We start from the raw sequence: 142,657 nt of genomic DNA, 5'->3' as shown, positions 1-142,657 counted from the left end.
CCGTGCATTGTAAACACGGCTATTTTTTTCTGTAGTTAAGGACAGAAGGTGTGTCGATTGGACGAGATGACTCAGAGGTCTGGCTTGTCGCGTGTGAGTGTGTTGACACTTGAAACAGACAGTAACTTGTCTGTGATGAGTCATTCAGCAAATGTTTCCTTCCTTGAGTGGGGATAAAGGAGCTTGCGAGGGGACGCTGTGTCTGTAGAAGTCAGTACTCACACTAGAAAGTTATTTAACAGTTTTCTGTTTACTTAAGATTCTGTATTGAAGTAAAGACAAACAAGGAAAAACTGTATGAATAGGGGGAAGTGTGAAAACATGCAAAGGAAAAGTAAATAGTGAGGGTTTGTCCACTCATCGGCTTTCTTTGGGCTTCACTTCATGTCAGCGAACAAACATATGTATCTCGCCTTTGAAGCAAAAGCTTCATGTGTTAAACCTGCATTCTCTCTAATGTCCACCAGGGGGCGACTCCTCTGGTTGTATAGAAGTCTATGAGAAAATGACTCTACTTCTCTCTTGATTTATTACCTCAGTAAACATTGTAAACATGAGTTTATGGCCTCAATCTCTAGTTTCAAGTCTTCTTCAATGCAGCATGATGTCCATTTAGAGTCAAATACTACTTTGTGATTGACGGGTCTCCACCACGCCGTTGTCCTGTTTGTTGTCTGTGTTTATCGTGTTACAACTTTAACCCTTTCACAGTGTGTTTTCACTTCATGAAAGTCTTATTCTGTGTTCGGTTGTACTTTCTGTAGCTCGAGGCTTCAAAACACCAGACCACAGACAGACGGGTGACGTCTCTGTGACTCCGTTCACTTCTTATACACGGTCTATGTTTAAAAAGAAAAATGAAGGTTCCAAAGAGGAAACCAGGAAAGGACGAGACTTCATCTCTGTACGTCACTTTGACCTCCTCTCCTCTGCAGCCTTGGTGCCTCTTCTCTCAGGCCTCTCTCCGCTGGCTGCTGGCAGATGATAAGACAGCAACCTCCAGAAGATACGAGGTCAGACCTGCCAGGCCTGTTAACAACCACATCTTGGTCTGCGTGCGGATTAACCAGGACGTTAGAAGAGCCGGTGGGCGTATTTGTAAACATTTCAGAGAGTTAGCCGTGTCCATGAGCTAAAGGTGTTACGGCTCTTACTCCAGAGTTGTTGCACGAATGTGAGAGGGCGATCAGTCTTGTAATTGAACTTATTCAACACATAAGAATATTTCCCTGAATGTCAAGACTATTCCTTTAAAACACTGGTAAAGAGATCTCTGCATCTACACCAACATCTCCCAAATCCATGTTTGGATAGGCCTTCTGCAAAAGGACAACGACAAAACCTGAACATGCAAAATATCAAGATTTATAAATCTCAGAGGGGAATATGGAAAAAACAAAACCTGTAAAAAAGTTCAATAGTCGATTCAACTGATGCTAAATATGAGTCTTAACTGCTGAAGGCCTTCGATGTTTGATCCAAGTGTGTTTATCTGTTTATGAGTACAACTTTGAGATACTTCCATTTAATATATGCTGTAGTTACTATTAACTTTTCAGATTAAGGTTTTACAATAAAAAAACACATTGTACTTATAAATAGAGCTGAACTATTAGTTGATTATCAATAAGTCAATCGGCAACAAATTAATCAGCAACTATTTGTATAAACTATTGAGTGTTTTAAGACATATTGAAGCAAATAATAATAAAACAACAACACTGGTTTCATTCAGCCTCTCACATTTGACTGTTGGCTGCTTTTCTGTGTTTTCTATTATATATATATATAACAAGAAATCTGAATATGTTAATAAGGGATGTATAAATGTAATTCATTAAAGGGTTATAAAGTTGTTCAAACGTCCATCTCGACCAGCTGCAGTGAAATAATATGTAATTATCACTCACAGGGGCCATCTTTCTGCATAAACAGTACTTTCATATATTTATTTTTCGTATCATACTAATCAGTATAATAAAAGTGCCATTTGCTTTAGTGTATTCTCTTATTTCTACCCTCACCGGTCCCGTTTGGATCTGTCCACTGATCTGTCTGTGGCCTCAGATAAAGAATTTCTCTCTGCAGCTCATATTTCATGTCTGAACATCCTGCCCTCACGAGGACCCGACAGTCCAGAGATAATCCCCCCCCCCCCCCCCCCCCCCCCACCACCAGCACAGACTCAACATGGTCCCTGTCACCAATCCAAAACCCCATCATCAACTCCAGACCTGTTATCAATCCTCCCCTCCTCCTGGGAGACCCCCCCTCTGCAGGCCGCTGCATTTCAGTGTCTCCAATCCAACATGCACACCGAAGAAGAAGAAGAAGAAGAAGAAGAAGAAGACAGGAAGTTGTCAGTCTCACCCATTCTTGCCTCCAGCCCTCCTGATGCCCGCGGGCCATGTATGCCTCCCGTGGGTCCTGTCCCTACAAGGCAAACAGAGCCCTGGAAGTGGTGTCCTTGGCAAGGGGGGGGGGGGGTGTGCTAATAAACAGAGTATGAGTGAGGACAGTCTGTGCTGTCCAGAGGCTCCCCTCGAGGATGTTATGAAACAGAACGTGGGGAGGCTATTTTAAAATCCCCCCCCCCCCCCCCCCCAAAGGATTAAGGTGCATTGGGTGATGAGAAAGAACTAATTCAGGGGCCCACTGAGTTTATCTCAGAAAGCTGCAGGACATTTTGTCTTCATCCCCCACCAAGTTAGTGTGTGAGGAAGAGGAGCCCCTTCATCAGATGTGTCCCCTAACTGAAACCCAAACATGACCTGCAGACTAAAGATAGCACAGAGCAACGGAGGAAAAAGAAAAATGAGCTCCAAACACAACAATTACAAACCACAGCAAAACACAGCCCACAGTCTCTTGACGTGCAGCAGGATTGTTTTTAACCCATTCAAGAATTACTTCACTTTCCCACACACACACACGCACACGCACACGCACACGCACACGCACACGCACACGCACACACACACACACACACACACACACACACACAAGCAGAATAAATAGCCTACATGTTGTGTTACATAACTTGGCCACAGTCAGTGCAAAAATATCTCACTCAACTACCGTCACTTGACACAAGTCTGCCATCTGTTGCTCATAGAGTATTTAAGTAGACTATGTTTGAGCTCGTGATCAGACGGGGGATGTAGCTCAGTGGTAGAGCGCATGCTTTGCATGTATGAGGCCCCGGGTTCAATCCCCGGCATCTCCACTCCTTTTGGGTTTTTCTTTTTAATCTTCAATAACCTTTCCATCTCAATACACTGCTTGTTATGTTTATGTGAAACAATTCTGTTTTAGTATTCTGAACATAAACGTTACATCAAATCAAATCTATTTTTAGTAAGATTTCATTTGATATTTTTTACATTTTACTTCATATCTCGAAATAATGAGTCAGCATCTTAAAATAATCCTTTATCATGTCAACATAATGACTTCATACCTCAAGATAATGACTTCATATCTCAAGATAATGACTTCATATCTGAACTGACTGCAGTGAAGATGTTTAAATCAGAGGTTTGCCGTCAGAGGAAGGAATGAGAAGAGAAACTATGGGAGCAACGCTCATTTTGACCCTCAGCTTTGACCCCCAACTTCAAAAAAATAAAAATATTAGTATTAGTAAATATTAGTATCTCAAAATAATGACTTAGTATCTTAAAATAATGACATAGTATCTCAAAATTATTACTTCATATCTTCAATTAGTGACTTAATATCTCAAAATAAAGAGTTAGCAGCTCAATATATGGATTTAATATCTCCGATTAGTGTCTTAATATCTCAAAATAATTACTTAGTATTTCAAAATAAAATAATGTAAGAGTCTGGAGTCTGTAAAACTGCAAATAGATGTATGTGGCCTGTTGTCTATGTCCAATTGTCTATGTCAGCTAAATACACAAGAGAAGGTTGTTGTGTGTGTGTATAAATAATATATAATTGAATTACAATCTTTGAGATTGCCACTTTAGTAAACATAAAAAACAATTCAGCAATGCAGATTGTAAACGGCGGGTAGAAACACGACTGTTATAAAGATGTCGAGTTGTCAATCAGATCAAAGCTGCATTTAAGTGTTCTGCTAACTTTGCATTCATAAGGTTTTACCAAAAATAAAAAGACTCATCAATGAACGTTTAAAGAAATACAAGAAAACTGGTGGAGCATTAGGGCTTGGCATAACACACACACGCACACGCACACGCACACGCACACACACACACACACACACACACACACACACACACACACACACACACACACACACACACACACACACACACATTCCTCAGTGTCTAGTCTTTAATTATTCCATGACGTGCAGGTTTTAGGAACTTAATAGAGCTCAATCTGTGAGGTCATAGTTTTGTGACAGAGTGAAACTCTTGTTCTCTAGATGAGTGAGATCACTGTTGTGTATCGGTGCTACCCACAATGCACTGGGTGTGACTTCTGATTCATGAACTAACCTTGTGAAAGCCCGATGACGGTCTGAGTCGGTCTTTGACTGCCCCCTTGTGGCTCAGCTCAGAACTGTCTCTCTGTGGTCAGTTCACCATGTGACCGGCTGGTGGCGCCACTTCACAGCTTGTTTGTTTCTTCACCCCAAAAGTGATGCTGAGGGAGATGTGGAGTCTGAGGAGGTCCATTAAATAAAAGATCCTGTAAGTAATTATAACAAGAAACTATCTTAAAATAGTGGCAAAGCCCTTCAGAATAATGAGAAACAATGTGAAAATAACGACTTCATATCACACAAATATTGACTTATTCAAAATAATGAATTAATATCTCAAAAGAAAACATGTTAAAATGACTCAAAAATAATGGAAACATTTCTCATAGTGAGTTTGCATCTCAAAATAATGTATAGCTTTAAATATTGTACTCAAAATAATGACATCATATTTAAAAATAATGACAAAATAATGACGTAATATTTAAAAATAATAACTAAATAATGACTAATGTCTCAGAATAATGACTTTGTATCTCATAAACAATTCTCAAAACAATGACTCAGCAAATTTTAATTTCCATCTAAAAAATAATGACTTAATATCTCAAAACAATATTTCTTTAATCGCAAAATAATGAACAACACAATATTTAGAAATAGACATTAAAGGAAGGATGTAAAAGACAAGTTAAATAGATGAGTAGCTCAGAGAGAAATGAGAGACTCGGTCCACAATAAAATACTAGAAAGCACGAGTCAGAGGAACATGTTGTCTGTGTTTGAAATCTAAACGGACTCTCTGTCGATTTAAATAAAAGTCCAACAAAAGGATTCAGTGACATCACTTTCACAGCTGCTTTACATATAAAAGACGATGGTTATAAATAAAGTTTTTGGACATAACTTACAAATTCAAATGCTAATTATGACAATTTCACACAAATGTGTAACGAGATGAAATGATGACGTTTTTTACAGGATGTAAACTGAGATATTCAACCTTCAGGAAGTCATTTTAGTTTTTATTCTTTAAATGTTTTGCAGGTTTTCTGACTCCTCGTGTGGTCTCTCTCCAACATCTGACCATTAGATGAGCTTTAATGGTGCCATGTATATCATCATCACACACACACGTGCACACACACACACACACACACACACACACACACACACACACACACACACACACACAATCACCACCTCTTATAATAACAGAAAATGTTTCCATGTGAGAGAAATATGATTCATCATCATTTGTTCTGTCAGATGTTTGTTCATCACACAACTCACACGGTCACGTGGTTTTAATGATGTGCTGTTGGCGGATTCATTCACAGGTGATCAACACTCCAGGAAACATGCAGCGGCCGTATGTTTACAGCACACACACACACACACACACACACACACACACACACACACACACACACACACGGATGAACTGATCTCCTGTTCCTACGAGCTGAGATGTGACGCCACAGATCGTTTTCTGTTCCAAAGTACAGAATAGATTTTAAACGTCGAAGCCTCAGTGGCTCCTGAATGATCCTTGAAAGTATCATCAAGCACTCATGTTTAGTTGTGATCATTACTGACTGTACGGAATAATGTCAACACAATCTGTTCTTCAGTCTTTCACCTTTGGACAGATTGTCTGTTGTTGCCTCCAGACATTAAGGTGCTGCAAGGATCGAGTCCTAAAACCAGGAAATGCGTCATTGTGTTTACTCCTCCGGTTCCCTCTTCTTCAAGTCAAACAGCTTTTGATGCCTGAAATATTATTTATTATTTCATTTTTTTATATAAAAAACATCTCAACTTACAGGATCGCGTCTGCCTCAAGTTGAGAAGGATCACAAACAAATCACATACAGAAATGTTAGAAATAAAAACAGAAATAACATAAAATTGCAAACAAACAAACAAACAAACAAACAGCGGTGCTATCTGAAATAAACTTAAAGCTGTCGAGTTAAGAAAACAACCGAAGAGCGTTCCTGTCTTTAATAGTTCAGTAACTTAAACGTTTTTACTTTACTGAGTTTAGTCTTAAAGTATCTGCGTTTATGTGTAAAACAAATCCCTTGTAGCAACACAATGCTGAGAAAAAAAATCTAACTTCCTGTTTTCAACGCAGACCCTGAATCGACCTGTCTTCACTGACGTCACCACGAGCTGAAGAGATTTTAACGTTTAGTTGTGTGATATCAAACATGTCAGTAGAAGCCCCTCACTCGTCCTCCTTTAGCTCAGCGTGGAGACGTGAAGACTAACCAGCTTCTTACTTTACACTTCAAACATCATAAAAGTGGAGTTCATTTGAATTAGAGTTTTAATCTATTTATTTAAGGATGGTCCCTTCAGATGGAGCATCTCATTTTTCCAGGTGGTCCTCTGGACACAAACACAAATACAGACAAAAACACCATTACACAACACCACGTACACTACAAATACTCAGACACAGCTCCCACCACTCAGCCCTCAGCTACTTCACAAGAATACAATGAGATTGACGACGACCCATATGATCAATCAACACATCACATCAGCATAAAGAGCGATAGTGACTCCTGTTAGAGTGAAGAATGCATCAATTACAAACATGATTTAAGATGAGAACATGATTTGAATCATGATTTTGAATGAGCCGCGTCCGATTGCTTTGAAGATTATCGTGATGAACAAAACGTGTGAGCGTCACAATAATCTCAAATCTAAGAGAAAAATCTCACTGGATTTATGGAACCAGTGTGACGCACTACAGACATACGTCATCCCTGCAGCTCTCTATGGGAACCAGTGAATGCTGGGAGGAGATAGAAACAAGAGATAAACTCATTCTGAATTATTCCAACATTGATCACCGTTATCTGTCAAAACACGGTCGCGTAGCCGCTGAGCAGAAATATCTAATCTGCTGCGTGAACCAGGTGGAGATGCAGTCTGCACGTCTGCAGCACCTCTCAACGTGTCCGCGATCAAGATGGATTTTTAACCTAAAAACATGTGAGAGTGTACAGACCGTGTACAGAAGCCCGTGTGTGTGTGTGTGTGTGTGTGTGTGTGTGTGTGTGTGTGTGTGTGTGTTGTCCACACAAGCAGCGCTGCATTCCAGTGGGATAATCTTATCTCCCTCCTGCTGAGTTTACAGACCTCTGAACTGTAGGGCAACACACACATACACACACACACACACACACACACACACACACACACACACACACACACACACACACACACACACACACACACACACACACACACACGCACAGTCCACTTCATATGCATCTATAAAGAACCTGCGATGAGGGTGAAAGAGTACAAAGCGATGTATGCACATTGGAAACAGTCTGACAATGACGACATCTTTCATATTCAACTGCAGCATCACCGCGTCGTCACTCCCTCCCACCGACGGGCATGCTGGGAGATCTGTGGCTTCCTTTGAGTCATCACACGCACAAATGATCAGATGTAAATGCGCCGGAGTGGCCGTTTACCTGTCGTCTGAGCGGTAACAGTGCACCTGATTGTTTAAAGAGTCGAGGGTTTCAAATGCAAAACGTGTTTTTAAGCTGCAACAGAAAAAACACACAAGCACATGTGTACGATCAGAAAAAAGGTGTTTGGGCGTTGGCTTCAACTCATCCACATGAATGGAGACCGGAGTACGTCACCACTCCACCACCTTCAATCACAGCAGTCTGACTTCAGTGACTCAAAGAGGAAATTCTTTCTGCAGACAATTCCAAAAAAATCCTCCTCAGAGAAACAAAGACAATAAAAGAATCTTCAACAGCTGATACATGATGCTGGATTTTTGGATTTTTGCTGGATTTTTGGTCAGTTGGAAGAAACCAGAGACGGTTTAGGAGAATGATGTGGATGAAGACTTTAGTTTTGTATTTTTGAATCCTGTTGCTTCTCTATCACAGCAGTTTGTATGTTTCTATTTGGTTACATTTCCATTTGCTATTTTTTCCCATTAACAGTCACCAGCTCAGCAGTTTACTCTTCTATGTGATGAAAGATGCAACAACTTCTTATATAAATCAAACAAATACATGAATACATGCAACACGGTGCTATTCTGCACAATAATGCAGTCGCTCTGGAACATTCCGCTCAAACGTGACACGGAACCATTATCTTCAAGTCACACGTCTTGTTCAGGGATCTTCTGCAGAACGGGTTCATTTAAAGTGTTTCATTGGAGTCAAACAGACACTTTATCTCGTGTTGATTGTTGTTTATGCTCGAAAAGTTTGTCCTTGAGGAAATGTGGCTGTTTTTCGAGCACATGTTCTCCAGAAGAACTTCCTTCTGCAGAACTTTTTCCGCTCAATGAGTCCAGATTTGTCAAAACAAAACGTTGCGCAACCTGCTTCAATTTGAAATAGAACTGAGTGAAATCTTTACTGTCTCATTTTATGCAAACTGTTTCTGTTTCTGTAGCTTTTCCCAAAATATTTTTTCTGGGGATCTACTTTTTAAAAAACAGCAAACATTAAGCCAGGGAAGAGAGACCCCGTCTCATTGTGGACGGTGCCGATACGTTTCATACAGACAATCAATTCATAATCCTAAAACAACAAAACATCAACCATCAACAGCCATATCACACAATACATGTTCTATGATAAAAAACAACAACCAGCAATAATCAGTAACACATTCAAAGACTCTCAAACCTCGACATCAAATCAATTTAACAAATCTTTTAAGAAACTATTAAAAGAAAATAGAAACACACGTTACAAACGTTATGAACAGATGCAGGTGGAGTTAACGGCGCTTCTTGTTTTCCTCTTCTCAGTAAAACAGAATGAACGCTCGTCTTTTATATTAGAATCATAAGAATCCTTAAATTATCAGAACAATAAGAACATTCAGACTCCCTCGTGTGGCTCAAACGTGTACTGCAGATATAAATGTTGAATGACCATAAATAGAGAAATATTTGTCCTAATGTGCATGTTTAAAAAACAACAACACATTTCACAAGCCAGCGGATTTACATCAACTTTATACGACATAAACTCAACAACATGTTGAATAAAGAAGAGGTAACATATGTGTGCAGCTCGTTTATCAGCCTGTAAAATAAAAGAGGTGAAACTGATCTGAGCGAAGATGTTTCATTTAATCAATGAACTGTTTGTGTGCAAAAAGCTTTAATCATGTTTCTTGGTTTGTTTTTAAAGGCGTCCACTGTTACAGTGATCCTGACCCGACGTCCACCGAGCTGCCGTTTGTGTTTCTTCTCCCTGAGATCCGACTGAATGAAGGTTTCTGTCTGAACAGCTTCATCCCCGAGGCCGGAGAGCGGAGAACATCTGCTCTGAGCAGCAACACGTCTCCTCTGTTCCTCCGAGTGTCACGAGGTCACTTCAGCCCTGTTGTAACACAGATCGTCTCCTCGGGGAGAAACACATTCACACAGTGTGTAATCAGCTGTTTTCTGTTTACAGCCTCCTACACTCTGTGAGTGTGTGAGTGTGTGAGTGTGTGTGTGTGTGTGTGTGTGTGTGTGAGTGTGAGTGTCAGGTCAGGTCAGGTCAGGTGGATGTTTCATTATTTTTCTGTTTATGTGAGTGAGAATTACAGAAGCACACAACATCATAAGAACACACTAATGTGAATGATCTAACTGTACGTATTATTTTAAGCCCAACATTGATTTTTATCCTAAATCTCTTGTTTTGTACGGTGATGTTGTCCCCCCCAAAAAATGTATACTTATATATTAATTTACCAGGGATAGTGCACGTTAATCAACTTTTCAGTTTCCACCTCAACTTCAATGTGCCGGAGTCAGTGAGCTCATTTTCTTCTGCAGTCTCTGGGCAGATTATTACAATTTAGTGCCCAAATATGATCAGTACAATCCAACAGCAAACACTACAGTACAACACTGTACAATGCAACACAATACCATAAAATACACAAGTACATTACAAAAGTGGCAGATTTGTAAAAGCAATGAGAGCATACAGCAGTGGTATGATTACTGTGATTGCAGGTCTGGTTTGCTTTAAGCCGTCTCTTTAGTTCATGTTTAAAGGTAATTATTGCTTCATCTGAACTCAATAAAAACACGGTTCCAGTAGCGGCTGAGACTGTTTGCCTGAACTTTCTACGTCTGTATTGTACAACACAGTCCCTCCGATGTGTGTCTTTGTTACTCAGCCGCTGCTCCTTCAGCATTATCAACTGACTCAGTGAGGGAGGTGTAGAACCATGAAGACTAGACAAGCATCAAAATCAAGATTGTACTTTTGAACTATATGGCAATGAGCTGTCGGCCTCTGGGTCGAGTGTGTTTAGTGTCTGTTTGTAAAGAGACTCAGCAGGTTTCAGTCATGCATGCTTAAAAAAAATAAAGTTTTTCGTATTTTTCAATGAACTCACAGTCAGTAAAGGAGAGAACAGACTTGTGCTGTGATTGTAAAGCTACACAGTGTTTACTGAAACAAGTAAAAGCGATAGAGGTGATGTCCTCTCAGCATAGTTGGTGTGATGCGAGGACGTTAACACGTATTTCATGACGTAGATCTGTGCCAAACGGGCCACTCTATTTCAGAACTGACCATGACAGGTTTAAGACAGCAGATGGTGCTTTGAGCCATTTTCAACCATGAAATAACGATTTTTATATGAAGAGAAATGTCCCCGTGAACACCTGAATGCGTCACTTTAAAACACATGTTGAAATGTTCAGAACCTCCTAAACTCTCAAACATCATCCTCAAGCAGCGGCTACTTTCACGTGTGTCTCTGAGTGACTTTACTGCCGCCCTGCCCTCGTGACCTCCAGTCTACGTGGCGTCGGCGTCAACGAGAGCTCTAACGACGTGTGAACTTTCGGGCATGCAGCGACAATGGCGCCTTTTGGACAGGTGCATACATTTACCCCCCCCCCCCCCCCCCCCCCCCCCCCCACACACACACACACACACACACACCACTCACTCTGAGCACCGAGCAGCTCTGAGGCTCTTTGCGATGCTAAAGAGGACAAATGAGGACGAGGACATTCCCGTCTAATGGCACCTGATTCTCAGACTGTTAGAAAAACAACAGGCCTCATATGCTCTGATCACGTGACGGAATCACCCACCAGTCCGTCGGTGTAAACAGTTATCAGGGACTGAGTACGACGTATACTTTTATTGTATTGCACAACAAACTACTTTACACAAAAGTCAATAACATCAAATAGAACTGTTTTCAATCCCGAAAGAAATGATTGTGCCAGAGATTAAAAACACAAAAACAAGAGAATACAAATATAAACATATGAACCATAGAATAACAATTTTAAAGTGTAAAATTAATAATACTGACACATATAATAAACTACAATAAATTAATAAAGTAAAAAAATCAACTGAAATATGTCAAAGTAAATTACAACAACACATATTTAATACAAGAGTAAAACATGAAGTGTATAAGAACACTAGTATCATAGAAATATCTACTATAGAATAGAAACTACAATAGAAAAGTAACACTCAGCATCATTTTGTGAATGATTTTAAAAAGTAGTAAAAAGTTATTTTGCACACATGAAAATAATGTTAAACATGATATTGAAATGTTACTGCACGATGTTCAAAGAAGTAATACAATCATAGAAACATAAAGCAAATAATCTGAACTGTAAAATAAAATAATGGAGAATATTTGGACAAGATAAAATAATTCTAAATAAAAGATAAAGTAAATCAACAACATCCTCTTTCCTTCTGCTTTCCTATTATTATATAATTATTATATTAGTATTCAGATAATAAGGGTACACGTTTGATTTAGGAGTGTGGTTTCAATTACGCACAAACTTTACGCACGTTTACGCATTGGAAGAAAAGAAAAAAGGATGCAACATTAAGTGAACCCCATTTTATTTCATCACGGGGCTGGCTGCATTTCATGCCACCTGAGGGCACGAGGTGGGTTAAAGCTACATATTGTTCCTGCCAGCTCGGTTAATTTCACCAGAGATCGTGCTGTGAGCAGGCTGCGGGCTGCGGGACAGCGCCTCTCTTAGATGAACGGACTTATTTCCCGCAGAGAGGCAGAGAAAGAGAGACGCGGTCAGGATGGACCTTCTGTTCTGAGTGTCAAGTGGAGACAACAGAGCGTTTGTCTCCTGCACCTTCTGAAATAAAACGTCTCCACCTCACCAGGGGTGCGCCAAAGCCTCGAGGCGCAGGCGCACAATGGACACATCGTGACACGTGTCTTATTTGACAAAAATAAATGTTCTTAAACATTTTTTAAATGTCAGAGGGATTTCAATCACATAAAAGTACACCGGTTCAAATATTAAGAGAATATTAGAGTGTTCGTTATTGTCAGTTACGCTTTGTTGGATTATCTCACTCCATTTCCACACTTTTCCGCAAATCTTACTTTTTTATGCATTTCTTTTCAGAATTATTCTACAGCTGTGTGTGCAGAAATAAACAGTAGTGTGAGGTGGTAGTCACACGTGTAACTTATGAGCCGACAGAGGACGCTCCAGCTTCAGGTTGCTTCGACACGTTTAGTAACGGAATGGACACAGTGGAGCAATGCAAGGTGGAGGAAAGTTAAAAAACATATAAAATCCTGGTTTGATTTGACTCCATCTGTTTTGCACGCTGCCTTCTCCTTTTGTCCTTTGAAAAAGCATTCTTGTGCATCGTTTAAGTAAAAAAAAGAGAAGGAAACTCATGTTTACCGCACTCTACTTAGAGTTGCACCATCTGATCACATTTAATGACAATAGGTGTCTGTCTGCAGGTGAAGTGAGCCATCAGAGCCGTGAAATGCACAATTAGATCAGCGCTCACAGCTTTTGGCACATCGGTCACCTGTGGTGAGCGCCCCGACGCGCGGGGTGTGTCTTTGGGGCGGAAACACGCCCACCCCCACCCCGCTGCTTCTCCCCTCTGGTTACTATATGAAGAAGCAACTTTTGAGACGAGATACATTCAACCCGGTCAGCGTTTCTCTCCGCGAGCGTTTTCTCTCCGTCCGACTACAACCTGCAGCAGCCCGAAGAGGAGAAACTCGGACCTGAGCGCACTCCACCGCGGGAATTATCATTCTTTTTTTGAATTTATCGGTGAAGCCAGACCTCAACATGCCTCGGTCATTCCTTGTCAAGAAGTATTTTTCCAGCAAGAAGCCCGTCTACAGGGAGAGCCAACTGGAGAGCCAAACTGGTGGGTTTTATTTTCTCTTTGATTGAGTGAATTGGATGCATCTGTGTGATCATATTTGACATGTTGATTGAATCCCAGTCAGATAGAAAAGATAGAAGTTACCTTTAGACCCATGTGGCAGGTTTCTTACCTTGCATGTAGCTCTCCTGGGTTTCTGGTCACCTTTATAATCTGCTAATGGAAAAGCCAGATGGATCAGGGTTACATATATTGAAAGCAGGCCGTAAGAGGACACCCAAGAATGAAAACAAGTTTAGTGCTTCATTAGATTATCAGTCCACTCCAACTCACCTGACTTCCCTTCTCTCTGTGTTTCACAGCTTTTGTCCCAGAAAGCTTTGCACAAGCTGAGCTCCCGACGCAGAACAACAGCTTCGCCCTGACCTGCTACCCGACCAACCCATTCTTCAGCATGGACACCCTGCCTGCACCTCTCTCCCCGATCACGCCCGTGTCTCCGTCCCCCTCGCCGCTCGGCCCTCTGGACCTCAGCAGCTCTCCGTCCAGCAGCAGCAGCGAGGAAGAGGAGGACGGCGGGCGCACCTCAGATCCCCCCAGCCCGAACATCATCAAGCACACGTACCACTGCCTGCACTGCACCAACAGTTACACCAGCCTCTCGGCACTGTCCCATCACCAGACGTCCCACTGCGCTCCGCAGCAGCAGCAGACTCCGTCCCTGCCCGCAGAGGTCTCCGCACGTCCGGCCTTCCACTGCAAACACTGCCCCAAGGAGTACACCAGCCTGGGCGCCCTGAAGATGCACATCCGCTCACACACTCTGCCCTGCGTGTGCCCCACCTGCGGCAAGGCCTTCTCCAGACCGTGGCTGCTCAGAGGACACATTCGCACACACACAGGTATGCAACCAGAAAGCAGCTTTAATTCACACGTCAATGGGCGCAATCCCAGTGATTTACAAGCTCTGTTGGCTTGTAAATGTAACAGCTGGTTGTGCTCATTGATATTCATTGACGTCTCCTGACGTGTGAGCAAATGTTATCACTTAGCATGGCACAATCTAATCTCGGACTCACAATGGCTCCGCATGAAAAAGAAGTAAGTTAGGGTGGTCGTTCCTGCCCCTTTGTTAGTTTATCTGTGGATCATTTGAAAAACAATGACCAGAGGGCCCATTTTCTTTTTCCTGGCCTGCTAACAAAGTGCATACTCCTAAACATGTCTTGTCTCTTCCAACCAGGTGAGCGGCCCTTCGCTTGTCAACACTGTAACCGGGCCTTCGCCGACCGCTCCAACCTGCGCGCCCACCTGCAGACCCACTCCGAGGTGAAGAAGTACCAGTGTGGCTCCTGCTCGCGGACCTTCAGCCGCATGTCCCTGCTGCACAAACACAGCGCCTCCGGCTGCTGCCCCGCCTCATAGACATTCACATTCCCCCGAAACTGTTCTTCTCGTGAGCCAGTTTTCCCTCCTAATAAGAGACATTGTACCCAGAGGACGGTGAACCGTGATGCGACAGAACACTGGAGTTCTGTTGCTTTTATAAAATGAGTCCTGAAGTGCCTTTTTTTTCCAGGACTCTGTAGGTAGATTTTGTTTGCGGTCGTGTCGGCTCATCATGTGCTCATCCTGTCAAACTGTGTGTTTGTGTGATTTGAGGGCAGCTGGACATGCAGTTAATTCCCAGGAAGCTCCATCGGTGCCGGCCGGTCCGGGACTCGGGCCATGTTGCAGCTGCTTGGGCGTGTTTGTGTGTGTGTGGATGTCATTCCTCACTCATACTATACATGCATGGCATGTGTGTGTGTGTTGGGACAGCTGTCTGTGAATGGTGCACTGCAGAGGCAGGGCGCTGAGAGACGTGTTAGCTGTGACCTCGTCAACAGGTGACCCGCCCGCTCACACACACAGAAGGACCACTTAAACTTGACCAAAAAAAAACGTCACCAATATCGTCGTTTTACAGTCTAAACTACATTTATTTAGACGTGTTTTTCTGCAGTTTTAATGATCCGTTTTGTTGAATTCAAATGGGAATACTGTGCCTTTTCTTTTCTGCAACATGTAAATAAAAGCTTTGTTTAAAACAGAAAATGACTTTTGTGCTTGAACATTAATCAGTATTTCAACAGGTATTGTATGAACTGCCGACTCTAAATGAGTTCATCAGGACAGACATGGCGGATAGTGCTGTGTGTGCGTCCGGAGGAGCGGGATAGGTTTGTGTGATGTTGAGTGATGGGAGGGGGAACACCTGCACACACCTGCCCGGCTGTCAGCACACACATAGAGGAACTCATGTTAAAGAGGCGAGGGGCCGAGGAGGGGGGGGGGGGGGGGGGGGGGGTACACGGTGCGACTGCAGGTGGAAGGAATAAATTGTGGTGAGCAAGAGTTGGCAAATTCTGCAGAGTAAAAGTGTGTCCGATCCAAACGTCTAAGACCGTAAACCCTGAACCCTCAGCTGAGTGTGAGAGGCTGCGAGAGCAAGAAATGATCCAAATAAAAATGTGACATTAAGTTGTGAACGGTTGCGACACATAACGCTACTTTGACAACATATCATTAACAATTTTGGGTTATTTAAAAAAAAACAATGATTGAAGGATTACGGGTCATTTATTGTTATTATGCAACAACGGGATGCAGCGACTAAAACAGTGAGTTTGCCATCGCAACGTCTTCCAGGCTTCTGCCTCAGAAGACGAGAGGTTCCATCTATAATATAATGAGTGTTTGTGTGTAAATGTAATATTCCAGGCAGAACACTCTTTGTTTTTTACGTGTCCACATGGTAACCCAGTGTTAAACGTCACATTGCTATGAATTGTGGGTAATTCCCTTGGGCAAAGTCTGCAGAAATGCGGACTGTTCATAAAGGACTCAAAAAGCCTGCGAGAGAGAGAGAGACCTCAAACACTCCATGATGTGACAGTAGGACAGAACTAAACCGTCACAAACGTTGTGTGGGGGGGGGCGCCTCAGTCAGTGGAGATTTGAGATTAAAACAGTGTGAAATTAGCATAGTGTTGGAATCCCACTGACCCACTCACTGCTGCAGGAGCGACCACAGATGGAAGCAAAAAAATCCCAGAGAGTCGGGGTCCAGCAGAACCTCCGGACCGACACGGATCCATCTGCTCTGTAACTGTTACACTCTGGTTACCTTAAAGGAACGTCTGGAGGAAGTCTGTGCTCAGCTGAGAGGGAACATCCAGGGTGCACATATGGCAGCAATGTGTCTACAATCCCCACTGCCCTCCTGACCCACACACACACACACACACACACACACACACACACACACACTGACGCCAGCATGTCTTAGTGAGGTAACAACGCGTTTCCTCCGATAGCTCTCAGTGTTGAGAGGTGGATGCACATATGTGTGTGTGTGTGTGTGTGTGTGTGTGTGTGTGAGAGGGGGGGTTTGAAGAGGCTCAGGATCAGATTGCATGACTTAGCTTGCCCAAATGTAAACAGCACCCCGAAAAGGCTGTGTGACACACACACACACACACACACACACACACACACACACACACATCCACACACACACACACCCACACACACACATGCAGGCATATTGAATAAAGAGATTTACTTTGATCGAGGGGGATTTTTCGTTTGTCTGCCGACGGGCTGTTTTGATGCGAGAGTCATTTGGCTGCTGCACACCGACGCAGGTAGTGAGTCAGAGAGTCAGAGAGTCAGAGAGTCAGAGAAGCAGCCACAGGGGGACTGAACTCAGCTTGAACTGCCGACAGAGAAGCTGCAGCAGCAGGGTCTGAAGGGTTAAAGGGACAGTCCACCCCGAAGACACGAAATGCACATTTGTCCCGTAGAATGTGTATAAGAAGTGGACGTAGTCACCGTGACGTCACCCATCAGTTTGTGGACTGATGTTATGAAGCTTTGATTTTTAACATTTCGGGTGTCGCCATCTTGGTTTTGGAATGTTGCCGTCTTTTTTGTTTTTTTTTGCATTCAGAAGTGACACAAGAGGGCGGAGCTAAATACAACCGAACGCTAGATGAGACATTTTGAAGGCTACCAAAATGTTAAAGTGAAAAAGCACCGTGAAAAGGTTAAAGTTGTAAAACAAAAACACGGACAACTCCAACACTGGACAACGTCTCTGGTAGAGACCTGTCAATCACAGCAAGCCCCGCCCTAAAGCATCCCCTGCTTTATGGTCTGTTTGACTCTAAATGGACCATCATTTACTAAATGAACATCATGCTGTATTGAAGAAGACTTGAAACTAGAGATTGAGACCATAAACTCATGTTTACAATGTTTACTGAGGTAATAAATCAAGAGAGAAGTAGAGTCATTTTCTCATAGACTTCTATACAACCAGAGGAGTCGCTCGGCATCTCACACCGAAACAATCTGGACTGATAAATATCACGACAAGTAATTTGATTTGTCTGTTTAAGTTAATACGATGGAGAAGACACATAATGCGTTAAATACTGCCGGATGATGTTTTTTTCTCTACCTGCACATTGCACCAAACACGTGTCATTTCTGATATGTTTCGGCCTTTTTGAAATCTAACTCTTGACACCTTGCTAGAGGGACATTTCTCTGGTTTGCAGTGTGTAGGAGGCAGTCTGTCACTCTGTAGCTCTGAGGCAATGAGCTCACCGGACCTGTCACCGTTCTTTTTCAGTGGGTGTGATATCATATTGGTCTCCTCAAAGTGCTTTAACGTTTGCGGCGTCACGCATGCGGCCCTTGACTAATGTGACATTCCTGAGCCATTAGTGACAGACATACAATACGGCCATCTAACAGAAGAAGAGGGCTGCTCTGTCTGCCGTCCCTGCAGTCTGCTCTGGAGTCAAAGTCAATAATTGGATTTTCCAGTAACGGGAAATAATGTTATGCTGACCTAATTATGAAGAAAAAGGGGATTGTCGTTCGTTTAAATTTCTCACGTGTGTTATTCCCACGGACAGACGGCTAAGCATTGTTGCCTCGCTGTTTTTTTGTTTTAAATACAAAATATCACACAAATAAGAATATCAGAAGCTCAGTTTTTTTTTACTCTGCGCCAAAACCAGGCGGCAACCTTCGGTTCAGAAAAGTGACGCCTTAAGTGTCTCACACCTGCATTCTCTCTACTGTCCACCAGGGGGCGACTCCTCTGGTTGTATAGAAGTCTATGAGAAAATGACTCTACTTCTCTCTTGATTTATTACCTCAGTAATCATTGTAAACATGAGTTTATGGTCTCAATCTCTAGTTTCAAGTCTTCTTCAATACAGCATGATGTTCATTTAGTAAATGATGGTCCATTTAGAGTCAAACAGACCATAAAGCAGGGGATGCTTTAGGGGCGGGGCTACACGGTGATTGACAGGTCTCTAGCACAGCGTTGTCCGGTCTGGGAGTTGTCCGTGTTTTCGTCTCACAACTTTAACCCTTTCACTGTGTTTTCACTCCATTAAAGTTAATTGTAACATTTTGGTTGCCTGAAAATGTCTTATTCAGCGTTCTGTTGTACTTGTAGCTGCGTCCCCTCAAGACGGCGACGTTCAAAAAACCAAGATGGCGATGGCCAAAATGTCAAAATCAAAGCTTCAAAACGTCGGCCCACAAACCGATGGGTGACGTCGCGATGACTCCAATAAATTCTTAGAAAACGTCTTTGGGAAAAATAGTTTTTTTTCTGTTGTGGTCCACACACTCATGTCACTTCTGGATGCAAACAAAGACGTCAACGTCTAAAAACAAAGATGGTGGCCGTCAAAATGCTGAACCTGACTTTTCATGACATCAGTCCACAAACCACTTGGTGACGTCACGGTGACTTTGTCCACTTCTTATCAACAGTCTCGGGCCAAAACTATGACATTCCTTTGAGAAGGCTATAAGAGAGGCTCAGTGAACATTTAAAAAACAAAAATTTAAATCGCATTATCTTTAACTTACTGTCACTTTTCCTATGTTTTTATCTTTTACATGTTTTAATTTGACCTTCCTTTGGTTTAACTGTGTAGTATTTTACAAGCTTGAATCTGTTTTTATCCATCACTTGTTTCTTCACTTTGTTGTAACTTTGAACTCCTCCCGCTGTATGAAAGCTGATACATTATTGAAGTTTATCAACATGATTATTATTAATAAATTAAAACAATAATAACTGCAGTTGCTTCTTTTCACAGATAGCAGCACATTGGAAGCCTGTTGCTTCACGAGCTCGACTTGTGACTTGTGTACACAAAAGCTGATGTTTGACAGTTTGCAGCCGGATGACTTTTATTTTGTTAAAGAGTGCCAAAACTAAATATATGCGTCACTCTAAACAATCCACTCGCTAAGAATCGTCGGTGAGCTTCTTCGCATGTGTGCAGCAGAACAGACTGCAGGCTGCATGAACTCTCCTCTCTTGATTTGAGCAATGGGAAGCGGCGTTGCATGCCAACCAAAGACAAACATTTTTGGAAGCTGAAATTGCAGGTTTCTCCCTTCACTGTGCTCTCATCTCACTCTGTGTGTTTGTGGTAATGTTTGGGACGCAGGAAGTGGCCTGTCAGTCTTGTATAAACACAGCTCTTCCAAAAAACTGCTGATATAAAGCATCTGTGCGCTGCTACAGCTGTTTGTGTGTACACGGATGTATGAATGTGTTAGTGGGTGTAGCTGGGGGGGTTAGGAGGAGAGGGAGGGCACAGTAGATATTGCTGAAATCAGAGCTGGCAGAGGCTGCAGAGCTGAATCACCGGAGGATCAAATTCGAGCCAAGGAGGTTAAGTCACTGGGTTAAAGTTTCAAACCCTCTTACGAGCTGCAGAGATCTTACTCAACGCAGGCTGCTGTCATCCAGCGTTCGTAGCTTCACCTTCGGTAAAATAATGTGTTGTAATTCGTAGATCCCACAAAAGCAAGATGGATGAGTCAAACTAAAACAGGTCCGGCACTCAGGAGACAACTGTTTGTGCTCCGTGTGAAACAAGAAGACGATGTTGATTCATTTTGTCACGTAACTTGTGACTTCAGTCGTTATATTAAACCTAAACCACAATCTTTTCCTCAGCCTAACGAAGTATTTCACCAGCTTTTCTCAAACCTAACTCAGTAGTTTTATTGTCTAAACTTAAGTTGTTACCTGTGAAAACGGAACTTTATAATGAAAAGACTTTGTGCATGTAGTAACGAGTGGAAATTGCCGGACTTTTGTAAGAAAATGCATGAATTATGAGGAGTAACCTTTTCGTAAGATGATGAAATGAACCGTTGAACGAGGACAAATTGCTCAATGTCACCGTCCAAAGCTTCAGCACCAACATCTTTACGGGCTCTGACGACATTTCTCCAGCCTGTGTGAAATAACGGCGACGCAGGGAAACTAATAGCAGGAGGTTTGAAGGAAAGGGTGAACTGGGGATAAGCAGACGATAATAAGAGGAGGAGGAGGAGAAGACGAAGAAACATGGTAGAAGAGATAGGGACATAGGGGGAGGGGGGGGGGGTGTCTGGTGAAGAATGAATGTTTCTGTTCGCGGGCCGTTTATCAAATCAGTAGGGAGTAGCATTTGTTGAGGAATGCCACATGTTGCAATGCAGACTTGATCAATGACATGTGCTGTGAGGGGCCGAGAGATACGCTCACTGTGGAGGATCTCAGGACCTCACAAAGTCCTGAACGTGCTCACCGACACGGACGCTTCCGCACACAAAGAGCTCACATCTCTGGACAAATGAACCAGTTTCTACCCAAGGACAGGATACGGTCTCTAGTAGGGGGGTACACGCTGTTTCCTGCCCCCCCCCCCCCCCCGCCACCTCGTTCAATGGTGTGTGTTTATGTGTGTGTTATGTGGCTGGTGCTGTGTTTCCTCCTACACACAGAGCCTCTGTGTCCCACAGGTCAGAGGGTAGAGAGGATGAGCCATAAAGGGACAGGACGGTGAACAGATGAGATGTGTTTGTGTGAAACTTTGTGCCGTCCAGAGCTGCCGACGCGCAGGTTTTTCCATCGCACCCGAATAGTTCAAAGCACAGTTGCGTTCGACTTTCTCGTTGTCCGTCACTTTGACGTACGGGGTTGGAAAAATTCCCGTCATAATCTATTATAACAGGTCATTTATATTTGTTTTTATTATAATAAGAAATAAAGGCTAAAGATGTATTTAAAGGCATCTGTGATGATAATCCGATGTGCTTTTTATGTCAAATTCAGTGAGCATCTCCTCACGGCTAACGGTCCGTTCAGTGTGAGTAAAGATCGGTGTTCATACACAGAAGATTTTAGTTTTGAATTTTGGAAATGATCATATCTGTGTTTCACTATAGTTTGACCGACGGTGGCGGTAGCTTTACGTATGTGTGAAGCTAACAACACACGAAGATGACGTGTTTGATCCGTGACTTTAGTTCACTGCTCTTTGTTTTGCCTCCAGCTAACGGGACGTAATCACGACGTCGGCCTTGAAAGAGTCTTCGTGGATGAAGTCTTCTGTCAGGCATTGATACAACTTGCTGATTCCTTTTAAATAAATAATCCAGACGTATGCAAAACCATAAAGAGCAAACTTGCTGTTTGATCATTTACTTGTAACGGAGTATTAAGTCTTTCTGTGTGAAATGACCCGAGTACTTCGTTCAGCGCCAAACACAAGGATGACACATCCAGGGACTCCATGTCCCAGTGGCCTCGGGGGTTGAATGTCACACATCTCTGAGTCCGATCTTGCAGGCTGCCGCCGTCTGGTTCAATCCCACGTTATCCGATTCATGTTACGTACGATGCGACTGACAAAGGAGACAGCGTGGTTAATTGCTCCACCGGAGGAGACGTGTGCTCCGTGAAGTTGTTGTTTTTATTAAAACTTTGTCCGTTGAGCGTTCGGTGTTTTTCAATGGAGGGAGGTTAGAGGTTGTTTCCACTCCAGAGCCCTTGTTCCAGTAGCGTGACCTCACGGCCCCGATATTTGGTGATTGTGGTTGCATCGGCGGTAATGTGACCGTGGCTTAACACACTTCATTTCACTGATTAGCTCAGCTTCACCCAGAGAGGGAGAGGAAAGGAGGGAGAGTCAGTGAAATACAGGAACTTCTTGGAAGCAAAACCCTTTTGATTTACCGAGAGTCGTTGGTTCATACGGAATAAGTCGACACCAGCGAGAGATTTCCTGCACATTCAGAAGTGTCAGCGACACAAACTGTGATTTATTTCAGCCGTGAGCAAACAAGGCCAAAGGGCGGCGCAAGGAAAAGGAGCGAGCTCGTCAGCGACCGGCAAGTCACGACATGAACGAGTCGAGAGAGTTCTGACAGAGATGCACTTCCTCCTGACATGTAGAACACAGATTCTCCTCTGTTATCCCTCATTCCAGAGAGTTTAATGAGCTCAAAATGTGTTAATAACTGTATAACAATCATAATGTGGCGTTGATATTACCAGAAAAAGGAAACGTTTGAGGAAACGTTGGAGCGGAGAGAGAGAGAGAGAGACACGGTGACTGATAACACCACGAGGGGATCTTTGGTGTTTATCTCGGACCTGTAAATGTGTTGCGCTTCTCTCTCTCTCGCCTCCCGTTGTGTCATTCTTTCTCTCCCTCTCTCCCTCTCTCCCCCTTATTTACCACAGGTATTCAGGTATTCGCCCCCGAGGTTCTGCTGGTGGTGCTGAGAGGTGCAAGGTGCACTTTTGTCCTCCTGTCAGGGCCTGTATGGGCCCGGGGGGGGGACGGGGGGGACGCCAGCCGAAAAGGACCAGGACAGTTCTATTGTCCCGATGCATTCCAGTCAATGAGGGATATGGCAGGGAGCGAGGGAGGGGGTGCTGGGGGTTGGGGGGTGCCGAGACGGGTGGAGACCAGTCTTTTGAGTTTGGGGATCTTGGGTTTTTGTGTGTGTGACTGCAGAGAGCACAGATTGCCTCACCTCCTCCTCCTCCTCCTCCTCCTCCTCCTCCTCCTCCTCCTCCTCCCGTCTTGTCCCGTCCTGTCCCGTCCCTTGAGGAGCCGCGGGGCAGGCGAGTGCACCTGCCTGAAATCCACACCCGAGGGCCAGACGCCTATCTCCTCCCATCTCAGAAGAGGTTTTACAGAAACACTGCATGTGCCACACACACTGGTGTCCACTTACACTTTAAAAAGAGAGGGACGTCAAGTAAACTACATCTTAGAAAATCCATTCAGATTGAATCAATGCTTACGATTAAATATCCAAAACAGTATTTGCTGAGCTGTCAGTTAACTTAAAGGGCAACTTTACACACAAAGTTTATTTATATCGTGCATTTCAGCAACAAGGTAATTCAAAGCGCTTCACATAAAACATCGAAAGATAGAAATATAGTCAAAAACATTTAAGAACCAAGAGAGGTTTCTGTTTCTGCGTTTTTCCTACGAAAGCCGGCAACAATTTCCGCTCGTGACGTACACGCAGTCTTTGTTTTAAATGAACTTCAGGAGACTCGGTTAGGTTCAGGTACCAAAACTACTTGGTTTGAAAAATATTGTGAAATACTTTGTTCAGGTTCAGGAAAAGATCGTCGTTCGGGTTAAAATAACTACTGAAGTGACGTTACTGAAGTAGGAACATTAATAAACGTTTGACTTCTCGCTTCACTCGGGGAACAAACAGCTGAACGAGCGCTGGTTGTTGGACTCATCCATCCTCAGCTCCCGCTCGACCCTTTATGTGCTTCAGTGATCTTCACACTTCCTCCTTCATGATTCATTCAAAATACGAAACCATTTGGTGGAATATCTATGAATTACGGCATATTATTCTTGGGTATTGCTACGAATGCTGGATGAGAGCATCCTGATGATGCACACTGGTTCCTTCAAACAAATCTCAGTGAATCAAAGTCAGCTCACGGTGGACCTGCGGTGGAACTACACACTCCCTTTCTCTTCTTCTCTCTTCTGCAGAACAACAAGCCACATGATCCACAGAGAGCATGGAGACACTTAAGCCACCGTGCTGGAAAACAATAATTAATCACATCCAGAGACTCGCTGCCTCTTTTTTCTCTCTTGTCGCACACACACTTTTTTTTTCATGGAAACCAAATCTCCCACACGGAGCCTTGTGTTGCATGTCTGCCGCTCGGAAGTCTCTCACAGAACGATCACATTACTCCGCTGCAGAGATGAGCCGACCGTGTTTGCTTTGGCATAACAAGAATCGGCCCCCGGTTTGTCACGGAGAGCAGATTCACATTGCACATGGGGTTCATGGCATGTCAGAGCACATGGTCGGGCTGATGTGCATGCTTGTGTCTGTGTGTGTGTGTGTGTGTGTGTGTGTGTGTAACCAGACCCTCTTGAGCAAGTAGGGACAGGTGTGTCACCACCTGACCACACCCCCGGGCCACACGGCACCTCCTGTCCCCAACACCTGTCCCCCTCGTCTGTGCAAAGACCTGCATATCCCTCCTACACACACACACACACACACACACACACACACACACACACACACACACACAGGTTGCTGGTCTGTGACGGAGCGAGGGGGGATCAGATCAGGTGGTCTGGGTCTTGAGTAATCACACAGCTGTCCCTCTGAAACCAAAACTCTTCATCCAAGTGTCCGCTTCAGAACTTCCTGTCTGTCCCACAAACGCGGTGACATCGTCGCAAGCTGTCGGACCATTACCTCTCCGTGGCAACAGATGGGAACGCATCATCAAAAACACATCTTCTGTTCATCAATCTCACCGCTGAGATGTTGAGGATGCAATGAAACAAAGTGTTTATAACACGTTTATAACAGCCGGAGATAAATGCATTTGGAACTCCAGTTTCACGCCCACTTAATTAAGAGACCGTTAATTGAATCATGTTGTTAAAATCTCAAAACGCTCTTGTTTGAATGATCTTTTTAAAGAGTTTGAACCTTGGCTAAGCCCCGCCCCCCTTCTGTGACTCCGTCGAGCTGTCAGAGCTACGTTACCACGGCGCCCACACTGTCACTAACTGAACCCACCAAAGAAATATTGTAACATTTTGGAAAAGAGGAAAAGGTGATTTCAGAGGATTTGTTTAAAGGAACCAGTGTGTGTTATCAGCTTCAACAGGAAGTGTTTTTAGGATAAATCCAAGATGTCAAACTGGTTCATCAGTGAAAACAGGTTAAAAAGATAAAGATAGAAGCTAAAGTGTAAAAGTGTTACAATCCGCCTTATCGTGCAACACATCTATTTGTTGTGTACAGTTATTGTCTGCAAATCATTGGATCGTGAACATTAGAACAAGGCAGGTGCGCCACTTTAGATTCGGTTCCAATAAACGAGGAACTTGTGTCTAAAATGAGGGTTTGTAACTCAGCCTGTTGGATTCTTTAGTGATATCGTTGCCTCCTCTTAACTGATGGGAGTCAAATGTTATCTGGTAAAAAAAAAAAGGCAGATTAATGAAATGAGATCACGGGTTATAGAAAAAATGATTTTTACTTTTGGTATTTGTGTGTGTGTGTGTGTGTGTGTGAGAGAAAGACAGAGACAGAGCGAGAGACAGAGAGAGAGAGGGAGGGAGGGAGGGAGACAGAGAGAGAGAGACAGAGGGAGGGAGGGAGGGAGGGAGGTAGAGGTCAAAGCAGCCTGAAGGCCGTTGTAAATTCCTCGCTGGCTCAACCAAAGACATTCTTCTCCGCTGTTTTTCTTTCTAATCTCTATACTCAGATTACCAGCTAGAGGGCCCGGCCAGATGAGAGCAGTGCAGGGTGGCATGCACGCACGCACATGTGCCCAAACACGCCCAAACACACACACACACACACACACACACACACACACACACACACACACACACACACACACACACACACACACACACACACAGACACACACACACACACACACACACACACAGCCGCTTTTTTAGAACACTGCAGGACGCTGTGGATGCTGCAGAACCTTAATGAAGGATATCAGCTCCAAACCCGGAGCGTCTGTTTGGATTTAAGATGACTTTGGTGTCACACAAATGAAATAAGAACACAGCAACACACTGAAGTCATTACCTGAGAGCTTGTTTTTGTTGTTTTTAAACCCGCCCCCCCCCCCCAAAAGACAACAACCCCCCTGTGGAGAATACTGAGAGGATTCCCACGTGAGACACACACACACACACACACACACGCACACACAGTATTTGAAAGTAGAATCTCTTAAAGTCTTTCCAGGTGTGAAAAAATCAGTTTCACTGGAATGATGCGCATGATGATGACCATCATTTAGTAAATGAAAACAGACCATAAAGCAGGGGATGCTTTAGGGGCGGGGCTACACAGTGATTGACAGGTCTCTACCAGAGACGTAGACGGCGTCTCTACGTCACTCAGTCCAGATATGGTCACTTCCTGTTCACTGTGAAATAAACAACATGGCGACGGCCGTGATCAAAGATGGCGACGGCGAAATCATCGAACTCGAGGCTTCATGACATCGGTCCACAAACCAATGGGTGGCGTCACGATGACTATACGTCCACTTCTTATACACACCTCTTGGCAAACACCGTGTTAAACTTCACAGCGCTATGAATTGTGGGTAATTCCCTCAGGCAAAGACTGCAGAAATGCGGATTATGGAAAGTGTTTTACGAAGAGCTCAATATGTCTGTGAGTCCTCAAACATGAGGATTTGACAGTGGGACAGAACTAAACTCTGGGGGCAAACCAGCTGTGGGATGGTACAGAGAGCTAACGGGGAAACTTAAGAACATGAGAAGCAAAGATTCAGCTTCAACCCTGAACGATGACAAACCGTCAGGTATAAATACACAATAATCACGAGGCCGGCCACAGCTGGAGCGGGCGGGGAGCACGGAGTATGGAGGGAAACACGGACAGTTGATTGGGTAACAAGACAACGAGGACTGGCAACACGACGCTGACGAGGCTTGACACTGAACAGGTGTACAAGGAGAGACGCGCAGAGCTACAGGAACACACGAGGATCAAACAGAGCAAGCACAGGAAACATACAAAACTACAGAAACAGAGAGACAAAACTACAGCCAGTACAACAACAGAAAAACAGATCTTCACCCAAAAACAAAGACCAGAAACCAACACGAGTCTCAGAATAACAGGGCTACGTAATCTAAGAACCCCAAAACACCAAACAACAAACACCAAGACGTCCAACAGAAGAGTCCGACACGACTGTGACACGTTCTTCCATATCAGTTCTGTTACTCGCTACAAAGTCCACAAACCACTGCTGTTTCTACCAGACAACAGAAAACATGACATGGAAAGATGATGGAGGGAAATAAAAACAGAGGGACTCGTTGCTGTTTTTCTATGTGCATCACAACACAAAATATCAATCTTGATGAGATAAAAGTTGGTTTTGTAATTAAATAATAGGCGGCTGTAATAAAATCACATCGGCTGCAAATAAGCAATTGCTTACGGCTACGACACGATACCACGAGTTACTATGAAAACACAGATAATGTGAATCTTAAAATGTTCATGTGTCAGTACGTTTTCAGTCCAATGTGTCGCCGTCCTGTGTGAACCATTTGCAAAACCTTTCATGAGATGTTTTCACATAATTCAACAGGATTATTGTTTTGCTTTGTTGCTTATTGTGTTGAAGAAATATGAACATCTTCTCAACACATAAACGTCCTTCAAACTTCGTAATCACCAAAGTTGGCGGTACATGGTTTCATAAGATCAGATCACAAACAGAACAAACCTTCATCCCTGTCATGGTGAGAAGAGACGGGGGGGGGGCTTAGTGTGGGCCCAGGACGGTGCTCCACCAGGGGGCAGAGACCACCCGTCATCTCCGGGGTCCTCCTCCAGAATCAAATCACTTCTAATCACATGTTGCCTCTTTGATTTGTACAGTGTAGATGTAATGAAACACGTCGTCTCATGAAGTTACAGTGACTACGTTGACATGCTCGCTCATATTCCACTATTGTTCAACAGAGGTTTTTACGTCTCTCTCCTGTTCACCAGCAGCTCTGTGCGTTGAACACAAACCGACAGTTAGTAAAGCTGGAGTAGAGATGACGTCCAGAAGAGAAGAAGGAGAAACACTCCTACTGTTAAACATCGTGAAGGACTCGGACATCAACAGGTTTCTGGATGTGAACAAATATCTGTTAGAGAAGCTGCTTGAAGGAATGAAAGAGGGAAGCTGAGTTCACCCGGTCCAACAAGTCCTCCACCTCTACAACACTTTGACACAAAGAAACAAAATGTCACAAGCGGCTTCTGTTGTTCCACTTTCTCATATTGATGAACGACGTGTTAGGACGTCGACCCGTCAAACACCAGAGAATGACGGTGACGAGGGATTCACTGGTGATGTGGATGAAGCATGAGGTCGTTTCACTTTAATCAGAATAAGCACGGCTGCATGTAATCGGGAATGTTAGAGGAATATTTAATTTCATCAGCCATGTAAACAGCTTATTGGGAACATTGTCTTTTTCCTAATAAGGGCAGAAACCGGAATATTAAGTGCATGTAAACGTAGCCAGTGTTTCCTAAATGAAAGTAATTACATGCCCAGTCACACTCCCCCTTCTAACCTTCTGTCCCTTCCCCCATTTTTTTGTCTTAAGCGCTAAAAGACACACAGCTAATCAGACCCAAAGTAACACCTCACACCAAGGGAGTGACGGCAGGGATAAAGTTCCTCCTAGTGAAGTAATTACAACTCAAGTCAGACCCCCACCTCAGCTCAGCTCAGCTCAGCTCAGCTCAGGCTGAGCTGAACCAGCATGAGTCCTCACACTTCAGCAGCAGGTGTGGGGAGAAGAAAGAGAGTGAACGATGAAAGAAACAGGAGAGAAAAGAGAGTGCGAGCACCTGTTTTTGTCCTTTTGGCGGGCCGGGGCTTGCACCGCCTCGCCCAAAAACAACACATTCAGTTCTCACTGCAGGGTCAGCTATGTGAGGTACTTCTGGGTCAATCCACCGAGGTCACAAGTACACTGGAGTAAGGGGGGGGGGGGGGGGGTGAAGATGAACTAGTAATTATGGTCGGACATGACTGATGTCAGGGCAGTAAATCTAAATAAACTCATCAGAGGTGTGTAGACGAACTGAGTCACAAACACCTATGGTTGCAGCTCGATTGAAGGATTTGTTGAAATTTAGAGAACTTTAGAGAAAATGAGAGAACTGAAAGAGACCAAATCATTTGTGTCTAAACGTAGTTCACATAATCTACAAAGACGGAATCTTTTCAATAAGTTTGTCGATTGTTTTGTGTGTGAAAGAAGTAAGAAGATAGAAAAACACTTTGATATTTAATATTTATTGGAGAAGAATATATTTGAGTTGTAATTAATCACCTTTTCTTTGTTTAATTAGCTTGTAATTGATCACTATGATGCTTTTCATATCAGTTCAAATCATTTTTCATATTTAAAACTAAATATATATTTACAGTCAGACACTTTTGCCTGTTACAGGCTCGAAATATAATACTATTTAATACATTTTCAAGCCCCCCAAAAAAAATAATCTTTGGTCAAGTTTGGGTGAAATCTGATAAACAAATATGAAAAAGTTGAAAATTTAAATTCACTCTAAAATCAGAGTGATTAGCGTCATAATTTCCCCAAAGCTTCTGTTTTTGACACATTCATGTTGATTAAAGAACCATAAAGCAACTTCTGAACAGTGTCTTCAATGCTGATTTACTCACAAACATAAAAGTCCTTTTTCATTCAGGTTTGATTCTATTTAGTTGATTCATTGTGCAGGAATATGGACAAAGCCACCACAATGAGCAGGTGCTGCTTTAAGAGTTGGAGCCATTCGAACGTTAAGATTTCTCGGTTGTAGCTCCGCCCTCTTGTGTCGCGGTTGCAGAAAATCCAAGATGGCGACGTCCAAAATGCTGAACTCACGGCTTCAAAACAGCAGCCCACAAACCAGTGATGACATCACGGCCACTACGTCCACTGCCTACAAACAGTAAGTGTGCACAACCATAAACCAAGATTTATTGTCCACACACACACACACAAACACACACACACACACACACACACACACAGCCTCATCATCTGATCTGTGAGGGACCACAGTGAAAACAGAGTGTATCAGGGGTCCGCAGTTTCCTTGCACCTCTTCTTCAAGCCCTCACCTCAAATCTCACAACACACACACACACACACACACACACACACACACACACACACACACACACACACACACACACACACACACACACACTCTCTCTCTAATACAGCATGCCTACAGAGCTCACTGTGGCTCATTAACCTCCTGGTGGGGTCAGGGGCATCAAAGTGGCAGGATCACTGCAGACTGGCCCAGCTATCCTACTGTGGGGGTCTGGAGCCGCAGCGTCTCACCCCCTAATGAGAGGCCATGACATGCACACATCCACACACAGTTTGACCCCTCAGCACCAGCTGGAAAAGAGAGTCTGACATGCCGCTCCCAACCCCCCACCCCCACCCCACTCGCCTCCGCCATTCCTCTCCCAAACGCCACAAATTCCAGCCACAGAGCTCACAGTCACCGCTGGCCGGGTCACGTCTCACCTTCCAAATACACCACGTAGTCCAGAGGGTGAACCACGATGAAGAGTCGGAACTAATCACCGCAGGATTTCACGTAGGGCTGCATTAATGATTATCATAATGATTATTATAATAGTTTGGCCCGAAAAATGTCAGAAAATAAGGAAATGAAATGCTTTTTTTTTATTTCCTGAGACCTAATTTATGTCTTTAGTTGCTTTTTTGTTCAACTACCAATTCAAAATCATCAATCAACTATCACATAGGACAGAACACTCCCTGTTTGCTTTGGTAGAGGAGAGCGGGGTCGGCTATGAGAGGGTCTCTTTCAGAAAGTTAGAAATAAACAATGAGTGTCACTCACAGGCTCTCACTCAGCCACACCTTCTTCACTCTCATAGGTGGAGACCTTCTGACGCTTCCTCACCTTTTAATCACAGTTTTTATATCTACAGCGTGTCAGTGAATGCTCTTTTGTTTGTTTTCTTCCATAATACTGTTTTTAGTTATGCCACACACAAAAAAACAGATTGTCTGAAAGCTTCTTTGTAGTTGATGTTAGTGTTGCTGTCTGAAGTTGTGTTAAAAGTTCCTCCTTTGAATGAGTTCAAATTATTTTCTTGTAACCCAAAAGAACGTCTCTAAACCGACCCTCCACACTGTCCCAACTGGAGGAGTCGCCCCCTGGTGGACATTAGAGAGAATGCAGGTTTTAGACATAAGACTTCAGACTTTCAGAGGTTGACGCCTCGTTGCTCTGGTGTTTGTACGCTCAAATCACCGCCGTAATGCGTTGATATCTATGGTGTTGCTGACAATAGCTAACCTGGCTGCAGTGAACCATATTCAGTTTTCGAACTTGTTTCACTGGAAGGCAGTCTACCTCGGGTGTGACGTCATTCTAATATCTGCAGCAAAAGACTGTGACGACAGGCAGGATGATGATATTCCAGTGCATTCTTGCAACCGGGAGTTATTTTAGCTTTCATGGAGCTATCACTCACTACGTTTACATGATTAATGAAAATTTATATTCCACTAACATTCCTGTTTAAATGCAGCCGCGCATATTCAGATTAACGTAAAACGACCTCATGCCACATCCTCATCTGAACAATATCGACATATAACACGCGTTTTAATCGGAAAATGCTCCATTAGTGAATAAGGAACTAATTCAGAATATCCAAACGGAATATATGATATTTACATGAACCATATCAAATTCAGAATGTTGCCTTATTTGGAATAATAGTGGAATATAAGTGTGCATGTAAAGGGAAAGTCATTAATTAATCACAATCACAATCAGTCACGGATAAAGAGAAAAACAAAAACACGCCTATCTGTCAATCAACACAACTGATGGGAAGAGACAAACACACTCGGAGGCATGTGGTCGGGAATGTGTGTGTGTGTGTGTGTGTGTGTGGCAAAGGGAAAGGGGAGGGAGGAGGAGGAGGAGGGGGGGGGGGGGGCTTTGGGATAGCTTTCTGCCAGAGAGGCAAGTGCAGCAGCAGCAGGGTGAAAGAAGAGGCACCTTGCAACAGCTGGTCTCAATTATCCGTGGAGGGGCTGCTGAGTGTACAGGAGTGTGTGTGTGTGTGTGTGTGTGTGTGTGTGTGTGTGTGCATGTGTTTGCAAGTGTGTAAGGTTGAGGCATTGCAAAGGGGGCGAGGGGGTGAGGGGGGGTGAGACCACTGGCGCCAGGAGGGGAGCAACAGGTCAGAGAGGATGAAGATTATAAAAATACTAGCAGGCAGTTGGCCTTGGTGCTGCCGGTGCACAGTGTGAGTGTGTGTGTGGTGGATACGTCCATGCCATGGTGCCACAGGATATGTGTGTCCGTCCACAGTGCATCAGGGCGGTGTGCTTCTACATACATCCTGTGAGATAACCATCCTGGTTTAATATCGTAGATTGAGCAGAAAACGGAATGTCTCAGTACTTTTTTATTTCTTTTTTTAAATTTCTTTATGAATCTAGATTTAAATAGTTGACATCTGGACTTACAGATCAAAGTTTTTACTTATTGATTTAAGTTATTTATGGTAAAGTAGTGAAACAAATGAAGAAGTTAAATCCCAGTAGAGCAGGTTCTCTATTAAATGATCTTAAATAAAGTGGAGCACAGCAACAGGCCGATCAGCGGCCTCGGGTTCATGCGTGTGTGACGCCCTCTGGTGTTGAACAAGTGTTGTTACAGGACGACACAACTGACAGCAAGAGTTTCATTTTCAAAGTGAAAAAGCTGTTTTCAGCCCCTCTCACTCCATTTACATTCATCAATGTCTTGAATTGACAATTGTCTGTTTATCTTCCAGCTCATATTCAATGCTAAAGGTGGCAAAAAGAAGTCTGGTTGTATAGAAGTCTATGAGAAAATGACTCTACTTCTCTCTTGATTTATTACCTCAGTAAACATTGTAAACATGAGTTTATGGTCTCAATCTCTAGTTTCAAGTCTTCTTCAATACAGCATGATGTTCATTTAGTAAATGATGGTCCATTTAGAGTCAAACAGACCATAAAGCAGGGGATGCTTTAGGGGCGGGGCTACACGATGATTGACAGGTCGCTACCACGACGTTGTTTACTTCTTACATCTTTAAGAGTTTCAATTTAAGAATAAATTGTAATGCGAAATAGTGGTGAAGCTTCATGGTGATATCTATGAGTTCATGTGTTAACTCTTCACCTGTAGAGTCTCTAAATGTCTGTAATGAACTAAACGTCTCTTTAAAGGACGTTTTCTCTCAATGAGTTTGTTCTCAGACTCTGATGATAAATCTCCACTTCAGCAGCTCTTACACACACCAAACTTCACACGTTCACTCCTCTCTATGTGCTGAAGGTTCACACAGAGGTGGTGATACTAAGAGATATAAATCCCCTCTGTAAACACCTTTGACTCTAATGTCAACAAAATGAAACAAACATTTTAACCAATATATATATATATATATATATATATATATATATATGCAAATTAGCACATAGGTAATAAGATAGTGCTTAATTTGCATCTTTAAACATAGTTTCATGCTTCACCTGTTTTCTGCTCGTTAGTGATCGTGAAGTTACCGGATATGAAGAAGCGGACTAAACTGAGAGCACTGCGCCCTCTAGCGTTCAACAAGGATACTCACACGAGGACACAACTTAGAGAGAAGAGTTTTATTTTCAAAAGGTTTTCAACCTCCTTCAGCAGGAATACAACATGAAGGATCTTCTCAGACCTCTCGGTTTCACACAATCAGCAAAATAAAACACGCTATGAGGAAAGTTGGATGACATCATATTTTGGTAAGAGGAAAACATTTTAAATGGTATTTAAAAAAATACGATTTAATATGATGCACAGATGTTAGAGTTGAGCTACTCACTATCAGAACAATAAATAAGTAAACAACATTACACACCTCCGAAAAATAAATACATAAATTGTCAGAAACTGTCTGTTCACAGAAACGTCTGACTGTAGAGTTATATACTTATTGTAAAAGTTATGACAGCAAACCCCTCAAAGCTGAATAAAAGAAAAGCTGTTCAGAGCATCACTCTCACGGACCATGATGCATTGCTCACCTCACACACACATGATCGCATGTAGGAGAGCACTTCAAATACAAAAGGTCTAAAATAAAAATGATTAAAACTGATAGAAATAAAACAAAACATGTGTGTGTAATATTAAAGCGTAGAAACCCTGAAGAAAGCACCGTGCAGCTTTCTTTATTCTCATCTCTGCTGTGCTCACCAACGCCTCGTAGAAAAATATAATTTTCACTCAACACCGTCTCCTCTCCCAACATGCGTTTCTCTGACTTAGCTGTTAAAAAGGTTAACTTTGGCTTTCGTCTGTCCGTTAACATGAGCACGCTTTGCTTTACTTCCTCCGTCATCCTCGTCTTTGTTCGACCAGCCGTGTTTCAGAGGAGTCAGCTCGGGCGCGATTATGTCTCCGTCCTGTGACAGTAAAAAACAACAACGAGGTTACAATGGGAGAAAGAATCTGGATTTAAATATGTGCAGTCTACTTCCACCAGTTCAGACCTTTGGAGCAAATTAGATTACATATTTCATAATTTGGCTGCAAAATATTTACTCAAATGTAGATTTTTAAAAGTTTCTAAAGCGTCTAAAAAAAAACTAACTGACCTTCTTTGTTTAATCCCCAGACATGTAAATAGTGTTTTTATCAGTTCTCTCTCACTCACACACATTATTGTCCCTGCAGGTGAATACTACCTGAGGCTTTGAGAAGTTCTCGTTCATGCACCACTGGACAAAGTGCTTCTTGGCGGCCTCCAGACTCCGGTCGTCGGTCTTCTTGTAGTAGACTCTGATCAGCTGCTCGGCAAACTGCTCCGGGAGAAGTTTAGACACCTGACATGAAGGACAGAAAGAAGTTTACTTTGAAAGCGGCGGCAAAAAGCTTCTGACTATGAAGTTTAAAGGCCTGTGTCCACATGTGGAGCGCTTCATCCCAGCATTTCATCCAAAAAGAGCTTTTAAAAAACGTTTATAGGACACCAATATCCTGATAACACGCCAACCACCGTTGTTTGATAGACTAGCATCGCTCCTTTGCTTTTTATTATCTATTTATTTTACTGGACACTTGATCTCATACTTGGTATAGATGAGCTCGTCATCGCTCAGTCAGAGCTGTAATGTTAGAGGACGACGATCCGCCGATAAAAGCCGTAAAAAACAACAACATAACGTTACATTTAAACTTTAAGGTTCTGTTTTACAAACCTGGTTTTCAGACAGAATTGACTTATAAGTGTGAAGCATAAAACACTCAATATAGTTAAAACGGACAAATGTCACAGAAACACGGAGTAACTGGGTTTAAAGCAGAGATTGAAATAGTTTGTGCGTTAAATTTCTATTATTTGTATTTAGTTCAGGAGTGATACGAAATAAGACTTAAATCATTAGTTTAGGAGAACACCACAAATTCATGTGATGACATCATGACGTAGAAAGATAAACTCAGGAGAGATTTTCAACTTGAAGCGCACACAAAGAAGCGGCGCGCTCATGGAATGCGCTCGGCTCCTCGTTGGGAACAATTGGGAAACAAAATGCGCCGACGCTGAGAAAAAACGCAGCCTGTGGACACAGGCCCTGAGATCTGAATTCTGCGGCCTTTCGTTCGGTCCCGACCTGGTTCTTGCGGATCTGGATGGCTTTGTTCGGGTCGTCCTTGCAGTAGAAACGCACACTGTTGATGGGGTTCTTCTCCTTCATCCCGTAGTCCATATCGATGACCTGAAGGAGTTTTTAGAACATCAAGGTGTCAACGCGTTCGCTTGCAATGGAGCTAAAAATCATAATAAAGTATAAAAAAAATAAAGCACATTGACTGCATTAGATCCTAAAGTAATGAGATTATAAAAGCTCACGTTGACGATGAAGTCCTCCGGCTGCAGACTGACGACGTCCTGGGCGCCGCTCTGAGGGACGCATCGAGCCAGAGCGGCTTCCCAGCTCAGAATCTTCTCCTATTGGAGGAGAACGAGCAGGAAGGGGAGGAGTCAACAGACGTCGCTTATTTCATCTCATCTTATTGCATTCATCATAACAATGAATGCAACTTGGAATGATACAGATATATAAAAACCACAAGATGAGCAACCTCTCAGCTCAAATATGAGATTTGTAGGTATTTCTTTTTAAAAAAAAATCCTATCAAAACATTTAGTATTTTTGTAGTTTAACTAAATTAATCAGGAAGCTCATTACCTCCATCAAAACATAAACAATGGGTCTGAAATGATGAGGCAACTGAAGATGTGTCGTCTGTTTATCACTAAAATGAATGATCGAGCAAACAGACCAAACATTTGCTGCTTCCAGCTTCTCAACAGTGAAACGGTGACTTAAATATTATTGAGTTTTTAAAATCGAACAAGTTTGAAATCATCGCCTCCAGTTCTGGAAAAGTGTATTATTTTCATTATTTTATAACTAATAAAGGTATAGATTCCAGATATGATCCATGAATCGATAATGAGAGTTGTTGTTTGCAGCACATCTCAGAACACAACGGATCCATCCAGCTCGATATCAACTACCGTCGGTACGACTAAAACAATTCTTCGCTGAGGATGTGCGTCATGAGAAGCAGACGTGTATTTCACACAAACACACACCCGGGTGGCACTCATGGGTTTGTCTGCCTGGGTTTGTCCGAGACACTTGTAGAGGCGTCGACACACGATGTTGCGTAGAATCTCCCTCGAGTCCTTCAGCTCCGCGGAGGAGGAGTTGAGTATTTGTTCAAAGACATTATCTAAAAAAAAAAAAGGACAAACAGAGAGTCAGCGAGGGAGGCAAACAAAGACGACACGGCCACTACATCATTCATCCGTTTTTTAAAAATGTATGTAATGACTTTTAAAGTACTAGTAGGTACGCAGTCAGCAGGCGGTCAGTGGCAGTAAAAAAAAGTTGTTTTGAGAAAGTGCGAGTCACCACGACGGGTCCTTGAGCGTGCAGCCAGAACTGAACACCCACAAATATGATGCAGTTTGCTGCAGCAGAATGCGAGATTAGACGTGGACGGACACAGAGGTGCACACTCACTCACACCACCGGTCACATGATCCTCCTGGCGGAGATATTATTAAAAGCAAAATATACAGAGCAGTCAAACTGGGTTTAAAGCAGGGATTGAAATAGTTTGTGCCTTAAAGTACGATTATAAAGTACTATTATAAAGTACTGTTCTTTGTTTGTAGTTCAGGAGTGAATTAAATCATTCATTGTGGAGCACAACACAAAATGATGTGATGACGTGATATATTAGTGACTTATTGTCGGGTTCGGGGGTTAGAAGGCATGTTTTGATTAAAAGCTCCGTTCCAGAACATTATTTGTTCGTGTTTCATCAGAGAACACTTCGATCCTTCATCCACATCGTGCTAACTGCCAGCTTGGCGAGGACTCAAACCACAGCTGGGCTCAAGTGACCAAAGTCCAAGAAAACTAGATCATAAAACTCACGGTTCGGATCGGATCAGCACGAAAGATGATCACGTTTTTTCATGCAGAGACTATTTTTTTTTTTTACCACAGTTTAAAAAAATCATTTCAACGCTCTGAAGTCAGTAAAGCATCAAAACTTCTAAATGTTAACCTTTTACTTTGTTATAGTACTTCATAGCGGGGGTTTTCTCATAAAAACACACAATTCTAAAGATAAGAAAATAAAAGATTGTATTTTTATGGATTAAATTAAATCTAGTCATTAGTAGATTTAACGATGTATTATTAGAGTAAGTGTAAACATCTCTAATATCTATTTATATTCATGTGAAAACATCTTCAAACTACTGGATTTATTCTAGTTTATCACCAAAACTACATTTTACAGATGACGTGAACACATCACGATAACGTTATAATGTAGCTTCAGCCGGTACTCATGTTCACTGAGCAGAGCCTGAAGGCATCACGATGGAACTGAAGTGAACCTGGTTGTTTACAGTGAAACCTGATCAGAGATCAGAGACTAGAAACACGTTCTCCTGAGTCAGTCAAACTTTATTTACACTGCGACGGTTAAACTGTGTCCGTCACACCACGATAGAAAAAAAACGTTCGGTGAATGAAGCGCGGGATTACACTTGACGTTGAAACTAAAGTAATGACGATAACGTCTGCTGCCCACTCCTCTCTGTGTCTTCATGTTAAAGCACACAGCGGTTTCTACAGACCTGTCAGCTTGGTGTAGGCCTCCATGTCATCGATGGCTGTGGACAGAGTGAACATCTTCCCTCCAGAGCCTTGGATCTGGATGTGCTTGTCCGCTTTCAGAAAGGCCTCTGTGATCCTGAATAATCACATTTTAAATATAATTATGAAGCAAAGACAGCGAGCTGCACGGGAGCGATCGGCTACTCACATCGTCTCGATGATGTTGCCCACTTTGTGCTGGTAGGCTCTCCTGTGGAGACAGTTCCTCATGTGGAACATGTCGTACAGATTGTTCACCTCCTGTCGAAAGGATTACAGCAGAGAAGAGGTCGCACAGACGACGTACGTTGTATTCGTGGTTCATTTGTTCCGGGAAAAGAAACAATAAGCAGAGACAAACTGAAAATAGCTGCTCGACACGCGTTTACAGGGGGGACGCTTTTCAATCCCAGCCGACGGGTTCAGAGGGTTAAATGTAAAGTCAGCACCTTGTCTCTGGTGCAGATGTGCTTCTGCCCGTCCACCTCACACACTCTGGCAAACTTCAGGAAGCGGCGATAGTCAAAGTTGTTCTGGATGCCGAGGTGGTAGCAGTCCCTGAACATGAAGGAACGGCGGGTAGTTAAACTCAACGGATCAATATGAATATTCAGTGTATGATTTAGGGAAACAAGCCCCACCTGGCAAAGTAGTCCCACTTGTCCACATCAATGCCGTTCCTTTTGTTGGCCACGATCTCATAGAGGAAGGACTTGTCTTCTGGACGGCCTTCGTACGGCCACTGCTGAGACGACAAGACAACAGTCATCATCGAAATCTGCTTTATAGTCCAAGTTTGTTCACGCATGCAAAGAATGTAAATCTGGTTTCCAGTAGCTCTCAGTGGTTTGACACACAAACACACACGAGGACAACAAAGATAAGCAAACACAAACACTATTCTTTACAAGTGAGCAGGTGTGGAAATATAAAGCTAGAAGGTACATATAAGTAGATCAAAACAGGTTCTAGGTGGAGTTAAACAAGAGGATATGTAAATGTTAAAACATATGATCCTGAACTGAGCCCGTTCAGATGACCATGTGATCAGTTTTGTGGATCTCTGATCGATAAACTAGTCGTTCATTTCCCTGCTGAGGGAGAACAGGAGAACGTTATTACGCTACGGACGTATTTCACACGCGCAGAACTAGCAGCTACCTTCTGGCCTCCAGCTTCCTTCGTGTCCGGCGGTCCACCGATCTGCTCCTTGATGAAGATCAGGTCCTCGGGCAGCACCAGGCCGTGCTGCTCCATCACCGGCTTCAGCCCGTTGTCAGCCACCAGGTAGTCAAACATGTCGAGAGAGGCCTTCTCATGCTGCGACACAAACACACACACTCGCGTTATTAATACTGGACACGTTTTAATGATTTACAAATTAAAAAGGAAAGCAGAATGACTAATTACTCAAATAGAAAGTGCTTATCTCAGCTGAAACACGACAATATATTAATGTTAACACTCGTCTTATCTCACATTTGCACGTCTGTGCTGATAAGGTTCATAATGACCGTGTAGCTTGAGGTTCTTATCGCTCTGAACGGTGCAATCGCCATCTCAGTCCTTGACTGTCGTGACATAATGTCAAATGACATTAATTGTGACTGCATATATAAAAACAGGAGCCTGTTTACTGCTGTAACTCTCCACCGTGTGGTCGAGCAGGAAAGCAAACCGGTTTAACGTAAGAACGGAAGTCGGGCCAACTGTGTCCTCGTGGTTAAGAGTTATGTGACGAGAGCGTCGGACTCCCAGATGATTGTGAGTCTTTAGGCTGCAGGGGACGACATTATATAGCAGATACAAATAATCTCCTCAGTGAGAGAGACCTCGAGGCCTTTCTTAGTCAAAAATAGACGGTAGTAATTTACTCTGTCGGACTTTTCCGGTTGGTCACATTTTCTTTTGCAATATCTTACAAAAATAGTCGCTAACTTCAGTCCGCTTTGAGTTGTGTGGCCAGACGACACTGAGCTCCCTTTTAAAACGTTTAAATCCAGTTCAGACGACATGCAAGTCTGGACTGGTGCACAGTGCAGGACTTGTGAATCAAAAGGTCTTCGTTTGCATCTCCTTGACTGCCAAATAACTTTCTGGTGAATCACAACGCTGCTTTGAAACCGCAGAAAACAACACACGAGGGAGGAAACAGGAAGAGGCGTTCTCATATCCTCTACATTTTCCAACTGAAGAAAAAGTGGATTTATACAAATCCGCCTTTGCAACTAAAAACTTGCAGGAAAGAAACTAAAGCGAGCACAAGCAGTGATCCATAAAAGTCCTCTTTTAAGGGCCAAGATGAATATAAAGCACATTGTTTCTTACCCTCCAGGAGATCCCCGGACGTGCTTTGGGGATGAACATCCCGTCAAACATGTGTGAGAAGGGCCCGTGTCCTGGAGAGGAAGAAGGACGCAATGAACACAGTATCGCTTCCCTTTTCACTCGCGCACACAGACAGACGGCGGCTTTAGAGGTTAAACCCTGAACCCCCGTGAGGACCTGCAGCACTCACCCAGGTCGTGGCAGAGCCCAGCGATCTGCACACAGAGGATGTCTCTGCGAGAGATGAGCAGCTCCGGCTGCCTCTGGTTCAGCGCTTGAACAAGTCGCCCGGCCAAGTAACCGACTCTGTAGCAGAAGAACACGACGCATTAACAGCTTTATACAGAGAAGACCTAACGTAACGTTTGGTATAACACTTTCTATGTTACAGTCTTTTTTTGTCCAGGAGTTCTTGCAACGAGACAATTCGCTGAACGTTATCGTCAGTTATTCGCCAGAAAAACAACACCACAAAAACACCGCTTCAAATCTTGTGTTTAGCAGTTTCTTGGAAATAAAGTCATTCAGAATGAAAAAGCAATAAAATGTACTAATAGATTAAAGAAATCTTAGCCGACTAAGCCAATAAGGAGGCAGCTCCATCACGGCCAGCCATGTGTTGTTTCTTTATTACGTTTCGTATCTGAAACTGGAAGATGGAAAATTCTGACCTCAAAACATAGTACATAGTATTAGTCAGCCATCTTTTATTATACTTCTGTTTTTATTGGACCCTAAAGATTATATCTTGGCTTTATAAATGCAGTTAACAGCGGAGCGATATTGGGTCATGATGGCTCTCTGTAAACCCCGGTCAGTAAACACCGCGTCCATCGGAGGAGGACGTACCCGATGGAGTGTTCGAAGCGGTTGTGGGACGCTCCGGGAAAAACAAAGTAGGCCCCGCCGAGCTGCTTGAGGTTTCGGAGCCTCTGGAACTGAGGCGTGTCGATGATTCTGATGAGAAGAGGATGCATCTCCACATGACCGTGGATGGGGTCATTGAACACCTGGAAGAAGACGGCACGACAAGCAGCTAAGAGACTTATTTATATTAAGAGATGCCCCCTAAAACCCGGTTCTAAAAGGGAACCGGTTCTAAACTTGGAGTATCGAGTGAGACGTCCTCGTCTCAGACGTCCTCTCTCTGTCTCTCTCATACGGTAGTGATGTCATACGGTAGTGATGTCATACGGAGTTTGATCAGAAGAACAGGATCATCAATGAGAGATGATCACTGAGATCTTTGTTTAGCGGATTTTAAAACTTCTTGTGCTCAGGAAAGAGTTTTTGTTTACATACAAGAGTAATAAAGCAACGTGGATTGTTTCCGTTATTGAGGAACAAAACAATCTGCACGTCCTTGTGGTTCATCCCACAGGTTCCTCTCCTTTGTTCTATTATGTCTTCCTCAGCGCGGTGGCCCTGAGTGTGTGCAGCTGTCACCTTGTTTGGCTGTGCTTCTATCTGCCACAGCTTCCTGAGGCTGTGCTGAACTTGCAGACGGTCACCGCGGAACCTGGACGTCAAACCGTCACAAAAACAAAAAGCAGACAGAAAACTCAGGTGAGACGACATATAAAAAGGAGTTAGGATTATCACGCGGCGTTGTCCTTCTTTGTCACTATTGTCGGTGGCTTTCGGTCTCATTTATTCGTACCCACAATGCACTAGGTCCCACTGTCATCCAGTGTTTCAGGACTCTCTCGCAGACACTTTGAGCCCTTTATGAAGACTTTCCATCAGTCTGGCTTTGCAGACTTTGCCCAATTGGATTACCCACAATTCATAGCGTTGTGACGTTAAACACAGGGCTTACCGGTGGAAGCATTGGAGGCAAAAAGGTAAACAAAGAGGACGAGACATGGATGTTTAGCCTGACACAGAAACACTAAGGATTAAAAGTGAAAAAATAATTAAATAGATTATTTGACAACGACCTCTCATGTTGTCAGGAAAGATCCTGGAAGATGTTTGAATCAGAAGAGTATAAAGTATAAAATAAATACTCGCAATTGTACACAACAAGTTTCATGGGGACACTTACTGCAAACCCATCTTCTCCAGATCTGCATCCCCGAGGTAGCACAGCCCGACCCCGGTGATCTTTTGCGCTGCACAACAGAGAAGAAAATCATAATTCATGTCTGGGTTTAATATGTCACAGCAGTCCCAAACAGGGAAATATAAACAAAGCACCAAAAACAACGATCTATTTCTCCAAACCTCTAAATGTATCCTCCCAATCTCCGAGACCTTCTGCTCGCAGGTACCGACACGTTTGCTCCACTCCCCATCGCATGTAGTCGGACTCCTGCAGCCGGGGCTCCGACACTCTCTTCTCCGGCGTTTTGAAGCTGTCATCGGGGGTCAAAACCGCCTCCAACGGTCGTTTTCTGCTCTCCATTTTGGACCGTAGAACGGGAGGGAGGGTTCGGGGTTAAACGGCTGATTTACAGCCGGTAACGGTTCCTAAACGTCGACCCCTCCAAAAAAAAAAACACAGCTGATCGGATCGCTCTGCAAAAAAGACACTGAACTAGTGAAAAATACCCGGGTTTTGTTTCTACACCCGGCCAGGTGTGACGACACTTCCGGTGACTGTTTTTTCAAAATAAAACGTTAAGTAAAAGGTAAAGTGTGTACAGTATTCAAACGGCGAGAGACAAATTAATTGTTCCATGAAATACACGATGAAATACCAGTATAACTCACACAAGACCAACACGTACAGATCTTCCTAACTAAATAGTTGTGGTTGGCATTTTTGCTGCATATTTGTATTATTGGACATTAATCACAATGTTTTATTTGCTTCAACCCCTGATCAGAAAACAAAACAAAAGTTGATGATGAGCTCCATTAAACGCTAACCTCGACTCTATTGAATAGGTGGACATATTTAAAGATTTTATTTCACAGGTAAAACAACTTACTTCCGGTATTTTACTTGCTTGTTTAAAGTTAACTTGATGCAGGTCACTTCCTATTGGCTGGCACAAGGAGGGCGGAGCCCCAAGCAGCGGAGCGAATGACGTCGGTTGAAGCTCCTCGTCATCTTCAGAGTCCCGCGTCTATCGAAGAACAGCTGTGAGGCGTTCAAGGTATACTGAGTGAAAATGAGTGTTGACCAAATTTGAATTGTAACGTTATTATGATGTGTTCAAATGTAACCTTAGAAAGAAACAAAAATTTGTTTTGAAGGAGATGTTTTCACAGCAATATAAAATATCTATTGAAGAGAAAACTATGACTTGTTTAAATTCCTAACACTAGATCTAAGCAGCTTTATTGTTGTTTTTAATGAAAGCAAGTTTTTAAATAGAAACACAATCATTTATTATCTATTCATTTAAATGTTGCGTTTTTATGCAAATAACCACAATGGCTGACGATAACAAAGTAAATGGATAGCATTTAGAATTATTTAATTTTAATTATTATAAATTTGTCCTTTCAAATATCTCTTGACTTTACCATCGGGCTGCAATGCTGCTCTAGGATCAAATAAAAACTGCTTGGTATACCATTGGGTGAGGAATAATTTCATATCCTGTTAAATGTATTTATCCAGTTTTATTTGTGTGTCAGCTCGCATTTGTTTGAAGAATTATTGGTTTCGTACAGATTGTCATGTGACTCTGGAAAGGTTCCTTGTGGATCAAGGAATTACACATCAAACAGAGCCAAATTCAGGCCAGACTACTCGGCCTTGTTAGAGTATACATTGTACCAACTTAATGTAATTTAAGTGTTGTCATAATCTGTTTCTCTGATAAGCTGATTCTGCGGACAAAACCAAGAAGGAGCACAGTGCTTGAAACATATGAAGAAACTGGGACGCTGTGTGACAGTGGAACGAGGAAGATAGTTACATACATTCTGGCAACACACATGGTTGAGACTGAAGGGTAAGTTTCTTAAAACCACGGTATAGATAGGACTGTAAGGATGAGTGAAATTGTGTGAAATTGGACAGATAAAACAAACACAGAAGTAATTGGCATATAGGTAAAATGTCTTTGAACATCATTTACCTCTTCGTGGGCTCACGTCTCTGTTCTCTACTCGTCTCAAACCTTCCTCATTTGTGTCTGTAACCGTAACGTTAAGCTCTGACTGCCACCTCGTTACAACACATTTTGAATCTTTAATCATTACAAGTAATCAAAAGACATTTACAGAAATCCTCCCAGAATAGACGGCGGGTCTGAGGATTACCACGACATCTCTGAATCCTTCCCTCAATGGCCTCTCTTTGGCGTTTGAGCTGCTGAATAATAGATTTGAATTTCATCCGACCCCCCCGAATAACAAATTAATTTTACATATACAGCTTTTCTTCTCAATATTGCCTGACATCGTAGGATAGTTATGATTTAACTTTCTCTTTTAACACGCTGTAAGGACGTTCGATTCAGGCGGATACGTTGGTCTCTGGTGATTGGTTAGTTCAGGGGTCGGCAACCTTTACTATCCAAAGACACATTTTGTCCTATTTTCCACCAAATAAAATTTGTCTGGAGCCGCAAAAGCTATTTGATGTCACAGTTTATAAAGTTGTATATATAGTTATAAGATATATACAAAAACTATAGTTTGTTGTATTTATGGAATTATAGAACAAGAATAAAGACACTTGTTGACATTTTATTGCTATTTCACGTGTTATAACAATATCAAACTCTTATGAAGAGCAGAGTTTGCTGCAGCAGTTGAGGAATTGCTCTTTTTCGCTCATCTCCAGTGTGAAGCGTTTTTTTAAATTTTTTGTTGTTTGCAAATGTCTCGCCACATATCAAGCATACAGGTAAGCCAGCATCGTTCGCAGTGAAAGCAAATGAATACGTCCACGCAGAATGAAACTATATTTTCCTCCGTGACTTTTCTTCTTTTGGACTTATCCATTGATAGTTTACTGAGGGCGGAGGTCTGCAACTCATGATAAGCCACGTATAGGGAAAGGCGCTGGACAGTGACGTAAGATGCGAATGACGGATCGCGTAGCGCAGCTGCTTATCAATTTATTACTATTTTGCGCGACAGCGTTCGAATCCAGGTTGATGCGATCTTTCCATAAATATATTTTCTTCAATGTATTTCTTCATACCTGGCTGTGATGTAGTGCTCACTTCTACAGTCGTAATCCTCGCAATATATATGAGATGTGGCTTTTAGATCTCCAGCAATATGTTTGTGAATGTTTGACGAATCTGGCAACAGAGGCATGCGGCTCTGGAGCCGCGGGTTGCCGACCCCTGGGTTAGCAAAAAATCAAACCCCCTACCTCATAGAAATGTGTAGGAGTAAAGGCAATATCAGACCGAGGATGGAAACAGAGTGAAAGGAGTTTACAATTCTGTCTATCAGTCATGGTTGGGACAGTGACACGGCGTCTTAGCAGCCTGAGGGAGTAGGATAAGAGCCTGCTCTTATCCTACTCCCTCAGGCTGCTAAAGAAGACGCAGATCATCAGCGCAGCTCAGGCCTTGGACCATCTGGTTCCGTTTCTCAAGGATACATGGCTACAATAAAAATGACATGTCACTAAAGATAATATTAAGACTCAACTTGATATGTAATTTTGCGCACAGTCATGCAGCAGCCTCGAAGTGGGCCATCAGTATTACTAAGTTGTGATGGACAAGAAGCTCATCCCCAGCAAGGGAACCATGTTATTGGCATCCAGACAACAGTCCAGTCCACAGTATTGATGTTGACACCACTATAGTGTTGAAGGGTAAACCGATCGACACTACGCCAGAGTTCTGCTGTAGGTTCAAACACCCAATGTGTTCAAAATTGTTGATTATGACTTTGAAACTGATGAAACCAGATGACATCATGCAGGGTCACCAGAAACTCCTTCAGCTCAGACTCATCAGATCTGGTTCGCCCAAGTTCAGATAAAAAATAATAGTGATATAAATAATAATCTCATATCTTGACGTCCCTACCTGAACACTGGTGCAGGTATGATGCAGTTATTCATGAGTGAACTTTGAACACTGACTTGTTGACGTGTTCTTGTCGTCCATTGTTCGTATTTTACGCTGTGAGAGTTAAAACACTGTTAGTGTTTATAAAGACTTTTTACAAAAGCGGTGATTTAACACTTTCACTGTGGTTCCCATATAAAACTCTGAGTGTTTTTAAATTGGAGATTTAAAAAATGTGCTGCTGATTAAAAAGCAAAGTAGTGTGTAAGATGCCAGCGTCAGGGAGAGAACCTACACAACCACAAAGTCAAGATTATGTCTGTTTACTGTCTATTGTTGAATCTATTGTCAGTCTTCAGCAAAAAAAAACAATAAAGGTAATTTAGAGGAAGATTTTAGTATGAAATGAAGAAGCACCTGTTCACTAATCACAGGGAGCGTCACCAATGCACTAGATGTGTCCAGTATTTGTTCTCCTTATCGATCTGTGTTGATCTGATTGTCAGGGGTACATCATGCATCAACAATTATGAAGTATGAAAAGAAAAATAAACTTGTCAACTGATCACGCATTGTGTGGTTTTCTACTGGCACCACCATTAATGTCCCTGAATGTAAATGTGAGGCTACCTGTTCTGCTTTGTGGGCAAGTTTTATTCATCAACCTGTTCCAGTTTGGTTAGTGGTTTCTCTAAAATGTTTTCGATGTCTAATTATCTCAAACATGTTTGCATGAGGGCAGTGACCTATCTGATAGGTGTGGTGGAGATATAAAAGCCAGGTGTTGTTCAAGCCCTGGGTGTGTTTACTGCAGGTCTGCTGTCATCAGCTGTTTAAACATCCTTGTATAATATTATTTGTGCGACTATCCAAACTTTGGTTAGATACATAAATAACCTCTGAAAGCTTCAGAAGAAGAAGAAGAAGAAGAAGAAGAAGACATCGTGGACAGAGACTGGCATAGGGTGAGTGCTCCTTTGTGAAACAAGATTGCAATGTTTAAAAATGATAACAATCCAGAATAGAAGGAAATGTGTACAAAACTAAAATCTCTAATTTATTCAACAACATCCACCTCACTGGATTTATTGAGGTTTCACAGCTGGCCTTTCTCTCTCCAGCTCGTTCCCTAATATGTTCTTCTGTATTTTAGTTTTTCCCCATTTTCTATAGAGACCATGACGACCCCCAAGGTAATAATATATCATGTGTTTATCCGTACATTACACAACATGTTCAGTGCTGCAGAGATGAGGGAAACCAAACAGAGCAAAGCTGAAGAGCTTGTAGAATAAACAGTGAAGGAGTGTGTAAGATGCCAGGGTCAGTGAATAAACCTACAAAGTCAAGGTTATGTGTGTTTACTGCTATTGTTGAATCCTTTGTCACTCTTCAGCAAAAAATAAATAAAGTAATGAAGATGAGGAAGATTGCAGTCTGAAACGAATGAAAAGAAGAACAGGGGCTATTATTACTGTCAGTCTTTTGGGTCATAAACAGACCAGTTGTTTCCAATATTTGTTCTATTTTGTCGTACCAGGTGCTCAATGATCCCACGGCCGTGTTTTTAACTCATTCCTTTGAAGCTTCATGTTTGGGCTCATTGGGTCTCGTGCAACAACATTTTCATATTCCAGTGTCACGGGAAAATTGGTAGAATAATGTTTTGAGTGAAGAATCTCTTAATCTTGTAATACCATGATGTAATAAAACTTTACCTCATATCACCCACCCGCATCGTATCCTCTTGCTCAGGGCTCCTCAACCTTTTGTAACTTGAGACCCACTTCTGATAATCACAATAATTCCACTTTGCCAAACAAATGAGAAATAAACGAAACATGAGAAAAAACAGAAAGAAAATGAAACATGAATGTAATTATGCTATGTCGCTGTCAGCTGACGAAAAACTAATATCGTGCTGACCCTCACCCAACATTTTACTGGTAATCTGTGTGATTTCTTGAGCACATTTAGCTAACAAATAGCTAGATTTGTAAATTACAAAAAAAACTATTTTAATGTAATGTAACTGCTTGCCCCGACACGTGGTTAAGAATAGCTGCTCGAGCTAGCTTTCAGAGCTCTCAGGATAACTGGGTCTGGTTCTACTGGTCCTCTTCTGGATGATAAGTTGACTGGTTTTGTTCTATATGTTCTACCAGGTGTTTAATGATCCGATCCACGGCACGGTGGAGTTACACCCTCTACTCGTCAAAATCATAGACACACCTCAATTCCAGAGACTGCGCTACCTCAAGCAGCTCGGAGGAGTCTACTTTGTTTACCCTGGAGCATCACACAACCGCTTTGAACACTCGATTGGGTAAGTCTGTTTATCATCAGATAGTTTTATGTCTTAAGGGAATCACGCTGCTAATTGAACAAAGACTGGTTTGCAGTGAAGGACCTAAAACAATCAATAAAACCAAAGTAAACACACAGCATACCTTGGGCCACGCATAACAAAGGTTCATACTTTCAGCTTTGCAGCAGGATACTTGTGCGGTAATTGTATAATGAATTTGTTGTTGTGTGTTGTGTGTGGGGATAAAGGGTGGCGCACTTGGCAGGAGAGCTTGTAAACGCTCTGAGAACAAGTCAGCTGGATCTCAACATCGACGACAGAGACGTCCTTTGTGTGCAGATTGCTGGTCTTTGCCACGACCTGGGTGAGTGATACACACCTTCTCACTATTACATCTAATGCATGAAGGCTGGTCCCCAATGAAGGCAGACAATAACAATACATTCACATACTTTCATGTGAACCATTTCACAATCTGTTTCTCTTAACCAATCACAGCCCACCCTCACCTCCATGGTGCTCCCTGTTTTGCCTTAGTAGATTTGGCTAAATGAATAACCCAACACCAGTTTGATGGGTTATTTTTTTAAATGTTTTTTGCAAATTATCTCTTATTTTTTTATCCATATCTAGGACATGGGCCTTTTTCCCATTCGTTTGAAAAGTTCATCCACAAAGCACGTCCAGAAAAGAAGGATTGGAAGGTAAGAAACCACAAAATAAATGTTGAAATCGCAGCATCGTTGAGCCAAAGGAGTCGAGCTCACTCTGGAGAGCAGTGGGATTCTGGGTCTCTGTTGTCGATGGTTCAGTGTTGGGATTTTTGCGAACCAATCAGGAGAGACCAACGTATCTGCCTGAATCAAACGTCAATAGGCTTGTTGGAGATGAGCCAGTCCTGCTCAGAATCGATCACCAGCGATCGCCGCTCAATGCATGCCGGTTAGATTTGTGTCCGACTTGATCCCGACTTTACACTTGACGTCATGAACACGTGGTCAACGATGACCTCACGAGATTGAGGCGGCCACAGCTTTTAGAGCCAGGCGCCGCAGTCGCTCTCCACCGATCACATGACCCCAATGCATGATGGGAAACGCCATCGGATCAAAGAGCTGATTGGCTCTCAGATTTGACAACAAACACCACGTTTTGTAGAAAATCCTATTTTTCTGTGTAATTGTTATATTTAACGCTCGATTGTTGGCTTTTAGTCTCATGTTGTGCAACAAAGGTTTAATCTAAAACATATCTTGTGTGGTTGATAATAATAAAGCTTATTTGTAGTAAACATATCAAAACGAGCATTAAAGTGTTTCACAGACAGACACATAAATATATATTTACAAACACACATCAATAAATCCAAATGAGGTCTGTAAACTACAAGTAGCCTACAGGTCGGATCTAACAGGAAGTTACTGTGTCTTTGACTTCCTGTTTATTCTTTGAAGGCAGCTAAAAACTGTCCAACTTGACCTCAGTTTTTGGTCAACGCCCCCCTTGCTCCTGCCGCCTGATCTCGTCTCCTTTTTATTACTCCTCGGTATCGGCGCACAGTTTTAGTACCGCACTTGGCTCTGATTGGCTAATCGTTGGTCCCTCCGCTGTGCTAATTCGTCAATTACTTTTTAATTGAGGAAAACTTTGTTGTTTGCCTGTCCCGATGCCAGACGAATCAGTCGACTAGAACTCAGGGGAGATCGCGGATTCAAAGGTCTGGACCCAGGCAAAGAGATAAGGACAAGAGAGGCAGAATGTCAGAGGAGCATGAGAGCGCTAACAAAGGATGTCCAGACCAGTTATAGTTTGGGTTCGAGGGGAGGCGACCAGGAGAGTCTTGGGGCAAACCCTAAAGTAGAAGAAAAACCTGCATTAACAGATGTTCTGATACAAACGTTGGGACATATCATGTATATTAGATGGCTTTCCCAAAACATCAATATTTATGCTATCAAACGACATCAATCATGACAGTGGAAATGGATGTTATGACATTTTCATTACTTTAATAAATGTCAGCAGTATCATTTAAAAACAAACCGTAGCGCAATGAAAATACACAAAACCTTACAATACAGGAATTTTTGCCATCACAACTATATGTTAACGAATCTGTGTATCTTGCAGCATGAGGAAAGAAGCCAGAGGCTTTTTGTATATGCAGTTTTGACATTATGTCATGACAGTCGAGGACTGAGATGGCGATTGCACCGTTCAGAGCGATAAGAACCTCAAGAACCTCAAGCCTCATGGTCATTATGAACGTTATCAGCACAGACGTGCAAACGTGAGATAAGACGAGCGTTAACATTAATATCCTGTCGTGTTTCAGCTGAGATAAGCACTTTCTATTTGAGTAATTAGTCATTATGCTTTCATTTTTAAATTGTGAACCATTAAAATGTGTCCAGTATTAATAACACAAGTGTGTGTTTGTGTCGCAGCATGAGAAGGCCTCTCTCGACATGTTTGACTACCTGGTGGATGTCAACGAGCTGAAGCTGGTGATGAAGCAGCACGGCCTGGTGCTGCCCGAGGACCTGATCTTCATCAAGGAGCTGATCGTTGGACTGCCGGACACGGAGGAAGCTGGAGACCAGAAGGTAGCTGCTAGTAGCATCATTCAGGTTTTGTTGTGGAATAACGTTCTCCTGTTCTCCCTCAGCAGGGAAATTAACGACTAGTTTATCGATCAGAGATCCACAAAACTGATCACATGGTCATCTGAACGGGCTCAGTTCAGGATCATATGTTTTAACATTTACATATCCTCTTGTTTAACTCCACCTAGAACCTGTTTTGATCTACTTATATGTACCTTCTAGCTTTATATTTCCACACCTGCTCACTTGTAAAGAATAGTGTTTGTGTTTGCTTATCTTTGTTGTCCTCGTGTGTGTTTGTGTGTCAAACCACTGAGAGCTACTGGAAACCAGATTTACATTCTTTGCATGCGTGAACAAACTTGGACTATAAAGCAGATTTTGATGATGACTGTTGTCTGTCATCTCCGCAGTGGCCGTACGAAGGCCGTCCAGAAGACAAGTCCTTCCTCTATGAGATCGTGGCCAACAAAAGAAATGGCATTGATGTGGACAAGTTTGACTACCTTGCCAGGTGGGGTTTGTTGAACGGCGACTGTAGAGAATTCACAATTCACAATGCAGAGTGATGAACTACAACGTATTATCTTAACGTAAGAAACACATTCTTTTCATATTTCTTCACTCTGTCTCTTCTCAGGGACGCCCACCACCTGGGCATCCAGACCAACTTTAACTATCGCCGCTTCATCAAGTTTGCCAGAGTGTGTGAGGAGAAGCAAAAGGACGGGCAGAAGCTAAAGGACAGGCTGAAGCAAATCTGCACAAGAGACAAGGTGCTGACTTTCCAATATCTTCTTTTTCGATCAGTTTTTAAAACAGCAAACTATTCCAGGGTCCAACAATAAGGATTGCCCAATGACCTACGTTACTACGATGTCACAATCTGATATTTTAATATCACAATTGTCATTGTCTAATGAACTAAGATATGAATAATCAACTTTTCCCTTTACTTTGTTTTAGTCATTCTTACTGGTTATTTGCATAAAAACACAATTCAAATGATTAGGAAATAAACATTTATATATTTATTGATAAAAAACATCTAGTCATTAGTAGTTTTAATGATGTATTATAAGCTGTTTAGATCATAATTCTCTCTTTAATATCTATTCTATATTGCTGTAAAAACATCTCCTTCAAACAACTGGATTCATTTGTTCAAGTTTCTCACCAAAACTACATTTTAAATTACATTTGAACACATCATGATATCATTTACTTTAATTACATTTTGAATGGAGCTCCATACTCTCTTAACAACAGCTGTTAGCTGCCAACGTTACTGCTTTCCTCTCGATTCAACACTTTATAAGAGAAGTGACTAGAAAGCATCAATGTGAATCTTCCAGATCGCATCAATAGATCTCTTAATCTAGGCCGACGATTGTCAGTAAAACACTTTTTTCAAACCATAAAATTATGAATATAGTGAAATTCACGTATTTGCGCGAGTTGAAATTTTCCAGCTTGGCCGAGAAATTTTCTATGAGCTTATTTGCTAAAAGCCGATCAGCGTTGAGATGCTCCTCCTGTCATCACTGACGTCCTGCTGTTGTTGAATCAGGAAATAAATACTGTAGCCGTCTGTGTTCACCCAGAGCTCTACGACACCTCATATCAGCAGAGACCGGACCAAACTATGTGTATAAATGTGTGTGTGTAAACCATATGGTACAAACAATGAAAGAGACGCTGCCGTATTTACGTCTAGATGACGTTATTGTGAGCGTTGATGGAGCTGCTACAATGTTAGCTTAGCTTAGCACCGATCGATCCGAGCTTCATTCAGAAAACAAGCTTTTTAAAAGTTGTTTCAGACAAGACGGCGTTTAGTTTCCCGGGTTATCTGAGACTTCCACAACATGAACTAAGCAGAAAAAGAGGTTATTTCTTTCATGGTTGATGGCAGAAATAAATGGCTTAGTTGATAACGGTTTCCATGGAGATAAGCCACTCCCCCTCTCCGGTGCATTTTGTGCAAATGACGCGAATAAACACAATTGATCCCGCGAGTAAACATCCGTAAGTAATTTGACATGCTTTGCGTTTGGTGTGAACGCATCATTACATTACACATACAACATACAGCTCTTCTTCAAGCTGGAATTATAAAACAGGGAGCCAGTAGAGATGAGCCAGGATCGGGGTGATGTGATGTTAAAACCAGTGAGAAGCCCAGAAGTGACCATGGTGTCAGTGGGATAATGCCCTTCAAGGTTTCCATTATAAGGAATTAATAGACTTTCTCTCTGAAATTCCTCTGGGACAATATATGAATCAGCAACATCACACGCACAAAGTATTTCTATAGATGCAGAACATAGTAACACGTTCACAAACTTAACTTAGTGAGTTTTTACTGAAACATTTCACAAGCTCAAAATATTGACCCATAATTACGTCCACGTGGACCCTGCTTTTCTTTATCACATTTTAAACCGCTAACAATTGTTATGAGTTGTGACTAAACTATAAGCGATGCTCTCCACAGGAGGTGAACAATCTGTACGAATTGTACCACTTAAGATACAACCTCCACAAAAATGCCTGCCACCACAGCGTGAACAACATCATAGAGTCTATGTGAGTAAATACCTTTCCCCCGTTGGTACTCTAATAACTACATTTACCTTTTTTCTGCTGTAGATTATTTAATTTGCTTCATAATTCCCTCTCTTGTATGTTGTGCAGCAAAATGTTGTGAAAAGTAATAATGTGATTATTCAGGATCACAAAGGCCTTTTTGAAAGCAGACGAGCACATCCAGATCCAAGGCTCTGGAGGGAAGATGTTCACTCTGTCCACAGCCATCGATGACCCGGAGGCCTACACCAAGCTGACAGGTCTGTAGAAACCGCTGTGTGCTTTAACATGAAGACACAGAGAGGAGTGGGCAGACGAACCGCCATCTGTGCCATGTTCAACAAATACAAACACTGAGTTCCAAATCACATACTTTATACTTTTTGTACATACTGCAGCTGCCTTTACAAAAAAAAGCATTATTTTACTTTAAAAATAGTTTTTAACCACCCAGGCAAATTTGAATGATTAAAAACATCGCAGAGCAGATAACATTATGTTCTTTGAAAGCTACCTGAGGGACTAAGTTTGGTTAAAGGTTGTTGGAGTGTAAAATTCATGTAAACTTGATCAAATCCAACAAAAAGCAGGAGTGAGCTGTAAACACGAATCTAAACTTTGATACATTAGGAACTACAATTACATATTTCCATAAATTTGGGAAAAACTATACAGTAGACGTTGCAGTCAGTCACTAGTGCTACAGGTAGTTAGCCAGTTTGCTGGACATGCTAATGATTGCAGGCACATTTCATCCATCACTGACACTTTTTGCACTTGTAAAGACTAAATAAAGACGCAACCCTCCAGACTGTAGACGCTCTTCTTAAAGCCTGATGCACATCGCTTCAGCACGGAGAGAGATCACAAACTTGCCAAACCCTGTTACGTTGCTTTGGTATTATTGGATAGTTGAGTTTGGCAAATGGGCAACTGTGAGTAGAAGCAACTTGCTGAGGTTTAATCATGAAGTTTTTATTTTTATTTTTTAAAACAAATTAATGAAGTAAAAGTCATTTCATCACATTGATTTTGCTTATTTCTTTGAGTTATGCCTCGGATTGTGATGTCACTTATTTATTTGTGTAACACTGAATGATCTTGTGACTCTTTCTTTGGTTTGTTCTAATTCACCTGTAGATCATGTTTATGAACGAATACTCAACTCTTCAGACCTGACCTACGCCAGCGGAGGTCCTTCAGCCAGCGAAGGTCCTTCAGCCAGCGGAGGTCCTTCAGCCAGCGAAGGTCCTTCAGCCAGCGGAGGTCCTTCAGCCAGCGAAGGTCCTTCAGCCAGCGGAGGTCCTTCAGCCAGCGAAGGTCCTTCAGCCAGCGGAGGTCCTTCAGCCAGCGAAGGTCCTTCAGCCAGCGGAGGTCCTTCAGCCAGCGAAGGTCCTTCAGCCAGCGGAGGTCCTTCAGCCAGGGAATGTCGTTCGATGGCTGAGGCGAAGGACATTCTCAAGAAGATTGTCGCTCGACAACACCCCAGGTTTCTGGGTGAAAGAACGCTTACCGAGGTACGCACTAGTGTCATTGTGTGACTGGATCACATTCAGGCCTGTAATTTTGTCATTTTAAGGCCACTTGACCTTTGGCGTCCATCAAATCCAAAGAAGTCATGAATTTCACTTGAGGGTTAAGGGTGATTTTATTGTTATGCCTCCACGCCGGCAGCAGCCGTGTATGGTCCGGTCTATTCTAAGCAACGTCTGGAGGGAATTTCTTCAAATTTGGCACACAAATCCACGAGATATTGTAGAATCAAGTTGAACTGATTAGATGTTGGGGTCAAAGGTCATTGTGACCTCACCAAATGTCTTTCTGGCATCATAGATGAATTCATATGCTACAGACACAGCTGGTTACTCTGCCAAGAGCCAAATGTGTAAATAATGTGTACGCACAAGATCCAATCTACAGGTTACCATTTAACCAGAAGGTTACCTGTTCCATACCGCATTGTACCGTCCGCATGTCGAAGGGTTTTTGAGCAAGACACTGAACCCCAAGTGGCTCCTAAACGTCTTGATGGGTTAAATGCAGAGGTCAGATTTCATGTATGTACCTGTTTGTATAAGACCATTGAAATAAAGTTGAAGGTATTAAGTTTAAAAATCCATGCAGACGTCTTTTCCTCCAAAAACTGGTATTAACAGACCCACTTAGACCAATCATACATAATATATTGAGAGACGGGGAACATTGATTTTTGGTCGTTTGCCAATTTGTCTGATTGTATTATTATTTTTGCAGTCTACGCGATGTTATGTAAAATCAATCAATTAAACACACATTTACAAACTTACTTTTAAAGTGATTTATGTTTTTTTAATTACATTTGAGCCATCATCTCCCTGTTCAGGATTGTTTAATTTGATCCTGTATTGTCAAGCCCTTTGTAGAGTAAACAATATGCAAACGAATGTATAAGAGCGTTCCTGCATTCATTCATAGATAACAGTGGATATTTATGTCTTTGTGTGTACGCTCAGTTTTAGTTGTGAATCTACAGAGTTTTATGCAACAGGCTCCTGGTGTTTTGTGTTGATTGCTGTTTGTTGTGGACAGAGAGTGAAAACCCAGAGACAAAGTTGCATTTTTACATTTAACTTTAATTTAATCTCAAATTTCTCAATCTCTAACTTTTTCTCCCTCCTTCCCATGAAGAACAAGGCCATGATTACCGAATTGGAAAAAATGAAATCAGAAGATAAAGAGGTGAGTTTTTCAGTCTAATTACTTTAACTTTTCTTAATCTTCTGTTTATTACGATGTGATCTATAAGATATAAGAAAAATAATTAACCTCTTCATACTCTCAGTTGGCAAACAACCAAACTCTGCATCACAGCCGATATCTGGCAAGGTGTGGGACAGACATCCTGGCTGAAGAATCATTATCTTATAGTTTCATCATAAACACTGGTTAATGACAGCAGCTGTGCTGCATCGTCGATATCAACATTTAAAATGATCACAGAGAGTTGAACTGTCCTCAACTTAACAGCCACACAGCTCCTGCTGTGAACGGGCAGCAGACACAGCTGCTCACTCTGTTGAGTTCCAGCGCATTAAACCTCCCTTCAGTCCTCTCCTGCTCCCTGTGACGAGCCTGATACACTCACACATTCATTATACCTATACAAGCTGTGGCTAACTTTTTAGGTGAGAAAAGTGTGGACAGAGAGACAAAACAGTGTTTTCAATGTCAACTACTGAATGTTGATCAGAGTACTATTGTTAAGTTGGAATAACTTGTCCCTCCCACTACTCACCTTTTCTCCACTCTCCACAAGGAAATGCAACGTCGTCAGGATGACAAACTGAAAGCAAAGGACTCTGAAGTTCATGTGAGTTTTTAGTCCAAATACTTTTAGTATAGGGAATTTTGTAATAAAAACTCAAGAGAGAGATGTCTGTTAAGGGTTTATTCTCGCAAGCAGAGAAAACAATCACCAACATCAACAACAGTCACAGATATTGTCCAGATGTTTCTTTAATACGTATATAAGTTGTGGCTCAATTTTTGGTTGAGACAAGTGTGGACAGAGAGCCAAAACAGTGTTTTAAATTTCATCTGCTTAATGTTGATCAGAGTAAAATGTGTTAAGTTGGAATACATTTCAAATCTCTTGTCCCTCCCACTACTCACCTTTTCTCCTCTCTCCAAAAAATGTAAACGTCGTCAGGAAGAGGATTTGGCCGGCTGCAAGTATTGCAAACGGACAGCAGAACCAGAGGACTCTGAAGTTGACGTGAGTTTTTAGTCCATTTACTTTTAGTTCATGTGGTGGGAATTTTGTAATAGAAACTCAAGAGAGAGATGTCTGTTCAGGGTTTATTCTCAACACTTGCAAGCAGAGAAAACAATCACCAACATCAACAACAGTCACAGATATCGTCCAGATGTTGAGCAACGTTCTATTTCACTCCATCTGTATACTTTGAATACGTCTGTTGCTGGAACATCACGATTGGTTATAGAAGATAGTGTGACATTCTCTGATTGTCTCCAACAGACTACATGCATCACTTCATCAGTCATCATTTTATTGATTAATAAATCTTTTTGATGATCTGTCTGCTCATATGTCACTGCACCCACAATGTTTACTCAGTCAAGGTGAGAAATTATATTATTTTAGAACTATAAGAAGATTAGAGACATTCCCATTTAAATCAACGTAGCAGGATGGTCAGAAAGGCGGACATTTTTAATCTGTACCGTTGTTATTGCGATCGTTGTAGCGAGCTAACTTGAGGTTTTGTAATAATGACTAAAACGAGTGGTGGAGTAGAAACGTTAGGAAGCGTAGAGAGACAGAGTTAATGAGTAAAACTTAACAACTTGATGCTTCATCCACACACTTGGTACAGAAAAGCACACTGCTATCAACAGATGGTCATTTTCTGTAACCAGTGTAGCATTAAAAAATGGTGGGATTAGCAAGATAGCTAGCTAGCTAGCAGACAGCTGGCTCGTTAGCTAGCTAGATAAATCCACCATGTTTTAATGCTACACTGGTTACAGAAAATGAGCTGAACCGCCTCACTCACCGCTCCAGAGATGGACAAGCTAACTATCTTACTAGCCAGACATTCGTCTCCAGAGCTGCGTCTTCTCTCTTTTCAGTGAGCTGTGACATCACTTTACAAACGCACCATAACAACTGACAACATTTCATTTTGTACTAGTCGAATTTGTACAGAAAAATGTCCTTTCTACTCCTATTCTTCTTCTTCTGGTTTTCCATCTTACAGAAGATAATAATACAGCTTTTATTATTCCTTTATAACATGATTATTATGTTTCCCCTGCTACACTTCACTTTTCTTAAAATCTTGAATAATCATTTTAATTTGTGAGATGTTGCCTTCCTTCATTGGCATAATTAACATGTGAAAGTTGTCCTCTCAATTTGTGCTACACTCATACATTTACTTGGGAGTTTTCTTTAATATGTATATACGTTGTGGCTCAATTTTTGGGTGACAAAAAGTGTGGACAGAGAGACAAACAGTGTTTTCAATTTCAACTGTTAAGTTGTAATGATTTTTTTAATCTCTTGTCCCTCCCACTGCTCACCTTTTCTCCTCTCTCCACAAGAAATTGAAACGTCGTTGGGAAAAGGAATTGGCCGACTGTCAGAAGGACGAACTGAAAGCAGAGGACTTTGAAGTTGACGTGAGTTTTTAGTCCATTTACTTTTAGTTCATGTGGTGGGAATTTTATAATAGAAACTCAAGAGAGATGTCTGTTCAGGGTTTATTCTCAACACTTGCGAGTAGAGAAAACAATCACCAACATCAACAACAGTCACAGATATCGTCCAGATGTTGAGCAACGTTCTATTTCACCCCATCTGTATACTTTGAATATGTCTGTTGCTGGAACATCACGATTGGTTATAGAAGATAGTGTGAATTTCTCTGATTGGCTCCAACAGACTACATGCATCACTACATCAGTCATCATTTTATTGATTAATACATATTTTTGCTGATCTGTCTGCTCATATGTCACTGCACCCACAATGTTTACTCAGTCAAGGTGAGAACCATAGATATAAAAGAAGAGTAGAGCGGACATTCCTATTTAAATCAACGTAGCAGGATGGTCAGAATGGCGGACATTTTAAAGCTTTTAAGTAAACTAGCTTACTAGCCAGACATTCGTCTCCAGAGCTGCGTCTTCTCTCTTTTCAGTGAGCTGTGACATCACTTTACAAACGCACCATAACAACTGACAACATTTCATTTTTTACTCGTCAAATTTGCACAGAAAAATGTCCTTTCTACTCCTATTCTTCTTTCTCTTGTTTTCCATCTTACAGCATAGAACAGAACATAATAATAAAGCTTTTATTACTCCTTTATAACATTAAGTGATTATCATGTTATAGGTTTAAACTGGTCATGTCTCCTGCTACACTTCACTTTTCTTAAAATCTTGAATAATCATTTTAATTTGTGAGATGTTGCCTTCCTTCATTGGCATAATTTACATGTGAAAGTAAAAACAGGCGTCTGTCTTCTGTCTCTTTTAGATCGTTGAATTGAACTACGGGATGGAAATCAAGAACCCCATCGATGAGATGCGGTTCTACAATAAGAGAAAGCCTGATAAAGCAATCGAGCTCCCCAAACACCAGGTCAGAACTAAACCACAACAGTTTAAATCATAATCTATTATCTTGTGTGTCTTTCTTTGTAAGGCCTCCTCTGTTATGTCATTATTCTCTAATGTTTGCTGCTTTCATTCTTTACAGAAGTCCGTGTTTCACCCGACAATCTTCTCTGAGAAGCTGATCAGGGTTTACTACAAGAAGACTGATAAAACAAGTGTGAACAAAGCCTTCAAGCACATGGAACTGTGGTGGGAAAACCAAAGGTCAAATCCTCAGGTAATATTTAGATTTAGGCTGTTAAATATAGTATTATATATTTAAAGTATGAGTATAAGGATGGGGACATGAGGAGGGAAGGAGAGATTAATCATGTCACATCTTGTCAGAGCTCTTTGATCAACAGTTCGTGTTGTCCAGGTCTGCTGCTCATGATTATTTGTCTTAATGATTATTTTCTCAGTAGACTGATATATAGTATAGTAGTATAGTATAGTTAAGTCTATAGATGTAAGAGAAGAGGGAAAATAACAATGAACTAAAGTCCAAGGTCTCATAAAGCTTCTTTTATCCGACCAATGTTCCTTCACTTTCACACAAGACTGTTGTTTGACTCATTATTCATAAATTTGTTGATTTTTTGTCAATCGATAAATCATTTCATCACCAGCTCAGTCTAGTTTCTGCTTCAGTGATGTCTAAATTGGATCTCTCACTCTGCACTGCTCTTGTTCTGATGCTGATGCTCTTTCCTCTTTATTTACATGCTGTAGGACACAGAGGAAGACCGGAGCCCAGGAGGAAATATCCAAAACAATGAATGAAGCAGTTTTGGAAAATGAAGATTAAATTTGGAAACAGAAAGCCAACCCTCCCTGATGCTCATCACGGTTGATTGTTATTCAGACACTCATCAAGGTGAGCATGTTAAAGAGCACAGCATAGCCTCAAACATTTTACACCATTTTTCTCCAAAAACAAATGATTTAAGAGTAATGAGGATCATTATTACATATTCGAGCCCTGTTGAATATTCTACACATACCTTTGTTTTGGTTGAGTCATTTTGACTCGTCTTTATTGAGACTCACTTCTCCATCTGCAGCTGATTATTACATCACGTTTAAAACAGAATCAGTGCTGAATACAAACCAAAAGCCGTCCGTTGTGTAATTCTGTTAACTGATCATTCAGCTAACGGTCACACCAACAAAGTGAACATTTAAGTTTTGGTTGAGGGATTTTAAATATTTAGAGGTGTTTGGTTTTTATGTTAATCGTGAGTTAATGTGTTAATCTGACTCGATATTATTTAGACTCTGAGTGATGTTTGATTAAAGTTGTTTTTGGTGTTTGTTGTGGTTTCAACGTACTTATCATTCTGTAGATCTTTCCTCACCGACTGCATTTATTGTTACTTATTCATTTGTTTTTAAATCTCTTTTATTGGTTTCAATGATTTGAATGATTCTATCTTTTGAAACTGGCTCTTGGGAAGCACTTTGTATTTAATCTATCAATATGAAATATGAATTATGATTAATATTACTATTATGATTACATTATATATCACTGTTTCTCCCTGTACTCCTACGATACAGCTCAACTGGTCTTCTTTAATGTAATCATGGGTATGCATGTGGGGAAGATAAACTTTGTGTCTTGTTGTGTTTTGATCTTAGTGTGAACATGTATTGGATCAATAATATGTAATGGGGCTGTAAAGGGAAACAAAGGTTATTAGAACCTTTCTACTTTATCTTGTTGTGATGGTTTGATCTGAAATAAAACTATTTTCCTCTTTCTTGTGTGTCCTTGTGCAGATTAAGTCTAATACTACTAATGATGCGTATAATCAGTTATTAATCAAATAAATAAAACACATCAGAAGCATTAAAGTGCTGCGTAAGTCAGTCACCGGAATTTGATTCCCTCACGTGGGTCCTGATGATGCAGGATGAGAAAATATAATTGGCAGTTCAAATTATATCTTAAGTCAAATACTAATTGGGAAATGTACCTTCAGAAAGGAATTCCTCTAAATCAGCATCATGTAATTGGAGCATTTCTTGCGGCTTTGATACTGAACCTTAATTATCATTTTGCCATCTTCAACATGAGCCTAGAGTGAGAATGAGGTACAGCTCACCATTTCTCAGATATCCCTTCAATGCTCATAATAATAGTCTAAATAACTGAAAACAGTCACTCGATCATTCAAATGCTCTCTGATGTAGTTTTTCAACTAAAGCTTGTGAGTATGCAGATGACCTGACAGACAAAAAACTAATAGCAACAGTGTCTAAATACTACATTTATAGCGTTTAAATGTTTTCCCTGAAGCCTTATTTGACCTCTTCTGCTGCAGTTTTAGTGAAGTACATGAACCCTGATGGAAACAGTGTGTAGAGTAACTAGAGCTCTGTGTTTAAGGAGACAGGACTCTGGTAGTAAAGTCAAATGATCTCTCTTAGTAAGTCACAAACAACGTTCCTTGAATTCTCTGCATTGTGTCCCACTCAGGGACAACAGGAGAAAAGTTCCTTGACTACAGAGAAGAAATAACATTTGGAATAAAAGGGTGATTCGTCTTAAAATGTCTCTTCTTCACAACACAGCGTCTGTGCTTCATAATATTTATCTTCACTCTTTTTAAAGCTGCAGTTTGTACTGAATTCCAGCCTGTTCTCACTCTCAATTACTACGTTTACGAACGGGCGGGTAGACAATACAAGGATCTGGCAAGGAGTGACTGAGGGGCAGGAGTTTATGTAGGGGGAAGAACAGGTGAGAGGAGTGGTGCTGATGAGGGGGAAGTGCTTGATTAGTGATCAGAGGCAGGTGAAGGGAATAGGCTGAGGGAGTGACTGACAGGTAGAGTGAGGAGGGTAGAGAAACACAGAACACAGAGGCAAAGCCTAATCGTGACAGATCTAAACGTTTCCTCGTCACGATTCCACGTCAGCTCATGTCCGTGTGACCGTGTTTCTTTTTAAAAGACACTGTACATGTAAACATGTAACGGGCGTTTACTAGACGTCCCAAACCGACACTAGAGGGGTACGAAGAGCGACACAGTTTGAAGCTGAGGAGAACTGACCGAGCTGCGTTCTGGAAGAGAGAATATTATTCATCTCTCTCTCCACCAGGAAAACAAGTGGAAAGTATTCAAGTTCACATAATTTATTTCCCCTCCCCCCAAAAAAAAAGTAAGAAATGCTTGAACAAAATTAAACAAAACAAACAAACAAAAATGACAGATTTCAAATTGCATATATCTACTGCATTCATTTAGCAGCACTGGAGGTGTCACAATGAGAAGCAATGTGATCCAACTGATATTCACACTGTGAGTCTGTGACTGTAGTACAAACACACTCAATAACGTGACGTAAGAGGGAACGCTTTACATTTAAAGATGGCGTATACAAACATTTCCAACACACTATAATGTAATTGTAAGCATTTATTTGTGTGTCTTTCAACAATAATGACTCCTCCTGTAGAGACTGGTGTAGAAACAGTTAACGTAGTAAAACACACTAATATAAAATGTGTCTTTATAGGAGAAGTTATAATTGTTGAATGTTTCTTATGACGGGCTTTAAAACAGGGTGAAGTAAAGTGTCACAACAGTTCAGTTTATCAGAATTCATCCTCACAATAGAGCCGTCCTCACTCAGGTTTCCATCCAAATGAAGCGCACATTTTAACCACATTTTCCCAAAATAATTGTCAAAACAAAATGTGAGTGGTGCTCATTCTGCCGTCGGCTGTGATTTTAACAATTGCAAAGGAATAAATGAGCACCACAATGTGTACCTCGGCTAAATGTTCAAATGTGTTTTGTTTGCTTCATTCGCGCTCGACGCCCTGGAGAGGGGGAGTGGCGTAACTCCATGGAAACCATTATAAATTAGACCGTTTATTTCCGCCATCAACCATGGAGGAAATAACCAGTAATGCTGCTTAGTACTTGTTGTGGAAGATATCCCGGGAAACTAAACGCTGTCTTGTCTTGAGTTCATAACATCATCAGGAGGTGATCGGTACATTTCACTGAGCTGTATTCACTGTCTAGCAAGCTGGTTTACTACAGCTGTATGAACCCAAAATGAACAATTTTGCTGTGATTTAATTGCATTCAACGGACAAAAAGAGATGCCAAAATAACTACATAATGATGCCGATTTGTAAAAAGTCTGAATTTGTGTTTAGTTGTCTCTGCAAGACGACGAGCAAACAACTTGTTTTCTGAATGGAGTTTTGGATCGATTGGTGCTAGGCTATGCTAACATTGTAGCAGCTCCATCAACACTCAAAATAACGTCATACAGGCGTAAATATGTCAGAGCGGCTGCACAAAAAAAGGCGGCGTGCTCAGAAATGAAGATGCTGGGGTGGAGCGTTCTTTTCTCTCGACGGCCTCATACTCTCTCTCCTCATTGGGAAGAATTGAGACGCTATGTGGACACAGGCCCGAACTTTACCAGACGGCTGCATCCAGACTCAAGATGTTCAAGACTCATCTGATTAGAGGTCCAGGTGAGGTCAGAGTGAGTTCATTAAATAGACTCATCTCAACTGGACTCTGGATCCCCTTTAGGTGTCGGTCTAGTCACTCTCTTTCAGAATACAGTTCCATTTATCATTCAATACGGACAAATACACCAAGTGAATGGAGCTTTACATTGACAGTACAAACGCACGGTAGAGTCCTCGTTCTCGAGATGCAACCTGTCCAGAGTTCATTAAAGTCTTTTCAAGACAGCAGGCACTGACAATCACGGGAAAAGTGAAGCAAAAGAGCTGGTGTTCAACCCAACTTTTCATGTCTCCGTCGCTCCTCGGGCTCATGTTAGCATTTCCTTCTGTCCTCCGCCGTCTCCGCTGACTCCGTCCGCCTCGGCTCTCAGCTGCTCCAGGTCCTCCTCGGAGCTGCAGGCGCTGTGCCGCCTCCCCCGGGAGAAGAACCTGCGACGCGATTGGGCGCTGAGGTCCAGGAGGTCGAAGGAATCAGAGGAGAAGAGGCTGTCCTCGCTCACCACGCTGGAGGGACGGCTGCGGCGGCCCTCGGCGCCCCCTGTGGCCCGGAGGAGCTGCTGCAGGGCCTCCGGGAACATCGCGGGCGTTGAGCGGAGCTCATCGGGAAGATCCAGACTGCGAGAGAACTTGCCGTTGCGTTTCAGGATCCCCTTCCTTCTTCTCACCGCCTCTGTGCGCATGGTGGGGCAGTCTTCTGCCGCCGGGAGACAAGAGTGCTGTTTGTGGGAGCACAAATCCCCTGCATCCCCTCCGTCTTTAACCTCAGAGATCCCCACGTCTGAGGTCGAGCCATGACCCGACTCCCCTCCGTACAAGTTCTTCAGTATCCCCTTCTTGGGCATTTTGGACGAGGGTTGACTGAATGTAGAGGGAGGCGGCAGGCTGGTGGACAGCACATCAGCATGTATGTGGGAAAGTGCGTGTGTTCGATGAGGCTGGGGAGCAGCGTTACAAGGTTGGGAGGAGGGGTTTTCTTTAGGAGCGCTGGGAAAGACTGAGTCAAAACTCCTCTGGGGTTTCAGGATACTTTTGGGTTTCTTTCTTTCAACGGTGGAAGTGGAGGAAATCGCAGCGGAGGAGGCAGCTGTCGCACAAACACCAACGCCACAAGCGCCCAATGAAGTCTGGGGAATTGTATTCTCCTTGCGTGACTTCCTCAGGCTTGACATTCCCCCTCGTACCCTTCCTCCTCCTCCTCCTCCTCCTCCTCCTCCTCCTCCTGCACGATCGCTCCTCAAAGGTAAGCTGAAGTAAAAGGGGTGGGGCGAGAGCTGAGGCGGACAGGAGGAGTCTGAGGATGGGCATGCCGGGTCGACGGCCATGTTGCTGGTGGCCGCGACCCGATTCTGCCAGTCGATGTAGCGAGCCAGCAGGGGGGAGGGGCATTCTTGGCGTGGCGGTGAAGGGCAATCACACACACTCTCTTCAAAACCCCAGTTCACCCACCAGTGGTTGGCCACGTCCTCTATCGTAGCCCTCTCGTCCACGCGCACCGCCAACAACCAGTCGATAAGAGCGCAGGCGTCTGGAAGGACAACAGAGTCAGCGGTTATTTATAGTAAGAACAACATGCACGAATAGAAATATAATGTTGATGGAGACGTGGACGTCGTGAAGGGTTACCCGAGGGTGGGTGGGGTCTGCGGTAGCGGCCTTGGCTGATCTGCTCCGTGAGCTTGGCGTGGCTGGCCCCATCGAACGGCATGCTGCTGTACACCAGCGCGTAGAGCAACACCCCCAGCGCCCAGCAGTCCACCTGCAGCAAAACAAAAAACACACGTCATGCACGAGAATACACAAGCAACAAAACTAAAAAACTAATTCTGGCTTTGATTTAATACAATGAGGTGGTGCATTATTTGACTATTTAATAAGTTTGACAAAATTAATCGTGGGCGTATCTGTAAATATAACATTTTATAAAATCTTCCAGACCCATTTACTGTGGTTCAAAATCAGTGCTTTAAAGCTGCAGGAATGAGTCCCAAAACCAGGAAATTAGTTTTCGTACTTCCTGTTCCCTCGTCTCTGACTGAACATGTTGTTTCAATGTGTTTTAGGCTAGATGTGGGAAATAAAGTCTGTGTTTAACACGAGCTGAAGAGATTTTAACGTTTAATTCTCTGATATAAAACATGTCAGTAAAAACCCCTCTGGTGAATTTAGAAGCTTCTACATGTCTCCTCACTAGAACACTCGTCCTCCTTTAGCTTAGCGGTGGAGACGTGAAGTCATGTGACCGTGGTGGAGCTCCTTTATAGCCTAACGTTAGCTTTTTGCTTCTGCTGATTGTATTCACGCTGTCAAAAATGATCGTGAAGATTATCTTGATGAACTAGACGTGAAAGTATCATAAACGTTTGTTTGCCATAACTTTACTTTTCTGGAAAGAAATCCCGTCTGCTTTTTGTCTTGGGAACCAATGCTATGCTAACCTTCTGCGTTGGCCTGCAAAATGATGCCATCCCTGCAGCAATCTGTAGATATCTTTCTATTAAAGAAAAGATCAAATCAACTGTAACGCTAAAGGTGGCGCTCGTAGTGGCGATCCCACAGTTTCACTGTCTACAACTTTACGTTTTTTGGTTGTTGTTTTTTTGTGCATTGTGAAATTTTCTCCCGAGGAAACCAACGAGGCCCAACGTGTGTTGACTCACCTCCGGCCCCTGGTAGGGCAGTCCTTTCACTATCTCTGGGGCCGCGTAGAGAGGACTTCCACAGTACGTCTGCAGCAGAGTGCCCCTCTGGAAATGATTGGAAAGGCCAAAGTCAGCCAGCTGCAGAGAAAGAGAGGACAGAAAATACAGTTTGATTGTAAGTATGTTGTGTCTCTTGTTACTGCTGCTTCTGTGGAAACTAGACAAGTAATACAAGAGGAACCGTCACAACAGACAACATAAAACATACTGTTTAACACTAACATATGTTCCAAAGGTTAGCTGTCCAACACGCGTACCTGTGTGTTTAATTATTTAACGAGATAACATTCTGCACTAATCAGTTAACACTGAACCCTTTATGAATTTCACTCGCTCATTCACTTCAACACACACTGGCTCCTCACGCAATCCAGATTCCTTTTCAGTGAGTCGGTGCTGTAAACTCTCAGCCATGTGGCAAAAGCAATAACAAATTGAAAACAATTCCTTTTAAAGGAGCTAAAAATAGGTATGCCAAGCTTGTGCCATGTCAAAGTGTGAGTGAGGAAAGAGGAGAGGGCCAAAAACATCAGGCTGCTTACGCTCACGCAACGGAACAATCACTCACTCGAGGCTGCGATTCGCAGACATACCGAGGCTCCTCTCTATCGGGAGAGATTATGAACACGAGCGCCAGCCGGCTATCAGCCCCTCTGGTGTTAAAAATACTCAGCGCGACAGCTTTATTTCCGTGGAACAGAGACCTCACAGATGGAAGATGACATTGTGTATACAAGCCAGCTCACTGTTGATGTTACACGTGTGGCGGCAATAATGATGTGTAGACTGAGAATGTGAGTTGGGCCGTTTATACAGCTTTACCTTCTGCAAGCTACCGTGTGTGTGTGTGTGTCTGTGTGTCTGTGTGTGTGTGTGTGTGTGTGTGTGTGTGTGTGTGTGTGTGTGTGTGTGTGTGTGTGTGTGTGTGTGTGTGTGTGTCCTGCAGTATACATTTCATAGAAATAGAATAGGAGTAGAAAAGACATTCCGATTGAAGTCAACATAGCAGGATAGTCAGAGCGGCGGCCATTGTTGTACCGCTGTCATGTGGCTAACTTCCGTAAAAACTTCAGGTTTTCTAGTAACGACTAAACCAGCAGTAGAGTAGAACCGTTAGAGTATAATTAGACAATTGAATGCTTCATCCACACACTCTTAAGACAGTTAATTGCTATCAACAGATGAGTGACAACTTTGTTCGGTGTATTTTATGCAATTAGCAAGCTAGGTAGTAAACTAGCAGGTAGCTGGTTAGTTAGCTCGTTGGCTAACTCCACCATGCTTTATTGCTGTACTGGTTACGGAAAATTCAAGTTTTTTGAACATTAAAGCGTGTAAACATGTTCTTGTAGAAACCCAAAATGCAAGTATGAACCAGGAAATGAGCATAACATGTGACCTTTAATTGCAGCTTAAATACATTTAATAACAAGGATATTCTCCATAGAAATAAAACATTCCCTTTCAAATCAATGTAGCAGGATGGTCAGAGCGGCGGCCATTTTTATGTGCACCGCTGCCCTTACGACCGTTGGTGCAGGCTAACTTCCATATAAACTAAGCTGACTGATGGTTTGACTGTAACGGCTAAAACGAGCAGCAAATTGTACAACCTAATGCTTCATCCACACTCTTGTGACAGCGTAGGAAAGCACATTGCTATCGCCAAATAAGGGACAACTTCGTTTGGCAAATATTCTGTAACCGGTGTAGCATTAAAGCATGGTGGAATTAACAAACTAGCTAAGTAGCTAGCGGACAGCTGGCTAGTTACCTAGCTTGCTAACTCCACCATGCATTAATGCTACACTGGTTACAGAAAATGAGACGAGCTATCACGCTAACTATCAAGCTATTCGCTTCCTCAGCTGCTCCCTTTCCAGCAAACTGCGACGTCACTTTACGGCCCCCACTGACGTGTTTTGTCACCATAACAAAGAACAAGAGAGAGATAAACAACTTTGTTTAATACACGTGTTATTGAAAACATATACACACGTGAAATACTGAATAAATAAGATCAAATAAATGCATTCAGGCAGAGTTAACAGGCTCTTGTTTGTTACAGTAAAGCAAACAGAATGTACGCCAGCCTTTCTTATTAGATTCATTGTTATAAATAGGCTACAATTATCTTGAATTAAATCATAATCTGTCTGTGACTTCAAAAGGGACAAAGACAAACATTGTGTCATAGCTGTGCCTGTCTTCTTTAAAGGGCCTCTGCACATCGTGTTTCCTCTTGATGGACAGACGGAGCCAACTTATATTAAAACCCTCCTAACGGAGGATTGCCACTGGATTCCCGGCATTTCCCCTCGGCCGTGCACAGCTCCCTCCGGAGAGCGATACCCAAATAAGGCAAAAATGACCCCTTGGGTTCTTTCATAAGACCTGGCAGTATGTTGGTGCTGGTTCAGTGTGCGTGGATGAACAACACATTCAAATGACTGTGGTCTGAAAGTGAGCCAATGTATGTTCTGAATGTGCACTTTGTTTGCATTTTATTTTTGGAGCTGGTGAGATAATCCATTACCAGCAGCACTGTGTGAAGCTGCTAAAGGTGCCTTCATGTTCCACAACAGAAGCAATCGGGGGTCTACGGATGATCCATGTATTTAACGCTCGGGCCAACAATGCTTTTGTCAGAAGACTTTTCTATTTTTCATCCAGGGACAAAGATATTGTCTCATTTATTTTTCCTAAAACATGCATCATCGTCACGGTTTTGTTCTCGTGAAAGCGACATGAAGGCTCAGTGTGCGTGGATCTTACCTTTACGTTGAAATCTTGATCTAAAAGGATGTTCTCCAGCTTGAGGTCTCGATGCACAACGCCGTTCTGCAAGAGAGCGGAGAACACATGAGGTCCTGTGCTGCTCCTCCCTCCAGTTAACAGTTCGATGTTTCCTCTCTGCATGCAAACATTAAGACTGAAGTTTATAATATAAACCCAGCCTGGATTGCACGTAGCGTTTGCCTTTCATTTATAATTTTATCACCGTTAACGTTCCACTCGGGCCTTGTGTTGCGGGGCCGTGTCCCTAACGTGCCCTGAGAAAGAATGTTTAATGAAGTGCTTTGTTTGGGTTGATTCGTCTGATGGCATGAAGCACCTGAGGGCCCACGAGAGGCCACAGAGTCGAGACAGCTGTGGAGCCCAGTGAGGAAGACTACACCGAAGGTTCGATGGGAGGAAAAGCTCTGCAGGATCACTATCACTTAGATAAGAGTTTCCCCGACGTTGAATACGTAGTAAAGTTTGTGGACTATCGTTTTGAAGCCTCTAGTTTGGTGTTTTGGCCATCATCATCTTGGATTAAGCCCATCGCCACCTGGGATTCTTTCGACAATTACCATATGTGGACTGAGGAGGAGTGACGTAGAGACGCCGTATACGTCTCTGAGACCTGTCACTCACTGTGTAGCCCCGCCCCTAAAGCATCCCCTGCTTTATGGTCTGTTTGACTCTAAATGGACCATCATTTACTAAATGAACATCATGCTGTATTGAAGAAGACTTGAAACTAGAGATTGAGACCATAAACTCATGTTTACAATGTTTTACATGGAAGTGTAAACCATTTCAAACCATTGGTGGAGCTTGTAAGGGGCCGTTTACCTTTTTTTGCGCCCTCATATCCATTGATGCTAATGTAGACGTGCAGAAGACGCGCTCAAGCGTTCACAAGCGCCTGTTTTTCAGGGTTAGCCGGCTGCGCCTCCAGATGTCCAACTTTTGGAACGCTGCAGACCGCACACACCGCATGTCATGCGACGAGGAACAACCAGAGCTGGAAGATATCTTTTCTTTCTTCCGTAAATGTCGGATAAGCGGATCTTTATTATCCGTCCCACGGAATATTTCACTAGATTAACCCTTTAAGTCCAACGACGTCACAACAACCGGTTTAAAGGTCAGACAAACGGTCCCAAACAAATCAAGCAGCAAAGCTCCTGTGAGGGATTTATGCTGCTGGAAATTAATTTATCTTAGTGTAGATTAGTCAGCGAGGCTTACTGCTAAATTACCGCAGCTTCATCATCATCATCGTCATCGAAACACGCAGGTTTAGGTTGCTTAGTTACCACAGGACCCACCCAAGCACCTCAAACCGATGGAAGCGTTATTAAACACATGTGAACGGCCCCGAATGGTTCTGTGTCTTTGGTAGGTCATAAGAAGAGGCAATCGTTATAGATAACTGATAAATAACTGTGACCACCCAGAAGCGCTGCAGGGAGACTTTAAACTGCTGCCGTGAGTTTCTCTTAAAGCCAGCGCCTAATGAGCCTCCGTCCTCTCTTCAGTTAATGACATCCTCCACTTCAGCGGAGGAAATGAACCCTTGACCTGAGACAATGTTTTGTGCACAGTATGTACAGTATGTAAGCCTGTGTGTGTGTGTGTGTGTGTGTGTGTGTGTGTGTGTGTGAGGCACAGAAAGTAAAGCAGAAGGCAAAACAATGTGGTTAACCACGTTATTATTCTTTGCTACATTTAAATGAACAGATTCGGAGAATAGCAACAAAAAATACCAAAGAAAATGACTGAATTATTTTCATTCTTCTTTTGAAGCCTCAACCCCCCCCCCCCCCCCCCCACGTGCCCTGCATACCTCAGAGGCACATTCAATAATTCATTCATGCTGGAACATTCATGTCTATTTCGGGACAATACTTGAGGGCATTTAAGGAGCACAGAATCCACCTCCCCGTGTACCACAGGAGCTGAATAATCTCTGGCTTCTTCTTGAATCCCTCACATTACATTCAAGATGCTAAAGTAAGAATGATATGAAAAACAAAAAAATGTCTTTCATATCCGGCTCAGCTGACTGCGAGGCACAGATTCTCACTTCTACTGTACTGAAATCTGTTGATTTTATGTACACAACAATGAAAAAATGCAAGGAGACAAACAAGCAGGGTCTTACAGAGGTGTGGAGGGCGGGAGGACGGCAACGTGTTTGATAAATGTGTCAGTGTGTGACTGTAAAAAAAGACAATCCAGGCTTAACGCGCTCTTAACCCAGAGAGATCTGAGAACGCAAGTCAAGTTTTCCTGCAGTATTAGGATTAGGATTTAGTGGATTTAACAGAACTGTGTTCACTTGTGCACGGTTATTTAACCGCAAGCATGCGATTCAGCACGCGCCTCCACGTGGTTCCTGAATTTATGCTGAAATCCAAGTGGTCTATTTGCAGGAAACACGTGTGTATCTACAGTGTGTGTGTGTGTGTGTGTGTGTGTGTGTGTGTGTGTGCAAACCTTGTGGCAGTAGTGGACAGCAGAGGTGATTTGTCTGAAGATGCTTCTGGCTTCCGATTCAGGCAGTCGCCTCCTCTCCTGGATGTAGTCGTACAGCTCTCCCCTGCTGGCGAACTCCATCACAATCACGATCTTATCCCGGCTCTCAAACACTGCGCAGGAAACAGTCACCGGTCGGTATTCATGCAAATGTCTTTATATGAGTTGAGCATCTATTTAAACCAAGAAGGAACCAGAAATCGTGCACACTGTTGGGTCACTTGATGAAGAAAGGGGTTTTCAGGAGTTCTTTGTGAGACTAAGGGTTCCATTAAGAACCATTTTCATCCAAAGAACACTCTTTTGGAAGAAAGAGTTCTTCAAGGATTGTTGAAAACATTGCTGATGCACTGCAGCACATTAGTCCTTTAGGGTTCTAGATAAAACCCGATGAATATAAAAGGGTTCTCTGTAGAACCCCCTGGTTGGATTCTCAACGAAACCCTTGAAAGGGTTCTTGGTAGAAGAGTAAGTTCTTTTTAGTACCCTTAAAAGGTGGAAAGGTTTTGGATGGAACCTCCAGAGAGGGTTCTGGGTGGAACCAATGGACCCAGAAGGGTTTTACCATAGAACCTCTCATAGAGGGCTCTGGGTGGAGCCTTTCACAGTATAACTGATTATTAATTTAACTTTCTTTGGAACATTCAGAGTCTAAAAATCTGTCTGGTGATGCGACTAAATAATGATTGACAGTTGGTCTGGAGGTCACATTGTCTCGGTTTGGTTGTGTTTGCAGACTCACCCTCGTGGAAGCGTATGATGTTGGAGTGCTTCAGCGAGGCCGTGATCTCGATCTCTCTCTGGATGTGAATTCTGTCCAGGTCGTCTGTGATGTGCTCTTTGCGGATCGACTTGATCGCCACCTGAGAACGAAGACGCACAAGTTAAAGTTACTGTGAGGAACTTTTAACTGGTTCTGAACCAGTCTCAGTGTAGTCCTGATCCTCTATCAGACCTCCATCAGTAAAGAGACCACCAGAGAGAAGATGGTCCGTTTCTATAGAGTTATTCTTGATGCTCGTCATCGGAGAACCAGAACCAGGACTGAGAGGAGCAGACTGTCAGACCTGCTGCAGTAACATGAGAGGTTTTCTAAAGAGACTCTGGTGCTCAGAGACACTACAGCTTTAGTCCACAGGGGGCGACAGAACCAACACTAAATGAAAGTTCCTTGTCGTAACTTTTCCCCCTTCACCTCCCTCACAACTCAAGTCATTCAAAACGGTGGATAAACAATGATAAAAGCACAGTTCATGTATTACTTCCATAAAGCCATGCATGGAAACAAAGACATACGTAGTGTTGATACAATGATACGCTCACTCTGTGGGTATTAGAGGTGATTACGTGGGTTTTAAGGGCTGGATGTGTGAGAGCAGATCCTCTGTGATCTGAGCACGCTCAGAGGCAGAAGGTTGACAGCTGCACTGTTCACACTCTGTTTCATTAATCCCAAACACTCACGGTACCCCCATGTAACCCCCCCCCACCACCCAACACACACACATATATACACCAAAACAAACAACATGAGCCCCTAAACCTCTTTGGATAGAGTTACTGTCACCAGACCGGCTCCAGACAGAGACAGAGACTAATAAACAGACATCAGGGTGTCCCCTTTAGAAATACTATCAGCTAAAAGAAGGACAACTAAGCTTTGATATAATGTGCAGATGAGGCTACAGGACTACTTTGTAATGGTTGACATTAAGCTGTCCCCTGATTGACTAATATCTCTTGAGTTGATTATTCATTGTTCATATACTCTATATAATTCTGTCAAACCATATAATGTCCCTGATGGCGAGCAGGGGTCACAACTCCAGCATTCTCAGCTGCTGGGAAAAAAAGAAAAACGTCTACGAGACATCGGAGGATACAGTTCACACGCTCCATCAACCTCAGTGGTTATGCAACACAAACACACTCCGGGGAACTCTCGGGACTGAGCTGACCTTCTACAACGGATGTGACGCTGACCGGCGAAGGAGAATATTCCACGTTTTTTTTGGGAACAAGTGCTGAAGTGGGGATTTTCCTCACATCAGCAGACATTCCAGTCCAGACTGATGGACAGGGGTCCTGGGCGCTCGGTCAAGAGATTAGGCTGCAGATATTCAGTGGTTGGGGAGCTATCATCAGGGGTTTGCTCGCACGCTCGTGAATGTTTTCTGACCTAAATACCTGATGGCTGGGAAAGGAAGGGAAGGGGAGAGTATGAAATAAGCTGCATGGAAGAAGAAGGCGGCAGCTAACAGGACAGGTGAAAGGAATGGACAAAGTATGAAGTATGCAGAAGATTGTATTTTACTGTCCATCTAAGCTGTGGCTGGGCATTAAGGCCAGATCAGTAGAGCACAGAGAGGAGAGACACACACTGGGCATTGTTCAGCCCTCAGGGCACTAAGAGCGTTTAAAGGGGCACGTGTGTGCAGAGGAAGTGTGTGTCTGTGTGCGTGAACGATCTCACCCTTGTGCATGCGTCACAATATGACCTCTAAAGTATCCTTCTAACTAACAATGTCTCATTGTTCATCCAAATAATGTGCTGCGTGTGCGCTATCAGCCAACAAATGCTAAAGTGTAACAGGATGGATGTAGGGAAACATAAGTAGCTGTGTGTGTGTGTGTGTGTGTGTGTGTGTGTGTGTGTGTGTGTGTGTGTGTGTGTGTGAGTGTCATGCAGACGTAATCGGATATTCTTTTGCTTTATGAGAGAATGTGTGCAGTGGAGGAGCATGTTGTAATGGTACAGCCAAACCAGATGTGTAGCTAGTTGGCTAGCGTGTCCATATCTCCAGAGCACGCTAGTTAAGTTAGCTTGCCCGTCTTCCCAGATTTCCTTTTTGTTTTTCAGGTTCATCTGGTTCTTTTCTTCGCCATCGTCTCTGAAGAAACGGTGCCTGTGCGCACACGAGATTAAACGCACCGACGCACACAATATCACGAATCCAACAAGTATTATAACATCTATTTATTTTGGGGAGCGTGTTTTGCTGTCTTGCTTTGTTTATATGTTTAAAAATGTTGCCAAAAGCCAAGAACTGGTGGCCAAATTTGTGAAAATGGTTGCAAAGGGAAACTGGCAACCTGGCTCCCCCTTACTGTCGAGCTCCGGTTCAGATTAGTGACCCTGCATACCATAACGTTATCATCCTGTCCTTCCATTTCATCCTGTACATTAGTCACCAACAACTCAGAGACAATCTCAAGTCAACTCTTCACCGTAACGTCAAACCTACTTTCTCCTCCTCCTCCTCCTCCTCCTCCTCCTCCTCTCTTTCCTGCTCGTCTCTAAAACGGTCTCCTCCTCAAACAACAGCCCCCTGGTCTTGTTTCCAAAAATAATGTCTGTTTTGTTTCAAAGAATCCTTGGTATGTGCTGGCTACCGGCTCAAAGAATTCAGCATTTTCCCCTTGTCCCCCCCCCCCCCCCAAACACACACACACACACACACACACACACACACACACACACACACACACTCCTCTCTCTGTATATTCGTCCTGCTGTCCGTCCTTTACTCCCTTCTCTCAGAGTTAAAGTGGAATAAAGTCGGTCTCACTTCCACAATGTGGTTGCTAAATAAAAGAAGATTATATTACAGCATGTTTGTTTACTATAAAGACACGAGAAGAGGGATTTGAGGGTTTATCTGTGTCTTTGTGGGATTAAAATCTGACTGCAGACATTGAACCCACGCTCTGTTTTTAACCTGGATACAGAAACATATGATACTATGACTCTGCATATGTGTGTGTGTGTGTGTGTGTGTGTGTGTGTGTGTGTGTGTGTGTGTGTGTGTGTGTGTGTGTGTGTGTTCCGGTAAAGAGGGTCCGTCTCCTCCTGGAGGAGACCTATTGTAGTAATTGTATCCCCTTGTTTAAGTGCTGAGTGAGTCAGACCAAAGGCATCTCAGCCTGGCAGCACAGGAAGCAAGAACTGGGTCCGGCATCAGCACAAACACACACACACACACACACACACACACACACACACACACCTATGGACACACACACACACACACACACACACACACAGGATCTTAACTTCACGTCAAAATTGATATTTAATATTCTTGGAGCAGCAATAAATCTGTGTGCACAAACAAGGTTAAGAGATCAAACATTTTCACAAACAGGTTCATGCACATTAACCATCATGATGTGCATATTAAACACACATATATATATATGTGTATTTAAAGAGAGCATCCTCCAGGCACACAGCTTCATGATGTTCTCCAACACTCACCGTCCTCAGGCTCGCTCTCTCCACCGCCTTCTTCACTTTGCCGTACGTGCCTCTCCCCAGAGTCTCCATCACCTCGTAGCGGTGTTTCAGGTTGTGCTTGTGCTGATGCTTCTTCACCTCCATCGCCGCCTCCGCGCTGTCCGGCCTCGGGGACTCCTCCGTGGACGCCGCGTCCCGCAGGCAGCCGAGCTCGGAGCGGTCGCTGGTGCTCATCGCGCCTCTGCTGTCCGCCTCGCGTCTGCCCATCCTCTCTTGCGCACCACCTGTCAGAAGGAGCAGCCTTTCACCTGGACTGGAACCCCCCTCATCCCCCCCACATTACTTTGATGACTGCGCAAGCTGCCGGTAAAGTTAGAGACCCAGCAGGTGCGCATATAGATTCGTTATCAAAGCCACGAACCAGTCGACACATCCAGAGAAGCCATCGGGTGCATTGGAGCAGCGCTCCTCTTTCACCCTCCCCAGCAGCGATGTGAGGAACCACATGGTCCGGAGCGATGGGCGGAGCCTCCTCATTCCCAAGAAAGAAAAAGCGCTCATAGACAACATCCTGGCGCGTCACAGTTACCGGGATCGTTGTGGTTCTCGGGAGGCTGCTTGTATCTGACGGGGATGAAGGCATGTGAGGAATGTGATGCGGGGCAGACACTCAGCCTGAATCCAAGGCTTCAGTCAGACATGTTTGAGGATGTGAGCTCAGAAAGAAATATAAATCCTGGAGGACTTTGAAGTGGTGGTGGTTGGTGAGGATGCAGTGTTACATTCATTTGGTTTATTCAGGATATAAAAGGTGGCTGATCTAAGGCAACTCAACAGGTAAACCTGTCTATTTATTACCCCACATATGACTTTATATGCAAAAAGGCTATTATAAAGTAGGATTACAGGACCACTGAGATGTCAGTGTAACAGTCAGTGAATCATTTATTTGTGCTTTACCGATCAGTAATACACTTTAATAAGGATGAAAAGCAAGTAACGTCCAATTTACTAGAATTCATTTTTGGTTTGTAGGTGAACTGTAAGTTCTCTTGATTCATTCATTATTAAAGATACTCTGCATCATTCCTTCAGATGGTAGGATGCTCAAAAAGTCACTTCTTTAAAAAACTCCGGTAGACTTTACTCCTTTATATCTTTACAGAAACGATTGTTGTTTGACGACATATAAATGCTATTGATCCAGTAGAGGACCTTTGAAAATAAATAGTTTGACATTTTGGGGAATATGCTTATTTGTGTTCTTGCTGACAGTTAAGAGAAGATCGACACCACTCTCATATCTGTCTGTTCAATGTGAAGCTGGAGCCGGAGATGGTTAGCTTAGCTTAGCTTAGCACAAAGACTGGAAACAGAGGGAAACAGATAGCCAACGAATTAGCATATTCCCCCAAAATGGTCATTTCAAATGCAGAATATGTTTTGTTTGGTGATGATGTGATCCATGAAGCAAAGCTGGAGGAAGTGTGTGACATCAGAGGCTGCAGGTTGCATCCCGTTACCTGGCAACAGACAAGACTGGTTTCTTCTAACCATGACCACGAGTAGTTTATAAACTAAACCAATCTCACAGCTGTGGAGGATGAGGATACCTTCACATGAATAGTATACTTTCCTAACACAAAGCACTTTGTTGTGAAGGTATGAGGATTTGTTGATGGGACGTTATAGACTAACATCCTTATAGACTAGAAGTCCAGTATAGTCAAGGTTTTGATAAAGCTGCATGAGGGTTAAGAGGACAGAAGCTCTTTTCCCACAGACCCTGACTCTGAGCATTGTTGTTGAATTAGGGAGCGATGAGGTCTCGAGGATTGAGGTTCGCCACCAGACAGACGTCATAGCTGTCATGCACGGCTGCTCGTCTTTCCACCACCGTCCACACATTGTCTGCAGGGTCCAGTTCCAAAATCTCCTTGGTGATGATCTCATGACGGCCTGCAGTCGTGAGAGAAAGTATGCAAGTTATGGCAGACCAAAATCTAATATCCAGAGACACTGGCTCATCAGTGAGATTACTTAAAGGAACAGTGTGCACCTTAGAATGAGACGTTCATATCTACACATATATACTAAATATAATATATTAAAGTCGTACGTTTATGAGAAAGAAAATGTGGATATTGACAGAGATTAAAGTGTCAATTTACAAGAGAAAACTCACCAATATGCAAGATTATAAAATCATAAATTTACAATAAAAAACTAAGGATGTATTTTTCTCTCAGAATATTACCCTTTCCAACCGCTCAGTAATTTATTGATTTTCCTACAATAGCCCTAATATATAATTTTACCTACAAGTTTAGCACATGGTAGAAGTTTCACTTGGTTGTAATCTGCGGCCTCACCACTAGAGGCCGCCAGATCCTGTGCATGACACCTTTCACTTTGACGGAGACACAAAGTGTCCCTTGTTTTTGTGCAACGGCTATTTCACCACGAAGTCAAACGTATGAGGGACACGTTCTCTAAGAGACAAGACAAGGTGTGATAATAAGAATACAAATAAATCAGTGACTAACTGACCGGCCCCCTTGTAGTATCCACAGAGGTAGAGCTTGCCCTCCACCGCTCCCGCGTTAGAGGCGTTGGTTCGGAGGGTGAGCAAAGACGTGGGCAGGGCCGGTCCAGCCCTCCAGGTGTCCGTCTCTGGGTTATAGATCTCCACAGAGCTCAGACAGCAACGTGACTGTCCACAGTCCTCTCCATCACACCCTATACCACCTGAAGAACACACACACACACACACACACACACACACACACACACACACACACACACACACACACACACACACACACACACACACACACACACACACACACACACACACACATCATCGGGCTCCATTCGCTCTCATATAGAACAAATACTCAGGACTACAGTCTCATAGTCTGACCTAGTATGTAGATTTCTCCGTTGAGGACCGCCGTGCCGCAGCCGTACCTGGAGTACTTCATCCTGGCTCGCTCGGTCCACCTGTCCTTACCGGGGTCAAACTGAAAGAGGCGGTTACTCAGCTTGTCGGGCTCATCGTCCGGCTGGTGCTGAGGGAGGGAGAGAGAGAGAGAGAGAGAGAGAGAGAGAGAGAGAGAGAGACGGAAAATTGGAGAAATGAGACACAGCAGAGGGGAAACAGTGACGGACGGCTTTACATCATTTAGTTGCTCTAAAGTCACTCTGTGTAGCATCTTTGTATGACTATACCACATTTGTATCAGTTTTTGTGATTAGCAATTAAACTAAAAGAGATGAAACAGAAAAGAAAGTATTCTGAGCATGAATTATTCTCCCAGTGCTGCCCCACTAGAGGGCGCCACAGTATCTCCAAATCTACACACAGTTTACAGCCCATGAAAGGTATTTATCTCCAACATGACACATTTATTTATAAATGTACGAGGAAGTTAAATAAATACTACTGAGCCGAGTTTTTAGTTGTTAAACTTAAAATATAACAAATAAGCGTCATGAGGAGGCGTGTGGATCGATCACAGCAGATTGGCAACATAAGCAACACCACTCACAGTGTCATTCAAATATTGCTAACAATGCTGAATTGCTTGTAATATTTTATATTATACTATGTGTAGAGTTAGATTACAGAGGTGGTTGTGTCGGATTGTTTGAGACTATTGTGATCCAAACATTTCCAATAACTCCAATAAAAAATAAAAATATTCACAGGTTTGTAGTTTCTTAGGGGGGGCTCAGCTTTTCTGAGATACAAGTAGAGGCTTAAAGGAGCAGTTACTGACGTGCAGGGTGTTTGTACCGGGCCTGTGTACCTGCGGTGTCCAGCCCCCCATCACATACAGGTGCTCCTTCAGGCTGACGGTGCAGTGGCAGGCTAAGGGGAGAGGCAGAGGGGCGAAGCTGAGCCAGCTGCCTCCTCTCCTCAGCGACCATCTCTCCACGCTGCCCGTGACCACGTAGTGACCACGCACTTTCACCTGGCCTCCTATCATGTACAGGTTGTCGCCCAGTAGCCCTAAAGCGTGCATGTCCCTGTGTGCCGCGGAGCACAGCGCCGCCCAGCTGTTCTTCTCCGAATGATCGTACCTGGAACACGGGTGCAAAGATCTCATTTTGACAACCTCAGAGAAGATGAATCCCGGCTCCCCCTGTGATCTTTGGCGCCCCCCCGAGGTGGGCCCGGGCCTCAGGTTGGGACCCACTGCTTTAGAGGACAGTACATTCATTTCCTGGAGACTTAAACTAACCTTAAACCAAGTATTCACCCAAAAACATTATGATTTCTGTTATGGGGATGTGAATTTTGTGCACATTGTGACTGTGTAATCAGATTTAAGTCATTAGTAATACACACACACACACACACACACACACACACACACACACACACACCTGTAGAAATCCACCCTCTTCGTCCTGTGTTGGTCCTCCGTCTCTACGGCCACAACTATGTTGTTGTCTCGCGTCACGGCCCCGGCTGTGATCTGGCCCGTACCTCCGCAGGCCCTCAGTGGAGAGGGGACGTAGTAAGTCCTTCTACCGTGGGGAGCAAAGCAAAAACTGAGGTCAGCCAGTCCTCCACGGCGGGCGGGCACTCCCTCCTTGTTCACCCCTCCCAAGCAGAGCAGCAGGTCAGTGGTCTCCATGCCGTAACGGAGGGCCGGCCTGGAGGTCTGGAGGGCCGAGGCCATCGTCCCGAAGCACTCGGCACCCCGAAGCAAAACCTGGAGGATTAACGTTCAGGCCTGATAATCTACTCTCTGTTTGATAAATGTGGATACTTGTGTGACCTTTCCTTTCTCACCGGGTGTGTCCTCCTGGCTTTACGGAGGAATCCAGGGTCCACAAGTTCCAGCCGGACGTGCCCGAGTAACTCCACAGCCTGGGCTTCGCTCTGCGAGTCGCCCCGTCTCCTCTCCGCCCAGCGCAGCACCAGCTCCAGCACCACCTCCTCCTGCGATATGTTGAGGTCATCGGAACCCAGCAGGTCAGCCAGACTTTGTCCATCCAGCTCCAGCACTTCTTCTTCCTCACAAACCTGGAGACAGCAGGGAGTAAAAGACAGACAGAAAAACAAGTAAAGAGAAACAGTTTGTAGTAGCAAAGAGTGGTGAAGTCAAAAGCTGCCAAAGAAATATACTGTAAACACCTGAGCCTGACTCTGCAAAACAAAAAGGATTTCTGCCACCTAGTGGCCTCATTAAGCAGCAGAAAACACTTCATTTTACTCTCGTTGGCTACGTAGCTCTTCTTCTTTCTTTTTTATTATTAAACAGAAAACTGATGAGAAAAGAGACAAAAGAGACAGCGGTGTATCACACAAGACAACAATATTATGTATTATATATATATATATATTTATTAAGTGTCTTGAAGCTCTTCTGTTTGTCAAATCAGAGTATTTTCACATTTTGCTCAACATCCTTCAGGAAAACAATAAAATATATAGATTTGTATTGTTAAATATATATAGTGATATATTTAACACGAAAATATATAGATTTTTAAATATTTCTTATTTATTTTCAAATATTATAAGAAAATATTTGTCCTGTTTTCTTGTTTTTTTGTAAAAAAAAAAAAATGTAAAGCCTTTAGAAAATATGATTTCTGACAAATCAGCAAAAGTAAAAACTGTTTCTGAATATTCATCTCAAAAAGAGCAGTTTGTGTTTTTAAAATATCTGTCAGTACTGATTGGCAGCATCATATATCTACATTATTATTTTGGGGATGTGAGAAGCGAACTCTCTGGGTTGTATTCTGAGCCTTTGAAGCAGAAATATTCTGCATTTATGTTCATAAATCATAATAATCATGATGGATGGAAGCATGAATCTATTGATGGAGCCAGGAATAATTAGTTATGGTTGTAAATAGGAGAATATGTGGAACTATTGATATTGAACCTGTGCAAAGTGTTGGCAGAGATATCTCAGAGCGCAGTCGGCCAGACCGGCGGCCCCCAGGCCTCTGGCCCAGTGGTACAGGCCGACACAGTTGGAAGGGTCCAAACGGGCCTCCATGTGGCTCTGACACAACCTGAAGGAGCAACAACAAGGTGGTGATGGGAACAAGATATCATCAATACTTCAATACAAAACCCAGTACACTTCTGTTAGTTTGAGGAGCTGCAACATTTATTTCTGCACAAACTACAACTTCCACTGTTCGCTTGAGAACCTCACAGCCTCACTTCCCACCACACAAACACTGGCTCTGCTGTTCTCTAAATGACCTCACATACTCTGACAACAACTGGCTCTAGAGCGGGACGTTCACCTTTCAGCGTCAAGGTTTCAACAGGCTGCAATCTGCAACCTCACCACTAGAGGACGCCAGATCCTACACACTGCACCTTTAATAAAGATGAAGACGGTTCCACGTTTAGTGGACTAAAGATCACGTCCCAGTCTCTTTCCCCCACCTGAAGGCTCCGTCTACATGGAGCAGGAAGGCAGCAGCAGCCACGCTCTGGATGTTGTCGTTGGAGAGGCGGAGCTCTGCTCGGTACATGTAGTCCAGCAGCAGCTGCAGGCTCTGGGCGGGTGTGTCTCTAAGAGGTACCTCTCCCCCCCGGGTCTCCTTCAGACCACATGTAAACATGGCCTGGACACAGCGATTCACAAATCAGCATCGACAGATTTTTTGCTTTGTTCTGCAGAACACATGCTGTGCGCCGGCATTCTTCACCTGGAAGTAAGGGCTGAACGCAGACAGCACCACCTTGTGGCAAGCGAAGGGGAGCCCCTCCGCCAGCAGCACCACGTCAGTGAGCTCCTCGGCCGCTCTCATCTTCTCCAGCTGCCGGAGCAGAAGCGATCCATGCTCCTCCGCCTGAGCCGAGACCAGCGGGGCATCATCCATGGACTCCTCTGTCTGGATGTTGGTGCCTCGTGGCAGACTAATGCCAAACACGCTTAATAAGAGAGAAAAGTACAAGAAGCACAGAGGCGTCAGCGGCACATTGTACCGAGGCGTTCGGACCACATCCAGTGGGTCAAAACATGAAACTGGGGGTGTTGTGAGATGATTAATGGAGGGAAAAACAAAACCAAAAAACTCATAGTAAGCTGACAGACAGAAAGATTTGTGTAATTTGTAGTTTGAATGAAAATGTGAATACAGCAGCCTGATAGAAATACTGCATGAACAGAACAAGTTAAATAGATTGGGCACGGACACATTTTTTAATTTTCTTGTCTTCTAATGAATCACTGCAGCGTATTTAACTCTAGTAGGTAAGTTTACACGCTGTATTGAAGAAGACTTGAAACTAGAGATTGAGACCATAAACTCATGTTTACAATGTTTACTGAGGTAATAAGTCATTTTCTCATAGACTTCTATACAATCTGAGGAGTCAACCAAGTTTTAAGACACTTCTGCATCGGCTTCACTCTGCAGAACCGGAGGTTGCCGCCTGCTCTCAAAGCTCCTCAAAGTTCTCAATTTTCTCCAACCATCCGCGTAGTTATAAAATGTCGGACTCTCGCAACCGTCGCAGATCCGTCAAGCATAAATCCCGCTGAGAGTGTACGGTCACTGTATTATAAATACAAATGAACGCACAAACATTGTTCTTGTGGGGACAAGCGGCAGAAAGACTATGTATTAAGTATCTTTAACTGGTTCCACCTCTGAGCAGCGGGCCCAACCAACTCCCACATATAGGGACGATATAAACACAAGCAGCTCAGAGTATGAAGGGTAGCATGTTAGCATGACTTTAGCTAAACACATGCAGAAAACAGCCGTCATACCCGAGGTGTCCCGAGGTTCTCCAGAGTCAGGATTCAGAAGTTTCTGAGCTGATGTCAGCTGTGATATCTCAAAACTGCTCTTTACAGACTGGTGTATTCTTGTTTGCTGGCAGGTCTTCTGTTCTGTGCTAGTTGTTGCCTCACAGTGAGTGAGACAGCATGCTCACTGGTCAAAAGGTTTAAAATAGACCAGCATGTGTTTGTGGCGCTGGTTGGGTTTCTAAAAGTGTCTGAGCAAAACAGTCTGCTGTCATCTGTTGTTTTACAAAAGTGTGGATTTCATCTAAAAGAAGAATTAGAGGCGTAACATTTACATAGAACATTTTAGAAGATGAACAGATGACTCCACCTTCACAGAACCCACACAGTACCACGGATACAGCAATCAGTGTTCCACAAATAATTCATCTAATCAGCACACTTTCAAACACACCTGAAGTTGCAGTAAGCGTATAAAGCAGATTTTATGGTTATAGTAGTTGTTTGCTACTGATTGCGACTCAGCAGCGCCAGAAACCTTTGTTAAAGAGTAACTGAACCTCAGAGCTTTGGCCGCCTCGACTCTGGAGATTGAAGGCAGGAGGGAGCTAAGACACGGCATGTCGCGCCCATCGTCCACTCACTTTCTCTGCTCAGTGGAGCATCAATGATCACAGCACAGCAACAAGGCAAGTTCATTTGTACAGCACATTTCAACAACAAGGTAATTCAAAGTGCTTCACAAAAACCATTAAAAGCATCAAAACAAGGCAAAAGAAAAAGATTTAAAAACAATTAAGAACTTTGATTGAAACATTAAAAACAGTCATTAAAACATTAAAAAACTAAAATAAAAGTTGCAGTGCAGTTTCAGAAATAAAATACAGTAGTAAAATGCAGAATAAAGGGAATTGGTTAATATCCTTGAATCTGCAGCCACGATGTCCAGGCTTAGCTTCCATCTGGACTCTCCTCTCTGGGGCAGTTTGGTGACGTTTGGTCTGTCTGGCTGGTCGGCCGTGGAGCGGTGATCGTCTCAAAGTTTGCTCAATGTGCTTTACTACGCTGTAACAGCATAGTGAGTGTCTAGACACATTATTTTACACTTTTATGGGCTGGCTAATGAGCTAGATAGCTTGCTAATTGCACCAGGATTGTCATGGCACAGTTAAAGAACATAAAAAGCATCAAATAAAATGCTGGTCTTGGTCCATGTTACCTCAACATTTAGCTGGAATTTTACTGTTTGGAACTAACCATTCATGATAGCTGTCACCCTCTCAATTAGCTTATTTTAATCGCTAATGCTAATGGTTGGCGCTAATCGCAAGTATACTGACCACTGTTATGGTTATGGTGAGGTAAGTGCTGTAAAGGGGCTGTTACAGTGACAATACAATACAATCTCATAAATATTTGTAAATTTGAGATTAGATGCAAGACTGGGATATGTGTATGCTAGTGATTAGCATTAGTGCTTACAATTAGCATAAGGGGTTCACAGGCTAATTGAAAGGGTAGCTAAGAGGACTCTCCTCAGAGGGCGTGGTCATGACAAGTCTGCCCTTCTCACACCTCGTTGAACGAAACACAGATTGTGTAATATTTGCATAACGTGTTTTTATTTTATTTTGCTAACAGATGCTGGATCTTGCGAGAATTGCTGAAAACAAAGTCAGTTTTCTCCTGATTTTTTGTGTTCGAAAAATGTCATTTTAGTGTCAGAATGTTGAACCCCAATATTTACTACGGTGACAATAGAGTTAAAGAATCACAATCTGTGTTCACGTTCACGCCTCCCGTTGGCCGTTAAAAGGATTTGCGGCTGGCCTCCTAAAGGGACCGGACAGAGGACGGAACCCACGCTCAGCGGGCCGACCAACTGATGATAACAGAGGATTACGAAGCATGTTTTCATGCACACAAGAAATGTTCTGAACACACCTGATTCCATCAACGGCACCACTAAATACCAATGTGCATGGTGGTTTTGGGGTTAAGTTACTCCTTAAAAACAGCAGCAATGTGTAAACATGTCCCATTATAGACTCTGCTGCAGGTCCAACAGGTCGCAGGTGATAGCAGGTGAGTCTGCTTCCTGGACAGGTCATTGGACGGCCACAAATCTCAAAGTGTAGTGTTATTTCAGGCTAATTTGTTTTCCACAGACCGTTGAGCACATTACACAACGCCGCGAGCAGAACAATGTGGTCCTTACAATCTGCAGGCAGATTAATCAGTGACGCCTGGTGTGTGAGTGAACTTTCCTCCACATGTGAGATGTGTTTGCCGACGTGTGTCAGGGACGGTTATTGTCACGCTGCTGCCTCCGATTCAGCACTTTAGGAAGGCCTCGGTGTGAAGAGCTGGAATTTACTGATGAAGGGAAAGTGGCTAAAGTTGATAGAAGATGGCTAATTTAAATAAAATACCTGCAAAATGAATGACATTCCCGTAAACTTCAGCTGTAATTTATGTTTAATGCTAATTGACCCTTTGCTAAGCCCCGCCCCTTGAACACAGACTGGCCAATCATATCCTAGCATCGTCCAGCTCCTATCGATATGTACGTTTCTAAAACGTTACGTTTATATGTAAAAACCTGTGGAGCTAACATTAGCAGAGTACGTTAGCACACCATTAATAGCGTTAGCACTTCTATGCTACGCTAGCTACTCAAGGTGTACTGCTTCTCTCAGAAATATCTTTTTCCAAAAACTAGATAATATTTCTGCAGGAAGTGCAGTTAGTGACAGTGTGGGCTCCGCGGTGACGTAGCTCTGACAGCTTGACGGAGTAGCAGTCGGGGGGGCGGGACTTAGCCAAGTGTCGATGAGCTATTCTTAGCATGCTAAGACCCTAAATGGTGAACATGGTAAAATATGTGCTAAACATGAAAGCACAGAAATGTTTTCATGTTGACGTTAGCCTTTAGCTCAAAATCTGAGCCTTGTTATGTATTTTCTCATCTGTCTCGTCTCCTTCAATCCTTCTTTATTTTTCCCCAACTAGATAGATAGATAGTTAGATACTGTATTCATCTACAAAGGAAATCTACAAAGGAAATCTTTTTTAGAAACTAAGAGAACAAACTGACTTTGCCCTTCCGGCCATGAGGAAATATACAATCCTCAACAGGTTAACAAACACCTCACCTCCTAATCCCAGCAGTTCAATGATTTATCTCACTATTTACCTATTGATAAGAGTTAATACAGGAAGTGGGAAACACAATCCTATATTTAAGTCTCACAGGGAGATAACAACTACAAGATAACAGTGAGTTTATTTTTCTGAATATTTGTCTTTGCTCAGCTCACTTATTCTGTTTTTGATCCTGTGCAGCACTTACATCTGTTAGTTTTGTTTCTTTCATAGTGTTTTTGTTGTTTTTGTTGACTGTTCACTCTCGTCTCAGAGCAACAATGATGAGGCATCTTCATCTCACACTCGGCCCTCTCTTTTATTGTCTTATATATATATATTCATACGTCTCTTTCTACTTTGCTCATTTTTGTTTTGGGTTGGTTTTATTCCGCTATAAATCAATACATACATGACATACATATGCAGAATATGTGAGGACACAAATCCCATGAAATCGCCAAAACCAGTAATGTGTTAGTCCACGTCTGGTTTCTACTGAAGGTGTAAATCTCGTGCACGAATATGTTGTTTCATTCAGTGATTCTCTCAAACAGATGGGCACTGTAGAGAGGAGTAAATACTGGATTTGTTGGGGACTATTCTCAGTGACGGATTCATTTAAATTCTCTCTGTAATCCTGTAAATCCACATATTTGTGTTTAGGATAAAAAGATAAACACAAAAATAAGAGTTCACATTGGTTTCAGGCTTCAGGATATTTTTTGTTTCAACAAACAACTAGCTTCCCACAAACGACATCACACACTATAAATAAGAATGCATGAATAAGTTAGGAGTCCAAAAACATAGTATTTGTGTGGTATTAGCACAAATACAAATGTGACCAAATTTACTGGAATAAAGAGACCTCGCCAAGACACTGACGATGACGAGGATCATTATGCCTTTTGTAAATGTAATAACATTTATCTGTGATGCATTCAAACACCTGCAGATATTCTGGTGTCTTCACACTTTTTAATAGTTTGACTTATTTGACTAAACCGAGGTCTGTCACTAACAATCCCTCTGGTTATCCTTCAATCTAGTGATCCTTGGTCATGAAGACGTTCCTCAGTATTAACAGCACACATTTACATTGGCGACAGGGTTAATATGTGCCTGTCCCGTCCAACGCTCATCCATTACTGTTAGTCATTTCAGGAAACATCATCATTAGAAAATATAAAAACCAGGAGAGGCTCAGAAATAAAAAGACTGTTGGTGCCGTTAGAGAGAGTTTATCTTATAATAATTAAAATAAAATACAGCTAGATAACTCTATCGTCCGCTGACATGCGCGTCTTGTTTAGACTTCAACCCTTCCTCGTCAGTAAAAACATAAAACCATGTGGAAAACATGTCAGTGATATGACAAAGAAGGGACTGTGTGTGCAGCTATTTAACACTGTTAGGGTGCAATAAAAGGAAATAAGTGATGCTGGAAAGTGAAAGAAAAAATAATTGACTTAATAAACCCCCCAAAAAAATGTGCTCCCATAGAACAGCAAAGCATTGTGTGTTCCGTTTTTTTTTAAATATATAAATCAGCAAGCTATTTTAATTTTAAATTGCTCATAAGAAACAGTGGAATCAGTTAATTCTGCTCGTCTCAAACCTGCTCCTCTTCACACAGGATGAATAACTCAAAATCAATAATGACAAAGAGACCCCACTAAACGTTAACCAGCTCAACATTCACATCAAGTGGATGATTGGAAGGAGACCTGTGAGGAGTCTGACTGAATTTGTGTTATAAGGTTCCCTGTTTCAAAGGTAAATTGGCTTTTATTGAACAAGCTTTAAAGCTGGAGTGATACATCAGGCCCTTTTAAAATATAGAGCGTATATATAGAGAGACTCTTACTCTAGGAAGATCAAATACTGTAACTCACCCATTGGTTTGTGGTCGTTTTGAAGCATCGAGTTTGGTTTTTCTTCTTGGTTTTTGGCGCACAGGGGAAAAGGTTTGCCTTCAGGACTTCCAACAGCAAACTCCTCAGTTTTTGGCCGTCGCCAACTTGGTTTTTGGCCATCTTGGTTTTTGGACGTCGCCATCTTGGTTTTTGGACTTCGCCATCTTGGTTTTTGGCCATCGCCCTCAGTCACCATCTCGGTTTTTGGCCCCAAATTGGTTCTGTAGACTCATGACGTGACAGAGACCGTCTGTTTATTCACAGAAAACAAGATTAAGAGATTTCAAACACGTACTATAAGCAAAATCTGCTGGTCTCAGTTATTTTGGATTTCACAAGAATAATCTTTGCAGAGATATATTGTCATTAGACTGCCAAACTCCATAAATCATAAAGGGTAAAGCCAGCCGCAATGTTCCTGCTGACAATTAAGATATTACTACTTTATCTCCTCAATGAGGACAGTTAGGCAGCAATAAAGATAAGATGTTTCAGTCACTCTGAAGCACACAAAAATACCCGTCTGTCTGTTGTTTTTCTGTTGTAAAAAGTGTTTTTCTATATGCACTAAAATATGTTCGTCAGCTGCAGCGTGTGTGTGTGTGCGAGCTGCATTCTCACACACACACACACACACACACACCCTCAGGTGTGTTAATGCAGAACAGGGACATGTGAACAGGTGGTTGTCCTCTTATAAAAAGGGACAGGAAAGGAACGGTCACTCCCAACGTCGACACACTGTCAATCAGTAGAGAAGAGCGAGGAGGCTTCACTCTCACTGCACACCGTTTGGATTTTAGTGAAACAGCAGTTAAAGTGCAACTGCAGCTGTTTCCGTTCAGGACCACTTTGGGTTTTAAGAAGGTCTGGATCTGGTCTCACAGACGTGGACATGGAGGAGAGGAAGTGCTCGGACGGGGAGTATTTAGTGAAGAGGAGAGTTCTGGATGAGTTACGTCTGGATGAAGTGGCACAAAAAGGGACGTGGTCCACTAAACCAACCGTGGGGGAACGAATGAAAGAGTCCCTGAGGTAAAGACGGGACGACGGGGGGTAAACAACAACTCAATCAAAAACGTGTGTGTGGCTTTACTGCTGACTCAAACATCCTAGTTTTATTTTTGAGGGATTTATGATATCACTTTGTATCAATCAATAAATCACAAAATACTGTCAACAGTCATAAAAAAATCTATTTCCTCCATGTTTTTATTAATAAATGTATAAATGAGTGTGTGAGTGATGTGTGAACTAACCCCTCTGAGTGAACCTAACGTTTGGTGTGTGTAAGAGCTGCTGAAGATTTATCATCAGAGTCTGAGAACAAACTCATTGAGAGAAAACGTCCTTTAAAGAGACGTTTAGTTCATTACAGACATTTAGAGACTCTACAGGTGAAGAGTTAACACATGAACTCATAGATATCACCATGAAGCTTCACCACTTCATCACTCACACTAAGAGGAGGAGTTACTGTGTTACATGTTTTCTGAAATGTTATGTTTAAATATGTAAATGAGGCATTATGTAATGGTAACTTTTGGTGAATTTAGAAGAAATCTACAAAAAAGTAAAATAAACACCTGAATGTGTGTTTTGGATGTTTTCTTTCCACTAGTCAAACAACAAAGCTCAGGACAAGCTGATAAAACCTGTAGCAGGTGTTGCAGTTCACAAGTCTCATTTCATCATATTATAAATCTGTTATCATAACCGTTCCTTTTTCTTTTTGTCTAAACTTAAAGAATAATATGTTTTCTAGGAATTAACACTCTTCAGCAAACATATTTAAAATATAATCATGATATTTTCTTCACCTTGCTCGTGCACACTTACCCCCCCGGTGGAGAAACTGAAAAGGGACATTGTGTAATCAGTAGTATGAACGTTGTGTGCTCTGTACTAACATTCTGGGATGTCTGCTGCAGGTGTTCGGTGCCCAGACTGAAGCAGGCAGCGCTGAGCTGGATCCCCGTTCTCGGCTGGCTGCCTCGCTACTCCTTCAGGGACAACGCCATCGGAGACCTGGTCTCTGGCTGCAGCGTGGGCATCATGCATCTGCCTCAGGGTTCGTATGAACGTATGAATGTGTGCAGTGGGTTCATCACTTCAGCCACATCACACCTCCCAAACTTTAAAAGGAATAGTTCAACGTCATGGGAATTGTCCTTAGTACAAGATTTCAAGGTTAGCTTAGCTTAGCACAAAGACTGTAAACTAGCATGGCTTTGTCCAAATGTAACAAAATCCACCTACCAGCACCTCTAAAGCTCATTAATTAACATGTTATATCTAGTTATTATTAACATGTAACTACTATTAGTTTGACGCGTAGGGCTTTGAAGCCCTTCTCCACAACACCATCCTGTCAGATCAGCAGGCTAACATTCGGTTGGCTGGCTGCTAAAGTTAGCTAACGTTGACTCGCAAAGTCTTCGGATCCGGGTCTGTCCACGGTGGACCGGTCTCTGCTGGAGGACCTGAGTCTGTCCACGGTGGACCGGTCTCTGCTGGAGGATCTGGGTCTGTCCACGGTGGACCGGTCTCTGCTGGAGGATCTGGGTCTGTCCACGGTGGACCGGTCTCTGCTGGAGGATCTGGGTCTGTCCACGGTGGACCGGTCTCTGCTGGAGGATCTGGGTCTGTCCACGGTGGACCGGTCTCTGCTGGAGGATCTGGGTCTGTCCACGGTGGACCGGTCTCTGCTGGAGGATCTGGGTCTGTCCACGGTGGACCGGTCTCTGCTGGAGGATCCGGGTCTGTCCATGGTGGACCGGTCTCTGCTGGAGTCTGAGCAGAAGGAGGTTCTGGTGAACCTGCATGAGTTCATCTGGTTTCACCAGAATCCGACCCGGTGGCTCCGATGACGAGCAGAATAACTACCGAACTTATCAAAGCTTCTATCATTTAAGACCTATGACGTGGTTGATGACGCCCGAAGTCCTGAATACAAATTCACCCTTTTGTGAATCAATTGCTGCAAACATGGACATGAGGAGAAAAACTTTCAAAATAAAACAAGAAACCACCATAAAACTCAAGATCAGGACAAACCAACTGAGCCGACTCAGAGGACGGTCCAAAAATGGTTTTACCTTCTGTTTGTGTCAAAATAATCGTTGATACAGGCTGGTTCAATATGATCACCTGCTTTTCGAGGACTGTGTGATGAAGCTCAGGAGGATGAGGCTAAAGCGGGTCGTCCTGTAACCACAAGGCCGGCGGTTCGATCCCAGGTCCCTCCCGTCTGCATGTCAAAGTGTCCAAGAGCAAGTTGCATGCTGGGCGGTTTGAATGCACGAGTCAAATTTGTTTTCAAAAAGGTGACATTAACTCAATAATAGGGATTTATTTGCTCCATTGCTCTCAAGCAGGAAAGAGTATTCTCCAAAATGTCTTTAATTGAAAGCAGCTCAAATCTGAATTAGTTTGGGACTTTGTTTCTTCTCTCCACCAGGCATGGCCTACGCCCTCCTGGCTTCCTTACGCCCGGTGTACGGACTTTACACCTCTTTGTACCCGGTGCTGGTCTACTTCATCTTCGGTACTTCCAGACACATCTCCATAGGTGAGACGAGAAAGTGTGTGTGAGAGTGGCAGCGATTAAACACGAGTAAAATCTCGTAAAATTATATGACGATTTGTCATTTATTTTTTGTCATTTTTATTTTAACAGGTAACTTTGTGATATTCAGGAGATTAGATAGAAAATAAACGGTCTGTTGATATATGGTGAAAACAAAAGTTACGAACTTGGTGTCTCATGAAGAATAACTACAGTGCAGAACTTCGTGTTAAGTATTATATAAAGAATAGATGTGCACAGTTACGTTAGCATCAGTCCAGAGACCGGTAGGTTGAATTCAGAGGACAGACTGACATAAGGGATGTAAAGTTTAGTAAAAAATTACTTCTATTCCGTAAAGGAACCCTTTTTGTCGCAGGTTTTATGTTCCTGAGAGAGAAGGCAGAACATTTTGTACTTTAATGAAACGTAATGAAGCGCGTCCACTGCAGATGTATTTTTGTCGTCGTATGAACCCATGACGGTTGAGCACGTTATGTGCATGACACGAAAATAAAGATATCAGTCCATCAAAGTAAACCTGCTGATGTGTGTGTTCAGGTACGTTTGCTGTGATCAGCATCATGGTTGGGAGTGTGACGGAGAGGCTGGCTCCAGACAGTAGCTTCATTGTGAACGGCACTAACGAGACGGGAAGCGTTGACCTCGACGCACGGGATGAATCCAGAGTTCAGATCGCGTGCTCCCTCACGGTGCTGGCGGGAATCTTTCAGGTGTGTTTGTTTTCTATTTGAAACCAAATTTTAACAAGTAACATGTCTCTACTTTTGATGACTCCCTCTCGCTCTCTCTTTCCGTTCTTAGATCCTGTTGGGTGTGGTGAGGTTCGGTTTCGTGGTCACTTACCTCTCTGAGCCGCTGGTTCGAGGCTACACCACGGGATCGGCGTGTCACGTGTGCGTGTCTCAGCTCAAGTACCTGTTCGGAGTCACGCCGGCTCGCTTCACCGGTCCTCTCTCCCTTATTTATGTGAGTATATGTCACAATGCACATACTGACGAGAGGTTGAACAATGTAATTGCAATTGCTGGATATCAACCAGTACAGCGCAGTCGCTATTCAAAACAAAATGTGTAGAATTCAAATGTCAAGAACTAAATACACATATATATTGGTTTTCAGCTGGGAAAAAAGGTGGTTTGAGGGTTTAGTTACTCTTTAAACTTGTTCTTGCTTCATTGCCTCTCCTCCACTCGTCTCCTCACAGACTCTGGTGGATCTTTGCCGGCTGCTGCCGCAGACTAAAGTGCCGGAGCTGGTGGTCAGCCTGGTTGCCCTGTCTGTTCTCATTGTGGTCAAAGAAGTCAACGCCTGCTACAGACAGAAGCTGCCTCTCCCCATCCCCATCGAGATCGTAGTGGTGAGTCCTCCACGAGTCCAGCATCTCGACCACAGTGATCAGCTTTTACAGCCAAAAACAGGGCTCTGCATGTGTTGAAAGTAATGACTCACCACACCTCCTTCAATAGATCATAGCAGCAACAGTCATCACCCACTTCGGCAGACTAACGAGTAAATACAACATTGATGTAGTTGGAGAGATTCCCAGTGGGTGAGTTAATCTTCTACAGTGTGTGTGTGTGTGATTCTTTCGTGGTTGTTGAGTTATGTGGAGCAGTTGACAAAGAAACACAGTCTGCAAAGAGTCACAGTGTGCGTTTGTGTGAGTGAGTTTCTGAAACGCTTCTGTTTCTATAAAAGTTCAAAAGTTCATCAGTGAACAGAGTTTCCCCTAAAGGCATAAAAAGAGAAGATACAATAACAGATTATTGTAATGTGCTGTATCCTATGAAGACGCTACTCTGAGCTTTTCTTGTGTTCGCCAACAGCCTTTTTTGGTAAAATGTTTAAAGGAGCAGTGTGTAGGATTTAGTGGCCTCTAGTGGTGAGGTTGCAAATTGCAACCAACTGAACACCCTTCGCTCACTACAGAGGACTACGGTGGCCTTCAGGTACCGTCAAAAAACGTGAAATACTCTCTAGAGCCAGTGTTTGGTTTGTCCGTTCTAGGCTGCTGTAGAAACATGGAGGTGTAGCAACCTGGCGGACTCCGCCTTCCGCTCCCGTATGTAGATATAAACGGCTCATTCTGACAATGAGTGATGTCATGATGACTACGTCCATGGTAGGAACAGACAAAGGCAGATGACCTCTATCATTTTTTCCCCTCCTCATTCAAAAGCAGAGAAACAGCAAGAGCTCAATGTCTGCATTGAATCCATTTTTTCCCCGTTAATTCTCCGTTTCCCGTTAAAGACTTTAACATTCTCCGTCTTAATGCCGTGAGCTGTTTGTGGAGCTGCCTGTGATGGTGATAAAAGTGATTAAAAACCCCGACTTGTTCCTCTTTTCCCCTCCGGCTTCAGGCTCAAAGCCCCTCGAGCTCCGGACACCACGCTGTTCTCGGAGGTGATCGGCGATGCTTTTGCCATCGCCATAGTGGGCTACGCCATCAACATCTCTCTGGGCAAAACATTCGCCCTCAAACACGGCTACAAGGTGGACAGCAACCAGGTGAGGAACACACACACACACACACACACATTCTGGTACTCACAAGCAGTTGAGAGAGTTTTAGTTGGCGTCGCTGTTCCTGTCTGACTCACTGCTAACAGGGAAGAGTCAGATTCAGATCGTCCTGGATCAAGTTCGGTCCATGGATGCCAAAAACAGTTTGGCTTTCGAGAACACAATTCAGACCAGAACGCTCCCGATACCACAATATTGTCCCGCAGCCTCCAGATTCTACATGTGAACGTCAAATCTATTTATATAGATTCAACCCGTAACATGTTTGTGCAATTTAGAGAAAGCGTGTTTCTCCTGTTTCTTGATAGATGGGGGCGATTTCTGACATTTGATTGCCTAAACCTGTTCAGGAGCTGGCCATAGATAATTATGCGAGTCCATCTCTAAACAGTTGAATGTCTCACAGTGAACACCGTCATGTGACTCCACACTACAGTCAGACAAATTCATGACGTTCCAGTTAATACACACAAGAGGAAGAACCTTTAACAAGCTGTGCCTTCGCCACAAATCTGCACATGTAGACATGCCGAGCGCCCACAATCCAGGACCACCCCCCCAAAAAACTGTGATTGGGGTTGCACTGAACCACATCAAACCCTTCAGGTTCCTCAATGAAACCCGGAGAATATTAAAGGGTTCTTGTTAGCACCCTGAGGCCCCATTGTGCTTCAAGCTCGGTGAGCTGTCGTAAAGGAACGACGTGGTTTAACTTCAGGTCTGTTTGAATGATCTTTGCTGGTTGTTGTTGTTGTCGCAGTGAATCCATCAGTTATGTTAAGACCTCATCGGTTCCTAAACACTCAGCTTTACACGTCCACGCAGAAATAAAGGAACCAGACTCATTAATAAAAGAGGGTTCTCGATGGAACCATTACACCAATGAAGGGTTCTCTGCAGAACCTCACATTAGGGATAAGATATTAACGTTACTACTCCACTGGTCGTTTTAGTCGTTCCCCTCAGTGAGTCTGTGACTGAAGTAGGTTTAGTTTATACACTCAGACTGAAACGTTGCGTCCGTGTTGCCGTTTCAGGAGCTGGTCGCTTTGGGTCTCAGTAACACCATCGGCGGCTTCTTTCAGTGTTACTCCGTGACGTCCTCTTTGTCTCGCAGCCTCGTCCAGGAGAGCACAGGAGGCAAGACGCAGGTAAACACACACACACACACACACACACATGGACACAACATGATTACATTTGAGTCTCATGTTCAGCTTGAGGCCCATTTATTGTTCGTTTCAGGTTGCGGGGGTGATTTCGTCCATCATCGTGCTCGTCACGGTTTTGAAAATAGGTTCTCTCTTTTCAGATCTCCCCAAGGTAACGCTCTCCCTCCAGTAATGATCTCTCTCTGCGGAACATTTTTAATAACCGATAATGGCTGTGTGTGTCGATGCTAAAACGTCTGTGTGTTTGTGTTCCTCAGGCTGTCTTATCCACAATAGTGTTTGTGAATTTGAAAGGAATGTTCAAGCAGTTCACGGACGTGCCTCTGCTGTGGAAGACCAACAAGGTTGATCTGGTACGACCGCATCCTCCGATTATTATAACCATATCATTTAGCATGTCAGAAAATGGTTTAGCATGTCCGAATCAAGGTAATCTAATAATGAAACAAATGAGGAAGTGCCTACAACTGCAGTTCCTCAAACGGCCACTTGAGGCTTCAAAAGCAAGTGAATTCCCATAGACCTCGATGTTAAAATGACCAACTTTACAGCAGAAATGAACATGTTTACATCCTGGTACCAAAAAGAAGATCAGTATGTGGTTTGTAACGCAGTGATTGTGTGAACCCACTGACCCTCAGTGTTCCTGCTGCCCTCTATAGATGGTGTGGCTCGTCACCTTCAGCAGCACCATCCTGCTCAACCTGGACCTCGGTCTGGCCGTCTCCATCGGCTTCTCCATGCTCACCGTCATCTTCAGGACGCAACTGTAACTACACACCACTAGTTACTAATCATTGATGGAAACACAGGAGCTGCAATAATAATAATAATAATAATAATAATATGATTGTAAAACTTTTCAGCCCACGCTACTCTATCTTGGGCCACGTTTCAGGCACTGACCTGTATTTGGACACGAAAACCTACAAGGAGGTAAGAGTCACATTCACAGAGTTAAAGGCTCAGTTCTCCCAAATTTATATATTTTCTCACGTATCTCTTGTGGGATTCAGCCTCATAGTGTCACTAGCCGAATGGAAACGTCAACAAATTTGATAAAACTTCCTCAATTGCTTGCTTGAAGTGTTTTTTTGCCGTTGTAAAAAAGAAAAGTAGTTAAGCAGGATGATAAATGAAAATTTGAATAAAGAAATATCCAAAACAAAACTTACTTAGCAGCGGAGTCCAAAAATGAGTAACTGAAAATCCAACAGGCAAAACATCATGAAACAGAACCAGGTAATCGGACATGTGCACATGTTAAAGGAACATAGCAGACGAAGCAACAACCAGCAGACAAAAGACGGGACTGTAAAAACACAATAAACTATCAGACAACAAGACACAGGTGTGCAGACAGGAGGGAGGGCTGACAGCTGATTGGTGGAAGAAACACAAGAGAACAGACTAACGCAACACAGGTGATCACAGAAAAAGGAGGGAAAACCACAAGGACAGGAAGTCACACTACCACCGGAGGCAGGGAATTTCAAAATAAAACAGGAAATAAACAAAATCAAAGTTTTTCTTAGTTCTTAGTTTACCTCATTCATACTGTTTGCCACATTCTGTCACAAATGCAGATTAGGGTTCAGGAAAGAGGCAAAAAAGTAAATTTAACAAACAGAATGCTGAATCATGGGGAACAGGAGCGAGGCGAGTAAACAGGTTACAACTGACTGAGACTAAATAACTAATTAACTAATATTGCTGTTGGACTTTAGTTTCAATTTAGTAGTTTGTGTCATTTTCTCCTTGTACTTTGTTTTGATAAGTTATCTATAAATAATAAAATGACTTTGGTTTATGACCAAATACCTGCAAGACTAATGATACTGATATAACCTTAGATATACTTTATTTAGTGCTAATTAGCAAATGTTAGAAAGCATGCTAAGCTAAGATGCTGCACGGTAAACATCGCACTTGCTTATCTGCATGTTGGCATGTTAGCATAGCATTAGGCTCACACTTCCTGTAGATGTCTAAATTAAAGTCTGTGTTAAACACAAGCTGAATAGATTTTAACGTTTAGTTCTCTGATGTAAAACATGTCAGTAAAAAAAAGGTTTTTTCTGCAGTAATCCCAAATCTAATGGAAGAATCTCATTGGCTGTTTTTGTAGGGGACTATTGGGGCTAACTTCCTGTTTGAACTACGAAAATCCATAATTCCTGCAGCTCTTTATGCTGCAAGCTGCACAAAACAAAACAAACTTCCATTCACATGCATTGTACTGTGGTTTGCAACACAAATCTCAGAGTCAGACATCTTAAAGATGAGGCAAACTAAACATATCTGCATTATTATACAGACAGCTGTGGGTGAATGAGAAACTCTTGCATGAACCGAGCCTGCACAAGAACACTCTGTGGATAGATTTCAGTCCAACTTTCACTCATTAAGTGGAATAAAACAATACCTGTGGGAGGTGCAAAGTGCGAATGAGGGCAGAACAGGGTGTGAGTCTCTGATCTCCTCGTGATGATGTGTCCCCGCAGGCTAAAGAGATTCCAGGAATTAAAATCTTCCGTTCATCCGCGACCATCTACTACACTAATGCTGAGATGTACTTGGAGGCCCTGCAGGAGAAGGTGTGTTTGATTACAAGATAAGTAATCCCCTGTCCTCTCTCTCTCTCTCTCTCTCTCTCTCTCTCTCTCTCTCTCTCTCTCTCTCTCTCTCTCTCTCTCTCTGTCTCTCTCTTTCTCTCTAATGTGATGATTTTTTTTTGTTTCAGAGTGGAATTGAAATCGGGAAGCTGCTGACGGCAAAGAAGAAACAAGACGCGAAGCTGAAGCGCCAACAAAAGAAGGAGAAATCTAAAAACAAGGCAAAGAAACAAGTATGTCGTCACATTTTCATATTATATAGGTGGAGGCTTCAAATAGGCCCAGTTGGCTTTTTGCCTCCTCCTGCTCTCTGGTGTCTGTGTTTGTTTTTATTTTATTGTTTAAATTGTGCAAAAATAAATGAACTAAACTAAACTATGACATCTCAAGAAAGCTCACGTTACGCACATGATGCAGAGTAAAGCAGAGAGCCAACTGTCAACGATGACCGAGAGGAAAGTCTCCGTCGGACAGAAGGGGGACGTTGACGTCTCAAGCCGGACGGAAACCTCCGCGAACGAGCTCGGCAAAGGTCGAGAAAACTGGGCCTACCAGCACGACGCGGCCGCCTCGGACTCGGATTCGGACGCGGGTTGCCACGTGGACGAGAGCGTCGCCCCGGCATCGCCCCGAGCGGCGTCGGCCACGCACAGCGTCGTCCTGGACGTCTCCACCACCAGCTTCGTGGACACGGTCGCCGTGAAGACCTTGAAAAATGTACGTGTGTCTTTTATTATATTTCAACCGTCAGATGTTTGCGTGAGTAAATGCAAGCAGACATAAAGTGGTATCTGTGCTTTTTTGTTTTTAACAGATATTCAGGGACTTTGGAGAGATTGATTTGGACGTCTATCTAGCGGGATGCCAAGGTGAGCGGCAACACCAGGCCAAAAAAAACATCAAGGTCTCCGTCTCAGCGGCGCCTCGTTGTTCCCGCGTGCAAAATATTTACTCAAATGAAGATTTCTTCTGTTTCTTAAACATCTACAAAAAACGAATTGGTCGTCTTTGTAACAGTCACGTCTGAGACGCCCGCTGGCGTCGGCCTTCTTGCACCTTTAGTCCAGACTGAAATATCTCAACGACTATTTAATCGATCTCACAGTCTACCAGACGGATGTTCTCCTGAGGTTCCTCTTGTAGTTTTTGGGTTCTTCAGGATTAATGTTTTAAACTTCGATGATCCCTTAACTTTTCCATATAGCGCCACCAAACTGTAATTTACTTTAAATGCTCTTCATACCATCGCTACATACTGTATATATATATATGTGTGTGTGTGTATCTTTCTACAGCGTGTGTGGTGGAGCAGCTGGAGAAGGCCGGTTTCTTCTCGGAGTCGCTCCCAAAGAGCCGGCTGTTTGTCAGCGTCCACGACGCCGTGCTGCACATCCTCGCCGCGCCGAGGCGGACCGACTTCGTTCTGGTGAGTTCGTCCCGCTTGAATGTGAATCACCTCACTGATGTTTCCTAAGATGTTTCCTTCCCCTTCAGCCCTGAATCCTCCTCCTCCTCATCTCTCTCTCCAGGATATGACCTGCAGTACTCAGATGTAACCAGCAAGGGTCAGACTGTTCCACATCTTCCTCCTCCATCCTCCTCCTCCTCCTCCTCTGAGGCTGCTGCATTGCTCACTACCGGTCGTCATTGTCTCCTCCCCTCCTCCCCCCTCCTCCCCCGTCCTCCCCTCCTCCTCCCTTTTTCAGTTGGTGAGAGAATGCACCACCTTGACATGGCGGGCCCAGTTGCCGTGGAAATGCAGGGAAATGTTGCTGTGGCAACGGGCTTTTTTTTTATGATATCGCCCTAATGAGTTACGTCACTGCAGCTCTGTGGTGTGTGTGTGTGTGTGTGTGTGTGGGAGAATGTAACACCGGACTAATGGCGGTCTGTATGTTTATGCTGAGTGAGTGAAAGGTTGATTTATATTCTCCACACAACAAATGGATGAGATGTAAATACTTGTCATCGCTGTGCCCCCCCCCCCCCCCCCCCCCTCCTCCTCCTCCTCCGAGAGGAATCCTCCATCTTTATAAATCAACACCGATTGGCTCCAGCAGCAGCTGGAGAGCTGCAGATACGGTGTTACGTTTCAAGCGAGCAGCGGCCTCTGAGCGGCCGTGGGAGTATTTATAGTCGGTATTCACACGTCTGATTCCTCTCGCATCTCCAGCTCGCTGCTATTTTAGGGATCCAGTGTTTCCATCCGCCGTCGGAGCTATCAGAGGAACAACGCGCCGTGTTATATTATCTAGAATCTCCCAAAGACGTGTGGTCCCAGACATGAAACCTTCTTTGCTAAACTAAGCATTTCACCATCTTTTCCTAAACCTAATTTAAGTCATTTTATAAAGACTGTCTTCGTGTAACAAGTGGAAATTGTTGCTGTACTTTTGAAGGAAAACTTTTCACAAGACTTCCTCTGAACTTCCTCGTATCAGGACACGTTGACTCGTGGAGTGTTCGTCATGTGACTCTCAGCCGGATGTCTGGACCACAAATAAATGATCAACCTGCACAAAGAACCTTGACACGCGGGTCAGCGATCCTCAAATATTGGCTCCTTGGAAGAACCACTCCAAAGTAAACAGCGTCGAGTGTCGTACGTTACAGAACACACACATCTCCTCGAGGGCTTCCAGCTCCGTGACCTCTCTTTGACTCGCCGACATATTTAACGTGATCCAACTAGAATAGTTTTTGTACATAACTAAAGTATGTTTTTAGTCCGAATGAGACGGTGTAAATAAAGACTCATTCAAACACATGTCATCCATCTTTAACTGGTCATTTATTGCATCAAGGCTCCTTTCCCCTCCCCCACATTCCCGCTCTCCTGCTCTTTCACGCAATTTAATCTCACGTTTCTCTCCTCTTAAGGTGGAAATACTGATCATTGTCACCCCCCTCTGATTTATTGATAACACTGATTCACAGACCCTACAACACACCGGATACTTAAGTTACTTCATAACACACAGATGGAAGCGGTGATGCTTTTGTCTCTTTTTCATTGTTTTTAACAAATGGAAGATGTTTTAGTTTTTTTGTACAGTTAATTGAGAGAATACAGATGTCACATGTAAATGAAGAAGACACTTCCACGGTCCAACACACACATACGAGCATTCACACACACACACACACACACACACACACACACACACACACACACACACATTCACACCATGGCATCTCAGCAGCAGATTTAGAGACTTTTTAATCAGAAAATCTTTTTTCGCTCATTCAGCACTTCATGTCGGGACGGATGAGCCACTGAAAGGCTGACAGACAGGCACAGAAAGAGGGAAGATATCGCGACTACGCTGGACACTCACAGGACGAGACGGCACAAAGGCTGGGGGGGGGGGGGGGGAGAGAGAGAGAGGGGAGAGTCGGCGAGGTAGAGTCGGGAAAAAGCAGAGCGGAGGGGGATCGTGTGATGCGACTGCGTGGGCGTCTTTCAGTTCTTCTCCCATCTAATCTTTGGTCCGTTCGTCCGAGGGCTTTAAAAAAAACGGTTGGTGTGTGTGTACTTTATGTAGTGTGTGTGTGTGTTGATGTTAGGGGGTGACCTTGGTGGTGTGGTGGGGGGGGGGGCGGTGGGGGTTCAGCTCTCATCAGATGACACTTTCAAACAGAAGCGTGCTCTTGGTTCCCGCCACCGGCAGCAGCTGGGCCTCGCTCTCCGGTGCCAGGTACTCCAGGTGGTGTCGGCCCCACACCGGGGTGGTCAGGTGCTGCCACCGCTGCACGGAGAGGAGACAGGGGGGGGGGGGGGGGGGGGCTTCATTAATGAGTGACGAGGAAATCATGCAAAGCAGAGATGAGGGAGGGCAGTATCCGAGGAGACGCTTTTGTAAAACAGATACAAAAAAGACAACGTGCGCGCGGCCGTGCACGGCTGCATACTGACCTCCCGCAAAGATCCTTTGCAGCGCAGCAGCTTGTAGAGGACGGTGACGGGGATGCAGAGCATGGAGGACAGGGCCATGACCCAGCCGAGCACTTCGCCCCACAGGGGGTACGTGTACGAGCTGTTGTAGGTCAGCGGCTTGTAGTTCACCACGTGGAACATAAACACTGCCTGGATACACAGAACCACTGGTCAGCTGGTTGCAAACATGTGGGAAACAAACAAAAGAAAAGAAACGACGCACAACTCACCACACAGACGGACGGCGTGATGTAGGACCAGCACCACTTCATGTAGGGCAGCGGCTGATAGCCGATCATACGAGCCACGTCGTCCATGAAGCGGTCTGCGCCTGACACAAACCACATAAAGGACGTCGTGACTCATTGTGCAGCGAAATGCAGTTGAAGCCACATTTGCAACACGACAAACAAAAACAATATTTAGCATTTTTAAATTGTCATCAGGAGTTTGTGTTGTTTGTATTGTGATTGACCCTTTGCTAAGACCCGCCCCCTCGAACGCAGACTAGCCAATCACATCGTAGCATCAATTAAAGCTCCGACCAGGGTACGTTAGTCGAGCTAACATTAGCAGAGGACGCTAGCACATCATTAACCACTGTTAGCACTGCTCTGCTACGCTAGCTTACTGAATATATTGTAATGGTTTGTAACAGTGAATAAAGAGGGACAGTATCATTGTCTTCTGTCTGGTTCTCCAGGTGATGTGGTGGTTCACTTCTACTCTGTGATCTGTAGCTTTAGCTTCCATCTTTATCTTTTTAAACCTGTTTTCACTGATGAATCAGTTTAACATCCTGGATTTATCCTAAAAACATATATTGTCGACTCTTACGTCTGCTTCTCTCTGAAATCGCCTTTTTTCAATAAGATAATTCACATGTATTCAGAGTGCAGTTAGTGACAGTGTGGGCTCCGCGGTGACGTGGCGGGGGGGGGGGGCTTAGCGAAAGGTCAGCCGTGCGGTATTGTCTCACCATAGACCCATGCAATCACCACACACTCCCAGAAGGCCTGCCACAGCAGAGTGATGCCGCTGGCCGAGTAGTAGTCAAACAGCTGGAAGACATACATCCCTCCCTGACGGAAAACAGAGAGAGCAGTCTGCATCAGGACCATCCTGTTAATACTTCATGTGTGACCCATTTCCTGCTTCGTCCCCGTTCACGGTGTCCCGTGTCTTAACTACGCGTTAGCTACACATCAGGGCCGGGTTATCTCACAAAACACATTCAAACAATCTCACGCTCCGGTGAGAGACTTCCATGTCGTATTCTAAATCAGTATTCAGTTCGTTGTGTTTTTAATCTGCCGACTGCGAGTCCCTAAAATAATTCTGAAGAGTCAAAACCAAAAAAACGAGCTCCGAAACCCTCCGTGTACCTCGGTGACCATGGACATGTCGATCAGGAAGCAGATGAAGCAGCAGATGGCCGCCACCACCTCTCGCCGCAGGGAGCCCAGGGCAGATTTAGGCGGCAGCATGTCCATTATTCCTGTTATCAAACCCTCTACGCCCACGAACGAGAGAGAGAGAGAGAGAGAGAGAGAGAGAGAGAGAGAGAGAGAGGTTAAATCTGATCTGCTTCTGTGAACATGTGCAGGTGTGATATCTGCATTGTTATTCAAAAATGTAATATGTGCACGTAACCCGAGTGAGTCTTCTTGGTGGCAAAAATATGGAGGAGAGCATCGATCCGACTTCATCAGTACCGATACGATACCAGTGTTTATTCAATAAGCTGCAGGCCTCGCTGTGTTTTAAAGCCAATAAAAAGGTTTTTTTTCCTCATTTTTGTCTTGTAAATTTGACCTTTTCATCTCATAAATTCACAACTTTAATCTTGAGTTGTTCCTCTGAATATCATCACCTCCCCCGGCTCCGTAATTTACCTACAATGCACCGTTTCAGGCTTAATTTAAATATAACTTTTTTTAACTTGGTAAAGAAAAAGGTAACAAATAAATACACAGATGTAGGTAGACATTTACTGAACTGTTAATTATTATTAAAATACTAAAAATAATATACTAAAAAAAGAAAATACAAAAAATGAACAGGAATCTCAGGAATCAAACCTTTTCAATGCAACATGATATAATGTATATCGTCAACAAAAACCTGAATCGAACAGATCGCCTGATATCAGACGTCTAGAAGAGTAAGAATGTTTACGTCTTTACAGAATCACATTTCAACCCTCCACAAACAGCTGAGAGGAGAACAGCTGAGAGGAGAACAGCTGTGCGGCTATTTTTATACACCTTTTACCAGAAATGTCGCACATGAACAGGCAGGAAAAAGAGATAGAGAGAAGGAGAGAGAGAGAGAGAGAGAGACGGGTGGAGAGAATGGAAAGTGAGAGGACATGAATGGGTCGGAGAGCAGACAGACGCTCTCTGTGTGAAACAAGACAGAAGCTCATTGACAAAACCCCTGAGCTGTAAGACAATGCATGTAGGCACCGGCTAAGAAATGCTGAAACTAGACGTGACGAGTCTCAACTGTTGAGTGTGAGAAGAATTCAGAGAGCGAGAGAGAGAGAGAGAGAGAGGGAGGGAAAGAAATGTAGAAGAACGATCTAATCTAGATGAACTGCTACAGGAATGAAAACGACAAGCACATATAGGATATAGCTCGGTATTACCTGGCTGTCGAGGCCCAGGATGAGCAGCATGAAGAAGAAAAGTGCAGCCCAGAGCGGCGCCAGAGGCATCAGCGTCACAGCCTTGGGGTACGCTATGAAGGCCAGACCCGGACCTGCAGGTTCAGACAGAAGCATTAGGTTTCAAGGGCTTTTACCGTCAGTACTCATTAGTGGTGCAACGGATCACAAAGCTCACGGCCTGTGTATATATATATATACTGTATATATATATATATAAAACTTTTAGATATACCGATAATAATTGTTGAGCATTGATGATCCATATTAACAGATACAGATGCCCTTACTCATACTCATTGCACTGTGTTTTAGTGAAGCCTGTATTCTTCTTACCGCTCTCCGCCACCTTACTGATGTCCACGCCTTGCTCAGCAGCCATGAAGCCCAGCACAGAAAACACCACGAAGCCTGCGAAGAAACTGGTTCCGCTGTTGATCATGGCCAGCAAGAACGCATCTCTACAGAGAAACAGAAACAGAGAGAGAGAAAATTACTGCATGTCTCCCGTCACAATGCAGTTTACCTCCACGTCTCTGCAAAATATCACTTCATCATTTTATCCTGTTACACATTTGTGTGAAATTGTCATAATTAGCATGTGATTTCTTGAGTTGTGGGGTCACAGTGACCTTTGACCACCAAATTCAAATCATCCTTGAGTTAAGGTGGATTGTGCCAAATAAAGAGATTTTAACGACCGTGGTGGAGTTCCTTTATAGACTAACGTGAAGTCACGTGACCGTGGTGGAGTTCCTTTATAGACTAACGTGAAGTCACGTGACCGTGGTGGAGTTCCTTTATAGACTAACGTGAAGTCACGTGACCGTGGTGGAGTTCCTTTATAGACTAACATGAAGTCACGTGACCGTGGTGGAGTTCCTTTATAGACTAACATGAAGTCACGTGACCGTGGTGGAGTTCCTTTATAGACTGACGTGAAGTCACGTGACCGTGGTGGAGTTCCTTTATAGACTAAAGTGAAGTCACGTGACCGTGGTGGAGTTCCTTTATAGACTAACGTGAAGTCACGTGACCGTGGTGGAGTTCCTTTATAGACTAACGTGAAGTCACGTGACCGTGGTGGAGTTCCTTTATAGACTAACGTGAAGTCACGTGACCGTGGTGGAGTTCCTTTATAGACTAACGTGAAGTCACGTGACCGTGGTGGAGTTCCTTTATAGACTAACGTGAAGTCACGTGACCGTGGTTGAGTTCCTTTATAGACTAACGTGAAGTCACGTGACCGTGGTGGAGTTCCTTTATAGACTAACGTGAAGTCACGTGACCGTGGTGGAGTTCCTTCATAGACTAACGTGAAGTCACGTGATCGTGGTGGAGTTCCTTTATAGACTAACGTGAAGTCACGTGACCGTGGTGGAGTTCCTTTATAGACTAACGTGAAGTCACGTGACCGTGGTGGAGTTCCTTTATAGACTAACGTGAAGTCACGTGACCGTGGTGGAGTTCCTTTATAGACTAACGTGAAGTCACGTGACCGTGGTGGAGTTCCTTTATAGACTAACGTGAAGTCACGTGACCGTGGTGGAGTTCCTTTATAGACTAACGTGAAGTCACGTGACCGTGGTGGAGTTCCTTTATAGACTAACGTGAAGTCACGTGACCGTGGTGGAGTTCCTTCATAGACTAACGTGAAGTCACGTGACCGTGGTGGAGTTCCTTTATAGACTAACGTGAAGTCACGTGACCGTGGTGGAGTTCCTTTATAGACTAACGTGAAGTCACGTGACCGTGGTGGAGTTCCTTTATAGACTAACGTGAAGTCACGTGACCGTGGTGGAGTTCCTTTATAGACTAACGTGAAGTCACGTGACCGTGGTGGAGTTCCTTCATAGACTAACGTGAAGTCACGTGACCGTGGTGGAGTTCCTTTATAGACTAACGTGAAGTCACGTGACCGTGGTGGAGTTCCTTTATAGACTAACGTGAAGTCACGTGACCGTGGTGGAGTTCCTTTATAGACTAACGTGAAGTCACGTGACCGTGGTGGAGTTCCTTTATAGACTAACGTGAAGTCACGTGACCGTGGTGGAGTTCCTTTATAGACTAACGTGAAGTCACGTGACCGTGGTGGAGTTCCTTCATAGACTAACGTGAAGTCACGTGACCGTGGTGGAGTTCCTTTATAGACTAACGTGAAGTCACGTGACCGTGGTGGAGTTCATTTATAGACTAACGTGAAGTCACGTGACCGTGGTGGAGTTCCTTTATAGACTAACGTGAAGTCACGTGACCGTGGTGGAGTTCATTTATAGACTAACGTGAAGTCACGTGACCGTGGTGGAGTTCCTTTATAGACTAACGTGAAGTCACGTGACCGTGGTGGAGTTCCTTTATAGACTAACGTGAAGTCACGTGACCGTGGTGGAGTTCCTTTATAGACTAACGTGAAGTCACGTGACCGTGGTGGAGTTCCTTTATAGACTAACGTGAAGTCACGTGACCGTGGTTGAGTTCCTTTATAGACTAACGTGAAGTCACGTGACCGTGGTGGAGTTCCTTTATAGACTAACGTGAAGTCACGTGACCGTGGTGGAGTTCCTTCATAGACTAACGTGAAGTCACGTGATCGTGGTGGAGTTCCTTTATAGACTAACGTGAAGTCACGTGACCGTGGTGGAGTTCCTTTATAGACTAACGTGAAGTCACGTGACCGTGGTGGAGTTCATTTATAGACTAACGTGAAGTCACGTGACCGTGGTGGAGTTCCTTTATAGACTAACGTGAAGTCACGTGACCGTGGTGGAGTTCCTTTATAGACTAACGTGAAGTCACGTGACCGTGGTGGAGTTCCTTTATAGACTAACGTGAAGTCACGTGACCGTGGTGGAGTTCCTTTATAGACTAACGTGAAGTCACGTGACCGTGGTGGAGTTCCTTCATAGACTAACGTGAAGTCACGTGACCGTGGTGGAGTTCCTTTATAGACTAACGTGAAGTCACGTGACCGTGGTGGAGTTCCTTTATAGACTAACGTGAAGTCACGTGACCGTGGTGGAGTTCCTTTATAGACTAACGTGAAGTCACGTGACCGTGGTGGAGTTCCTTTATAGACTAACGTGAAGTCACGTGACCGTGGTGGAGTTCCTTCATAGCCTAACGTGAAGTCACTTGACCGTGGTGGAGTTCCTTTATAGACTAACGTGAAGTCACGTGACCGTGGTGGAGTTCCTTTATAGACTAACGTGAAGTCACGTGACCGTGGTGGAGTTCCTTTATAGACTAACGTGAAGTCACGTGACCGTGGTGGAGGTCCTTTATAGACTAACGTGAAGTCACGTGACCGTGGTGGAGTTCCTTTATAGACTAACGTGAAGTCACGTGACCGTGGTGGAGTTCCTTTATAGACTAACGTGAAGTCACGTGACCGTGGTGGAGTTCCTTTATAGACTAACGTGAAGTCACGTGACCGTGGTGGAGTTCCTTTATAGACTAACGTGAAGTCACGTGACCGTGGTGGAGTTCCTTTATAGACTAACGTGAAGTCACGTGACCGTGGTGGAGTTCCTTTATAGACTAACGTGAAGTCATGTGACCGTGGTGGAGTTCCTTTATAGACTAACGTGAAGTCACGTGACCGTGGTGGAGTTCCTTCATAGACTAACGTGAAGTCATGTGACCGTAGTGGAGTTCCTTTATAGACTAAGGTGAAGTCACGTGACCGTGGTGGAGTTCCTTTATAGACTAACGTGAAGTCACGTGACCGTGGTGGAGTTCCTCTATAGACTAACGTGAACGCTTTTACTTTACACTTCAAACATCATAAAAGTGGAGTTCATTTGTGAAGATTATCTTGCTGAACAAAACCTTTAAATATCATAAAACAGATTATTTTCTGCAATAATCCAAAATCCAATAAAATAAATATTATATAGAATATAGAAATATTATAAAACGCTCCAACATGAGGCTGACGTGAAGCACTCAAGACGAGACTGGACGGCGAGTAGAGGATCAATAGCAATCTCCCTGAAAGCTTCTGTCGTCTCTGTACTTTGCCGATTGGTCTGTCAAGTCTGAGAGCAGAGAGAGTGAAAGCTAAACCTCTATGGACTTCTTGCTATTCCATACAGAAATACATCTAATATTATAAAAAAACATTCATGTACTTCTCATGTAAGCATGAGGGTGAACAACGTCTCTGGTTATCCGCTCAGCACAGCGAGGCATGACCTTCTGTTTATCCTGACTACTGAAGTTTAGCTGGCAACGATATGAGGAATGTATAAACAGCAGTGTGGTTATTGTGACACTGCAGCAGCTGTGTTGAGCAGCAACCTCCACTCTATAAAAGAAGAACGCTCATGGATGAGAATAACCAAAACAAGTGAGAGCCGGCCGCAATTATTAAACAAAAGACTATAGGTCAAAAGCCCTTTGAGGCTGAAACACTTACTGTTAGAACATTACCACTAGTGGGGCGAAAAATCTGTTTATCTACTGTGAAATGGGGAATTTATAGGACACTCCAGACCGTCGGGTCCGGCTCTACACAGCCGGACCTGGTCCAAGAGAGTTTAGTTCGTACGACGTGATGTCTGTCCACGTCGGAAAATCAATAAAGTGTTGATACCCGATCTGAAACTAGCAAACTCAAAGGTGGAATTAAAAGCAGGCCGACGTAGAGAAGGTTTAAAATACGGGGATAACGGAACATATTCTTGAATGTCGGATAATCAGTTTCCGGAAAAATTACAGAAATGGTCGGACACAGAGACCCATAATCTAACGTCGGACAGGTGTGTGAGGAGCAGGTGTCAACCATCGGTATTGAAAAGTGAAAAGTGTCTTAAAGCTGCATTCTCTCTAATGTCCACCAGGGGGCGACTCCTCTGGTTGTATAGAAGTCTATGAGAAAATGACTCTACTTCTCTCTTGATTTATTACCTCAGTAAACATTGTAAACATGAGTTTATGGTCTCAATCTCTAGTTTCAAGTCTTCTAGTATTCTGGCCCTGAAGGTATACTTCAGGTTACTTCTGCAACATTACTGCGCTGTTATGTACATTTTACCAACTGGGTCAACAACTACCGGATGTTATTGTTCTGACGTTTGGCCTGTAACATTCTGACATGCAGCATTAACATTGGCTAATGTTAGCACATTAGCATGCTTAGCATTAATACCGCTAATCTATCAAGAATTCTTGGCCATCCCTCTCGTGGTTCTGGAGCAAAGTCTTTTGGATTCATACAGCTCCACTGCTAGCATGGCTAAAAAAAACCAAGATAAGCTTTTGTGGTTTGGAAGCAAGTTAAAAAAGACCCAAATTTGTCCTATACATCGGCATCTGCGGGCATGTTTGTTTACACACCCCCCCCCCCCCCAAACTATTCCTAGGCTACTCCAAGTATGTGTGTGTGAGAAACAGAGCCGAGCCGACATACCTCAGGATCTGAACTCATCTTTAAACTTCCAATTAAGGTCAAGGCAGAGGAAAACAGGAGGCTCCTCCTATTATGGGCATTTCAAATATGCAAGTGCAAAACAATTATAATTCTGCAGTGGGGCTAACTCTTCTGTGAGGGCCTTGATATGTTTACATATTGACTGTGCTCATGCCCAACCATCAGTGAGGCCAGCTGTTGATAAAAAACAGATCCATTCAGGATCTAACGGATCCTTTATTACATCAGTTCATCTCTACAGCCTCACAGAACAACTGCATGAAGATAAAATAGAGCTTGTTGCATATTTTCAGGGCTTAATGACGCTGTGCTTCTTCCTGGCAACACGTGCACTTTCTATTTTGATAATGCAGGGAGATCACTTTACTGTACATATGAAATGTGAGTGGGGTGCTTGGAAAAGTCCCCGCGCCTATTTATCGTGATTCCATTCAGAGAGTGTATTCAGAGCTAACGGTTGTTCCTGTTGGTAAATAATGTATAACTTTTCTAATATTTTATTTTGTAATGAACCCAATGAACCGGAAACTGTCAAACAACAGGTATGATGAAGAAAGATGGGAGTTAATATCAGGACTAATTGATGGAAAACAAAAGATGACTATCGGGGAATCTGCTCGTAAAGACGTCATGGAAAGTACGCAATCTTCTAATTAATTACTTAAGAGGCGTTTTTTTTCTCTTTCCTGTTAATCTAATGCTCCACGGTCCAGTAGGGGGCAGTAATGCACCAATGAGACGTCATTAAAGCTTAAATGAGTAACATGGTGGAATTAGCACGCTAGCTAGCCAACTAGTAACCAGTAGCGTTAGCATGAAAACACGCTGGAACATCTTTATGTTTGTTTGTATTCTTCCTAGATTGATATTTTTCATTTCTTCTTATGGTTTTGTTACTATATTTATACTTCACATTTCTTTTTATATTTACTCTCTTTTATGGAGCCAAAAAGCATTTCACACGATTGTACTTGGATCACCGAAGTGAAAACAAACATCTTGAATCTCGAATGGCGGCTTTAGCAAGTTAATGTTAGCTAGCTAGCTAGCTAGCTAGCCTCTAAATGATAAAAAACTAAACAACTTGATGCTTCATCTTCACACTCTTGTCACAGTGTAAGAAGGCACATTGCTATCTCATGAACTCTGATTCACCAGACGTTGGAATGGGCTGACAGTCACAGAGAGGAGAAAACAGACTTGTGCTGTGATTGTGAAGCTACACAGTGTTTACTGAACACGTTAAAACTGTAGACGCTGTGTGAAGAGGAGGACGTTAATATTCTTTTATTTCATGACGTAGATGAGTCCCAAACTAATTTGAAACAGTAGATGGTGTTTTGAGCCATTTACAACCATGAAAATTGTATAACTCTGGTGAGAAATGTCAACATTAACACCAGCATTGATGCGTTTCATCACAGCACAGTCATATCAGTTTAAAACAACATGTTTAATTAAGTGTGCAGTTTTTAGGAGAAGATGAACTGATCTTTGGTACTTTGTTTGTTTCTAGTCCACGAGTTCTGGCTGACGGGGGTGTTGGTGTTGGCCTCCCTCCAGCGCCAGTGTGTGTCTGGTTTTGTGTTGTGTGTGTAAACTCACTGGTAACAGTTGTTATGGAAGCGGTTGTAGCTGCCCAGCGCGGTCAGGGCGCCCAGTCCGATGGCATAGGAGAAGAAAATCTGAGTGCCCGCATCGATCCACACCTATCGCAGACGGAAAATAAGTTGTTTACAATCTCTTGACCGGAGTTGACACACAATGTTTTCTTTACTCCACAAAATGTACCTGCGCCTCTCCGAGTTTGGACCAGTCTGGTTTCAGGTAGTAAACAATCCCGTCCAAAGCTCCGGGGAGAGTGACGCCGTGGGCCAAGAGAACCACCAGAACCAGGTAGGGGAACAGTGCTGTGAAGTAAACCACCTGGAGAAAGACGGAACGAGGGAGCGGTGAAGCGCACCTCTCAACACAGCGGGGGAACAATTTGTCAAAGTAAACTTGGGGGTGAGGAGGGGTGAAGTTTGAGTGCTATGCATTAAAACTTGAATTAAGTGAAAGCAGTAAAAACCCTTAACACAGTCAAAACTCCTCACATTACATGTAAGTAGGTACATAAAAAGATGCAGTTATAATTTAAACAGGCTAGTTGGTAACAGTTCAGTGCTTATCAACATCAGCTACAGTCAAATGTTTCAATGTAACTGCACCCAAGTATGTTTTTATCACTTTGATTAAGCAATTACCTGCTTTGCAAATACTCAAGTCTTAAGTAGAAGCCCATTAGGTCCCTCCTGTAGTAGATGTGTAATGGGCCCTGTCATGTTACTTTGAAGAAAAGGTAGCCTGTAAATGGAAAGCCAGACAATTTGTAAACCTCCTGCAATAGCAGGGGTTTGTGGCAAACCTTTCCACAAGGTAGTCTTTGTCAAGTTATGCTGAGAAAGTCGCCCCCCCCCCCCCCCCCCCATCCCCCCACCCACCACCCCCCCATCCCGCTGCTACCTAACAGAAGAACCCCGTCCCGGCTAAATCAGCATGGCAGTGAGAAGGGCACAAATATTTGCCTTTATCTCGGGCGAAACACGGGCAGAAAAGCCCCTTTCAAAGCCCTCCAAACGTCTACATGGTGGAAAGTTACTAATCGGCTTACAGCTGGCTGGCTGCTTCAAATCTCCTTCGTTATTTATTCCCCCCCCCTCGCTCTGTGAGCTTTGGCTACTCTGGAGACACAAGTATGCAAACACAGACATCTCCATATGCTACACTCGTTATCCCGACGCATTAGAGCACGCGGCTTTTAAAAAGAGCGTTGGAGCATCATCTGTTTTATCCCACTGACTAGCATTATGTAACGGCATTAAGATAATGAGATTATAGCCCCGACTGAAAGATTAAGCTGCACGTAAACATAAATACACGTGAGGGAGAAAAGCTACACAAATTAGCAAACATTCAAAAAAAAAAAAGAAAGAAGGAAATACACGTGTTTATATTTGTGCGGATATGCGCTTCAGTCTAGACGCTGATCCGAAAGCTGATTTTGGGGTCAAAAGGACCAAAAACAAATCTTGCAGTTATGTAAACCTGTAGCATGAAGCTATGCCCTCGATAAGCCCCCCGGACGGACGGACAGATTCTGTTTTCACGCAGCGCGCTAAACGCATCAAAAAGCATAAAATATGAATCGGCAAGTCCACACACCCAAAAAACAGTGAAATGAAACATTGATCGCACAGTCAGAAAACGCTTTACCTTGCCAGTGGATTTGACTCCTTTCCACATGCAGAAGTACACAATGATCCAGGTGATGATGAGACACAGCACCATCTCGTAGCTGATGTCTCCGGGCTCGTGCAGCCCGCTGGACAGCCGCAGCACTTTACGCCTAGAAGGAAGAACACGAGAGGTCCATCAGACACGAGAGGTCCATCAGACACACGAGGTCCATCAGACACGAGAGGTCCATCAGACACACGAGGTCCATCAGACACACGAGGTCCATCAGACACGAGAGGTCCATCAGACACACGAGGTCCATCAGACACACGAGGTCCATCAGACACACGAGGTCCATCAGACACATGTCTCACAGACGAGGCCTCGTTCCATAAACCAGGAGAAGAGTGTGTGTCAAAGAGCATTTTACTGCTATATTCACATCTCCTTATATTAGTGGTGCAGTGGATCAATCAGCACAAAAGACAGTGATGCTAGTTAAATGTCTTTGTTTTATTTCTTACTGTCATCTGTTTATGTTACTTCTGTTGTTTCTGTTTTTACCATGTAAAGTGCCTTTGAGTACCTTTTAAAGTACTATACAAATAAAATGTGTTATTATCATTACTAGTGGTGCGTTACACCGCTACCTTATATTATAAATACTATCACATCACGTTGCTTTATGTGTTGTTAAAAACATATTGTCACGTACTTTATAAAAGAGACGGAGTGAACGCGTTGAAGAGGAGGCTCTCTTTGTTTCCTCTCATCAGTAAAACAAACACAGCAGCCTTCCGCGTTAGATTAAACGTTATAAATAGATAACAATTCAAAAGGTGTGCTGCGGCTATAAAGGTTAAAGGTGCATAACACGAGATCTGTTGCCTCTCAAAGCTAACGGCGCTAACGGTACGAAATACAGCGAACACACTGCCGGACGGTTGTGTGAAACAAAGCAAAGAGGAGCTGTGATAACAACACACAGAGGCACAAAGACTCTTTACACACATTACAGTTGTAATGTCATACGCTGCTCCTTTAAATAAAAAACTGTGGAAAATATTCTACAAATGTATTTTGCGACCCTCATAACCCCCCCGTCTTTGAGAACGACTGCTTAGTTAACATCGACTTTTATAGCTTTTTTTTAAATGGCAGATTGACGCAAGGAAAACTAAATATACGACCAGTTGTTTTTCTAACTGACATAAACGATAAATCCCTACGGCCTCCAGGCAAGATGATAAAATGTGTTTTGGTAAAGACGGCCGACGCGCTGCCGGACTCAAACCCCCGGACGATGCAGAACATACTCCCAGAACTCGATGACCGGGGAGCGCATGCCCTCGGCCTCCGGGCAGCTTCCGTTGAGGAGCAGCTGGATTGAAGACAGGTTCAACGGGGGCGTGGAGGAGAGGAGGTTGGCGGGAGAGGAGGAGGAGGAGGAGGAGGAGGAGGAGGAGGAGGAGGAGGTGAAGCTGCGGTTGTAGCAGGCGCGCCGGAAGTCCTGCGTGCAGTTGGGGGTGTTCCAGGGGTGGCCACAGGTGGCCCAGGGCAGCTGGTTGGTGAAGGAGTGGAAGAGAAAGTAGAGGCCCCACACCAGGATCATGATGTAGTAGGTGTTACAGAAGAACACGATCACCATGGAGGCCAAGCCCAGACCTGAGAGAGGAGGAGCCAGAGGAGACGCGTTAATAAGGCCCGAGCAGACCGAGCTACGGACGTTAGCCGCTCTGCTATCGCTACTGTCTTAGTCGTGGAGTAAGACGTCCTCGTCTGCAGTGATCTTTTGTTGCTGAGCACCCTCAACGTCTTAAGTTGGAAAAAACTCAACTTAAAGCAGAAAAGCACCTGACTTTATCAGCGTTTCTTTCTCATTGTGGGGACTATACGACTTTACCGACCAACAGCAGGAGGCTAATTAGTTTTCATTAATTTAAACTCCACTATTAACTATACGGAATCCTACAGTTCAGGGTTAGGGTTACGCTAACGTCAAAGAAGACGCAGCAAGCCCGCACGAGATGTAGCACTCTTAACATCCGATGTTATATGAAAAGATAAATGCGTCGTCAGCGCGTCAGACGGCGGTACCTTTGAAGAGGGGCGCGATGTTCCAGGCTGAGACCCCTCCCTGCTTCATAAACTGGCCCAGTGCGATCTCCAGGAAGAAGACCGGGATGCCTCCGATGAACACGATCAGCAGGTAGGGGATCAGGAAAACCCCTGAAAACACAGAACACACACACACACACACACGTATTCGTCACGAGATGATATCCCACAATGCAATGCAAGTAGTGACGGCAACGCTCATGCCAGACTGTGGCACGTCGCTAACGCTTCAATGCAAGTGAAAGATTTCCCTTCAGCTCGCCGCAACATATCTTTATATTTAGTTCATGTCTCCAACCGGCAAAGAGGCTCTCGGGTGAAGTGACCGTTCAGTGCGTCCGAAATGATGATTTGAGCCCATCCAAGCTGACATTGGGCGAAGTGAGGGGTCGCCAGACCATCACAGGTCTGACGCATAGAGAGAGAGAGACAACCATCCACGCCTACGGGGCAATTTAGAGTCTTCAATCAACCAAAGCTGCGTCTTTGGACTGTGGGAGGAACTGCTGAGGTGTGCTGCTGCAGTAACATTAGGCTTTCTGAAGGTGCTCTGGTGCAGCAGCTTTAACTCACTCTTATCTTTGAAGTAGAAGAACCAGGCTCATTAACTTTGTCCCGCTTTGGAAAAGGACAAGTTGTTTGAAGTTGTTTAAGGACACGAGCTGCGCAAACACGGCTCGTACTAATCGAGCACTCGACACAACAAGGAACGGTCGACAGGAGGAGGAAGCAATACGGGGAGGAAGCAATACAGGGAGGAGGGCAGACAAGGCCGCAGATAAGAGACCCACTGGACGTGTAATCGGGGCATTGTCTCCGTGTCCTTCAAGTGTTTGGATGTTGATAAGTGAGTCCTTGAAAAGGACAATCAAAACGTTGGGACAGGAAGGAGTTAATAGTCCCGATAGAGACATCCTGGACCGGTCTCCTCTGGATTAGAACGAGCCGTCAATTCATAATCTCATTTTTGGATCGTCGTCGGGAATACGCAGCGAACAACGACAGCGATTCTTGTGGTGTTGAATGACTGAGAATAAGTGGGTGATGAAGCTGCCACGGCGAGCAGATGGGAGGGAGTCACATGACGCACAGCCGTGACGCAGAGTGGAGAGAGAGGAGAAGGAGAGAAAAAAGGAGGGAAAGATGGGGGATAGAGGAGCGTCATCAAATGACTCGGGCACTCGATGGACGACTCGCCGAGTCGCTCTCTGAGAGCTGCAGCCTTATAAGGACACATTCATTCATATATATGAGAGAGAGAGAGAGAGAGAGAGAGGGAGAGAGAGAGAGAAATGCTTGCACTGACATTACCCCCCCCCCCGACATATTGGCTCCGCATCCTTAAAGTGGCTTAAGTAAATCCCCCCAATCATAACCGGACCGGACACATCGGGCCCAGAACCTGAGTCACGTTAACAGATTATTAATCCAACGTTCACAGTGACGTATTCATGCACCTCCTTATCGGCAAGAGAGAGAGAGAGAGAGAGAGAGAGAGAGAGAGAGAGAGAGAGAGAGAGAGAGAGAGAGAGAGAGAGAGAGAGAGAGAGAGAGAGAGAGAGAACCTTTTGTATGCGACATGAGTGCAGGAGCTCAGTGGTGGGGGAGGAAAAAGGGGGGGTAGACTGTGTGAGGCCATTGTTATACGATATACCAGAAGGTGGGTATCAGAGCCACGGGTCACAAGACACACACACACACACACACACACAGTTGCAGTTTCATTTTGGTGAAATCCCCTCGTAAAAATAAAACAAATAACAGAAAAGTGGGCGGGGCATAGATAAGAGAAGTCAAGGCCAAACGCTGCAGGTTACTTTTGGACAAGTTGTTGAAAAGAAGAAGGAGGGAACGCTGTGTGTGTGTGTGTGTGTGTGTGTGTGTGTGTGTGTGTGTGTGTGTGTGTGTGTGTGTGTGTGTGTGTGTGTGTGTGTGTGTGGGATGGGGGGTGGAGAGACGCACAATAAATAACCTTATATGCCAGAGAGGGGCGGTCTCTGTGCAGCAACCAGAGGCCGTGATACATAAAGTGAAACCACGCGGGAGGTCTACGTGCGCTCAGACACGCAGGACCGACCTTTTGTTTCCTCCGCTTCCCTCTGAGAGTCAGCAGGCTCCAAGCTGAGACAGTGGGGCTTAAACTCAAGAGGGAATGAATGAATGAATGAATGAATTAATTAATATCTTTTTCTATATCTACATTTTCTTTCTGTAAAGTCTTGACCTTGTCTTCACTCTATCTTTAAATCTTTAACTTGCCACCGATTAATCACACTTCCTCATGTGACAGCGCTGAAGGAGTCAGAGTGATTTTAGTTGAGTTCAGCTCCGCTTTCGACACAATCGCTGCCGTTAACACTGGTGGTCTACGAGTCCCCCCCTCTCTTAGTGGACCGAGGACCTCCAGACCCCCGAGCTGTTGGGATCAGCAGGAGCACACAAAGGAAGAGGTTTGAACCCCCTCCTGAGGTGACCCTCAGGGCTCTGAGCTCAGCCCGCCTCTGTTCATGCAGAGCCATGACTGCTTCTCCCGGCATGTAGGAATGTGGATCATTATGTTTGTCAGTGTATTACCGTCACACAGGGCTGTCTGATGGTAACATAAAGCGGCGACAATATTCTAAATACAGCGTACACTAAAACGGATGTTGATATTTTTAGGTGGGCCTTGCTGTTAGTTTACTGCTTTGCTCTCGTGTTATTTACTTCTGCACATTTCTCCAAACTGGGTTCGTGCCCACCGCCATCTACAATCGGTAACTCCACAGACTGAATATAAGAAGTGGACGTAGTCGTCGTGACCCATTGGATTGTGGACGTTTTGGCCGTCGCCATCTTGTTGGTTTTTGCAACCAGTGAACAGGAAGTGACCACATCTGGACTGAGGAGGAGCGACGTAGAGACGCCGTATACGTCTCTGGTAGAGACCTGTCAATCACCTTGTAGCCCCGCCCTAAAGCATCCCCTGCTAAATTATGGACCATCATTTACTAAATGAACATCATGCTGCATTGAAGAAGACTTGAAACTAGAGATTGAGACCATAAAGTCATGTTTACAATGTTTACTGAGGTAATAAATCAAGAGAGAAGTAGAGTCATTTTCTCATAGACTTCTATACAACCAGAGGAGTCGCCCCCTGGTGGACACTAGAGAGAATGCAGCTTTAAGACGCTTCTTCACACTGACTACAGATAGGTTCCTCATACAACTTCAAAACACCCAAACTATCCCTTTAAGCTGGTGTTAACCACAGAGTATATTTTAGGCATCTAACCAAAAAACGTCAAGACGAGGGAACCTGAAGTGCATAAAATGTGACCTCACTTCCTGGTTTTAGGACTCATTCCTGCAGCACTCTATGGGCGTAGAGATTTTAAAAATGTGTGTGTGTGTGTGTGTGTGTGCATACACTCACCTCCTCCGTTCTTGTAGCACAGGTAAGGGAACCGCCACACGTTGCCCAGCCCGACAGCGAAGCCCACGCAGGACATGATGAAGTCCATCTGCCGGGTCCAGGTCTCCCTCTCCACCACCGGCACCGGCACAGCCACGGTCACGGCCCCGTCCTGGGTCTGCGGAGGGCCGGCACCTCCGCCCTCGTCGCACCCGGTGTCGGGGATCGCTCCGGGCACGGGCACCAGGGGGCGGGCCGACCCGCCGCCGCCCCCCCCCTCCTCCTCTGACAGGTTCCCTGCCTCCAGCTGGGGGAGACTGATTTCACCTGGATGCACGAGGGAAACAGAAAACCAGAGAAGAAGACAGCAGAGATCAGCAGCACGAATACAAAAAAAGATTCACATTCTCATCACAGAGGACTGCAGATGATATTTATTACACATTCACAACAGCGCTGGAGACGGAGGAAGAACAGTCTCTGCAAATGAAAACATGTTTCACACACCTCCGCTAAGCTGAAACACATCTCACTATTTATGCTTTTTTTGTGTGTAAACTGCGTTCACACAATTAGCATTCGGGCTAAAATCGTGCTGCACTTGTGTTGTCATCACTTAAGCCCCTCCCCCCCATCGATGATGTGATTAGTGTGCTGCGGTACAAAACACAGCAGAGGGACGCTTCAAGGTGCATCTCCACGCTTTCATTTTCTCTATATCACACACACACACGCACACACACACACACACGCGCACACAGATCATGTGAAACACCAATATAAGAAAAAGGCAACGTGTCGCTTCATTAGTGCCATTATACGACATCCAGCCTCAGTCACTGCGTGCCGCTGGATGCAAAGCGAGGCAGCTGAATCCAGATCAGAGCAGTTTGAGGTGTGTGTGTGTGTGTGTGGGGGGGGGGGGGGGGGGGGGGGTAAGTGATGTCAGCATCTACGGAGCAAAACTTCATCAGAGGACACCGGCGGTTTGAGGAACATCTACACATGTGATTATTACACATGAACAGATTTCCTTTGTAGCTGTTTTTTGTGAGTGTTTATATGAATAGCTGCCTCTGCTTTACAATCAGACTGATGAGTCAGCTCATTTCACTAAGCGATGATGCTGTCATGATGCTGATGTAAATATTTGGCCATGATTGGTTGGAGGAACAAGTGTCCTGTGTTTCAGCACCTTATTATCAGCTTCAACATGAAGTTTGGTTGAGTCAGCGCTACAGCTGAATAGAGTAAAATAAATAATAGATCAGCATGAAGCTTCACCAGCTGATCACTGACAGTAACATGATTACTTTTTGTGTTTCATGTTTTCTTTTTGAAATGTTCTGTTTGGCAAATGAAGCATTATCTTATTAAATGTGTGCTTATCTTCATACATTTCCAGAACAGAAATGTGAACATTGGATGAAGTCAGGTTCAAAACTCGTGTTTCATATTAGAGTCAAAGGTTCTCACAGAGGGGATTATAGATATCTCTCTATATCACATGTGAGTGATGTGTGAACTAACCTCTGTGTGAACCTTCAGCACATAGAGAGGAATGAACGTGTAACGTTTGGTGTGTGTAAGAGCTGCTGAAGATTTATCATCAGAGTCTGAGAACAAACTCATTGAGAGAAAACGTCCTTTAAAGAGACGTTTAGTTCATTACAGACATTTAGAGACTCTACAGGTGAAGAGTCAACACATGAACTCATAGATATCACCATGAAGCTTCACCACTTCATCACTCACATTAAGAGGAGGAGTTACTGTGTTACAAGTCTTCTGAAATGTTATGTTTAAATATGCAAATGAGGCATTATGTAATGGTAACTTTTGGTGAATTTTGCAGAAATCTACAGACGTAGATACATAAAGTAGTAAAATAAAAATCTGAATGTTTATTTAAGATGCTTTCTCTCCTCTAGTCTGACAGAAGACGTGTTATGAAAGCATCTCTAAGTTGACCAGAGCATCAATAAATGTCCTGACCTCTTTAAGTGTGTGTGTGTGTGTATATATATACACACACACTCACACTGTGGTGATGAACACAGACTGAGGTTATTTAAGAGTCTGCTCTCATTCACAGAGAATAAAGTCAAAGCTGTGATCCAATAACTCATCAGCACGTGGTTCTGTTGTAGCTGATGATTTCAAAATCATATGGTGTAATAAATAGATATGCTGACACACACACGCACACACACACACACACACACACACACACACACACACACACACACACACACACTCACTCACCTTGGTTATTCTCTTCCAACTCTGGTGACATTGTTGTTGAGCAAGCAGCACGCGATGAATCGTATTCTTTATTTTCTATTTTTATTTGTTTTTTGAAAAAAAGCAAAAAGCTGGCTGGTGGCTGCAGCTGAAGTTTGATGGATGTGGCTTTTTTTTCCCCCGGCTAACGACGCACCCCGGCGGGCTCAGAGAGAGGCAGCACTCGGTAGAAGCTCCAGCTGCCTCTTTTATATTCTGTTTCTTATCTACTTCAAAAAAAATCTTCGAGGTCGCAGTTTTTTTTGTGTGTGTTCGAAACCCTTTTAGCTCGGCCAAGAGATTTGGGGGAGAAAAAAAAAACGTCACAAAAGCAACCGTCAGTCAGTTCAGCCGTTGACAAAGGGAGAATCAAAAGCAGTCGACGAAGCACTTGAAGGTAAGCCTGAAGAATCTCATGGATGACGGTTAAATGGAAATGATACTGCGCCTTGGAGGTGAAGATCTCTCTGTGGGTATTTCAACAACCCAAAAAAAAAAGAACCAGTCCTCTGATCAGACGTCCGTGGAGGTGTACATGATGCTGCGAGTTCGACGGTCTGGGAAAGTGTCGATGCTCCGCTCCTCGGTCGGCTCTCTGTGACGGACGCTCTACCAACCGGCTGCTCTGATTGGCTGGATTGCGCAGCACAAGTGCGCACAGCATCAGCAGCACCGCTCTGTGGAGAAAGGAGTCACAAGGATGTTTTTTTTTGTTACCCTGCATACGTCCTTGACCTGTAAAATATAAAGAATACAAAAATCATGCTAATAATGACTGCACATTAGACTTAGAACTGTTTCTGTGGTCATTATATTATTATAAAATCAGTTGGACTGTTGAGTGTGAGCTAGTAGGCTAAAGTTAGCTTGGGAAGAGAGCATACGCGGCTGGCTAGTTAGCTAAGTAGGCTAATGTTAGCTATGGAAGAGAGCGTACGCAGCTCCAGCGACGGATGGCTGACTAGTTAGCTAAGTAGGCTAATATTAGCTTGAGAAGAGAGCGTACGCGGCTCCAACAATGGTTAGCTGGCTAGTTAGCTAAGTAGGATAATGTTAGCTTGGGAAGATAGCGTACGCAGCTCAAGCGACTGTTAGCTAGCTAGTTAGCTAAGTAGGATAATGTTAGCTTGGGAAGAGAGTGTACGCGGCTGGCTAGTTAGCTACGTAGGCTAATGTTAGCTTGGGAAGATAGCATACGCGGCTCCAGCAACGGATTGGCTGACTAGTTAGCTAAGTAGGCTCATGTTAGCTTGGGAAGATAGCGTAGGCAGCTCCAGCGACGGATTGGCTGGCTAGTTAGCTAAGTAGGCTAATGTTAGCTTGGGAAGAGAGCGTACGCGGCTCCAGCGACGGATTGGCTGGCTAGTTAGCTAAGTAGGCTAATGTTAGCTCGGGAAGAGAGCGTACGCAGCTCCAGAGAAGACTAACGCTAGGTTGTCCTTCTCCAGAAAGGCAGAGAGTGATAGTGAGAGACCTTAGACCCAGCGCTGCCGCTGACCACCAGTCCACTGTTCGGCCCATTTTCTGTAACCAGTGTAGCATTAAAATCTAGCATCAATCAAGCTAGAAAACTAGCCAGCTATCCGCTAGTTAGCTTGTCCTTCGACCAGTAGACGCAGCACTGCCGCTTACCACCAGCCCGCTGTTCAGCCCATTTTGTGTAACCAGTGTAGCATTAAAATCTAGCATCAAGCAAGCAAGACAACTAGCCAGCTATCCGCTAATTAGCTTATCGTTCTTCTGGGCAGCAGAGAGTGATACGGCGGGACCGTTAGACGCAGCACTGCCCCTGACCACCGGCCCACTGTTCGGCCCATTTTCTATAATCAGTGTAGCATTAAAGCATGGTGGAATTATCAAGTTAGTCAGCCATCCGCTAGTTTGATAACTTGTGTTACAGAAAACAAGCCCAAAAAAGTTGCCACTAATCTGTTGATACAGCAATGTGCTTTTCTGCGCTGTGATGAAGCATAAAGTTGTTACATTTGCTGCCCGTTTTAGTCGTTACTACAAAACCTCATCTCAGTGAAGTCCGTTAAGTTTATACAGAAGTCAGCCCAACGGCCACTGGTCTGTTTATTATAGGAGTAAAAACCTAAAAGAGGATGTTTGTGGTTTAAAGAGTGTTTTCGCAGGTGCCATCAAAAAAGTGGGGTATTTTTTTAATTGCTGCAGGACATTAGAAAGAGTGAGCCAATAATATGACACATACACTTCCAGATGGAGTGAGGCCATAAGAACTGGTGCTAACAGGATTATACTGCCTCATGCTTATCTTGCAGCGGCGTATTTGATGTTGGGCGACATCTAGTGGACACTGACTATATATCAAAAGGTTTCAAAGATTGATCACACTCACAACTACACAAGGAAAACATTGCTTTATATGTTTCGTAACACAGAAGAAAAAAATACATTAAAATACAGTGAAAGACTCAAGTGCAACATCAAGCTATAATAAATACACATTCCTTTAACTTAAATAAATTACACTCAAATAAATAAATAAATAAATACTCTCAGATAAATAAATATGTGACGTGAGGAAAGACAACATTTTAGAATATCAAAGACGTCAGTTTGAACAACAGCTGAAGGACGGAGCGAGAGATCGAACCCTTAAATAACATTTCATGATAAAAGCTCATGAACTCTGGAAGATGAAGAACAGAACACATTCACAGATGAATACTTTGATATGACTCGTACCAAAAGGCTTTAATTATAACTATAACAATAAATAAAAACATAAATGGAAGACTGGTGAGGAGGCGTATCTCTTAGACATGACTGTATCTTGTCCAGCTCACATTAGGATATCCTTATAAATATATATACATACACGCATATACATATATATATATATATGTTATTCTTATTGTTTATCTTATTTAAGGAGCTATTTAATAGAGGATGGCAGCACATTTTAAAAAGTTTCATTCACATGTATTTGTTATTTATGAACCGAAAAACATGTATTCTGCCGACCTAAGCTCTATATCAGAATCTATGTAAACTTTCATGATTAAATGTACTTTTGTATGAAGTAAATGTGAAGATCAAAGCAGCTTGAGTGACTAATATGAAGCGAGACACGTTATCTGAAGGTATCTGGATGCTATTTTTGTGCAATTTTCATTTTGACTACAGACATACAAACACCGGTCAGGCCTCACCGGCTCCATAACGGACTCAAGTTCGTTTCGATGGTGGTGGCTCCGTGCGGCTATAGGTCCTGGTGGAGGAGGTCGCTGTGTGAGAGCGGCTGGTAGTGCTCCTCCATGCCCGACTTCGCTCGATGCCTTTGAGCCACTAGTCTCTGGTAGCGGGCCTGCTGCTGGTGGTCCGGGTCCACGTTCACCCAGCTGTTGGCCGTCCACTTCAGCCCACGGCTCACCGGGCAGTCACCGTGCAGAGAGTACTCGTCCAGCTCACCCATCCAACCTGGAGGGGGGGGGGGGGGGGCATTTATTTCACTACTTCACCAAAAGTTACCATTAGATAACGCCTCATTTACATATTTAAACATAACATTTCAGAAAACTTGTAATTCAAAAAAGAATAGTCTTAATTGAAGTAGTTAACTGTGGAAGTTTCATGTTGATATCTATTCATTGTATTTTGTACCTTATTCACCGGTCGTGTCTCCTCTTAAGGACTTTCTAAACTTCAATTAGACAGAATTTGATTCTCAGTCGATCATCAGCTGATCCTCTTTTCCCACGAGTCATTTTCTCACAGGGTTCACATCACTGACTCAGGATTAAAACAGAGAGAAGAATGATCATAAGCCTCCTCACCTCTTCCATCAGAGAGGTGGTTGTACCAGAGCAGAGCCGTCCCGGCCGCAGGCTTTATCCTCATGTTCCCTCTGACACACGTCTGCTGGGTGTCCGTCAAGTCCACTCCATCCTGGACCAGCGCCTGAGACCCACAACACAGTGACCGAGTGTCTGAGCATTCATTCTGCCACACTAGTGTTCACTGAGGTGTAAATTCCAGGTAGCTCCCAGTAATTTAGCTACATTTGTATCTTTATCTGTTGCTGTTTTACGTGTTTATCACTAATGGTACATGACAGAATACATTCATCAACATCTGTAAAATGCCCCAGAGAGGAGAGTCGAGATGGAAGCTAAGCTAACCCAGCTAGCACCTGAGGCTACTACCACTACCCAGCATGCTCCTGGCTGTTTGATGCCCGGTAGCAGAACAAATAAGACGGATGAAAGCAGTGAGAAGTTGGTGAGTGTTGAGTCCACATCTTCAGAGACCTGGATCCATAGTGGTCCAGGATCAAGCTGCACTAGATGGGCGGAGAGCAGGACTCTGGAGGACCAGAGGAGGAGGACTCTGAGTTTACATCGTGGGTTTTTTCCCTCATGTTGAATCCTTAATATGAAGATGTCGGCCATATTGTCTGCACAGAGAATTGTTACATTCCTTATGATGCAGGTTCAAAGAACGCTCTACAGGAATGTTGAGCTGCAACTGCATTTCGTTGTGCTTCCCCGTGTTCCATAAAGACAATAAATGATCCTTAAAGATTCCTGGTCCAGCACCGTCTGCGTGTCGTCAGCAGCATTCGGTTCATGTTCAGTTGTCATCGTTTATCATCACAGAGGTAAAAGCAGAACTGTGCCAGGTGGCAGCACACTCACCTGCTCCTCATAGGTGCGGTTGTCGGCCACAGGAAAGGTGGTCTCACCTCCTTCCTCTGCAGAGCTGAGGTAGAACAACACGGTCAGATACCTGGGAGGAAAAAGAGGTAAACGTGAAACGGTGTCTCCTCGTAGTCAAAGGAGACATTATTTAGCTTTATGTACCAGTAACAGCAGCTATCAGAGAGCAGCAGAGTGCTGCAGGAGTCCTAAAACCAGGACACGAGTCAGCATGAATGCACCTTTTTAAAGAGATGCACACATTGCAGTTTTCTTGGCCGATTTTTCTTTCTAAAAACAAGAATTCACAGCAAGTTTCCAGAATAACTTTTATATTTTAACCATCGCCCAGAAAATAATTTCAACCACCACAAAGTTCATTTTAACTTTGTTATAGTCATCATATCTTTCTTTATATGACTGTGAAAACATCTCCTCAAATGAAATCCTCAGAGAGCTTTGAGATGAAGGTGTGTGTGTGTGTCCAGTCTCTGATACGACATAACTACACCACACACACGATCACACACACACCTGCAGGACACCTCCGTGAGAGCGGACGAGTTCCCCGCCAGACGAGAGTGAGCGCAGGTGGTCTCTGAACGAGAGGCGCCGCTGTCGTGGTGGGCGTCGCTGAAGTCTCCGCGCTCGTAGCGAATCACCTGCAGCGGCTCACTCAGCTCGACCAATGAGGAGGGCAGACGAGTCAGACTGATCAGTCTGAGCAAGAAATACAAGTTTATAATAAATCAAGAGTGTGTGGGCTACTACTGTAAAGTGTGTGTGTGTGTGTGTGTGTGTGTGTGTGTGTGTGTGTGTGTGTGTGTGTGTGTGGTTACCTGTTCCTGAGGGTCTGCAGCACATGGTGGGATCCTGGTCCTTGGTGAAGCCTCGTGTGTTTGTTTCTCTGTTTGAAATGACTCCGTGGCTTCCCGCTCCGCTGCTGTCCGGGACGCTGAGACTGATCGTAGACACGCCTGAAGTCATCCAAGGTCAGCAACCCTGAACACACACACACACACACACACACACACACACACACACACACACACACACACACACTATTTATATCCCTCCAGTAGCCGGGAGCCTGGGACATAATAGTACAGTTAAAATATAACCTGATAACAGACATGAATGGAGCTCTGTGCAATCATTAAAGCAGACTTTCAGTTACGCAACACGTCGATTACAGTTCAGTTTAATGAGGGTTCAAGTCCTGAATGGGCAGAACCTGAATGGGTTTACGTTGGTATGTTATTATTAGTATTTTTACTGTAATAATTATTTGTCGTTTTCCACAGCAGCTCAAATTCTTGTGAGTTGGAATGAACTAGAAACATGAAGCTGGTTGCAAGTAACAAATATGATTTTGGAAAAGGCCACGCCCCTTCACAGTCTGACTGACTTGAAATTTGACACGTGTCCAGCTCAGTGTGCTCTACAAAAAACCACTCGGACCGTACGAGTACACCTGCTATATTTTCTGCCATTTAGAATTTTGAAGAAAGAAACCCACAAACCTAGAAAACGCACCGTCCCTCACACCACAAGTCTGATTAAAGTAAAGCGTCTTTAATGTCTCAGCAAACCAGGGGAAACAACTACACAACTGTTTGTCCAATCGGTCATGAAACATGCAGGACGTGTCCACAAGAGAGCCTGAAACAAACCCTGAAGGTTTCATTCCAGTGGGCGTGGCCACGACGCAAAGCAGGATGTGTTTCATGACAACGACGAACAAACTACTTTGAAACCCCTCAATAGGGGGCGCCACTGGTTCCAAACATGTGCACGGCTCTGGCTCAAATTTGGCCATTAATATATGACAGTTCTGCTGGTTATGTTTAATAAAGCTATTGGAACATGAACATGAACTGATGAAACAAGTGTCTCAGTCCGTCTTTGGACAGAAATGAAACAGCTGTTTGCTCAGTCTGGTGAAGCCTGAAAGCTGCGGCTTGGATTTTGGCAACTGAGCCGCTTCCCCCTCTGGCGAGCCCAAAAAAGGAGCTGAACCTGGAATGCAGCTTTATTTTAGTCTTGAATTCCTGGACACTCCAATAAACAGCCTCCCTTCTCTTTGTTACGACCCTATGCGGTTACTCTCAGCTGAATGGAGGCCGCGGCCAGCATCAACAATAGCTGTGGGGGGCCGGTCAGAGAAGAGCTGGACGGGGGAGGGGGATACGGCGTGTGTGGGGGGGGGGGGGGGGGGGGGGGGGGGGAATTAAGAAAAAAGGGGGGTTTAGAGAATAATCAGTTTTTTTAATGAGATAGGATGAGGGCACATCCGGACTGGGAGGTCTGGCACAATGGAGTCGGGTCACATCGGTGTCACTCCTCACAAAGACACGAACTCTCACCAGCAGAGACACGAACGTAAAGTCCTATAAAGTTCAGAATCAGAGGAGGATGCACTTCAACGAGCTTTAACAAGTGAACAGCAGCACCCGTCTCTGTGTTCAGACCGAATCTCTGCTCTGTTTCCACTTTACTTCAGATATCAGATAAGAGCTCAATCATGATTAAAAAAATATCCTTTAAGTTGAAAAAAGTTACATTTCAAATCACGGTTAAAAACTTTTCTGTCTCACAAATTCATTCAATAAGTCATTTAAACTTTTACTGTGGAATGGAATCAGTCACAAACGTCCCGACACACACACACACACACACACGCACACACTGACCTGTTGGACGGGCTTCCAGACCAGAGAGTATCTGCCGCAAGTTGTCCGGGTTCAACCAGGTTCCATCACGAGACCGCGAGTGACTCACAATCTGGAGAGACCAGAATGTTGTTGTTTTTTTGTCTCATTTCAAACAAACGCTCTTCTGACAGTTCATCTAACTTCTCCTGAAAGATCTAGTTCACCTCCTGCTTCTGCAGCAGCCCGTCCTGGTTCAGGTCCAGCAGACTGAAGACCTCCTCCGTGCTGAAGGAGAGCAGAGGCTGGCTGGACTCCGGTCCCCGACCCGGCGCCGTCGTCCGGCTCTCCATCAGCCCCTTGAGCTGAGCCAGCTGCACCACCACCCGGCACTCCTCCTCCGACAGGAAGCCGGACACCTCTGCACGGGAACAGAGGAGACAGACAGCGGATGTGAGGACATGTGTGGTGCTTCAGAAGCCTTTCAGAAGATCCTCATTTAAAATGGAGATTTAATTCACATTCTCGTCTCTATGAGAGTCTTTTCTACTGGAAAAGACTCTCAGTGGACTTATTTTAAAGCACAAATTAACTGCCAAGCACACAATTATGGAAATGAAAGATCCATATTATCGTGACCCCGGCAGGCCCCTCTGTCTGCCCGAGATTAGAGTGAGGATCAAGGATGAACCATCGATCAAAGAGAGCGCCCTGGAGATTATGCAACGCTCATCAGAAACATGCAAAGTGAGGCTGACGTTCTGGGTTCAGTCCCAGTTTAACTGGTGAAGATCACACATGACGACTGGGCAGCAAACACACGGGAACTTCACACCGGTAAGGTTTCTTTTAAATTCCCACTCACAACCTCTACACACACACACACACACACACACACACACACACACACACACACACACACACACACACACACACACACACACACACACACACACACACACACACACACACACACACACACCTGAGACAGTGAGTGGTGTGACTTAAGTGGATTAGAAGATCTCTAGTCGCTTGATCTGTCAGACTAAATGGATTACTTTAGATTGCCCAACAAAACCTTCTCAGTGTGAAGAGGCCGACTTTCAGACAGTTTGATCAGTGTATGCTAATAGTAGCATGATTAGCATGTGTATGCCCTTCATCTCAGTGAAACGTGGACTCAGAACAAGCTCATTTGATCTGTGCTAAGAAAACCATGCAGATGCTAACTTAGTCAACCTGTTGTCATAAACCACGCTACGGGAACACAGATTCATATTTCACGTTACAGATGCAGAACGTGGAGGCAACGGGACAACATTTTGGTATCGGAAGCGTTCTGGTTTCAGTATCGACCAATCACGTTGGAGCAGGCTTTGGTTGAATGCAGGTAAACGGTCCGTGTGGAGAACAACTGGTCTGACGATGATTTAGCTTCTTATTGGTTTAAAATGAGCTCTTAAACTGGCTACTTGTGGAACAATCCGGTCTAATATATATATACATACACATATACATACACACGTCCCCTAGACCTCAGAGGCTCATCATCATCAGACCCGACGGGTTCGTATAATGCATCAGTTAACCACTTGATGCTAATGAACTGTACCTTTTAAAGCATGTGTTGAAGTACAGCAGCTCTCTAGTGAAAGCATCGCTATAATGAGTCGGAGCTATTCCCCTCCGTCAGTCCCCAGGGAGCCATTTGTGATATATAACCTCTCCCACGGGCGACGGTAGAGACAGTGAGGGCTTCTGGGAGTCTATCGTTGTTATTATCAATTAGCACAAAGCAGTAAGAGAATCAGATTGATTATTCACATCTATTTATGAGTAAAGTTGTTCTAAGCCACTCAAAGTCGTCAATCTCTTGTCTTTATTTGCTCTAATTTAGATTTTCTCAACATTTCAGCTCCATCTTGGTCTCTAATGTTCCTAGAGAAGTAGTTAGACCAGCAGAAGTCCTATTGTATGTGTCCTAGTAGACTCATGTATTCAGGTCTCTGTGTGAGGGTTCAAACCACCGTCTCGTGGTCATTTCCTCTCGTAATAAAAGGCTTCCGGCAGGTCGGCTGCCTGTTACAGTGGAGACCTTGTTTGTCACCCGTGTCTTTTTTTACACTGTACCCAACTTGGTGAATCCCTATTGTCCAGTCAAGCCTCATTAATCTGGATCACTGATATGAATGAAGGGGGACCGAGCACCCCCCCCCCACACCTCCGCCCGGAAAGGAAGTGACCTGCTTGTCTGGACAGGAATCAGGTCACGGCTACGCAGCAGGGCGACACCGATTCTGTTTGTGTCACACAAGAGCAGCAACTACAGATTATATTCAGTATCTGATTCATTTCTCCATTTATTCCATTCTTAATCTGGTCAATGAAAAACAAGAATCTGTTTCCCATCACAATGTCCCAGAGGTGATGATGAGTTTCTGCATGTTGATCATCGTCTCTTGGAAGGTTATCGCTCTGCAGGGCAGCTCTACGGTCTCCTTGCTATTATGGTTTATTATACATCATCTTCTGTCTCTCGTGAGCAATAAGGATCCATAAAAACACCCCTCTCAGCAGGTGAGGTGGATAAGATAAATAAAGTAACAGCACTGAGGTCAGGGCGGGACAGGGTTGGAGGAGTTTCACTGCATGAGGGCCAGTCTCTGTGGAGATATCCCCAAATATCCAAACACTGAATGATCTACCGATCAGACCTTTAGCTGTCAAACACACTTACATCTGACCTCAAATACAAGTGGATCCACATCTCTAGAAACAGTAATGTGTGCCCCACCTCTTTGTTCCTACGCCTCCCCTTCCTATGCAAATCACCGCCCCACTATAAATACACCTATCCTCCAGCCTCTCCTGCATTGTCACACGGGGGGCTTCATACACCCGACTTCAGGACTGCTCCTCCTTTTCCCAGCCCTCCATCCCAGGATGACTGCGGTGCTCTGCCCTCCTTCTATCACAAAGTCCTCCCATCCAGCCTCCCTACTGTTGCTTCTCCTTCTGCTCGCCGGGCCGAGCGGCACCAGAGCTCTCGGTCCTGGTGGAGCCGCCGGCGTCAGGTCCGCGCTCTCTGCAGGTGAAGGCGGATGGTGGTGGTGGGGGTCGCGGGGCAGTTCCTCCCGCTGCGTCCCCGTCCCGTCGGGCATGGCCTTGTGCCAAAACATGGGATACGACACCATGAGGATGCCCAACCTGCTGGGCCACGAGTCTCTGGCCGAGGCGGTCCAACAGAGCGCCAGCTGGCTGCCGCTGCTCGCCAGAGAGTGTCACCCCGACGCCCGCATCTTCCTCTGCTCCCTCTTTGCACCGCTCTGCCTCGACAGGTACGTTCACTCTCAAACAGGATTTCCTTTTCTATTGACAAATATTGTCCACTTTGGTGACCAAAACAATACCAATATATATATCAGGATATTGTGAGTTATTGGGTAGGCTGATAAATAAATAAATATGAAATAACCACATTGTTTTGTAAACTCTTGTGTGAATTAAATACTTAAAAGTACTATTATTTCACTAAATTAAGAAAATTGAGTGCAGAATAATCCGATTTTCTGAGAAATTTGAATTAGTACGTGCTTGTTTTTGATCAATTTAGACAACGATATCGCCACATATGATTTCATCACGATACGCTTCCATTGAAGTAATGATCATATTAGATTATCGCCGGCCCTACGGTCAACCGTTTTAACTTTTTGTAGGAACTGTGATGTTCACGGGACAACTTTTTGTCTCTTCTTCGTCAGGTTCATATCGCCCTGCAGGAGTTTGTGTGAGTCCGTGCGGGACAGCTGTGCACCGATCATGAGTTGTTACGGCTACCCGTGGCCGGACATTCTGCACTGCGACCAGTATCCTGCAGACCACCTGATGTGCATCTCCTCCATCACCAACGGCTCCGCTCACACAGGAGGACGTGGAGGTAAGAATCCGGCTACATGGACGCATACGCTTCAGTCCACTTTGTTCAACAAACCATTTTAAATGGCGGCTTTGCTGTTTCAGTGCCTCAGGCGAGCTGTCGGGACTGTGAGCTGGAGGAGGCCGCCTCTTCAAAGGACACACTGGAGACCTTTTGTCGGAGTGATTTTGGTGAGTATCAATATTCTGTCACCTTCTTCTGCCTTTTGTCCTCAGCTTTCCAATCATTTTGGACAATTAATAGACACAAAAAGCACACGGCTCCTGGTTTGAGTTTTATCTTCTTTTCCTTCCCTAGTCGTGAAACTGCGTCTGATTCGGCTCAAGTTCAGCCCGGTGAGCTTGTCTCAGTTCTCGCTGGCCGCCAAACTGGACGTCCTGAAGCACGGACCCCTGATCGGCGTGCAGATCCGCTCCCGTGTACAGCTGTGGCTGGAGCGGGACGCCACCTGCGTGAGGAACATGACGCGGCGCAGCCCGCGAGGCGGTACCTTCCTGGTCACGGGCACGGTGCAGGGGGAGCACCTGGTGGTCACCAAGGCGTACGCCTGGCAAAGACGGGACAAGAACCTGGTGGCAGCCGCGCGCAAGTGGAAACATCACAGATGCAGTAGCTAGGATCGTGTGCTATATATAGGTCAGAAGATTCAAAAAAGAACTGAGGTGCATTAAACGGCTGCAAAGTGTGCATAGCATTTAGAATACAACTAAAAACCTGCGAATTGTGCAAATTATCGCACAAACTTCTCTGGTCATGGTGGAGATGTGCAGTCAGCTCATAAAGTACCAACACTGTGTCGCTCAGGAAGCGGAGGTCAAAGTCAAAATAAAAATATGTTTCATAGAAAATGTACAAATCTGTGAATCTTAAGTAAATAATTGCTGGTCTACATTTGTACGGATTTGAGAAAAATTAAACGTTGTGTGTGTTGATGAAATGTTATGTATTTATGAAGAGCACTCACCAAAGAGCAGAGGTTTCAGGCTGAGAGTCCTCATGTCGTGAGTTCGGTCTGGCACGAGGGACACCTGCTGGACATGTCCCACCTGCAGAAGGACAATAAGCATCGTCAACACATGCACAAGGTTTAAATGCATGAGCTTTATGTCACATTAAAATATGATGAATTTTAAAAATCAATCTACTAAGCAATCTACTGTTAATGTAAAATATCAGTACTTATATATGGGTGGCACTAGCGGTACTTGTATGTGGGTGGCACTAGCGGTACTTGTATGTGGGTGGCACTAGCGGTACTTGTATGTGGGTGGCACTAGCGGTACTTGTATGTGGGTGGCACTAGCGGTACTTGTATGTGGGTGGCACTAGCGGTACTTGTGTATGTGGGGCACTAGCAGTACTTGTATGTGGGTGGCACTAGCGGTACTTGTGTATGTGGGTGGCACTAGCGGTACTTGTATGTGGGTGGCACTAGCGGTACTTGTATGTGGGTGGTACTAGCAGTACTTGTATGTTGGTGGCACTAGCGGTACTCGTGTATGTGGGTGGCACTAGCGGTACTTGTATGTGGGTGGCACTAGCGGTACTTGTATGTGGGTGGCGCTAGCAAGGACTGTAGGGTCATCCATCAGTGATTATCGTACTGAATTGATGTCATTTTTCTTACCCGTATCCCCTCGATGCGTGGCAGACTGAAGCTCTGACTGTAGTCCTCCTCCACGTGGAGCTCCTCTCTCGTGGTTCCTCTGTCGCTAACCTCTGGTTTGGCCTCGTCGTCGCTGACCACATCCCCGGGCCCGTTGTTGTAGTGCACGTAGAGCAGCAGGCCGATGACGTTCACGATGTACACGTGGAAGAACACCATGACCACCACGAAGTAAGCACGAGAGCAGACGTTACTTCTCTGGATCTGCATTCTGGTGGAGGCGCGAAACGGAGCTTTGAGGGACGATGATGACGGTACGTCGTCTTCGTCATGTTCTTCTTCTTCTTCCTCCTCCATTAAATCTTCCTGAGCTTCTTCTTCCATTTTCTTTTTTTTCTTAATTTATTTATTGGTTTATTTGATAAGGGACAGTGCACATTAATAAAAACTGTATCTGTAGTCCCAAGAGGCAGACGTTATAAAGTAAAACCTAAAAACTGAATATAAGATTAAATTAACAAAGTTATGCCAATATTGACCCTTTCACAATGTGTGTACAAACAATGAAAGCAGAGAGAATATTAATATAAAGTAGTATCATCATTCAGTAGTCTCTTATACTACATTATCAAGTACTATTATATATATGTATACTGGATATATAAAGTAGTATCATCATTCAGTAGTCTCTTATACTACATTATCAAGTACTATTATATATATGTATACTGGATATATATATATTTACGAGGCAACGATACTGCCAACGTCTTTATCACACCTCTGCTTCGTTGCATTAGCTTGTTAGCTTGATGTTAGCTAAACCTAGCTAGCTAACTAACGAGCTGTTTCAATAAAAAAATCAACATTGTCGTCTCTTCTGCTTCTACGCGAAGAAACATGGCAGCTCGGAGTCGTTTTCTTTGATAAATAAATGTGTCATCATTAACTGAAGTCCCTTAAATCCCGTGTTAGCTATTACAGGTTAGCTACAGGTTAGCTTAGCTTGTGCGCTGCCCCTGACAACCTGCCTAACAACAACGGACAAAACTAACGACTGCAGATGAGCCGTTGGTTCCGTTTCCGGTCGCACAGTGAAACCGTTAGCGGCCTCTAACGGTCAACGCCGGGGCAAAAATATGGTCTGAACCAGAACGGACCACTATATGGAAGATGTGGAATAAATAGCCGATTTATATATTTTTATGTAAAATTACTATGAGGAACTTTGAACTGGTTGTAAAACAGATGCCGTAAAATGAGAGGTTTTCTAAAGAGAGTCTGGTGCTCGGAAAACAATACCACTTTCGTCCACAGGGACCGCCAAAAACAACACAAAAATGGAAGTTCCTGGTAGTATCTTCAAGTAAAAGTACCCATACTCTACTCGGAACTAGGAAAAGTTCTACTTTAGTAAAAGTACAGAGGTAATACATTTAGTAGGTTTGCTGTAAAAAATGTAGTGGAGTAAGAAGTGCAGTATTTGACTCTGATATGTGACAGTAGTTAAGTAGCAAACAATTAAAATACTTACAATTACTACAAGTAGGCTACCACAACAAATGTCCATAAGTACAGTATTTTGATAAATATAGGCCTACTTTACACCACTGCAGAGCACAGGAGGGGTTATTATTATCTTTTAATTCACACATCATCAATTTCATGCTATATTAATTGTATTAGCCTTCCCTTCATGTTACAGTGATATGGTTTAATTCTAGGCTGGATATATTCTTAAAGGAGAACTCTAACACTAAATAATTGCATTTTAAATTTAGAAACCAGGGTTATTTTAAAGTTGTTGAGACTACAGGAGTCAGATTTTTAAACTATTACATCGTCCCTGCCTCCATAATATCCTCCTCTTTCCAACCCGGCACCTCCAGTTTGTAACACCAGCCTTCAGTTTAAGATGTTGAACCTTGAGATGACCCCAAGGGCATAGGAAAGCTCCCTTAAAGCAACCGTAAAATATAAAATAAGATATATATAATTGTTTTACAGGCTGCCTACTTCACATGGGAAATCGGCCCATTTAATCCATTGATTATATTTGATTCAATTTAATTATTTTGGTCTAAAAATTTTCAAATAACGACTAATAAATTAGAATAAAAAATATCATAATCAGCTTTTGCGTCATTTTTGTGTTACTGTACAGACAATTACCTCCTCTAAACCTTACTTATTTGAAAACACAACCTAGTTGTTCAATCTAATAAATCAGGTGTCGGCCTATTTCACATATTGCATTGTACAGACTTTGTCTTTATTAATTAGGAATGAATTCGGCCTATGAATGGAAAATAAACAAGTGCTGCTGTTTTTTACCTGAACCACACGGTGGCAACAAAGACCAGACCAGGCAGACAAAAACACAATAAAATATACAAACATTACAGACATGTGTACTCAACATAATGGTAAAGAGAAACAATTCTATATATTTAAATAAATACATAGAAATAATCATAGATACAAAATAGAATTGGAATGAATACATTTAAAAGATGATAAGAAAAGCATACATTCTTCTTCTTTATTAAAGAGTTCACCATTCATTTAGACAGTTGTATCACTTTTCCTAGTGTTTATACGTTTGAGAGTCTTCATTCTTTAAAACAACATAAAAGTGAAATTGGGGGTAACTTTTGTTATTTTCTGTATATAAAAAAGCACCATACATCCAATGTTGATATTATGATTAGTTATAATATATAATCTTCCATTCGCGTCCAAGAAGTAAGTAAATGAGTCATCATTGCAAAATAATTACATTTCTTCTCCAAATCTAAGAATCAGGAGAAATATGAATAGTGTATACTTCGTTAAGCTTATTGGTATGACGGACTTTATATTGCCAATCAATACCAATAAGAATTTTGTCTGAAAAAGCTTTTCCTCTTGGAGTACTTTTCTTTCTTTCAGATGTATAACGTATACGTTTGTTGAAGTTAGCATTCATAATGTCAATTATCATCAGAAGGGATTGTGTCCCTGGTGCTTCTTGTGATTACAAATAACTTTTCATTGGATGGGCTGGACCATTAGGAATAGTTTTCATTACACAGTTAAATTCTCTGCTTGTTACAGGCAAGGATGGAATAAGAAGGACATGTTCACAGTTAATATGAACCGTTGGCATCAGAGAGATCACTTTCATATTTTAATTTAATTTAATAAAAAAAAGCAGAATAGGAGTAGAACGGACATCAAACTGTTTTCAGGTTCATTTGTCTACAAAAGCTAATGAGGGAGTGAGGCGGAGGGACTGTTAGACCCAGCTCTGGCCTGCTCTTTGGCTAATCTTCTGTAGCCAGTGTAGCATTAAAGCATCGTGGATTTAACTAGCTAGCTAGCTTAGCTGGTGACAGAAAATTAGCCGAACAAAGTTGTCCTTCATCTGTTGGTAGCAATGTGCTTTCCTACGCTGTGAGAAGAGTTTGTGGATGAAAAAATAAGTTGTGAAGTTGCTCGTCGTGGGTCGGTTTAGTTTATACAGAAGTTAGCCCGCTACAACGGTCGCAACGGCAACGGCACAGATAGAAGATAGCCGCCGCTCTGACCATCCCGCTACGTTGATTTAAACAGAAATGTCCGTTCTACTCCGGTTTTATTTCTATGTAGAATATGCTCATTATTAAATGTATCTGATCTATAATTACAGGTCACATGTTATGCTCATTTCTCTACTTGTATTTGGGGTTTCTAGAACCATGTTTACATGCTTCATTTTCCTACTGTGCCTCTGAATATACCTGTGTTCACCTTCCAGGCCACAGATTGGGTCCATGTTTACTTCCTGTCAGCTGATGTCATCCACATACACTGCAACAAGTCATAGATAATAGAAGGGAGCGTCATTGCGTCACTCAACTCACATTTGTGCCAAGCAAATGTAATAGAGCCTCTTTGTTATCGACAACTAACCAACCCTCAAACTGTGAATATTTAATAATATTCAGGATAATGTTTATTATTGTCAGAAGGTGGCGCCAATCGCCAAGTTTTATGAAGTTATGCCTCTATAAATCTGGACTTTAATTCCTGTACTTTGTTAGTCAATGAGATACATTTGCATTTGCATTTGTTCAGCAAACAGAAATATCTATGTTTTTATTTTTATTTGGAGATAAAACCGTTAATGTTTGTCAGAAAAAAAAATCTGACTGCAGCGTTAATAAATGACAGCTAGTTTTACAGCCTCTTTATCTTAGTCGCTGTCATGACTTTAGTGTATGCTGGTTAATATTTTTGGCTGGATTACAAGTATAAATGTGGGAAACTGCAGACATTGCAGCATACACACATATTTACCAAACTCTGACAGGCCAACCGGTCATAATCAGAGACAGTAATAAGTGGATATGGTTCTAATTGTTCTCTGGTCAGCCATAAATAAATATAATTTAATGTAATGAAAGTATTTTTCACAGATATGATGGTTTCTATTGTGGGACTTGCCCCCATTGGCTTCAACAGAACCGGATGACGTAACGACCCTTCCCCTCTTTTATTGGTTCCTCGCACAGTAACCGGAAGTGAACTGGGACACATTTGGCGTGTTTACTTTTCTTTATATGTGTATATGTATGTTGTGTAGTTGTGATCCTGACGGCTTTCTTTTTAATGGCACAGTTTCTGAACACGTGTTTTCCGTTTCGTTTACAGTATTTATAAAGCATTTAAACCTGCTTTTTAATACTTATAATAATAATAACAAAGTTAACCCTACTCATCATGTGTTTACATTATATTTATAAACTTTGGGACTTCATAAAAAAATCATCATCACGAAACGTGGCATATATCCATCATAGTGTGACATTTCCACAATTTTCGGCTTATGCATTATTCACAAGGAATTTCTCTGGAATGGGATCTTTGTATAATATAGGATGATTTCCCCCGTGACACCACCCACCCAAATTAATCTGTCTCACCCTTTTATTTATTTATTTTTACAAAGAGAGAGAGAGAGAGAGAGAGAGAGAGAGAGAGAGAGAGAGAGAGAGACGGGGAGAGAGAGAGAGAGAGAGAGAGAGAGAGAGAGAGAGAGAGAGAGAGAGAGAGAGAGAGGGTTGGGGGTGGAGGTTAGAGAGTCTGTATAACCCCCTGCGGTCTTTTCCGGGATCACGCCACCGCTTCCACTCGGGATCCACAGCAGAGCAGCGATACAAAGCTGATCATCCACCGGACGGGACGGTGTGCTGTTTTCATATAAAAGACTCATAATAATGCACCATCACAGGGCGACGACTACCGGGACACTGCGGCACACAGTATAACCCGGGGGATAAAGACACTTCAAGAGAGAGAAAAGGCAGTCTGCTGTGTGTTGTTTCCACAGCAGAAGTAGTTGGAGGAACTTGTCGCAGTGGATTGGTCCCAGCGTGCAGCCTGGATTACCGGACACAAGCGGAACAATAGTCTCCTGCAGCAGAGACTCCAGCAGGTCAGTGGCAGCTGTATTTATGTTTATGTCTGCTCTCCACGTTTTGGTCCCGTAATGTTGGGACAAAAAAAAAAAAAAAAAGCACGAGCGTCCTAATCACCTGACACTGCAGGTGGAGGTATTTGTTTTCGTGAAAACAAAAGATATTTGGGTGTTTTGCGCTGCGTAAAAGTGGAACTGATGTTTTTATTCCGAAACTGGGGAATATGAAAGTGAGACCACCGCAGGTTAAAAGTGTGAAGTATGCACGAAGGCACCATGGACCCATAATACACGTCTTTAAATGAATGTGTTGAACATATTACAATCATATCGCAGCCGTTCCTCCGTGTAAATCCACGATCATAACACCGGGATACCTTCTGAAACGAGTCCCATGGAGTGTCCGAGCCGGGCCGGTTGGTGGCTGTGTAACTTTTATTTTCCCCTCCCCGCTTTGACTCTCCTCCTCCCGGATACTTGCGTCAGGAAAACACGGGGAGAGGAGGAACCGACCGACTCAAACCAGTAAGAGAGGCCCCGGAGGGTTCAGAGGAATCTCTGCCGGGAGGCCCGACACCAACTGCGTTATTTTGTTGGATCGTGTCCCGTGATATTCATCGTGCCCGCTTAATGTGCGCTCTGCCCCACAGTCACGTCTACGTTACGTGGAGATAATGTCCGGAGTCTCGAGCTCGTCCGTGAATGTGACACGTTTAAGTCCTTTTGGTCACGCAGCGTTTTGTCGAAAAAAAAACAACAACAACAACTCGTGGATGTTCGCCGTGTTATTACCAACATATAACAGTTTATATCAAACAGAATGTAGCGGATCACTTGATCTATGTTGGGAAATATCATTTAGGACTAAATTATTCATGTCCATCTCTGTGTGGGATGTCCGGATCGAAGAAATCACGCGCATCCGTCAAAGACTGCGAAAAATCTCCCTGATGATCTCACTAATGACTGTCTATGAGTTATATCTGAACTATGTTA

General features: G+C 43.5%; 10 protein-coding genes across 12 annotated transcripts in view; 4 read left to right on the top strand and 6 right to left on the bottom strand.

Moving 5' to 3' along the window:
* tp53inp2b (tumor protein p53 inducible nuclear protein 2b) overlaps positions 1–2,455 on the bottom strand; it is a 15,883-nt gene extending 13,428 nt beyond the window's left edge. Inside the window, exon 1 of the mRNA XM_079173757.1 lies at positions 2,371–2,455. The gene's annotated coding sequence lies outside the window, so the exon portion shown is untranslated. The remainder of the gene's footprint in view (positions 1–2,370) is intronic.
* Positions 2,456–13,619: 11,164 nt separating this feature from the next.
* On the top strand, positions 13,620–15,716 carry snai1b (snail family zinc finger 1b; the record flags this gene model as incomplete). Its single annotated transcript, XM_079166788.1, has 3 exons — positions 13,620–13,701; positions 14,022–14,561; positions 14,903–15,716. The coding sequence occupies 3 exons, from the start codon at positions 13,620–13,622 to the stop codon at positions 15,082–15,084; spliced, it is 804 nt and encodes a 267-aa protein (XP_079022914.1). The 3' UTR covers positions 15,085–15,716.
* An 18,609-nt stretch (positions 15,717–34,325) lies between these two features.
* samhd1 (SAM domain and HD domain 1) lies at positions 34,326–43,803 on the bottom strand. Of its 3 annotated transcripts, none has more exons than XM_079180013.1 (16): positions 43,470–43,803; positions 43,291–43,357; positions 42,690–42,762; positions 42,093–42,253; positions 41,434–41,549; positions 41,244–41,314; positions 40,077–40,235; positions 39,557–39,660; positions 39,365–39,473; positions 39,085–39,176; positions 38,897–39,012; positions 37,331–37,470; positions 36,581–36,679; positions 36,342–36,446; positions 35,415–35,552; positions 34,326–35,132 (listed from the first exon to the last, which is right to left on the bottom strand). In XM_079180013.1, the coding sequence occupies exons 1-16, from the start codon at positions 43,648–43,650 to the stop codon at positions 34,992–34,994; spliced, it is 1,872 nt and encodes a 623-aa protein (XP_079036139.1). In that variant the 5' UTR covers positions 43,651–43,803; the 3' UTR covers positions 34,326–34,991. The 3 variants fall into 3 exon arrangements, with proteins under 3 accessions (XP_079036139.1, XP_079036141.1, XP_079036140.1); XM_079180015.1 differs by having other exon boundaries at positions 39,085–39,173; XM_079180014.1 differs by having other exon boundaries at positions 39,557–39,657.
* A 509-nt stretch (positions 43,804–44,312) lies between these two features.
* On the top strand, positions 44,313–62,613 carry LOC306707004 (deoxynucleoside triphosphate triphosphohydrolase SAMHD1-like). Its single transcript, XM_079174275.1, has 20 exons — positions 44,313–44,347; positions 45,024–45,154; positions 48,067–48,147; positions 48,336–48,375; positions 49,348–49,508; positions 49,739–49,854; positions 50,124–50,194; positions 51,938–52,096; positions 52,510–52,610; positions 52,737–52,872; positions 54,594–54,685; positions 54,830–54,945; positions 55,826–56,202; positions 57,353–57,403; positions 57,981–58,034; positions 58,374–58,439; positions 59,792–59,869; positions 60,732–60,836; positions 60,954–61,088; positions 61,583–62,613. The coding sequence occupies exons 4-20, from the start codon at positions 48,361–48,363 to the stop codon at positions 61,631–61,633; spliced, it is 1,884 nt and encodes a 627-aa protein (XP_079030401.1). The 5' UTR covers positions 44,313–44,347; positions 45,024–45,154; positions 48,067–48,147; positions 48,336–48,360; the 3' UTR covers positions 61,634–62,613.
* A 2,747-nt stretch (positions 62,614–65,360) lies between these two features.
* On the bottom strand, positions 65,361–77,867 carry LOC306713336 (NUAK family SNF1-like kinase 1; the record flags this gene model as incomplete). The annotated part of the gene is made up of 7 exons (XM_079182999.1): positions 65,361–66,879; positions 66,978–67,110; positions 68,012–68,131; positions 70,829–70,894; positions 73,325–73,476; positions 74,106–74,226; positions 77,622–77,867. 7 exons carry the CDS (start codon positions 77,865–77,867, stop codon positions 65,663–65,665), a joined length of 2,055 nt encoding a protein of 684 aa, XP_079039125.1. The 3' UTR covers positions 65,361–65,662.
* Positions 77,868–78,548: 681 nt separating this feature from the next.
* Positions 78,549–85,505, bottom strand: LOC306711452 (kelch repeat and BTB domain-containing protein 12-like). The gene is made up of 10 exons (XM_079180411.1): positions 85,364–85,505; positions 84,294–84,519; positions 84,028–84,209; positions 83,510–83,642; positions 82,405–82,638; positions 81,993–82,324; positions 81,413–81,686; positions 80,524–80,671; positions 80,151–80,348; positions 78,549–79,559 (listed from the first exon to the last, which is right to left on the bottom strand). The coding sequence occupies exons 2-10, from the start codon at positions 84,465–84,467 to the stop codon at positions 79,411–79,413; spliced, it is 1,824 nt and encodes a 607-aa protein (XP_079036537.1). The 5' UTR covers positions 84,468–84,519; positions 85,364–85,505; the 3' UTR covers positions 78,549–79,410.
* A 5,698-nt stretch (positions 85,506–91,203) lies between these two features.
* LOC306706876 (solute carrier family 26 member 6-like) lies at positions 91,204–103,068 on the top strand. Its single transcript, XM_079174113.1, has 19 exons — positions 91,204–91,440; positions 92,337–92,476; positions 93,866–93,976; positions 94,535–94,707; positions 94,799–94,963; positions 95,202–95,354; positions 95,464–95,546; positions 96,361–96,508; positions 97,561–97,674; positions 97,769–97,846; positions 97,953–98,048; positions 98,358–98,464; positions 98,562–98,631; positions 100,200–100,292; positions 100,439–100,543; positions 100,701–101,027; positions 101,125–101,179; positions 101,606–101,736; positions 101,840–103,068. The coding sequence occupies exons 1-19, from the start codon at positions 91,301–91,303 to the stop codon at positions 101,864–101,866; spliced, it is 2,316 nt and encodes a 771-aa protein (XP_079030239.1). The 5' UTR covers positions 91,204–91,300; the 3' UTR covers positions 101,867–103,068.
* Positions 103,069–103,135: 67 nt separating this feature from the next.
* LOC306701278 (sodium- and chloride-dependent creatine transporter 1) lies at positions 103,136–123,904 on the bottom strand. Its single transcript, XM_079166538.1, has 14 exons — positions 123,346–123,904; positions 121,102–121,407; positions 117,663–117,794; positions 116,882–117,230; positions 115,602–115,734; positions 114,138–114,272; positions 113,952–114,055; positions 107,252–107,376; positions 106,899–107,010; positions 105,633–105,774; positions 105,227–105,329; positions 104,478–104,578; positions 104,227–104,397; positions 103,136–104,059 (listed from the first exon to the last, which is right to left on the bottom strand). The coding sequence occupies exons 1-14, from the start codon at positions 123,374–123,376 to the stop codon at positions 103,931–103,933; spliced, it is 2,073 nt and encodes a 690-aa protein (XP_079022664.1). The 5' UTR covers positions 123,377–123,904; the 3' UTR covers positions 103,136–103,930.
* A 1,824-nt stretch (positions 123,905–125,728) lies between these two features.
* LOC306704049 (transmembrane prolyl 4-hydroxylase-like) lies at positions 125,729–137,237 on the bottom strand. The gene is made up of 9 exons (XM_079170260.1): positions 136,243–137,237; positions 135,580–135,661; positions 130,903–131,096; positions 130,718–130,808; positions 128,864–129,026; positions 128,559–128,744; positions 128,025–128,115; positions 127,164–127,287; positions 125,729–126,807 (listed from the first exon to the last, which is right to left on the bottom strand). The coding sequence occupies exons 1-9, from the start codon at positions 136,603–136,605 to the stop codon at positions 126,590–126,592; spliced, it is 1,512 nt and encodes a 503-aa protein (XP_079026386.1). The 5' UTR covers positions 136,606–137,237; the 3' UTR covers positions 125,729–126,589.
* Positions 133,808–135,387, top strand: LOC306704060 (secreted frizzled-related protein 5). The gene is made up of 4 exons (XM_079170271.1): positions 133,808–134,013; positions 134,440–134,615; positions 134,699–134,785; positions 134,913–135,387. Exons 1-4 carry the CDS (start codon positions 133,835–133,837, stop codon positions 135,230–135,232), a joined length of 762 nt encoding a protein of 253 aa, XP_079026397.1. The 5' UTR covers positions 133,808–133,834; the 3' UTR covers positions 135,233–135,387.
* Positions 137,238–142,657: the final 5,420 nt, after the last annotated feature.

This window comes from Pholis gunnellus (assembly GCF_910591455.1).
Source record: "Pholis gunnellus genome assembly, chromosome: 2".
Lineage (NCBI taxonomy): Eukaryota > Metazoa > Chordata > Actinopteri > Perciformes > Pholidae > Pholis > Pholis gunnellus.
The sequence above is the reverse complement of the archived record's forward strand: the minus strand, read 5'-3'. Positions and strand labels throughout refer to the sequence as shown.

What these genes read in the sequence shown, in the direction of transcription:
- LOC306707004 (XM_079174275.1), top strand. An exon ending in CGCTTTGAACACTCGATTGG is followed by an intron (nt 49,509 to 49,738) that starts GTAAGTCTGTTT and finishes GTGGGGATAAAG; the next exon opens with GGTGGCGCACTTGGCAGGAG. An exon ending in CAGAGGACTTTGAAGTTGAC is followed by an intron (nt 59,870 to 60,731) that starts GTGAGTTTTTAG and finishes TGTCTCTTTTAG; the next exon opens with ATCGTTGAATTGAACTACGG.
- LOC306701278 (XM_079166538.1), bottom strand. Translation starts at nt 123,376, where the DNA reads ATGTCACCAGAGTTGGAAGAGAATAACCAAG. An exon ending in CCAAACTCGGAGAGGCGCAG is followed by an intron (nt 114,056 to 114,137) that starts GTACATTTTGTG and finishes CGTCTGCGATAG; the next exon opens with GTGTGGATCGATGCGGGCAC. An exon ending in GGTGATTGCATGGGTCTATG is followed by an intron (nt 104,579 to 105,226) that starts GTGAGACAATAC and finishes GGTTTGTGTCAG; the next exon opens with GCGCAGACCGCTTCATGGAC.
- LOC306711452 (XM_079180411.1), bottom strand. Translation starts at nt 84,467, where the DNA reads ATGGATGATGCCCCGCTGGTCTCGGCTCAGGCGGAGGAGCATGGATCG. An exon ending in CATGTAGACGGAGCCTTCAG is followed by an intron (nt 83,643 to 84,027) that starts GTGGGGGAAAGA and finishes TTGCTCCTTCAG; the next exon opens with GTTGTGTCAGAGCCACATGG. An exon ending in TGGGGGGCTGGACACCGCAG is followed by an intron (nt 80,672 to 81,412) that starts GTACACAGGCCC and finishes TCCCTCCCTCAG; the next exon opens with CACCAGCCGGACGATGAGCC.
- samhd1 (XM_079180013.1), bottom strand. Translation starts at nt 43,650, where the DNA reads ATGGAGAGCAGAAAACGACCGTTGGAGGCGGTTTTGACCCCCGATGAC. An exon ending in GTCCGGGGATCTCCTGGAGG is followed by an intron (nt 40,236 to 41,243) that starts GTAAGAAACAAT and finishes TTTGTGTCGCAG; the next exon opens with CATGAGAAGGCCTCTCTCGA. An exon ending in ACATCTGCACCAGAGACAAG is followed by an intron (nt 39,177 to 39,364) that starts GTGCTGACTTTA and finishes TCCTTTCGACAG; the next exon opens with GAGGTGAACAATCTGTACGA.
- LOC306704060 (XM_079170271.1), top strand. Translation starts at nt 133,835, where the DNA reads ATGGCCTTGTGCCAAAACATGGGATACGACACCATGAGGATGCCCAAC. An exon ending in GCACCGCTCTGCCTCGACAG is followed by an intron (nt 134,014 to 134,439) that starts GTACGTTCACTC and finishes CTTCTTCGTCAG; the next exon opens with GTTCATATCGCCCTGCAGGA. An exon ending in TCACACAGGAGGACGTGGAG is followed by an intron (nt 134,616 to 134,698) that starts GTAAGAATCCGG and finishes TTGCTGTTTCAG; the next exon opens with TGCCTCAGGCGAGCTGTCGG.
- LOC306706876 (XM_079174113.1), top strand. Translation starts at nt 91,301, where the DNA reads ATGGAGGAGAGGAAGTGCTCGGACGGGGAGTATTTAGTGAAGAGGAGA. An exon ending in CGAATGAAAGAGTCCCTGAG is followed by an intron (nt 91,441 to 92,336) that starts GTAAAGACGGGA and finishes TGTCTGCTGCAG; the next exon opens with GTGTTCGGTGCCCAGACTGA. An exon ending in ACACGAAAACCTACAAGGAG is followed by an intron (nt 98,632 to 100,199) that starts GTAAGAGTCACA and finishes GTGTCCCCGCAG; the next exon opens with GCTAAAGAGATTCCAGGAAT.
- LOC306704049 (XM_079170260.1), bottom strand. Translation starts at nt 136,605, where the DNA reads ATGGAAGAAGAAGCTCAGGAAGATTTAATGGAGGAGGAAGAAGAAGAA. An exon ending in CCTGAAACCTCTGCTCTTTG is followed by an intron (nt 131,097 to 135,579) that starts GTGAGTGCTCTT and finishes GTTCCCGTGCAG; the next exon opens with AGGTGTCCGGCTTCCTGTCG. An exon ending in CTCACGGAGGTGTCCTGCAG is followed by an intron (nt 128,116 to 128,558) that starts GTGTGTGTGTGA and finishes TTTTCCTCCCAG; the next exon opens with GTATCTGACCGTGTTGTTCT.